We start from the raw sequence: 135,558 nt of genomic DNA on the forward strand, positions 1-135,558 counted from the left end.
GTTATAATCAAGTTAAGATTTTGGTTAGAGCGATGACTTTTGTAAACTTTACAAAATCTTTTGTAAAGTTTTTAGAACAATGGTAATCTTAACTTGATTACCTATATTTATGCCACTATATTTTTCATGAAAAAATAATCAGCATGTATTTCATTGTAAGTTCCTAAAGTGCATATGTAATTTTAATGTAAGTCTTAAAATTACATATGTAAGTAGATATAAATAGAAGAGACGCTAGTGCAAATCCAATTGGAAACTTGTATAACAAGAGCAGCACGGTCATCGTAGTACAGAGAGAATAACTACATACTTAACAAATCAAACGTCCGTTAAATCAAGCATCGATAGTGCAACACGAATCTACATGATATCCAAGGGTCAGATTATCCGACTGTGATCAAGTTAATTTTGTGTCGCCATAAATATAGCATGTTCGAACCACAAATATAATTTTTTAGAGCAATGGTAATTTTAAAAGTGTCATAAATAATCTGCACATAATATATGGCATTATAATCAAAATTGTAATAATTAATCAAAATAAAAAACAAAACATGAACAAAAGATGCCATGTTCCTTAAAGGATGGCATTATAATCAAAACTCCCTATTTCTCATCCATGTTATTCGTGGTTCATTTGTTTGTCTAAAATTATAATTAATTGTCTACTAAATAAAATTAGGTGCTGATATTTTTTTAAAAAATAAAGTGTTCACATTTTTGTTCTTCGAGGAGCCACAATCTTCATCATTTCTTCTTATGGCATAACAATGCTTAGTTGTTTGTGTTCCTTTTGGTAGAACCGAAGTACCTGGTTTTAAATCAGATTTGGTAGGTGTGTTCGGGTTTACGGCTTATTATTTTTCTAGTTGTAGGTAACATATACGTTATACGTTGACAGTATTCTTTGTGATAGAACTTAACTACCCGGGTTTAAGTCCTAAAATTGGTATGTGTGTTCGTATTTACAACTGATTATTTTTTAAGTGGTAAACGAAATATATGTTGATAGTGATATGCATGTGATTATTTAATTAATCTCAAAATATACGGTCTCAATTTTTCGGAGGTGCTTGTGTATGTTTTATAAGGATAAGTGTGGGCAAGTGTACATGAGTTGTATTGTTAATGTTTTAACGATTTTGTTGAAAATGTAGGGTAGAATTACTATGCTCATTCAAACAAAAATTCTACTTGATATGTGGGGTGAGTGTGGTATTGCATATGTAGTAGTGTATGTGCATGTGTATCCGCCGTGTAATCGAAAAAAAAAAATCTAACATAAGTGTAGGTGTCACGACCCAAATATATTTTTTTTCCGTGACAGTCTGTCGTATCCTTATACGCATATATACTAATATTTATATATGTCCATAAGAATACAATGCAAGATGCAATGTCTAACCATCACAACTGGAGCTTGGACACTTACAACAGTGGTTCCGTTTATTATTATTACTTTTTTTTCATCAGCTACACTGCATATTACATCGGTTGGTTCACTGACCAACTTATTGTCACCAGGACAAAACCCTACACTTAGCATGCAAGTATGTCCTCTGGATGTCTCTAAAGACTAAGTAGTCCCCACTCCCCACTAGGTCTGCATGTCATCATTTCCCTCTTACATCTCATCTTAACTAGTTTTTGGTTTCCTGCCGTTCTACCAGTACGTCTCACCTGGAAGGCTTCTACTAGCTCTAAACTCTCAAGTCTCTCACAGACATCTCGCCACAGCTAGAGCAGGGGAAAGTACTACTGATGAACAAGAGTTGTAGGGTCACGTACGACTTAAATAGTGCAGCTTCCTTCAATGTGAAGCAGACATATGTCCAAAGCCATGATGATGGGGATAGGATTCACCCTCTTCCTTACACTAGAAGGGTTCGATCCTATTCATCAACCTCGGTGATATTTATCTATCCTCCTCCCAAAACAATTCAAGAATGTATGAACAGTTCCCTGCTGCTATTGCTATTATTACTACCACCACCACCACCACCACAACCACTATTATTATTATTATTATTATTATTATTATTATTATTATTATTATTATTATTCACTACTACTACAGTACGGCATGTGGGCTCCTTCCAAATTTTTCCTTTTCTCTATACGGGGAGGACATAAGACTGGAGCCAGCTACAACACAGCCCTGTTCTTTCCCTGACAGGCTCACAGCACGCCCAGCTGCTCGTCTCGGAATTAGGATCAGGTACAGATAGTCCATTCTCAACCTAATGACTAGGATGGTGTCTATAGCATTAAATAAGTTGTCACCTAGGATGAAAAATAATGTGACAAGTGAATAAATGAGGAAAGAGAAGGAAACCATGTCTTGCATGAGACATGGCAAGAGACATGGTTTTGTACACAACATCTAAGACATCATGTGAGATAAGTAGCATTAAATTGAAGTATGGAATAGTGATGTGGAGTTTATCGAAACTATGTCTAGTGTCATGGGTTAGGAATGGCCTTATACTTGCAACTGCAAGATAACAACCGCACGCAATTTTGGCTGTCCGATTTTATGATCAACGGTTCAGATCAAACGCTACAGTAATAACAACAACAGTACTATATGCTACCGTGTCTTAGTATTTTTTTTTTCTCTTAGGTGCTTATTTCAAATACACCTTTACATGGCGGGTACATGGCAGGTGAAGGACTGAAGGGAAGATTTGCTCTATTTTATTGTTTACACAATACAATTATTTTTTATATCATGTTGATATGGTCGTTTGTCACTACTAAGCAGGTGGAGGGCTCGGTAGGGTGAGATCTGGCGCTTGCCATACCTTGCGCCGCCCGCTAACACCACCACCCCTCCTCTCCCCAACCTTCCGGCCTCCCCAACCTTCAGGAGGACCACGACTCGACGTGCGATGGGCGAAGCAGCGCTCACTGTTGGGTTGCTCGCCACTGCAGTGAATCAAATGCCTAGCTCGAAAATTCCCCATCCGTCTATCTCTTCGATTTTGATGATTCCCCATCTCCTTCGAGTTCGATTCGTGTGATGATCGACGACGATGCAGGTGCGCGGGAGTGAGCCATCGGCCGACGCACCTGGGTTGGGGGTGGGGGTTGCGCATCCGCGCCAGAGCAGGGCACGCGCAGTGCTGGCGCTGCAAGCAACGGGCCAGCAAGCGAGAGCGGTCACGCAGCGCCGGCTGATCGGTAGGCGGCAAAGGTGCTATGGTAGCCGGCAACAAGGTAGGGCACTAGGCTATCAACTATCAAGCAAGAGTAGCAGGGCAAGCCGGCAACTGTAGCCAGTAGGCCGATTCATTGATGAGCCATCCTCCGTCACACCTCTTCTTTTTTCTGTCCTCCGCCACTAACCACTACTTCGTATTATAGTGGTGACTGGTGACTGATGATCATTCTCGGGCCTGTCACGCAGTCTAGGAGCTGGCAGCTGTGTTTTAGAGCATGTCTAATGTTTAACTCTTGGGAGAAGTTCTATAGATAGAATTGCAATTGATGAAGAAATTTACAATGAATGTGCTGAGTGTGGATCCACTGTTATTAAAAAGTAGTAAATGTGAGAATTGATCTCTTCCTGTGAAATGTGACAGGCGGACCCAAAATACTCTCTCCTTTTAAAATCTAGTACTACTACTATGGTTATGGTTAGTACCTGGCACGACCTCAAACCCATGAAAAAAGTACAGGTTTGTAGAGCCCCTCGAAAACCATCACCACACATGCTCTTAAACTAGTATATACCTCCTCTTTTTTTCCCTTCCAATAATACTCTCAAGTTCCGCAAGCTCCTCCACGCTGATAACCTCTTGCTCCCCGGCTCCCCACCGCCTGCCTTGTTCGCCCGCCGCGGCTTCCTGCTGGGGACGGTTGGCGCTTGCGGCCGGGTCAGCCGCCGCCGCAGACCCCATTGCCAGCCGGCGGTGAGATAGGGAGGAGAGCAAGGGGGAGGGGCGGCGGCGAAGGAGATGGGAGGATAGAGATTGGGGGTGGGAGCTAGGAGAGGGGAGGGGATATATATGATGTTTTTTCGGAAAAACCTTCGTGTTTTTTATGTTTACATTGCTACCCCTAAGAGTAGAACTCTATCTTCTTTGTATTGTATTTCTATAAAATACGAGGGTTGTTTCGTATAAAACAGAACATGGTGTTAGTCGGTGGGAGGACGTGCGCGCTAACCCGTTCAAACACGAGGAGATTTTTTTTTCATAAATACCAGCACCAGCACGCGTCATTTAGTCCGAGGAGGCAAAAACGTGCGCACATGCAGCGGGAGACCGGCGGAACCGGCTGATGAGGAGCTGAAAAAAAATCATAAAAAAGAGAAAAACCACGCCTCCACCGCTCAGACGTTGGCCCCACCAACCCAGGCCACGACGCATCGCACGCAGATTGACATGTAACGAAAATACGAGGAGCCAGGAGACAACTGCTAACACGTATCACAAATACCGAGGAGCCAAAAAAAATTCAAAAAAACCAGAAAATCGGTAGCTTTAGGGCTTTTATTAATCGATAATTATGTTGCCTCGTGTGCCTCTCAAAAATAAAAAAAAATGTTTCTTTTATATATATATATATATATATATATATATATATATATATATATATATATATATAGGAAAATTATATGCTACTATCGGGAGTAACTACTCCCACCTTATCCAGCTCACTAATTCAGAGTTTAGGTGCCGTCCGGTATTTTCGTGGGATACAAACCTTTTTGAATGCATGCTACTTAAACTAGCTAATTAAAAACGAGCAGAAGATGTCACCATCAACTAACTAAAATTAGTATATCGCTTGCATGTTTCTTTTGCTAGCATGTTAATGTCAACTAACTAAGTTCGTTTGCATGCAACTAACGAATAATAAATAATTTCAACAAATAAACAATTTAGTTAATTGTTTAAATAAAATAACCAAGCTAAGGACCGGTTATTGGATCATAACCTGACCCATTAAGAGGAGGGAGTAACTACTCCCGGTAGTAGGAAATAGGTATCTCATATATATATATATATATATATATATATATATATATATATATATATATATATATATATATATATCATTCCGGTTGAACTTTCAATGCTTTTAATACCAATACCATTTAAATAGAAACTTTTTTTCTTAACCTCTCAAAATAGTTTGGAAAGTCTACTTAACTCCCCTAAAATATAAAATACAAATTTTTAATATATAAAACCTATGATAGTTTGGATTTATTTTGGAGTGAAGCGTTAGTAGTCAAACTACTGGGCGGTTGGTTCCAATTAAATCTCATTAATAAATATCATGTCTTGATGTGGTTATTTTGCTAGGATCTTTTATAGTGTCTTACGTGTTTGGTTACTGATCTCAATTTCAATACCGGTTATCTAACATATAATGTCTTGTGCTACGTAACTTGAATTTAGAGTAAGAGTGATCATCTAAATGTAATGGACCAATTCAAAGGATGATCCACTATTCAATCTTTATGATGTTAGACAGCACATACACAGAGCAGGAGTTAGAACAAAATGAAGAGGGGTGCCACATGCTACTCTGTTTTAGATCAAATTTAAGCTAATATAGGTGCTTAAGTTTGCACTGAGAGGGTGCACATATAATAAAAATAGATAAACTATAGCTAATTTTTTTTTACCGGGTTCCTGAACACCCTCCTTTGAACCTGTAGCTCCGCTCCTGCACATACACTATATTAATTTTAGGAGATAGTATATGGCTCATAGTGCCACCTAGCTGGCTCCCCCTGTGATGCCGCTGTGTGAATTCCATAATAAAACATGAGTGTGTCATTTTAAAATGTAAGAAATCCAATAGACGGATATTAAAGATAATAAATCTAGAATAAAATTTTTAAATTCCTGTACATAGCTGCATATGCGTATATATGCATAAATATGTATAAACAGGTATATATAGTCGTGACCCTGCAACTCTAGCCGTACTGAAACGCGTGTTACATTTTAATTTAAGTGATGCCATATGTCATGTGATGCTTATATATATATAATAAAATAACTAGCAAAATACCCGTGCGTTGCACCGGATAATATTGCGGTGATTGAAGTTCAACTGTACTATTTCTCAAGTAGTCTACTATGTCAATAATAATCGAAGGCTGTGTTTAGATCTAGGCGTGTCACGTCGGATATACAGACACATATTTGAAGTATAAAACGTAGTCTAATAGTAAAACAAATTACATAATCCACCTTTAAACTGTGAGACGAATTTATTTAACCTAATTAACCTGTCATTAGCATATGTTTACTGTAGCACCACATTGTCAAATCATGACGCAATTAGGTTTAAAAGATTCATCTCGTAATTTACACGCAATCTGTGTAATTAGTTTTTTAATCTATTGTGGGGACACCCAATTTAGGCTTGGTGCCCCAAAAATCCACTCGCGATCGTCTAGGATTTCGATCACGCACAAATTGATATACAGAACAACTTACACAGGTTTATTCATACAAGCTAATTATACTATTGTTAAAAGGTGAAAAGATCCAAACTAAAATATCCTTATTTGAAATACAAGAAAATCCAAAGTACTAAACTCCTAAACTTCTTCAACTACTAGAACCACAATTAATAAATTCCAAAGAATTTCAAAGAACTCCACAGGCAAAAGCTCGAGTGTAGACTAGCCTAGAAAAACTCGTCGTTGTCGTAGATCTCGCTTCCTTCTGATCTCCTTGTTAGCACGTTTCCTCTATATATCAAATTATGCAAGGGTGAGTACTTATGTACTCAGCAAGACATATTATAAATAATTAAAGGTGAATAGATATGAATAAATAAACAATAATAAAGTAAAGGAATAATAAAAACCATAAATCATCTTTATCCTCAACATTTTAATTTTAAAACTACTTATACTTCAGGAGTAGGAATCACCCTAATGACACAACTCCAGAATCAGGAGTACGGCACATTCGAATGATTTAATTCACCTCTGCAGAGACTGTCCAGCTTTACCCACACGATGCCCACAACTAGCTAGGCTGAGAACAACAGAGCCGTTCGAAGGTCCCACTTACTACTAGTTACTGCACAGTGGGGTCTTGGTTCATCATAGTGGTCAAACTCTTGCCAGGCCTAGGCAAGGTATCTATATCGTCACACTTTCATGAATCCCACTGTTGTGAAACACTGCCGCCCAAACTTCTTACGCAAGTTCATCCCAATACCGCTCATAGAGCCACCCAACAGTCTTTCATATAGTGGGACAATGTACTAGGCTAAGTTCAATTACTTGATTGTGTGGATGGACGCAACTATGTCATTTCCATGGTATAAGGGGGTAATTATAATCCAGTTAAACCACCCAAAACTTTCCAAACTCCCCACACCAAAATCACAAACTTCATCATTCATCAACATTCATAATTTTCAACATTCATAATCTCAATTCATAAATGCCCATTTTAACCGGATTCCTAAGTTTGTAAAGTTGTTTGGAATAGTAAATCACATAAAATCATAACCAATGCTTCTTTGTATAACCTCATGCAATAATACTTGGATGCATTTAACATCTACCCATGAGATGTTAAAAGGGTAAGGTATCATGCATAAAATGAAGATTATATTAAGTTTTCTATATGATCAAAATTTTAGCTATGTCTTGCCTTGCGCCTTAAGATTTCCCGCGGCTTTAGCGTAGCCATCTGGGTCCACGTCAGCTCCTTGGATGCTGATAAAACTTGTTGTACGGTCTAACGTACGAATACGAAAAGATAGCAAATAAAGCCTATAAGCAAATTGCTACAAAGAAACGATAAAAACCAAGGAATAAATAAAATTGGAGCAAGGCGAAGGAAAAAGGAATGGTTCAAAATAAATTTTAGTTTGGAAAACAAAAGAGAGGTTTTGGTTTCTAAAGGTTGGAATTGAGGAAAAGGATAAAATGGATAGGTGGGGTTGATTTGGTGGATTTGATTTTCTAGTCGGTGCTAGAATGGAGTAGCACGACGGTTAGATATTTGGAGTGGTTAGCCGATGCTAAGGTTGGTAGCATAACAGCTAAATATCGGCTCGTCTAGTCGATGCTACAGTTAAGTAGCACAACGGCTAGTGAGTTAGGAGATTTGTGTGGAGCGGAACAATGTTACTCTGCAGTTGTGAGTGACAACAGAGAGGCTAGGGTCGCACATAGCTCAAGGACTAGTGTGCGGCATGCTTGTGGAGGTCGAGGGAGTAGTGAGGCTCCGACCACTGTACGCGTTGAGGCGTGGGGTGCGAAGAGCGACACTTCGACCTTAGGATTAGGTTATGCCGGGTTTTACGACCAACGGTTTGACGTCGGGGTTTGAGACCACGCGAACGTCTCCATAGAAGGTGTAAAGTTTCCACGGCGGTTTTTTGGTGGCTAAGGATTGTAAAAGAATGGTTTAAAGAAATTTGAATTCAAATAGAGTTTTTTAAAAATAGATTAAAGAAATAAAATTTAAAATGGTATTTTAAAAGAAATAAAGAAAAGGTAATTAAATAAATAAAGAAGGGATATTTAAAGATATTTAAAGATAATTTAATTTAAAAATGGTTTTAAATAAAATAAGAAATTTTAAAATTAAAGGGATTTAAGATAAATCAAATAGGTTTAAATTAAAAGGGTATTTAAACAAAATTTTAAATAGGAAATTTGGTATCAAAAGGGAGGGATTGAAATTACATGAATTTAGATCAAAGGTTCACTGGAATTGGATTTGTGGTTGGAGAGATATGGGTGCCTAAAGTTTGGAATTTGAAATAACTCAAATAAAAGAAAAGGGATTACTGTACAGTGGGGCTCGCTTGTCATATGTCTCTTCTACCTCTTCTTCTTCTCTGCTTCTTTGATCCGAGAGAAGGGAGAGAAGAGGGCGAGCGGGGCGTCGGCTCTCCGGTGGTCGGGAGGTGGGAACGCCGGTAGGAGATGGTGTTCCCGAGCAACGCGCACCCGGAGAGGGTGGTGGAAGGCGGAGGGAGAGAGAGGGATGGCCGGAACGGCGGCAACAAGAGCTCAGTTCCGGCGATAAGAGAAGGTGGTGGTGGCGGCTTATCCCAAGGTGGAGGGAGAGGGGAAGGGGAAAAATGGAATCACCTGGGCGAGACGGAGTTGGTGGCACAAGGGTTTGGCTTGCGAAGCTTCGGTGAGGGAGATCGGCCGACGGTAGTGATGGCCGGACATGGGAGTAGAGAGAGAAAAAGGGAAAGCTCCGTTGTGGAGAGGGAGAGGGGCGACCTCGTTGTCTATTTATAGGTCGCGGAGGTCGGTTTGGAGAGAAGGAGAGCGACTAAGGCACGGCGACGGCAGCGAAGAGAAGAGGAGCACGGCGCCGATTTCTTAGCAACGACGGAAAAGAGTTTGCGGCGGCGTGCGCCGTGCGCAACACGCGCACTGGGAGGAGGAGAGAGGCGGCTGGGCTGTGGACCGGCTCGGCTGGGCTTCGGCTCAGTTGGGTCAGCAGCCCAAGAAGGAGGGAGGAAAAGAAAAGGGGAATGGGCCAAAAGAAAGGGAAATTGGCCCAAAATAAATAGGAAGTTTTGATAATTTTGTATAAAGGATTTGGAATGGAATTTAAAGGAGATGGAAACTAAAGGATAGGTGGATGTGGATTTTTTTAAATCTTAGTCAAAGAATTGAATCTAAGGAATTTTGAATGGAGGGTTAAATAAATTTTAAAGGAGATAAAATTTAAAAGAGAAACGCTTGAGGGTCTTTTGAACTTTATAAGAGGAATATAAAGTTTTTTTAAAATCAAAAAGGAGTTTAAAATATTTTTAAAATAAAATCAAATATATTTATTTTGAGATATAAATTTTGAAAAGGATAAAAATAAAGATGCTCCAATTTAAATAGAATTCAAATAAGGACCAAATGTAAAACTTGTCACGAAAGATTTAAAAATCAAACGGAAAGGAAAGGCAATAATTTAACTTCTAACTTTGGATAAATTTGGGATGGTGGCAAAAATAGATGGAGGTTAAAACTAAGATTTTAGCCTCCAAAATATGTGGTATGGATTCTCAGTGAATTATTTGTGGCTAAAGGAAGTTGGACTTTGAATAGAAGGGATTGCAAATAAGTATCTTAGCACAAGAACAATCATTCAAATATTTGTGATAATATTATTCTTGTGCCAAGAATGTGATCAAGTCATAGGAATCAAATTGGTGGATGGATCAAAATAAGAACTTGACCACATAATATTTTGGATGGATTAAAGGGAGACAAAGGTTTTCGGAGATAGGTTTAGATAGGGGTTGGTCCAAAATAAATTCCAATGGAAAGGGAATTATACTGGTTTAACCCTAAAGATAAAAATAGTTAATGGGATATAATAGAGAGTCGGGTCAATCGGGGAAATATTGGCCCAAGCTAAATGGTAGACTTTGTAATCTTGAATGGATAATTTAAATGAACGAGATTTCAAAGGGGTAATATTTGTGGGAGTATAGAACTAGATTTGGAAGTATATGTGGATGGGAATTTTTCTAGGAACGGAATTGGTGGTATATTGATAAACTCTAAAGGATGGGTATGTTGACTCAAAGGGGGATTGAAGAGGATATTTTTAGGGACTTTGGGAATATTTAGGTGGAGATCCAAAGGAAATGTATCAACATTTCATGTATTCTGGAGATAGTTGCGTGGAGATAAAAAAGAAAGTATTGCTTTAGGGGAAAATAAGAATTGGTATTTGTGGATGTTGGAGATGTTCAGGAATGGAATCAAAGGAAATATAATCTAGAGCCAAACTTAGAGATTAAAGAAAATAAATAGAGAGGTTTTGTAAAATTTAAAAGCGAGCGATTAACTTTGCAAATAAAGTTTTAAATCCAAGTTAAAAGAAATTAACAGAAGGTAAGATCACTTCAATAGAAGAATCTAGAAGAGTGCAACTAAAATATCTCGCAAAAAATTTTTCCCTGAAAATTTGAGTCCGTTACATCTATATTTAATACTATATGTATGTGTCAAAACATTCAATGTGACAGGGTGTAAAATTTTAGCAGGGGATCTAAACATGGCCAAAGTGTATTTTGTTTGGACAATTTTTTCATGTTTACGTACTACATGATATGAACAATGTACATGATGCGTTAGTGTGATATGTATATGATGCTTTAGTGTGATGATTGTACCATGGGTGAAACAAACGGTGAATAGCTTGGTAACTTTCATGCAACAATCGATGGACAAAAAATTTGTGTGATTAAAAAAAATTAAAATATGTAATTTCATTGTAATATGTCCTGTTTCGTGAGAAATTTTATTTTTTACAATAAATATCTTTTTATCTCAAATACAATAAATATTAATAAAAGAAATCATTTTTCAGCAGAATTCGATCCATGGATTAGCAATGGGAGTTGATTCTGAGTTCTTTCCCCAACTTTCTCAACTCACCACCCTCGTACTCCGCGCGCACGTCTTTCAAACTGCTAAATGGTGCGTTTTCTGCAAAAGAAAATTCTATACAAAAGCTGCTTAAAAAATTATATTGATCTATTTTTTTAAAAAAATAGTTAATACTTAATTAATCACGTTAATAATCTGTTCCGTTTTTCATGCGCGAAAATAGCCCACAGCAAGTGAACACAGCCCAGTCCAGCCTGGTCGTAGATTTTTCTAAAAAGGAAAAAGAAAAATTGACGCGAGAAAAATTGAGTGGTCGCCTGGAATATCCTGTCACTCTCGTTCTCTCTCTCCCAGTCTCTCACTCTCGTTCTTTCTCCCAGTCTTTCTCCTTCTCTCTCCACCCGCTTCTCTAGTTTCGCCGACCAGATCAACCATGGAGCCATTGTCGAGTGGCCGGGGGCGGTGGATCGGGTACGTCGCCATGTCCACCGACGAGATGACGTGGCGGCTCGGGCGTTGCGAGGTGGTCGTCTTGCTGTAGTCGGTGCGCCTCAACCCGTGCGATCTGCACCCTAACGTCAAGGTGGATTCTTGGTTCCTCAGCCTGTACACCTCCGCCATCGGCGCCTCTCGCGCGGATCCGTCGTCGGCTGCGACGGGAGGGGTGGATCTGGCGACCTCTTCCCCTCCTGTATGGATCCCGTCATCTCTCCGCTCCCCTCTTGTGCGGATCCGCCATCCGCGGCGACGTGAGGGTGAATCCAGCGACCTTTGTCGTCTCTCCACCCTCCGCTCGTGCTGATCCGCCGCCGGTGATGATGGGAGGGACAGAGGTGGGGTGGCAGACTGGCAGATGGGGCGACGACCTCGATGATGGCGACACATATGGGCTAGGCGCCATCGCAATCTTTTCGCCCGGGTACTTTATTTTCTTTGACAATATATCATGTTGTTCATGTGAAATCTTTGGATCATCTTGCATAGGAGTAATCTTGTTGCTTACTGGCAGGTTAGATAACATGTCTGTTTTGCTAGCTGTTCGGCCGGCCGGAGAGGAGGGTTTCAAGCTGTGACGAAGGTGCACCGAGGAGAGCGCAGCCAAGTGGTGGTACCGAGTGGTGGTACTGAAGATTTCAGGTGTGTTCTTGGTTGATTAACATTTTCCGAGTTATTTGGTTACACGTTTAGACATAATTTTGTGTGTGTATGTGCATGTAGGGGCCCGGGAATTTGGATGTGTGTTCTTTGCTTGTTGGGGTTTCTGACCTAGGTGTAAACTTATTAGTTAATCACTACGACGATCTTGGTCGAGTGGCTGACTCATCGCTGGATGATGGTTTTCTTGCAGGCGGAGGCGGCAAGGTGGGGCTGGTGGCGTTGGACGTCGCGCTCACGTTCCCGCAGGCCACGATGGCGTCCTAGTTCCTGTCTGCCGGTGAGACCTCCTATCTCGCTTTCCTGGTGTTCTCGTGTTCTCGGTTTCCCATCTATTTATTATATACTAAAAGTCCATTAAACTTCCTACAAACGCTCTCAAGCCACTATGTGAGGCTCCTACAAACGCTCATAACTTGCCACGTGGCGCTTTAATAAATCTTAAAAATTCTAAGGAAAAAAAACAAAACATCTGGCCATCAATTTTCATTTAATTTGGTGGACCTATTATTTTCTATTTCAAAATATTACCAAATCAATTTATCTCTCATAGAACCCACCCACACATCGCTCCGTGCCACCTCTCTCCACGTACATGTACGTACGTGACGTACGTATCCCCCACCCCTACTTTTTTTTTCTTTTTTTTTCTTTCTCACTTATATTGATGAAAAATCAACTAATAATTTAAGTCCTACTAAAAAATCTATTAAAGTTCCTATAAACACTTCTAAATCGCCGCGTGACATTTCTACAAACGCTCCTTGATCACCAAGTGACGCTTTATTAAATCCTAAAAATTCTAAGAAAAACAAAACAAATAGCCATCGGTTTTTATTTAATCTGGTAGACCCATTATTTTTCAACTATTAAATATTTCTAAAATAATTACCAAATCAATTTATTATCTCTTGAAAACCCCCACATCGCTCGGTCTTGAAAACCCCCACATATGTACGTGTACGTACGTATCCCCACCCTACTACTTTTTCCATTCTTTTTCTTTCTCACTTAGATTAGATGAAAACCAAACTAATTTGTGTCCATATTAACTATTTGCTTTAAGTTTAAAAGTACTGATATGTTAAAATGACATTACCAAATTTATCATGAATGTATTTTCATATATTATGTGTTTCTTTATTCATATATTATTAGAAAATTAATGATCAGATATATTCTTTTCACACCATGTCAATATATTTATCTCCTACTTTGGCTTCATTCAATCTAGCTCATTGGATAAGCTTATCTAGAGCACGCTAAACAGCGCACGTCATCAGTGTAAGATCAATTCAGTATTAGATATTACAATTAGAAAATGGATTTATTTGATTTTTTTAAAGAACTTCTGTGTAGAAAGTATTTGTAGAAAACATATTGTTTAGTCGTTTGAGAAATATGCTCATATATGTATTACTTATATATGTACTACAATGCTTAATATTTAGTATATAATATACATTTTTAATCAGAAATAGTCAAATATATCAATCATACGTCCCTACTAATCCACCTCATGTATATAAATTCTACATACAAACTACTATCCACCAATTATCAAGTCATATGCTTACGAGGCATATACGTGCGTAGTGTATCTAATAATTAGCTAACATCCAATCAGCACATGCGTAATCAAGTACCGAAGATAAAAATAATACTAAGTGGGCAACTATCAACAAATTACAGGTAAGTATAGATACCACCAAGTAACAACAAATAATAGTTGACTAAAAGTAGATTGCGTCTATAAGTACTAGCATTCCTACACACCTACATACACTCCTAAAACACCTAGATATTGATTTACACTTAAATCAGTGATCTATTATTTTCAACTATTAGATTATGTCTATTCAAATAATCCCTCGCTCCTAAAGACCGGCTAATCCTTCTCTATGTATATACATATAGATGCCAAGAAAAAAAAAAGAAGAGTGTATATACAATCAGCATCATCGAGTAGTTTTCTCTTTCTTTTTTTTTCAGCTCTACGGTCTTCCTCAGATTGTTCATATGTATAGCGAGCACTCCTAGCAATGTTGTCGAACAAGTCACGCCGCCACAGTGCTGCTTCAGCCATCTCAGCGAATTACTTGAAAGTATTTCTTTATGAATAATATAAAAGGCAATCTTGAGCGCATATATAAACACGCACACCCACCATATAAATAGTTAAATACACTTACGCACACCTACCCATGAGAGAAAAATATTTATCCCAAAACAACAAAAAAGTATGTACGTACAAGAGACTACTATATTCGCAAGAGAAAAACATACATAGGTACCATTGAAAATATCACAAGGATCCACATTATATTCATTTTAATTAAGTCATTCTTATTTAAACAGTGTTAATAATTAGCACAAATAATTTTGACAATATAGATTATTCCATCGTATATTATCCATGAACATATAACCGAAATGAGGTGTAATTAAAAAAATCAAAACAAAATGTTTGTGAAGGATGGTGATAAGTGAGTTTACATATAATTGAAACAAAATCAAATTTGTTTGAATGTGGTAAATATTATCATTTAGTATGCCAAAGTTTATAGTCTTTTTCACAATATAAATACTTCTTCTTTTACAATTATAAGGTAATAAATTGTTCGTATAAGACTTTTCTTAATATTCTTTTTATAAACAATAAATAAATTGCCGCGCATCTGCGCGGGCTTCCTTTCTAGTTATTAGAAATAATGAGATATTATGATTGGGTGAAACTGTCTTGGCCATTTAATTGGAGTATTTGGGAGAGGTATGTGCACTGTGCAGTCGGCCTGATCGTTGATTCGTAGTTATGTTCAGTCTTGGGCAGCTTAATCTGGCTCCAAGTTGGCAGCAAGCATTCCCTGTTCTAAACTGCTCTCTTACTTAAGTTTGCTGAAGGGATACTCCTTACATTGAAGTTCATTAGCTACACTTCTTTGCTTGTTAGAAGTTGCTCTGTTGCTGTTCAATATGTCAGCAAAATAAATCTGAGAAATCACTCTGGTGCTTCAAGAGAGGAAAAACTTCAGAGCGCTGTGCACCACGTGTGCAGTTTAGGACTTCCCATCATGCCATAGAACAAAACCATATATTGCTTAACTTTATTAGATTTAGTAGAGGTATAAAACCATGCTGTAGCACTTAACTGAACTGAGCATGTTTGACCGGATTGTGTGGCATGCGATGAGCTTGGTTGATCACCTTCAAAATTGATGCAATGTGGGTTCTTCACATTTGGAAGGACATTCAAATCCTTTTTTCGCTTATAGGCTTCACGATGTTTTTTAAGTATTCCTTGTTTCTTTTCGTCAGGCATTTGCACATACCGCTCCCTATCTCTTTGTCTTCTTCGTGCATTAGGATCCAAGAACAGGGATGGTGATCCAGATGGTGCATCTTGCTTGGAAGATGAAGCTGCACATAAACATTATCAACAACAAAAGCAGGATGTATCTTCTCGAAAACAATGGTGAGAAGCAAAAATATTTGAATCATTCAAATTTAGTCACAAGCCAGTAACATACCTGATTGATGTCTTATGTTTTTCAGGTGATTTTGTTCATTTAAATGAGCTGTAGGAGGGTGATTTCATAGTGATCTACTCCGATATCAAGTCCAACAAATATGCAATGTTCATCCTGTTGTTCCCTATTCCCGTTTGTTGTTCTTACATGCTCTGAACTAAACTTAGTTAGCTGTGATTTTGAGTGTCACCACACAATCATAGTTACAATTCCAACACAACTTTATCTTGATCTGGATGCAGCAAGGTAAGTCATCATGATAAGTAAGTTGTATTTCTTGCAAGATTTTATATTTGTTTAGGTGTGTTGCCAGGTTTTCAAGGAGACAAAAGATGAGATTTGTTTACTTTGATGGGTTGGAGTTATGGAATCGAGATGGTTGCCAAAAAATATTCAGGTAATTATTTTTTTGTTCAAAATAAGTTTGGTTGCATCGCTAAATTGGAACCTACTGTATTTGCTATGCCCTCTTTAATGCTTTGGTATTTTTAAGAGTTCTATACTGTTGTCTGCTGATTCTGCATGGACCATAGGCGTTTATTTCACTTGATGTGTTCTATTTCTGCATTAAGTAATACTTTTGCGCACCGAGTTCAGAAAAAGATAGGGGAAATAGAAATAATAAACTCCGAAACCGGTTTCCTTTAAAGTAGCATATTTAGTCAATATTATTATTTTGATTTTTTAAACCATGTTGGCATATGAATGTGATGAATAACCACCTACAGTAGCATATGCAGAACAAGCTACTGTAACTCAAGGCATCAAGGGTATTAAGTATTGCCAATGCTTGATTAAGGCCATTAGATTGAATATATTTATGTCTCTACCGAGGGATATTATGTGTAGTTTATGCATGCTTTCAGTTTTTAAATATTGTCAGTGGTTGATTAAGACTGTTAGATTAGACATATTTGTCTTGTTATGATTTTTTTTAAAAAAAATATTCAGGTAATTACTGTCAATATCATCTTGTTAATATAATGATTTAATTATGCATGATAAGTTGTATTTCTTGCTCCTGGTACATGCATTTAATGTGACAGTTTATACAAATTACAAGCTATTGAATATCCTGATTATAATTGCTCCTAAAGTTAGGAAAAAAAACAAATCTAATTGTTGAAGGGTTAAAGAATTACCTTCCGTCGTCATAAATGCAATAAACGCATATGTATCACGTCCAATAGGAAATTGCTCTTTTTTTTAAAAAAAATTTTGGGTCCATATGAGTAGCATCGAGCAAGAGATTGCTCAATATCCACACCAAATATTGGGTGTATATATGAGTCTTGTTTGTATTTTCAATTTCTTTATATATGTTGAGAAGATGTTTGTATCCTACTTGGCCATGTAATTCTTATTGTTGGATTCTGTATGTAATTCTTGGGTTGTAATTCTTGAGCCATGTAATTGTATGCGACTATTTGTGATTCAATCCTTCCAAAAAAAAAAAACAGTGGTGGGAATAAACCGTGCCCACCAAAAAATTTGCGACCCACAATCAGAAACAGCGTTTGGGAAAAAACTAGGCCCACTGTAAAAACAATCGGACAAAGAAAAAAATGGCAAAAAAAACCGCTCGGACGAAAAAACCGTTCAAACAAACCACCCGTGAAATAAACCAATCGGGCGACGTAGAAAGAAGGAATCGGACAAAAAAACCGCGTGTGAGAAAAAAAAACCGCGTGCGAAAAAAAAATTAACAGACGAAAAAAACTACCGGAAGCCTTATGCCTTATGTATTTTTTAATTAGGTATATAGATATAGATATAGACTTGTCGATCGATTTTGCTATATCTCACTCGAAATATTTTTTCTTATCTCTTACTCAAATTTACAGTGCATTTTCTTGTAAGTTACACTGTAATTTATGAAACTTACACTGTAACTTTAGTTACACTGTAATTTTTAAATCTTCGCATGTAAATTTTAAATTTTGTATTGGATTTGGTCTTTTTCTTGAGGATATGGTAATTTAGTGTTCATTATGGTGTTGCTTTTTATTATATCTATCGAATTTTAATTTAAAGATTAAAAATCTGTATGATACGATCATAAAAATCTTTCGAAAGATGTATAGGTACTCCCCTTGTCGATATCTAATAGGATCCTTTCAAGGAATTAATGAGAATCCATTTCGTGGGCTCTAGATTGATCCGAACCACTTTTTTTTTATGGCATTTCTATCACATCTGTAGGCAACCGGTTGGCTCTAGCTGTCGGTTAGCTTCTCCTTGTGCATATGATTAGCACTGTGGCAAACGAGAGCCCTGGTACAAACACGGATCTACCCATACACCCTATCTTTACAAACATATTCTAGAGATCGAGTTAGTTCAAAATTATCCAAAAAACCATAGTTACCTCACTGAATATGTGTTACCTACACTAAAAATAATAACTAGTCACAAATGCTAGCATCCATACTGATCCTGTTTGTTTCAGGTTTAGGGTTTAGGGTTATTATAATAGAAATTGTTTCAGCTTAGGGTTATTATAATATGAATTATTAGTAATAATCTGAAATAAACAGATAGATTATCATGATAGATTATTATAATCTATAAGACATATTAGTATAATCTGATAATCTCCTGTAAACGTGCTTTTTTCAGATTATTGGGTGGCTAAAGACTCACTACCCTTATTTTACCATAATCTAGAGAAACAAACAACTCATATCCTATTCTATTATAACTTATTATAATCCAACTTATAGTAATCTGACTTAATAATTTGGATTACAGTAGTCTTAAGTTAAAATAAACAGGGGCGCCTAAGTTCAAGTTGGAAGCTCAAACTCAAGTAGGTAGGTTACATCACAAGAAACTTAACCAATCGAATATAAAAAATATTAGGAGTTAACATGAGAAAATTATATTGACAAATTTATAATGAAAACCTAATTGATACAATTAATAATTGTATAAACATATAGTTAGAAAAAATAATTATGAAATATGTGCTTGGGAGATTAAATTAATGATATACAAGAACGAAGGTGGTATATAGCAACATCGATGTATGCATCTCTACAGAGAAGTTCAAGTGCTGCTGCGTGTAAATAGTTATTTGTATTTTTTGGTTGGAAGCTCCCAACTCCTAATTATCTACTGAAATATTCGTTGGAAAGTTTTTTGGTTGCAATAGTAGGAAATAAATTTTTTCGATGATGGAATAAAATCCGGTCTTTACTAAACGAGCTACAATCAATTATTATACAAATTCACTCAAAAGCGACCACACAACAAAGGTTCACATGAACACACCAAAATTTAACAAAATATAAGCACAAACTAATAAGCACCAACACAAGATAAAGAAACCACAATTTATTGAATCCTATTTTTGAATCTCCACCTAAAGTTGGCAAAGAGTTGCATGACCGTAGACTCAAGTCTCCGACATACATTCTCTATTAGCTTGATGTCATCATCTCACCTTTGTAGTTGAATCCAACACCGGAGCCAATATATTACTTTGAAAAGTACTTGTATGTAAGATTTTGATCGTGATCTATCAAAAACCGTACCATTTCTACTAAGCTATAGAGCCAAGCATATAGCAGATGCTCCTACAAGAATAAGCTACTTTGTCTTTGTATCGATATCCACAGGCCAATTCCCAAAAATATGAGATATACTATGTGGAGATATAACCTAAAAGAAAATTGTATTGCTCTCCAAAGAAATCTTGTAAAATGACAATCCACAAACAAATAATGTATCATCTCATTTTTCATTAAAAAAGAACATCTCATACTACCATTTTAATTTCTCCTAGCCAAATTATCTTTTGTTAACACCACCCCTTAAGCAAATACCACATAAAATCTTGATCTTAAGAGGCATCTTAAGTTTCCAAATAATCTTATTCTTCTCAACATAACCATTATTAATTAAGGCTAAGTATATAGATCGATTTAATGAAAAATCTATTTTAAAATGTATTTTTCTTCTGACAAATGTATTTGCAAAATTAAAGCACATAAGTTATGCCAATTGACCAAATTTTGTCCTATTAATACTCTCCTAAAAGAAACATTAAGTGGAACAGAGCTCATAACATTTGTAATTGAAGAATTTCTCCTACAAATTATAGAGTACAAAGATGGGTATCTGTCCTTAATGGAAGTATTTCCTAACCACTTATCTTCCCAGAATCTGACTAGTTTACCATTATTAATTATCAAGGAACCCATATTTAATCCCAGAATCTGACTAGTTTACCATTATTAATTATCGAGGAACCCATATTTAATAAAGTACTTTTAATTTTTACAAGTCATGACAAAAATGGGAATCCCCTTCTTTCCTCTCAACTTGAGTACTTGATTTATTATTAAGGTATTTTCTTTTCAATAAGTCTTGCCAGACACCTTTCTTATTTATTATCTTAAACAACCATTTATTCGATAAATATTGGTTTTGTATTTCTAAATTTTGAACACCGAATCCACCTTGGTCTTGTGGCTAACGTATAATGTCTCATCTAGTTAGTCTATATTTCTTTATATGCTCATCTCCTTGCCAAAAGAAACGTGATCCATAATAATTAAGTTTTTGAAGAACCCCTTTAGGAATTAGAAAAAATATCATAAACATGACTAAACTCGAGAACACATAATTAATCAAAATCAATTTCCCCCTACATATATATGTTTACATTTTCAACTACTAAGTTTTTTTTCCAATTCTTTGTTCAATTGTTTTTCAGTCATTGTTACTAAGCTTTCTAAAATGCAAGGGAATACTAAGATATCTGAAACGAAAATTCCCCAGACTACAACAAAAAATGTAAATGTTAGAATATTGTCCCTAACATTCTTGTGCCTGTTCAAAGCAAAATAATTTACTTTTGTGAAAAAAATTATCTTTAGGCCAGAAAGCTTTTCAAAGGCTGTTAATAACAATTTCATGTTCTCTTTGCTTGCACTAAGTCATACTCTAGAAAAAATAAGAGTATTATCTGCATATTGTAAAATGAATAAACCATCATCCACCAAATGTGGAATGACTCCACTAATTTGACCATCATCCTTTTCTCTCTTATTTAATATAACTAACATCTCAACAACTATATTAAAAAGTAAAGGGGGTAATGGATCTACTTCCCTTAGACCCTTATATTTTTGAAAATTAGAACCCACTTGGTCATTTACTTTTATATCTACATGTCCACCTTAGATAAAAGAAGCTATCAATTGACACCATTTTTGTGAAAAACCTTTCATCCTCAATGTTTGTTGTACAAAAGGCCATTTTTATCATATGCTTTTTCAAAATCAATCTTAAAAATCATCTTACTCTTCTTTTTTCGATGCATCTCATGTATTGTTTCATGTATAATAACCACTCCTTCCATTATATTTCTTTTAGGTATGAGAACCGTTTGAGTTGGGCTAATTACTTTTTTCAACTCCCGTAATCCAATTTGCAGCAACTTTGGTAAAGATTTTGAAACTTACATTAAGTAAATAGATATGCCTATATTATTGAATCTTAATAGCCTCCTTGCACTTAGGCAACAAAATAATTGGAGATAGGAGATCGATCGGTTTAAAATCGTAATATCATCGAACAAGTTGACTCGACCTCCTAGCGTTTAGGAATTTGCAGAGAGGAGATCAACTCCGTTTGCACTCGTTGACACAATAAATTCAGTTCAAAAGTTCAACTAAAATGCACTTGTTTTATAAATATATATTACTCCCTCTATCCCAGTTCATTTAATCACTGCCTAAGATTTTTGAGGTAATATAAAAAGATCATCATCTAACAGAATGTTAAAAGAGTAAATGCGTATCATGGGATGCCCTACATGCATACACCTGTATGCATGTGGCCAACGAAGATTAATTAATTTCAATTGGTTAAACCCATTCAATATTTAAAGCGTGAATTAATCAATGATAAGTAATTTTTTAGAATGATGAATATATTGATGTTCTTGTTCTTAGTGCACTTTGTTTAGAGGAGGATTAAAATGGTACGCATGCAAATTAAAGTACTACTCTGTTCCAGATTAGAGGGCATGAAATTTACTCCCTCCTCCCATAATATAGGGGATTTTGGGTGGACGTGACACATTATAATACAATAAATCTGGACAAACGGTCTGCCCAGATTCAATGTACTAGAATGTGTCATATCTACACAAAATCTGTTATATTATAGGACAAAGGGAGTATTTTTCTAAGACCAAAGACATTGCATGTGGTTTGGTTTCATCCATTTCTACCCCTATTTAATAGGATCCATGCGAACAAGCATTCCAACCTAAAAGGACCTTGATGTCGCCTAGGGTGGGCGGGGGTGAATAGGTGTTGGCGGTATGTCATGAGACCCTTCGACCAGACCTGCTGAAACCATGCAATTAGTGGGGGTTCAAGCCCAAGACGTCGAGTTTGTCGGGGCGAAGCCCCCATGGCGAAGACTATGAAGCAAAGACGGCGAAGGGTGAAGAATCGCGTTGGTATCCCACAATGCTAAAGGCATCTTGGGCGAAGACTATATGGCGAAGAATGTATGGCGAAGGCGGGTGACTTCACCATAACGAGTCCAACTTCAAGAAGGCCCAAGAGGTCATCTCAGCCGCTCAAGCCCGGGGTCTACTGGGCCAGCGTTCGCCAGTCGGCCCATTAGAGACCCATGTACCTCAATTACACTATATACCAATGTAAATGTCCCTTTCATAAGGGCAACCATGTAAATTCCCCTGTAAAACCTAAACCCTAATAGGGGAACCTGTAATAGGGTTATAAATAGACCCCTAGGGTCATGTAAAAGGGGATCCCCGAAGTAAAATTCTAAAGATAATACACTTCACCGTTTCCAACAACTGTTGAGTAACCACGTCCTTCAACGTACGCAGTTGTCACTTCGACAACAGCTGGCACCGACCGTGGGGACCTCTGAGCGAAACCACTGAGAGCGAATGCCACCGAAGAAGGTCGCAAAGGAGAAGGTTGCAAGGCGTAAGGAGAGTGAAGTTGGAGTGGAGATGGCAGCCGAAGAGGGAGTAGAGCCTTCGGCGCCTGGCACCGAAGCTGGTGTGGCACCATCGACTTCGGCCCATGCGCTGCAACCACCACTGCCTTCGGTTCCAGCCGCTTCGATGGGGCAGGCGCCGAACACGGTTGATGCGGCGAAGGCAGCTGCGGCGGCAAGGGCGCTCTAGACTAGGGCAGAGACCCTTTCGACAAGTCAACTGGTGGCGCCTCAGGCTGCTTCGCCGCAGCAGGCTACAGCTTCGACCGCGCTCACCGCCGCACAAGTCAACTCCAACCTCGAAGCGCAAGCCGAAGCCGACATGGGGGCCATGCGTCAGAACATGGCGCGACTCCAGGACATGCTTCGTCAGATGCAAGAGCAGCAGCAGGCATACGAAGCGGCCCGACAAGCCAAGGTCGCCTCGGCCCCCATTCTCCAGTATTCGTCGGGCTACATCCCACCCCAAGTCTACCCGCAAGCACCAATTCAAGCCCTTCCGTCACAAGTCATGCAAGCACCAGCGTACCTCACCGGGCAGCCTTCGACCGTAACAGTACACCCGACCCCTCATGTACAACCACAAGTTCGGCCGGTCGCTGCCCAAGTACTCAACCCGCCACCTGGTCAGATGTCGCAAGCAATGGCGGAAGGAGCTTCGGCCTTGCAAGCACAGCTCCAAGCTTTTCTTCAGCAGCTCAACCAACCCCACAACACTTCAGAAGTAACCCCTTCGGCCCAACCGGAGGGGAACACAAATCAAGGTGCACCCAGTTGGCTACCGTCGAACCTGCCTGGTCCGGGGGCTTCGCCATGGAGTCAAGGACCGCAGTTCGACTTTAGCAACGCCACTCAAGCACCAACCATCTGACCACAGGCACCGACACCAGGCTTCGGAACAAATCAGGCGCCGAACCAGGTTGCCATGGCATGGACCCAGCCTTCGTTCGACCCATCCATGGTGGCACACCAAGCGTCACCATTCGGGGTTGGTCAGCCGAACACTGTGGCCCAACCGCACGCGCAAGCCATGACTTCGCCCTTCGCCATGCCATATCCAAACGGGCCTTCGCAGCAAGGTGTCGTGAGCAAGGTGGGGGGGCGAAAAGGGGCTGCCGCTAAGTGGGGGAATCAAGATTCGTCCAATCCCACCCAGTTCAAATTCCCACCCGTTCCGCGATACTCGGGCGAAACGGACCCAAAAGAGTTCCTGTCCATCTACGAGTCCACGATCGAAGCCGCTCATGGCGACGAAAATACCAAGGCAAAAGTAATCCATCTCGCTCTAGATGGCATCGCCCATTCTTGGTACTTCAATTTACCAGCTAATAGCATTTATTCATGGGAGCAATTGCGTGATGTTTTTGTCCTTAACTTTCGAGGCACCTATAAGGAGCCGAAGACGCAGCAACATCTACTTGGCATTTGCCAAAGGCCAGGGGAGTTGATAAGGGAGTACATGCGTCGCTTCTCGCAAGCCTGATGCTATGTTTAGGACATAATTGAGGCGTCTGTCATCAACGCTGCTTCGACTGGGCTGCTCGAGGGTGAACTCACAAGAAAAATCGCCAACAAGGAGTCGCAGACGCTTGAGCACCTGCTTCGCATCATTGACGGATACGCAAGGGGCGAAGAGGATTCCAAGCGACAGCAAGCAATCCAAGCCGAGTACGATAAAGCCTCTGTCGCCGCTGCTCAAGCCCAGGTACAAGCACAGGTCGCCGAACCGGCTCCTCTCGCCGTTCGCCAGCCTCAGCCGACGAACCAAGGACAACCGCCAAGGCCAGGTCAAGCTCCAATGATTTGGAGGAAATTCAGAACCGACCGTGCAGGCAAGGCCGTGATGGCTGTTAAAGAAGTTCAAGCCCTCCGCAAGGAGTTCGACGCCCAACAAGCAAGCAGCCATTAACAGCCCATTCGCAAGAAGGTCAGAAAAGACCTTTACTGCGCCTTCCATGGATGCTCTTCGTACACCACCGAGCAATGCCGAAACATTCGGCAGCGTGGCAACGCGCAAGATCCAAGGCCGCAACAAGGAGCAACTGTCGAAGCACCTCGCGAAGCTATTCAAGAACAAGCACCCCCGGCCGAACAACGCCAAGATGTGCAGCGCAGAGTAATCCAAGTGATTACAAGGGCCGACCCGCCGAATCAACTGTCAAAACGGCAAAAGAAGATACAGCTGCGAATGGTGCACAACATCACTTCGGCAGGCGAAGGGGCCCCGCGATACTTGAACCAGCAGATCTCTTTCGAGCAGATCTCTTTCGGGCTAGAAGATGTCGAAGGAGTGCTGTTCCCACATCAAGACCCCATGGTGATCTTGGCCAAGGTAGCTGGCTTCGAAGTCCGGCGAATCCTAGTCGACGGAGGAAGTTCGGCCGATGTCATCTTCGCCAAAGCATATGCCAAGATGGGGTTGCCAACCCTAGCCCTCACCCAAGCACCGGCCTCGCTTCGTGGTTTTGGCGGAGAAGCAGTTCAAGTCCTAAGTCAAGTATAATTGGTTGTAGCCTTCGGCACAGGTGAAAACAGGCGCGACGAGCAAATACTGTTCGACGTTTTCGACATCCCATACAACTATAATGCCATCTTCGACCGCGCAACCTTGAACAAGTTTGAAGCCATCTCCCACCACAACTATCTCAAGCTCAAGATGCCTGGTCCTGCAGGAGTGATCGTGGTCAAGGGGCTTCAACCTTCGGCTACATCAAAGGGCAATTTGGCCGCAATCAACAGAACAGTGCACAATGTTGAGGCCGAACCGCATGACCGTGTGAAGCACACGCTGAAGCCCACCCCTCACGGCAAGGTGATCAAGGTGCAGGTCGACGATGCCGATCCCACAAGATTTGTACCGATGGGGGGCGACATGGGCGAAAGGGAAGTTGAGAACATCTTGGAGGTGGTCAAGAAAAACATTGGCATCTTCGCCTGGGGCCCCGACGAGGTGGGAGGTGTTTCGATAGACCTCATCATGCATCATCTGGCGGTCAAAGCCGGATGCCAAGGCAAGGAAACAGAAGCTGCGCAAGATGTCCGCTGATCGCCAAGAGGCAGCGAAAGCCGAAGTGCAAAAGCTGCTCAAGGCCAGGGTGATCCAGGAGATCGACCACCCCGAGTGGTTGGCGAATCCGGTACTGGTGTGGAAGTCGAACGGCAAATGATGCATGTGTGTTGATTTCACAGACCTCAACAAGGCGTGCCCGAAAGACGATTTCCTCCTGCCGCGGATCGAGCAGCTCGTGGATTCAACATCTGGCTGCGAACTCATGAGCTTTTTGGATGCGTAGTCCGGCTACCACCACATCCACATGAATCCGGCTGACATCCCCAAGACAGCCTTCATCACGCCATTTGGCACCTTTTGCCACCTCAGGATGCCTTTCGGCCTAAGGAACGCCGGAGCAACCTTCGCTAGGCTGGTGTACAAGGTCCTTTACAAGCAACTGGGCGAAATGTGGAGGCTTATGTCGACGATATCGTCATAAAAAGCCGCAAGGCTTTCGACCATGCGTCCGACTTACAGGAGACCTTCGACAACTTACGTGCGGCGGATATGAAACTAAATCCTGAGAAGTGTGTTTTTGGTGTTCGCACGAGCAAGTTGTTGGGTTTTCTTGTTTCTGAAAGGGGTATCGAGGCGAACCCCGAGAAAATCGATGCCATTTAGCAAATGAAGCCCCCGTCGAGTGTACGCGAAGTACAAAAGCTCGCGGGCCGAATTGTGGCACTCAGTCGATTCCTCTCAAAAGCAGCCGAAAGAGGCTTTCCCTTCTTCAAGACCCTCCGGGGTGCGGGAAAGTTTACCTGGACACCCGAATGCCAAGCAACGTTTGACGAGCTGAAGCAATATCTGCAAAGCCCACCCACTTTGGTCAGCCTAGCACCGGGAAGCGAACTGCTACTCTACCTAGCAGCTTCGCCGGTGGCGGTCAGTGCAGCCCTTGTCCAAGAAACAGAGTCAGGCCAGAAACCAGTGTATTTCGTCTCCGAAGCTTTGCAAGGGGAGAAGATATGATACATTGAAATGGAAAAGCATGCTTACGCCCTAGTGATGGCTTCGCGCAAGCTTAAACACTACTTTCAGGCCCACAAAGTCACGGTGCCATCACATGGGCGAAGTGTGGCGGAGTTATCTCCCTTCGACCTGCATTTTGTCGCCTGCACTGCCATCAAGTCTCAAGTCCTAGCTGACTTCATGGCCGAATGAACACCGGTATTCGCCCCTGAACCCGAGCCTGTCGAACAACCTTGGGTGATGTACTCCGACGGCTCGTGGTCGCACAAGGGGCGGGCGCTGCGGCAGTGCTCACTTCGCCAGGGGGCGTGCCGATTCGGTACGCTACAAGGCTGCAGTTCGACACGACCAACAACACGACAGAGTACGAAGCTATACTGTTGGGCCTAAAAAAGGCGAAAGCATTGGGGGTTCAGCGCTTGCTCATCCGAACTGACTCCAAACTGGTGGCAAGTCATGTTGACAAATCCTTTGAGGCAAAAGAAGAAGAAATGAAGAGGTATCTGGAGGCTGTTCGATCTATGGAAAAGTGCTTCGCCGGCATAACGGTCGAACAATTACTTAGAGGCCAGAATGAGGAAGCAGACGCCCTGGTGAAATCTGCTGCTTGTGGAGGCCCGCTTTCGCCAGGCATCTTTTTTGAGGTCTTGTACGCACCAAGTGTGCCCATAGAGAGCCTGGACATCATGGCAATTGGCCAGGCAGAGTTGGGCGAAGATCCAGAGGACTGGTGAACCCTGTTCGTAAAGTACCTCAAGAACGGCTGGCTCCCGGAGGATGAAGCAGAAGCGAAGTGCCTGCAGCTCAGAGCCGCAAAATACAAGCTAGTCTCGGGCCAGCTATATCGCTCTGGGGTGCTCCAACCCTACTTTGCTGTATCTCTTTTGCCAAAGGCAAGGAAATGGCGAAGGAAATACACCAGGGGCTGTGCGGGGCGCATCAGGCCGCAAGAACGGTCGCCTCAAAAATGTTTCGCTAGGGCATATATTGGCCTATGGTGCTAAAAGTCTGTGTTGAGCAGGCCAAAAAGTGCGAAGGTTGTCAGCGGCATAGCCGAAGCCAAGCAGCACCAAAGTATGAGCTGCAACCTATTGCACCAGTCTGGCCTTTCGCCAGATGGGGACTAGACATCATCGGCCCTTTCCTGGTAGCGTGAAACGGGTACAAGTTTGCAATAGTGGCGATTGAATACTTCTCCCGCTGGATCGAGGCCGAACCACTTGGTGCGATCACTTCGGCAGCAGTGCAGAAGTTTGTATGGAAGAACATTGTTTGCCGTTTTGGAGTGCCGAGAGAATTCATCACTGACAATGGCAAGCAATTCGACTCTGACAAATTCAGAGAAATGTGCGAGGGGCTAAACCTGGAAATCAGGTTCGCTTCGGTCGCGCACCCACAGTCGAATGGGCTGGCCGAACGTGCAAATGGCAAGATCCTAGAGGCGCTCAAGAAAAGGCTTGAGGTGGCGGCGAAGGGTAAGTGGCCAGACGTAATGCTATCTGTTCTCTGGGCCCTTCGGACGACCCCTATAAGACCAACCAAATTCAGCCCGTTCATGCTTCTCTATGGTGACGAAGCGATGACCCCAACAGAGCTAGGGGCTAATTCACTAAGAGTGATGTTCTCTGGAGGCGAAGATGGGCGGAAGGTGTCACTCGAACTCCTAGAAGGGGTAAGAGTTGAGGCACTAGAACACATGCGCAAGTACGCTACAAGCACCTCGGCAACTTACAACAAGAAAGTTCGGCCGACTGAGCTATTGCCTGGCCATCTCGTCCTAAGGAAGAAGGCGAACCCAGTGGCGGTCGAAAAGCTTGAATCAAAGTGGGAGGGGCTATACCTCATCAAGCACAGGTCCAGGACGGGCTCCTTTCGCTTGGCAACTCTAGAAGGCGAAGAGTTCGACCACTCCTGCAATGCTGCTTCCCTTAAGCGTTTTTATGTCTAGAAGGGGTGGTACCCCATTCGCCAACTTGTAAAAATGTACATACTATTGTATAGGCCATTCGGCATCTCTCATTTTGTAAGCCCTTCGGCACAAAAAATGCAAAAATAAAGAGGAAAATGAAAAAAGAAAAAAAACTGGATGTAGGGCTATTATCCATCCCGGAGGCCCGAACCAGTATAAAATCTCTGTGTCTTTCGTCTTTTTACTTGTGTGAATGATAGTTCGTGGAAAAACCCCAAGGCAAACGCCTGATCAGTGAAAACGCCAAGGGGCGAAGCGAATCGACCGAAGCATCGCTCGCCGAAAGTTGAAACCGTGACAGCTTGTTTCGGGAAATAAATAACCGAACACCGCTATACTCGATTTATGTGAAAACACAAGCGCACTTTCAGCGCGGAATACCACAGATCGGAAGCGGAAGTCGAAAGCTGAAAAGTCAGCAGACCTATTTCGCTAATATATGCAAAGGGGCCGACATGTTCCGACCTAACGAAAGCACGAAATGTGACAATGCGAACAATAGCGAAAAGGAAATAAAACACATCTTTATTAACTTCGAAAAAATAATCGAAGAGTACAAGCCTTACAACATGGTGCAAGCAAAGAAAGCAACAGCTTTACAACCTAACTCACAGATAAATTACATCTTCACCCCCAAAACAATCCCCACTTCCTAAGGAATGATTTGGCGAATTGGGTTCGTCATCACTACTAATGTTATGCACTACCCTAAGGGAGAAAGGGGGCAAAACACAAACTAGACTATAACGACGCTGGGAGATCGCCTCCTGACGATCGGTCCTTTGATGGTTTCGCCAAAAGCGAACCATATCCTCCCGACGTTCTATATGGAAACGGTCGTAGTCTTCCAGGGTTCGCCCAGGGTGCACCCGCATCCAGCCGGCAACCTTCAAAACCTTGCAGCTGTTGCCGTTTATTATCATCTCGTGGTAAACAAGTTGAAACGGACATCGCATCTTCCGCAAACCCTTCATTGCCACGAACTTCTTGTTCTTGCTTCGCCAATTCCCAAAGGGGGGCCAAACACAATTTTCGGCGTACACCCTGCTAAATCAGTACAGAAAGGGCAAATGGCAAAGCGCAAAGTTAAGACTCTGCAAGAAATGTAGAAGTGGGAAAAGAGTAGGCACTCTCTGTTATGCAAAAATAATGCGAAAATGATGCAAGCATATATGCCAAAGGCATCAAGCATGATAGTTGGCTAAACTTGGGTGATTCATTCCATATATCAAAAAGGCCGTTCTCGGCTACAGTAAGAAAGGGGAAGGGCCATCGGCCAAATTTACATCGTTCGCCCTCCACAGCGAACGCCAAAAGAAAACTACAAAATCTAAAGAGCGGGCGGAGGACCTCACACCTCTGGGTGATCTTTGGCATCGCCTCCGGCCTCCCCGGCTGCCGACTCTTCACCCTGATCCGCCGCCTCTGCCTTCGCCAAATGCTTGAGCAGGCGCACCTTAGCAGTGGATCGGCTGTCCTTCTGCCAGAACTGTTTACGGCAAGCACGAAGCGCGGGCGAAACGTCCTGGGCATTGACCTTCCAGTCCCCCTTCGCGAAGTTGGGGAACTCGGCGATGTGCTCGCACCCGAACTGCTGCATTAGGCCCATGGTGAAGGCAGCCGACACACAGGCACAGCAATCACCATACGCGGTGGCACAGTTCGAAACCGCACCGCCGGCCTGTTGAGTCCACTCCGAGAACTCGAAGGCGGAAGCATCTTCGCCAAGAACACCTCGCACCCTCGCCCCATGTCAGTCAAGGTAAGGCGAAGTGTACGACACGCGGTCTTGGCGGACTCGGTGGCTTTCGCCATCTCCTAAGTGAACCGTTGCGTCTCCTTCTTAGCGTGTGCCTCTGCCTCACGAGCTGCCTAGCGAAGAGCCTCCATCTTCGGCTCAATAAGGTTATAATACTCAGTCAGGGCGGCGGCATGGGCTTGCTCTTTTTTGAGCTCAGCCTTGAGGCACTCGATCTCGACCTTCGCCTCGCTCCCCTTCTCCAACTTAGCTTGGAGCCACTTATTCTCAACCGTCGCCTCCTTGAGGGTATTGGCGAGGCCCTCCATCTCCAAGCTCTTGCGGCCCAGTTCATCGTCCTTGGCTCGAAGACGGTTCTTGAAACCGTCAAGACGAGCCCGCATGGTCCGTTCGGTTGAACAATGGGCCGCGAGAATCTAGATCAAAAAAGAAAGAGAGGGCGAAGAGGACAAGCGTTAACTTAAGCCATCGAAGACGAACGATTAAAAGTAAAAGAAAAGAGAACAGCATACCCGGACTGCCAAGCTCTTGACGGCAGAACAGCCTTCATCGAACTAGTTCAGCTCGGTGAACAGGCTCGGGCTGCCAGCCGGAGACACAAGATTACTTACCCCCTCGATGAAGGGGATAAGGTTCGCCCGAGTCTCGAAGTTAGCAGGGGAGAAGTGGGGCGCCGCCAGAGAATACTCTGAAGTAGACGTCTCAACGACCGTCTTCTTCCCCTTCTCAATGACGAGCGGCGAAACCACAGTCTTGCGCACAGGACTGCAGAAGACCCTAGCCGCGACCTTGACAATCCGGTCAGCGGAGGCCGAAGTCCCAGCGGCAACACTCCCGCCAGCTCCACCCGCATCAACCATGGCGCCGGGAGCGGTCGAAAGACCCAAGCTCCGACCGGCGGGCGAAGTAGGGGTCTCGTCCGAAGACTCGTCGTCGCTAAAAACACGAGCGACATCAACGAGCCCTTTCTTTTTTTGGGGCCTTCTTGATCGAACCCCCCTTCGTCACCTTGGCTGCAGCGATCGCATCCAGCGCCTTCGCCCCCTCCATATCCTTTCGGCGGAGGGGGGAGCAGTTCGACTCCACCCCGGTCTCGACGTGCTCGGGGCTCAGAGTCGGTGTATAGCCGGGCGTCTCGGCGCGGTTGTCGGCGGCCTCGTCCGCGGCCTTTTCGGCCGCAACCTCCATTTCCCCCACATCCTCCCCCTCCTCTTCGCCGTCGTGATCTTCGACAGTGTCTTCGTCGTCGGCGTCAGAGTAGGTGGAGGCAGGGGCCCTGCGCTTCCGAGGGGCCAAGTTCACCTGCCCTCGCATCCGCTTCCTAGACGTCCCCTCATCGCCATCGGCCTTGAACGGCTTCGTCCGGGGAGGAAGATCACCGTCATACACCTGGTTCGCCTGGCCAGCCGCCTGTAGCGTAAGCAGCTGGCTGAACTCTGCAATTGACACGTTGCCGATCATCTTCCGGGCTTCAGTGTCGGCCTGAGCAAGGGTCAACACTGCAAAAAGTCGAAGAATCGCCACATCAAGCGTTGAACAAAAATGAGCGAGTCACAAGTACGTATGGGAAAAGCAGAGGCTCACTGTTCGCCCCGTCGGGCATGACGAGCTTCGGCAAGCCGTCAACTTCCTTGTCTTGGTTCACCACGACTTGCCACGATTGGGAGAGGGGGAACATCCTAAGCATGCATAATTCCTCCACCAGATCGTGGCAGCTAAGGCGAAAACAGACCTTGCGAAGTAGGGCGACCGAGCCTCCATGGCGCCATCGCCGCGTCGGATACGGCCTCGAAGGGGATGGAGTGGTAGAACCATTTCGCCATCCAATGGCGATCCCACTTCGACATGGCGGCGTTCACCGGCCATAGATCGGAGCGCTCGGGGCGAACATTAAAGTGCACGCTCCCGAACGCCGTTTTCTTCGTCCCGGCTGGGGTGACCACCGTCTTCGAGTTTACGGTGACTTAGAACACGGCGCCGAAAAGCTCGGCGCTCGGTTCGAACCTAGCAGTCCGGCACGCCCAGTCGAAGATGGCGATTCGGACGAGTGTCGATGGGCTCAGCTGGGGAAGCTCCACTTGGAAAAGGCGAAGGATCTCCGGCAACAACATGTTGCACGGAAACTGAATCCCCGCCTCAAAAAACACGACAAATACCACCGTCCGGTTGTCACCTGGTTATGGCACCATGGCCTTTTCCAGGGCGAAGGCCTGCCCCTCCACCAGCATGCCGGCGCTGACAAACTTCGCCAGCTCGTCGTCGTCGTCCAAAAGCGAAGCCCCTAGAAAGGCGGTGGTGTCATCGTTGATCCTGCCGGGATAAGAGCCCGTCACGGAAGCTGTGTTCGGCTTGCGAGGAGCCATGGTGAAAAGCGTGCGCGGTGGTGAAAAGGGAGAACGAGCGAAAGATCTAGTGACTCAAAGGGCTCCGTGAAAGGAAAGAACAGAGAAAGAGAGAGCGCTCGCGGTGAATATGACGAGAGTGCGGCGGTGAAAAGGGGGAAGGGGGGAATATATAGCCCACCCAGGCGCCGGTTCGCCTCCCCACCCAACCGTATGCCTCCACGTGTCACAAGGGTAGGCGAAACGGTAAATTTCCATCGATCGAGCCGCACAGTGATAAGCCCACAAAGGTAAAGCCCATCACTGTTCATTTTGGCCCAGAGAAAAATAAAAACGGCTTCGCCGTTCGCAAGAGGCGAAAGCTACATAACGTTACTAACCATAAAAATACATGTACACACAGTGCACACTTTCTCTGCAAGACTCCAGAATAGGCTTCGGCAGGAGCGTCGGTTGAAAGGGGGCGCCTCATAACATACCACATGGTTTGCACGGTCTTGGCCGAAGCTCCTATCTCACCCTTGCCCGTGAGGGGCTTGTTGGCGGTATGTCATGAGACCCTTCGACTAGACCTGCCGAAACCATGCAACCATTGGGGGTTCAAGCCCAAGACGTCGAGTTTGTCAGGGCGAAGCCCCCATAGCGAAGACTATGAAGCAAAGACGGCGAAGGGTAAAGAATCGCGTTGGTATCCCACAAGGCTGAAGGCATCTTGGGTGAAGACTATATGCCGAAGAATGTGTGGCGAAGGCGGGTGACTTCGCCATAATGAGTCCAACTTCAAGAAGGCCCAAGAGGCCATCTCAGCCGCTCAAGCCTGGGGGCCATTGGGCCAGCGTTCGCCAGTCGGCCCATTAGAGGCCCATGTACCTCAATTACACTATATACCAATGTAAATGTCCCTTTCATAAGGGCAACCATGTAAATTCCCCTGTAAAACCTAAACCCTAATAGAGGAACCTATAATAGGGTTATAAATAGACCCCTAGGGTCATGTAAAAGGGGATCCCCAAAGAAAAATTCTAAAGATAGTACACTTCACCGTTTCCAACAACTGTTGAGTAACCACGTCCTTCAACGTACGCAGTTGTCACTTCGATAACAATAAACGTTCCTAAAAATTATCACAACTTTATAGCATATTAGAGTGATGAGAATAAACACTAGTTATGAACTTGTAGCTTGAACAAACAAAATGTATATGAATCAAAAGATGACAAACAAGGTATCTTAACAAGATATAGTGTTACCAACAATATTAATTTAGCATGCAAGTAGGTCGGGTAAAAACAAGCTCAAGCACAATATGAGAGATGGCAAGAACGAGCAAACCAAGAGAGGAGACACGTTGATTTGTTTCCCGAAGTTCGGATCCACGGATCCCACGTCTCCGTTGAGGGGCCACAAGGCTTGGTCTATTTCAACCCTTTCCTCATGAGGTTACACAAATGCACTCCACGGTTTACTCTTGATTTATTCCCTTGTGGAGGCGAAATCGAAGCCTTCACAAACTTTCCGTGGCACACCACAACCTTGGATGCTTACCGGCGACGCCAAGCCGTCTACGAGACCTTAGTCCCCAAGAGTAACAAACACAATCGAAGATTTGCTTGCTATGAACTCGAGTGCTCAAAGTAAGGAGTGAAACTCACTAGCTCTCAACTTCTCAATCACTCAATCTAACTCTTTCCCCTTCTCAAATCCCTTTCACAAAGAGGCATCACAAAGGATGGAGTGAAGCTCACTAGCTCTCAACTCCTCACTCTCTCAATCCAACTCTCTTCCCTTCTCAAATCCCCCTCGCAAAGAGGCACCACAAAGGATGGGAAATGGGGATGGCTATTTGGCTTTAGATGTGTCTAATATTGCCTAAGAATAGCAGCCACTCAAAGGAGGGGTGGAGGAGTTTATATACCCGAGCCCCTCAAAAACTAGTCGTTGGAGGCCAAGACTGTAATTTTAGGAAGTTCCGAAAAGCATTTTCGGATATGTCCGAAAATTTACAGAAGCCAATCTCAGATTCGCAGCCATTTTCAGAATTTCCGAAGTTTTTGGAGTTTTCCGGAAAATTTTCGGAGTTTCCGATAATTTTTCGGAATTTCCGGAAAGCACAGAGTAAAATGATTATAACTTTTCGTTTAGGAGTCCGTTTTTTATGAACTTGGACTCTGGAAAGCTCAATCAGAGAACTACCAAACTCAACCGAAAATAAGGTCTAAAACCACTCAAAGGATAGGTTAAAGCTTGGGTTTCTCTCAAGGTAGCACTATGATAGGTCACTTTGAGCACTGAGACATACACAAACGCATCGATGTTGCATCCCTCCTAATAGTACGGCATTCCTACACTCAAATATAAATAGGAAGAAAATTATACCAATAGGAATGCCTTCTTTCCATTTCCTTTCTTTTTTTTAAGGGACGCCAACACCAAAACCGTTTCACCGTATATTCTTCAAATGATTGATGCGGTTACTTGTAGCTTCAAATGGTCTCGCATGGTCCATCGTGACAAAGCCGTCACTCGCCCTTCACCACCGGATTTGGTTCTTCAGCACCAAACCCCTTGCTTGCCCTTCACCACCACATGGTCCATCATGACAGAGCATCGCTTGCCCTTCACCGTCTTGCCATAGTAGCCACTTCGTATCCCACATCTTCAATATCTTCACTTTGTCATTCTTGGTATCGTTAGGGGTAATGATATCACTTTAGCATCAACATCAACACCTTTGTAATCCTTGGGATCTATTTATTTCATTCAACTCAATAAAATTATTAGTCACAATGATCCGGTTGTCAACATCCACATGTTGGCCAACCGATCACATGTATAAAAGGATATAAATAAATGATGAGTATTAATCAACACCACGTGTCATATACTCAAATATATGCTCAAATGTAAAGATCCCAATTAAATGAAAGTGAATAACTTGGATCGATTACATGCATGACTAAAGTATAGGATTTGCTCCCTCTCAATGTATGCATACAAAATGTTTGTGTGACGCAAGAGTATGCATAAAAGAATGAAACATTAGGAGCTTATCCTATACAAGAATAGAAGGAATTTATCAAATATAGGCATTAAAATAAAAACATACATTCATCATCTCCATGTTATCAATGTAAAGAGACTAAACAAGATATGGCTCAAACAAAAACATTAGTCTCACATGTATATTGTTATTCACATGGAAATATTATATATGAACACATCAATATGTACATGGAGAGAAAGAGTGATACATATATAGCTTGATCTCTATGCATTTCATCCTTATAATTTAGGTACACCATCAACGAACGTTTCTCTTTCCACTCATATGAAATCCAGAAATCACCTCTCACATATTCCACTTTCATATCCATATGAGACTAGTAGACAAAGAAATGCTTATAACAATGTTAGTCTCATATAATTGGATTTGTCATTAATCACCAAAACCAAATTAATGGCACTTGATCTTTCAAAACCAACTAACCAAACATGCAAATCTCGTATAGATTGAAGCGCTATGATACAAAGCTGATAAGTCAATCCAAACGGCTGCACGGTGCGGGCCTACGTTTTGGCAGCATGCACCAGCTCGCCCTCTAGTGGCATTTAATCACATGCATGTAAATGAGAGGGCATTAGGGCAATTTTTTGTAATAGAGGTGGGTGCTACATCTAATTTTAACCACATCATCAACTAATAAATGAATGTAGAGGTAACATATACAATATGTTACATCTAAACTAATTCTAATATACTAGCATCAATGTTTATTTGCCCAATTTACTCTTCATCTTTCTTCTTTTGTATTGAATTTTGTGTAGGTGTTGCCTTTTGCATGATGTGTGGCTTCTTATATCTCTCATCTCTCCTCTTCTCCACCTCACTATTTAAGCTTATGTGTTATCTATGAGATTGTGTTTGGATGCTTATAGTATTTGCCTTACTGGATATAAGCTGTAAAAATTGAAAACACGCCTTATGTTTTGAGACAACAACGGAAAAAAAAATACACGCCCTCTAATCTGGGACGGAGGGAGCATCAATCAGTCAAAGCGGGAGATCAAAGATCGTAATTAAAAGCCTTAATTTCAATCGTTATAGGTAAGCTTCGTGTTAATCGTGTTAATTACTCCCTCCATTCCAAATTGATCTACATATTTTATAGGTACACTAAGACCAAGAAAAACTAATAACTCTCTCATACTATATTTACTCTAGCAACAAACTCAGTGCATGCACCATCACCACTATTTTCTAGCCAATAGCAAATCAAGATATTGCATGTGGATTATAAATACTTGAGTGCATGCATGCATCAATGCTCATTTACTCCAATGCACAAATAACGAATAGACTTAATGAATGGACACAAATATGTAGATCATTTAGGAAAAAAATTATATGTAGATCAATTTGAAATGGAGGGAGTATGTAATAATATAATTAATGGATCAGTAGAGGGACACATGTATATATATATCTTTGGAGTATATATACCGCTTCATGTATACGCTTGCATGCAATACAAGCTTGCTAGCTAGTGAGAGCAACCCCTCAAAAGTAGTGTGTCGTTCGTGTACTGATCAATCGGGATCGTTCTGCAGATCGAGTGATGTGATCCATCTTAATTAGTAATCCATCTGATCATAAATATACAACGCAATTAATTTTAGACATGACGTTGAATCTTTTTATCTTATTTAAAAAATTTATAAATTATTGTAAGTATGAAAAAAGTATAAGTAGTTATGCTCAAAATATTTGTAATAATAAAGCATGTCGAACAAATTGATAATAAGTGCACGTTTCTATTAATAAAATGAAATATAAAATAGCGTGTCTAAAGTTAATTGTGTCAAATATTTGTAAACTAAGAGAGTAAAACTTTGAGTTTTTCTTTTCTTATCCATTAGTCATTTCCTTCATTTCTTAAAACAACATAAAACAAACTCACATCACTATCTTTTTCCCGAAGGGGTGGGGCAAGCAAAATCTTCAACCAAATTAGAATTACGAAAGTCCAATACAAGGAAAAAAATGTACCAAGGTTAATCACAAGTAAATTTGTAATTTTTAATTTATGCAAATGAGCAGTATACGAAACATATTACAAAAGTTCGTTCTTAATCCTTGCTAACAAAGATCTCAACTCTTTGATTTAATTAGTTGGATTTTATAGAAAATTAAGATTAGATCACATTGTGACACATTAACATTTGTAATATTTTTTGATTGAATTATATATAGTTTGCATTGGGCCACCTTTTATTACTAGGGTGCGATGTATTTTCACCGTAGAGTTTTACTTTCGATCACCCTTAAACCAATCTTTTACTTTGGATTGGGTAACTTTGCTATTTTTTCGGTTTGGACCATCCTAAATAACCTTTTTTAGCACCCATCAACAACCTTAACTAAATTAGTTTCGGTACACCGGTAAACTTTTACAGATGTAGGCCATAACTTTACCAGAATGGAGGGTAGACATTAATATTAAAGAGAGTTAGGTGATAAAAAAGAAGTTACCTAGTTCAAAGTAAAAATATTAGTTTAAAGGTGGTGTAAAGTAAAACTTTGGTAATAAAAAATGACCAACTGTAATTTAGTTTTTTTTTACAATTACCTTTTTCTATTGTATAAATGATGTGCAAATCTTTTAGTTTCATAGGACCAATAAATAACAAAAAGAACCTCTAAAATTGGCTCAAATTGTTTTACAATATCAGTAAAATCAATATGAGCCGTTTACTTTTTCTAATCCAATGATGATATTTATTTATATTATCGTCTCAACATTAGTAGTAGAATAATTATTTTTACTATTAAATCAACTACAGAGATTAGGGCCCCTTTAAATTACAGGAATAAAAAAAAGAAATACTAGGTAAAATTCAATTTGATATGAATGCAAGTGCAAAACAAATGATTGAAAAACACAGATAAACATAGAAATGGCCATTTGATTGGACCACAGGAAAAATGTAGGAATTGGATGAGAGAGATAAAGGTTGGATTTCTTGCTAAATTTCCTCAAAATTCTCTATATGGTTGCCCATTTCATAGGAATTTCAAAGGATATGATTCTATCTTTTGTTTCAAAGGCCTTCATAACAAATTTTCCTATAGGGTTAAAATCCTACAAAATTTATGTATTTTTCATCTAAATCAAAGAGGCCCTCACTTTTACTTACTACCTGTCTACCTCTATAAGAACAGAATCTCATAGTTCCATTCAATCCTTCGTGGCCCCGTCTAATCCTAGGTTCCTATATTTTAGGGCGGAGGAAGTAATAATACTCCATCTATTTCATATTATAAGATATTTTGATCAAATTTATAGAAAAACGTATCAATATCTACCACAACAAACTAGTTCCATTAAAATATAACAAATATTTTAAAATTTATATTATAACAAATATTTTAAAATACATTAAAATTTATATTATATTTGTTTTATGTTCTATAAACTTTGAGAAAGTTAAAAAAAGTTTAATGTAAAAAAATCAAAACATCTTATAATTATAATAACTAGTTGATGTCCCACCCTTTACTACCAAACATATGGATGAGCATGTTATATATTATATAAATGATAGATATACATGTTTAAACTATGTGAAAATGATACTCCCTTCGTTTCAGGTTATAAGACTTTGGTCAAAGTCAAATTGCTTTAAGTTTGACTAAGTTTATAGACAAATATTATACTATTTACATTACCAAATCAGTTTTATTAAATTAATAATTAAATATATTTTTATAATAAATTTATCTTAAGTCAAAAATATTACTTTTTTTTATAAACTTGGTCAAACTTGAGGAAGTTTGACTTTGACCAAAGTCAATAACCTGCAACAGAGGGAGTAGATCATAATTTGGTACTTTCATATTCAACTTTAAAATATACTCTCTTTGTTTGTTTCATATTATAAGTCGTTTTGATATTTTTTCTAGTAAAACTTATTTAAGTTCAACCAAATTTATAGAAAAATATAGTAATGTTTTTAACACAAAACAAACTCATTATCAAAATACATTTAATGCTAGATTTAATAAGATTACCTAATTTTTTTTACATGTTGCTAATTTTTTCTATAAATTTGGTTAATAATAAAAAAATTGATTTTCAAAACGACTTATAATATAAAATAGAGAAAATAATAAATTATAAATGATGTATCACACTTATATAAGATTTGAGGTACTCTAGTAATAACAATAGCGGGTGGGTGATGGTGTGCGCATATTTACTGGAGTAGTAAGGCTATGTTTAGATCCCCTGGCAAAATTTTTCACACTGTGACATCGAATGTTTGGACACATATATGGAGTATTAAATATAAAAAATAACTAATTAGACAGATTGCGTGTAAATTGCGAGACGAATCTTTTAAGCCTAATTGCTCCATGTCTGACAATGTGGTGCTATAGTAAACATTTGCTAATGATGGATTAATTAGGCTTAATAAATTCATCTCGTAGTTTACAGGCGGATTTTGTAATTTGTTTTGTTATTAGTCTATGTTTAATACTTCAAATATGTGTCCGTATATCCGAGTGACACGCCAAAACTTTACATCCTTGATCTAAACACAGCCTAAGTTTTATAAATTAGTACTCATTCCATTCCAAAATAAGTACAGTTTTGCACTGTTCATATCCAACCATTTGTTTTATTTGAATTTTTTGTATGTTTAGTATTTTTATTGTTATTAGATGATAAAACATAAATAATATTTTATGTGTGATTATTTTTTTTCAAATTTTTTTTAATAAAATGCACAGTTAAACGTTAGAGACATATACCAATGGGCTGCATTTATTTTGAAACCAATAATTTTACGGTAGAATGCTCTGTCTCGTCGTTTGTCAACAAGTCATATCGCTTCTACTACAATCCTTGTCGCTCGCTCGATCGATCGATCGATCTCTCTAGGCTCTGCCACCAGTCCGCCCTTCCACTCCTCGTCCTTGCGCTTCTTCGGTTCTTCCTCTCCGAGGTCCGAGCTGCCCAAAAGTCTCATCGATCCGTTCTCTGCCACAGCCGCTGGATTCTAGCTTTCATTTGCTTGCTCTGATCCGTTGGATTGGATTGCCTCGTTTTGAATAGTTCAGAGAAACCTTGCTCTGACGGAGTATTGTGGCTGGCAGCAGGTTCGCACTGTTATTTCTTTCTTTATTATTATTTTCTTTTTTCCGCCAGATTATCTAGTTTTGTTAGTGGAGCGATGCTGCCAAGTTTGCAACGATGCAATGCAAGCGCGCTCGTTCAAAATCCTGTTAATTTAGTTACTTACGAGATTCAAGCGCACGAACTCGCACTATAATCTCTCTAAGTTTCCGCGGCGCAAAAAAAAAAAAAAAAAGTTAATTACACTTTGGTCCACCTTCTATTACCAAAGAAACTTTGAGCCACCCTCTAACTAATATTTTCACTTTAGACTAGGTAAGATTACCTTTGTTGCGGTTTGGACCACCCCAAGTTACTTTTCTAGTTGTATCTACCCTCTAATCTTGCGAAGAATAGTCTACATATAAGTCGGGAAGATTATTGGTTTATGGGTGCCGATGTGGTTAAAGTCATTTTTGTGCTCGAAAAAGTTTTTGGGTGGTTCAAAGTGAAACAAAGCCAAATTAATCTAGTCCAAAGTGAAAAGATGGTTTTAAAGGTAGTCTAAAGTGAAACTTTGGTGATAAAAGGTGGCCCTAAACGCAATTTACTTAAAAAAAATGCAGTCTTTTATTTTTCTTTTTTAAAAAATGTTTGGGTTTCGCAGGTTCAAGAAATGGGGAGGAAATGGCACCACGTCGCCGCGGCGCTGGCCGTGGCCTGCGCCGCGACGGCGGCCGCCACCGTCGCCGCCGCGGCCGACAGGGGGCTCTGGTCCGCCGCCGCCGCCGCCGTGGCGGAGGAGGGGGAGGAAGCGAGCCACCTGCGCAAGGTGGCCAACTTTTTGTGGCGGAGCGGCGGCGAGAACTCCTACCACCACGTGTGGCCGGTAATTAATGGCTACAAAAAAACTCTACTCGATCTTGAGTTGGTTTTGAGTTCTAGGATTAATTAGTCTGTTCTTTTGCCGCAGTTCAATTAGTTCGTTTTTTTTATTTTCTATTAAAGATTCCCATTTCCTCCCCGTTAGCAGACCTGTGGTGCCGTAGTATCCGACTGTTTGATTTAGATGTCTGGAATTTTTGGAATTTTTTATTTTTCTAATTTTTTCTTCTGACTCCATTGCTACCAATTAATCCTAGCATTTGGTAGATCATTTATAAACATGCTATCACTTAATAGAGTGATCTTACCTTCAGTTGTAGCCATACGGAGAACCTTTTTTTACATTATGATAATGAGGCTTACTGAGAACTGCAGATTTAATTTAATTCTTAGAAGAACATTTTGAACCTTCCTCTTCATCTTTCATATGTGAACCAGACGGTGATCTTTGTATAGATGTGCTGTTAATTTGTTGAATCACACGGACCAATTTGTTTTGCAGCCAATGGAATTTGGATGGCAAATTGTGCTGGGGTCATTTGTCGGATTCATTGGAGCGGCGTTTGGGAGTATAGGCGGTGTAGGCGGCGGTGGGTTCTTCGTGCCGATGCTGACCTTGATCATTGGGTTCGACGCAAAGTCATCCGTGGCGATATCAAAATGTGAGGTTTTGGTCCTTAATTTAAATCAATTACCAGCATTTTTCATCAGTTGCATGGATTATCTGAAAGCAGCACCCCCATATTGTCCTTCGGTTTCACAATCAGCAGTGCTGCGAAAGCAGTAGTATATCTTCTAATAAAAATATAAAATGATGCATTTTGTGCATTAACTAGGTTGCCTTTCCTAAAATTGTTTTTCATTGATTTGGTCATGTGTCTACGGCTTATAAGCCACACCCGAAATAGTAAGCCAAGGAGGGCCAATGCCTGTCCTTTTCTGGTGTTGCTGAACTTGGCCTGTCAAAACAAAATTGAAGTGAAAACATTGAAAAAGAGGAACTTGTGTTCATGTTTACAGAGATGTATCCTGCTACAATAATAATGATGGACCACTGTGATTAATGTGTCTACAGAATGGTTCTATTTAATTTAATTATGTCCTACCTACAGCTTTCAATATGAGTAGGTATCCATTCTGAATCACGCATATGAATGCACATGTATCCATTTCATGTTTCGAATCGTTGATTTAATGTATATTATCTCTGTTTCACATTTATTCAACACGGTGATATTGTAATTTTCCGTGTTTTTTGCATCACTGGTGGCTCATCATATACATTTCTGAATTCTACAATTTGCTTTTACCATTTCTGAATTCAGTTTAAAGAATTGTAAAAGTTGAATGAACTCATACTTTCTTGTTTCCAGAATCTTACAGCCTCATCTTTTCGATTATGCTTATGCTTATCAGCCAAAATTTGAATTTTCAACTTTAAATTTGGAATTGATTTTGAGGTTTTTTCATCGAAGTTTATTTTTCAACCTTTGCTTTTAGATCACTAAGAACACGTATATAAAAGTTTTGTTCACAAATTATTTTTCGTTTGCAAATATGCCGTTTGGCTTATTCCATCGATAAGCCAAACGATGGGGGCCTTATTTATACATAATTGTCTTACTGGCATTATATTGGACCATACATATGACAAGCACGCCGCATATTTAAGTTGAAATATTCACAAAGCTGCTGGCAATCTATTGTCTAGAAGAATGGTCTACATCTGAAAATAGATGTTTAGAAATAAAAGATTTAGAGAACATTCAAATATCAGTGTGAATTCTAAACATTTTTTTAGAAAATGAATTAAAATCTGGCTTCTACATGGCAGATTGATGTGTAATGCTCCTGCACTAAAAGTGTCAGCTGTAAACAAGTGCAGTTTGGTACTTGGCACTCGTGATAAGCATTTTAGAATTTGTTATGCGAGATAAATCTCAAAGTAACACATCTCTAAGGAGCATTTCAGGTGGAATTCTGTCTGCTCGAATAATAATAAAAAAAGGCTTCCAAAATGATCTCATCCTTTATAACATGATGGTATGTTTTCTTTTTTCAGTAATAAATTGAGAGTAGAAAAACCCTGATACTTTTGTTGATGGTTTGTTAGGTTCATGTATCTAATTAATTAAGATATTATGTCTTTCGAGCAGGTATGATAATGGGAGCCGCTGTGTCGACTGTGTACTGCAACCTTAAGCGGAAACACCCAACTTTGGACATGCCAGTGATTGACTATGATCTAGCCCTTCTTATCCAGCCGATGCTCATGCTAGGAATTAGTATCGGTGTCATTTTCAATGTGATATTCCCTGATTGGCTGGTCACAGTTCTCTTGATCATCCTTTTCCTAGGTACTCCCATGCTTCCTGAATCTGCAAACAGTCGATCGATCTGTTTCCTGCTGTTGTTGACTTCAGTTTACATTTCAAAATTAAATTTTAGGCACTTCAACTAAAGCTTTTCTCAAGGGTATCGAGACATGGAAGAAAGAGACAATAATAAAAAGGGTAATATTCTGAATTTCTGATTCTGTTAACATCCACACATTATCAGTTATCATCCAACATGGCAACATTCCAATCATGAAGCTTCACACCCCTAGGGGCTAGGGTGCACGTTTCAAATTCCTTTCATTCTTTTCATATTACAAATATGCAAATATAATCTTATTTTGGTTCCACTCAATTTCAGGAGGCAGAAAAGCGATCAGAGCAGACAAGTGAGTACGAAACAGAACTACTTTTCCCCCATGAAATATGTAGATATTTTGCTCATATCTTCGTAATTTATCAGGTGAAGAACTAGAGTATAGACCAGTTCCTGCATCTGAGTCAAAACCCCCTTCAGATGAAGCGGTAATACAAAATGATGAACTTTATCTTCCATTGACTTGGTAACAATCAGTGGTGAACCCAGAACAAAAATTACCGGGGGTCCAATACATAGTAATTATCTAATTATTGACTGATATACTAATTAAAATAATATAATTTAGTTAGAATTGGATAATCTACCCGGAGTCCTGTGACCCCGGGTAGTTCAACGTGGGAGCGCCACTGGTAACAATCATATGAAGCTCTTATAAGATTAAAGCTTGCCTGATACTGCAGGTATCTATTTTGCATAATGTTTACTGGGAGGAATTTGGACTTCTTGCCTTTGTTTGGATAGCATTCCTCGCACTTCAGGTTACTAAGGTGAGAACCTCAAGTTCAAGTTTGATTGGTGACATGATCAATACTAGGAGCATATATTTAAATTTTCAGTTTGCCCTGATCAGCTTGTTTCTGTAAATATGGATACTTCAATTCTTCCTACCTTGTTAGTTACCAAATCCATCATGTAAAAGTTCTTCCTACCTTGCGGTGATCATCTTGTTGACTTGTGTGCTCCCCATACGAAATTAGCATAAACTTTTTTTTTTCTCGAACAAACCTTATATGAATTTCAACTTTTGTAAATATACTGCACAGAACCCAGAAACAGATATACTGCAACATTGAGTCATGCAGCTTTGTTATTTTCATGTTTGCAGAATTACATGCCAACTTGCTCCACGTGGTACTGGGTTTTGAACTTATTGCAGGTATTTTTTTTTAATGTCTTACCTCAAATTTCAACCATAAACTCATAGCTGATGTAGTTTCATGCAAATATTTGTCAGAATAGAAGATATACAACTTGATATTTAAGAACAATCATCAGGGTCCATTCCTACAACTTGTCATTGTTTTCTCAGTAGTCTTTCATTAGAACATACCTACATTCGCTTTATATACCATCCAGGCTATAATGTACTTCTTACTACTTGTTCTAATGTCATAAATAATCATAGCATATGTAATGTCCAACTAATTGTTCTAATGTCCTTTTCCTTTTATAAATGCAGATCCCAGTGTCAGTTGGGGTGACCATGTATGAAGGACTAGGATTGATGCAGGGGAGGAGGGTCATATCATCAAATGGAAATGAGCAGACCAACCTAAAATTTCACCAGCTACTTATGTACTGCTTTTTTGGAATAACTGCTGGAATTGTTGCCGGTCTGCTTGGTGTTGGGGGCGGCTCAATCCTAGGACCCATGTTCTTGGACCTTGGTGTCCCTCCACAAGTAACCTATCATGCCTGATTTTCCTTGTTAAAGAATTAGTAGAAACCTAATTGCAAAAAGTGGTCTCCGCCTTAATGTTAGCCGTGCCATACATCTCATTTTGATCCCTTCCTTGGTATTGAAAACATTTCTCCAGACCCACAAATTCCAAAATTCCTGGGACCTCTGATACCAACATCCTTTTGAGATTACCTCCAATCTCGTGCCCACAAATCCATACATAATGCGACCCCCTTCAGACACCATTCCTCCATAAATTCCTCTCCAAATTCCCTATAATCACCACAAATTTGTATCTGGAATTTGAGTTGAGTCCCCATTCCAACTTCCCCCTTCAAAATTTCTTTATTCCATTCCCGCCACAAAAATTGAAGATAAATGTTGGAACTTGTTTTAATTCCTTTCCTTCATTATTTTCTGAAGAACTCCATTGAAATCCCCTCTTTGGATATATGATTCAGATCTACTTATACCCAAAAATTCAATTTTGTTCAAATATTTTGTGAAATCCCCAAAGTTCTTTCAAATTTGAATCTCACATTGAAATTCGGAACCTATGAAATTTCATTCAAAAGTTCATCTCCACAAGGTTCCTCTTGAAATTTCAAATTTCAAACTTTAGGTCCAAATAATCGAAAATCTCCTGAGATACCTTCCTAGAATCAATTGTCAAATTTGAATTCAACTTCCGAGTTCCCTTCCTTTCCTCCCAACAAATAATCATATATCTAAACTACAAAATTCAAATCCCATAAAAAATATAAAAATTCCGACTCCAAATTCTGCCCTTCAATTGCTAACAATTTATCAATTTCAAACTTCTGATTTGATTCAAAACTCAATCAACACATTCAAATAATATTCCTATTCAATTCCCTGGAAATTCCTAAGAAATATTGTGCAACTGGGCCTTGCTCTCCCCTTTTCTTCGCCATCTTGGTCTGGCCCACACTCTTCCTCGTCTTCTGTTTCCCTGAAGCAGGCAGGTGTTGCCTAGCTCTGCTGAGCTCCCCTCCATTACTCCTCTCCTTCATAGCAGCCCACACCACGTCCCACTTCTGTTGGATGCACGTCATGGCAATTTTGCATTTTATGGTTGTACATTGAACAAGATTAAGGGGGGTCAATATGCATTTTTCAAAGTTTAAGTATGGTCAATGCATTTTACTGCTTTTAAAAAAATAAGTTTAGTACTTCTTGTTTTATAACTGTTGAATTTTGTTCGCCCATTTATTTTCGCCTCTCTAACTGAAACTATCATAGGTCGCAAGTGCCACTGCCACCTTCTCAATGATGTTCTCGTCTTCCATGTCTGCTGTTGAATACTACTTCTTGGACCGATTCCCTGTGCCATATGGTAAAAACTCTTCCCCCCCCCCCCCCTCTCTCTCTCTCTCTCTCTCTCTCTCTCTCTCGCGTATGATCCCAACTACCTGTCATTTAATCTTTCAAACATTTGCAGCTCTTTACTTGACCATTGTGGCATTCTTTTCTGCGATTGTCGGCCAGCGAATGGTAAGGAAGGTGATCAATTGGTTAGGGCGCGCATCGATCATTATCTTCACATTGTCCATCATGATCTTCCTCAGTACAATCCCTCTAGGTACTTTATTTTCTCCTCCTCGCCCCTCACTGCAGATGATCATATTCGACGATTTCAACACATATATCATCATCATACAACCTTGTGTAATCCGTAGGTGGAATCGGTATCGTGAACTGGATTGGCAAGATTGAGCGACATGAGTACATGGGATTCGAAGACATATGCAAGTTTGATGCATAGGAGGAAGGTAAACATGGGCACTATATATACTGTGCAGTTTCAGCCAATAGAACACATATATCATCATATTTGCCTGGTCAGATTGCAGCATGGAGATTGTTTTTTCGCCCTGTAAATTCAAGACAGTTGTATATTGATAATGTCCCTCAATTGATAGTAGCTCGGAGGAGACAAATTTACTATACTACTCACTCCGTCCTATAATATAAGGGATTTTAAATAGATGTGACATATCTTAGTACAATAAATCTAGACATCCACCCAAAATCCCTATAGGACGGGACTAGTAGTTTTTTTAGGTGTTCAGACATGTGAACTCTCCTACAGCAAGTAGTAGTACGTCCATAAAGCTGTGAACTGTGAAGAGAGAATAACAAGAGCAGGTCCAGTATATTGTTCATTTTTACTGGTTTCAGTGTAGTGAATTTATATTTGTGCCGGCTAATTTGACCTGAAAATATAAGGGATCGAACGTTGCGAATGTGCTTATCTTTGAATTGGAACTTGATTACGATGGTAAAGTGATAGCTGAGCTATGGATTGCTAATAACAAGGTCGTTGTAGTATAGTGGTGAGTATTCCCGCCTGTCACGCGGGTGACCCGGGTTCGATCCCCGGCAACGGCGTTTCTCATGTTTTTTTTTCCACTCCCTGTAATGTCAAAATTTTCATTTATTTTGGACATATATTGGTCCAATTAAGTTTTTTCCCCTTTTTTCCACTCCCTGTGTCAAAATTTTCATTTATTTTGGACATATATTGGTCCAATTAAGTTTTTTCCCCTTTTTTCCACTCCCTGTAATGTCAAAAAATTCATTTATTTTGGACATATATTGGTCCAATTAAGTTGTTTCCCCCTTTTTTCCACTCCCTGTAATGTCAAAATATTCATTTATTTTGGACATATATTGGTCCAGTTAAGTTGTTTCCCCTCCCTGTAACGTATGTTTCCTAAAGAAAATTTTTTTCTCTCAAGATTTATCAGTCTAGTCAGCCATTCACAACTTTAAATACCAGTATCATAAATAATATAGTTATTTTACTTAACCATTCTAAAGAGAAAGAATAAATATATCAATATTATACTCCTCAGGTTATAAAAGCAATTCAAAATAACATCATATTGGCGAAGTGACCATAATTCAATTGGTGTAACTTGCTCACCCATATTTGTGTACTAGGTACGGGTGTTTGTATTTCTAGCTAATTATCCTTTCAATGATATGGGTATCCATCGACAGCACCTTTAGTAACTTTGATAGTGTATTGTAAATAAAAAATGCATTCAGATATACATGTCACATGTGTATATTTATCTCCAAATGCATTTTTTGCACAATACACTTATTTTATCACAACGGTATGTTACAACAAAAATTATTGTCAAATTAATTAATTAATTTACAACGAATAGGCCGTGGTAACATCTAAACAAACAAGTAATTAATAGTAGCCAGCATATTATTAATTACTCAAGCACGCAGAAGCAGCTTGTCGTCACCTTCTGCATCTCTTGTTGCCTTTCCTTGCTGGGAACGAATTTAATCACGGACTACTCGTCGTATACTAAATCAATCGTAATATCCACTGCACATGCATATATATGATCCATGGATGCATGAAAGAATTATATATCATCCTCGTAATGAAATATATTGCTGCTGTCACATCAATTGATTTGCATAATTTGTCACGTAAACCACCTCAGGGCAGCCAAATTCAGAGATACTACTACATATACAACTTGGTTAATTAATCCAAATGCTTTATTTGTCCACCACTATACCATATTACTGTGTACAAACACTACAATTAGTCACAAGTTAATATGTTGTGATCTGTCTCTTGCATCTAATTAACTGATCTCTGAAACTTTCGATCAGCTACAATCATGTGAAATATATATTCCCCGAGATACGCGCCTTATATATAGTGGTATACATATTGACCCACGATCACGTTTCTTGCCTTGTTTGATCACTAAGGGCAAACGAACGGCCATAATTTGTACCAGTAGTTTTGACTTCAGTGGCATGCAGTGCAGTGCACAGTACAGTTCAGCCGACCATTCATGATCCTAACATGATTATTTTGTCTTGTACCCTTACAATTTAATATCTTACTATAATATTCGTTCTAAAATATATAGCAACCTAAAATCAAATTTGAAACATTCTAATAATACGGATCTAGACACAAGACTATATATGACTTTATTAGACATATTATAATATTACGAATCTAAATATGAGGTTGTGTCTAATCTAATACTTCCTCCGTTTCAGATTGTAAGACTTTATAGCATTGCTCACATTCATTTAGAAGTTAATGAATCTAGACACACACACATATATATATATATGCTTAGATTCATTAACATTATATGAATGTGGGCAATGCTAAAAAATCTTACATTGTGAAACGGAGGAAGTACTAAATTACTAAATTACATATCTTTTCTTCCAAATGTACCCGAGGCATGCACTTTCTTTTCTATTAATTGTGTCATTTATGGAGACTAGCAGCAATAATGTGTCTGCTGAGTATTACAACAGATGCTAATTAAATAAATGTGCTATAAAAGTAAGAGTTAATTAAATTAAGAGTAAAGTACATGGGCGGTCCTTAAACTTATAGGGGTGTGTCATTTAGGTCCCTAAACTTTCAAAATGCATACCCAAGTCTCAGAACTTGTCATACTGTGTAATCTAAGTCCCAAATCGCTATAGCCCCTATAGTATCCTACGTGACGCTGATGTGGCATGCCACACGAACAAGACGTGGCATCATTTTGACTAACAAATGAAACCCATTTAAAAATTTTCTTTTTCTTCTTCTTTTCTTCTTTTCTTATCTTTTTCTCCTTCTCTTCTTTTCCTTTCTTCTCCTTTCTCTATGACCCGAATAGAAGAAAGGAAAAAAAGAAGAATGAGAAGAAAACAAAAAAGAAAAAGAAGAAAAAGGAAGGAAAAAGAAAGAAGAAAATGGCACGTCACGTCCATATGGCATGCTACATCAGCGCCACATAGGATCCTGTAGGGGTTGTGTCGATTTGAGATCTAAATGATACACTTTGACAAGTTCTAGGATATAGATATGCATTTTGAGAGTTTGGGGACGTAGATGACACAGCCCTGCAAGTTTAAGGACTGCCTATACAATTTACTCTTAAATTAAAATGCAAACAAAATTATCATAAAATGGTTCTAGAGATTATATAGGCGACTATAGATATATATGGTATCAATTAATAATCTAAATACAAATGTGCTTCTCAACATTGCCAAAACATAGATGTCTACATCCATGTATACATCTAGTTAATTACAAATGAAAGGTATTTATAATGATGTATTCACAAACATATATTTATCCACTTTGCTAAGGGAGCACCGGTGTATGGTGGAGTCGTGAGGTGCATAAGCATGACGGCACCCACCAAAATTCAAATCCTAATACCAACAAGTACTACGATCATGTGGTGCCCTTATAATAGAATTTTAGTGAACTTATTAGGGATTTATGTTGTTCTCTCTTTGAGTGTGTGTTAGCTAGCTAGATGGCGTATTCGTAGGTGTGTGCGAGTATGGTGTGAATATGGGTATTTGTACGTATGAGTTTTTCAGTGTAATGGAAAAATAAATTTCTGCATTTACTCTTCTTGACAACAATTTAGAAAGGGTACATATGCTACCATATGCATCTTAAATTAAATTCTACTATCTTTGAACAAAATGGGGTACTGCAATTAAATCACACGATGTACATCAGATCTCTGCCTTTTGCTGTAATCAAGTCATCTTATACTCAGTTTCAAGTACGATGTGTAGGTTCCCTTTCCTGGTTCACTCATGTATGTCTGAATAAACTCAACCTGAGTTTATAATGCTTCATTACATTTTGTGATCTGCATGTGTCATCTGATTAATTTCTCACCGATCGATGCAGGGTTAGTCACCACATGGACAACAACCCTAAAGAGCAAACCCTTGTGTACTTCACATATACATGCTTTTCGCTGTCCCATGTATGTGAAGAACACTTAATTAATCGAAGAGCAATTTGAGTGAACCACCAATCATGGATTCCGATCGAGTTGTAGAAAATTGCTTATATATCTACCATATAAAAACATGCTGTTGTGCAAATATTAGTGGACTAATTAATGCACCCTGCCATAATTTTAGACTGCAAATTAAATTACCTTTTTTTTATAATGGCAAATTAAATTACCTATTTTTGTATTTTCAATTGCTTGCAAATTCGATGGCCCTCATGTTAAGGTCAACCACATGTCATGGTTGATAAAGACAACTACGATCGAGTATGGTATATAGCTAGTGTTTTGATGTTCTGAACTTAATCTCTGTTGATAAACTTAGTCACAAATATAGTATTTTGATATGTCTATTAAAGGTTATTCAATTGCTTTACCGATAATTATATGCACTTTGAATTTGTGCAGGATGAAATCATATATAGAGTCAAAACTTAATTTCCCAATATTCACTGGTGGAGAAACCGTTTGTAGTCCCGGTTGGTAACCCCCTTTAGTCCCGGTTGTCCAACCGGGACTACGAATCCGGGTGAAATAACCGGGACTAAAGATCGGTCAACCACGTGGCCGGCCGAACCATCTTTAGTCCCGGTTTGTGTTACCAACCGGAACTAAAGATCGGTGCACCATTTTTTTATTTGCATGGCCCTGTTTGATTATCTTTAGCCACGTAACTTTTGCTGCACTAAAGTTACGATCTGTTACCAACCGGGACTAAAGATCCCGGGGGTGACAGCATTTGAACCGGGACAAAAGATGATCTTACCAACCGGGACTAAAGATCAAATATGCACGTTACCCTTTTTAACCGGGACTAAAGATCATTTTTAGTCCCGGTTTTTGTTGCAACCGGGACTATTGTGTAATTAGGCCGACCGACGAAATATGGTTTCTCCACCAGTGATTGTAAATTTCTTTTATTTTTTCGAAGCAACTTAAATTTCCTTCACCTAGCTAGCTAGGTTTCCGGCTTTCCGCACTATCATGCGTGTTACGCATATGGAAGAAGCTCGATCCTTGTTGAAAGTTACGCAGCACGGAAAAATTCTATATGTGTTACCATCGACAAGTGATCAATTCTACAAAATGCTATAACAAAAGGGTGTTTCTTCCTTTTCCTTAATCCCATGCCAAAAGTCTAATTTACCTCTATAATATATGATGTACTCTTTATGCTGATATTATACACTTCTAGGGGTAAAATAGACTTTTTAATGCGTTAACAGAGCTCAATTATAACAGCTGTCACCTGACAGTTATGGCAGAATGGGAAGAAACATGCTTGTGTGGTGGCATTTTGTAGAACTCATGTTTGGTATTACCTCAGTCCTAATATACTTGTCATCCTAGATTATTTAGCAAAAATTAATGTTTAGGAAAAATGACTATAGCACCCTCTATTAAATTAATGTTACATGATTGGTAGGTAGAGAGTAGAATGGAGAAATTTTGAATTGAAGATGATTGATATGATAAAATATACTTTAAATTGACAAGTTCTTCAGAACAAATTTTGAATCGTAAGTGACATCTATTTTGAGACGGATGGAGTACTTCGTACCATTGATCACTTTGTCGATGGCCAAATTATAAAATTTCTTTATCCTAAGATTCTATTTATAATTTTTGCAGTTACCATGAATTACCATTTTACATATAAAATAACACATTCGGTATCAAACTATACACAGAGTAGCATATAAGTTAAAATTTTGTCATCTATCTGTTTTAATAATTTATTTGTTTTTTCTCCAGGCCTTAATAATTTATTTGTTGCTCGGATCGGATAAGACAATACAGTTATTTGTGTTATCACCAATCATGACAAACAACGGCACCACGCAACTAAGAAAAAACCTGCATTTTCATACACCACACACAGGAGATCATGATCTCCTAAAAACTACAAAGCCCACCTATTCTCTCCGGGAACAATGATCTACAAGGCAGACCAGAATGGAAATGCCATGGCAAGCAAGCTTTGCATGCATGAGATCGAGCTAGCTAGCTCAAGCTCAAGATATAGTTTTGATTGCTCTTAATTTGGACCTTAATTAATTACGTGCTAGTGTACGCTATTCACTACTTCATGTGACGCATGCATAGAATGATGGACATCAACCTTCGCTAATGCAATAGTGGGTGACGTCGTCGTGCAAATCTCATTGTTATTTCTTGATACTTGCATGTAGATATGAGCCTAACTGTCGAAATGACCTAACTCAAACTATTAATCGATTGATTGATAGCATATGAAGCTGCATGGGCCTAACTGTTGGATGGTCAGATAATTAATTAACTAAGCTAGCTTAGGGCATAGTAATTGTGTACAAGTCCTACACTCTTTGCTAATTAGCTAGTTTGCCCCAACACACCACACACTACACATGCACATACACAGTTAAGCTTGATATCTCTCTCTCGCTCATCGATCACACTATAAATACGTTGCCCTAGCCATGGCAATTTTGCATCACAAGATCATCAACTAAGCGAAGAACACACACACAAACACAAACAGAAAAACACAACACATTAAGCTAGCTAGAAGAAGAGAGAAATTAAAGAAGCTAGGAGCTGACGATCAGGATGGCTGCTGGCATGGTGGCGACAATGGCGCTACTGACGTGCCTTGCTGCAGGAGGGCTGGTCGTCGGAGCTGAGGAAGACGGTGGCGGCGGCGGTCTTGGCCGGCTGGGGTCGCCGGACTACGGCGACGCGCTGGCGAAGGCCATCCTGTTCTTCGAGGGACAGCGGTCGGGGCGGCTGCCGGCGAACCAGCGAGCGACGTGGCGCGGGGACTCGGCGCTCACCGATGGCCGTGAAGAAAACGTATATATATTTACAGCCTTACAGATATAATTTGCATCGATCATTGCATTATACTACTATATATTTGCATGCGTTTTTCTTAATCCTGTTCTCTTATCGACGTAATGCATATAATATTAACGATGAAACAAATTATCGAGTACTAACTCCATGTATTAAATATACGGCACGGTTTGACCTTTTTATAATTGTTTGACCATATATCTTATTTAATTGTTTTATACAAACATAAAAAGAAAAGTAATGGGAAATATTGCGTGTCCGAGCGGCCAAAAAAAAATCGGACGCCTCGAACCACGTGCTGAGTATTTTAAATAGTTTTAAAACGATTTTTCTCCTAAACTAATTATCCAATCTACGATCCGATCACGCCGTTATATTCGTTGCAATTAAATCTTTATAACAAGACCACACATGATTATATTTCGACAAAAAAATATTTTAGCTTTTTTATTGATATTTTTTTAGAATACTGCATTTGGTTTTTTAGATGTTTCAACCAGTAGTTTTACGATGTTTCAGCTAGTGTACTCGTGATGTTTCACTATATATGGATCAAATGTTGCAGTGGATTTTGATATTATAGAACGCGTCGTTGCAACAAACCACTCACATATTTTGGAAATCCTCTATTAAGGAAATTTATTTCTTTTTTTCCACAAAAAAATGTTTCACCTAGTGTACTCACAATGTTTCACTATATATAAATCTAATGTTGCAGTGAACTAAAATATTCCATTGCAACAAAAAACCAATATATTTTGGAAACCCCCTATTAAGGGAATTCGTTTTATTTTTTGTTCCACCGAAAAATGTTTCCCCTAGTGTAGTTATAATGTTTCACTATGTATGGATCAAATGTTGCAGTGAACTGAAACATTCTTTCGCTATTTGCTGAAACATTGTTTTTATATAAGGTGAAACAACGCCCGATTTAAACGAATAAAACATTTTCGATCTATTTAGTGCAACAATTCTGATATACCTGGTGGAACATCGTGTAACATTTAAAAATAATTCAATAATTAGGTAAAAAAAATTCGTCGGAATATATCCATGTGTGGTCTTGTTTTGACGATTTAATTATAACGAATTTAATGGTGCAATCGGATCATGATTTAGATAAGTAATTTAAGAGAAAAATCAGTTTAAAGTAAGTTTGCACGTAAATCGGGCGCTGACGTCATGGCCCGATCTCACCCCCTCCCGATCGAGCGCTCGACCGGAAGTCGTGTCCGAAAGTAATGGTTCGAGAATGTATAACAATAAATCAAACAAAAAAAATATAACTTTTTTACAAATATTTAAAAAAAATCAATGACGTCGTGTATTAAAAAAACGGAAGAAGCATTGATCAATGGAAAGAGTTCATATTATGTCTCTCCATGGATAAATATGATTTTGGTATGGATTAATTCAATGGTGGTCAGGTGAACCTGACCGGCGGCTACTACGACGCCGGCGACAACGTCAAGTTCGGTTACCCGATGGCGTTCACGGTGACCCTGCTGGGCTGGAGCGCCGTCGAGTACGGCGCCGCCGTCGCGGCGGCGGGGGAGCTCGGCAACCTCCGGGCGGCGATCCGGTGGGGCGCCGACTTCCTCCTCCGCGCCCACGCCTCGCCGACGACGCTCTACACCCAGGTCGGCGACGGCAACGCCGACCACCAGTGCTGGGAGCGACCGGAGGACATGGACACGCCCAGGACGCTCTACAAGATCACCGCCGACTCGCCGGGGTCCGAGGCCGCCGCCGAGGCCTCTGCGGCGCTCGCCGCCGCGTACGTCGCGCTCAAGGACGACGGCGACACCGCCTTCTCGTCGCGGCTGCTGGCCGCGTCAAGATTGGTATGTGTCAATGCATATATGCATCTTTTCATTTCCATCACAAACGACATATCTTCTAATCTTCGTTTGAATGTTTTAAGAAATTTTTACTGAATTCGAATAATTTTTTGCTAAATTAACAATTTTTTTCTTGGAAATTTGAAATCAGTACGTACTCCCACCGTCCAAAAAAAACTAAATCTGAGAGAGGATGTAACATTTTCTAGTACAACGAATCTTGACAAAGGGCTGTCCAGATTCAATGTACTAGGAGATGTTAAGTGTTTTTTTTTGGATGGAGAGAGTATGTGCCATGATAGCATCTGAAATTCTGAATTAGCTAGTCTTGATTTGCATACAGTTTATTCAGTGAGCAAGAACAGTTAATTTCTGCAAGATATGTAATTCCAGATGAGAATTAATTACAAACCATTTGATAATTTGAATGATTAACCAGCTAATTAATTGGATTTGACTTGATGAACACCATCAGCTGTTCGACTTTGCCAACAACTACAGGGGATCCTTCCAGTCCTCCTGCCCCTTCTACTGCTCCTACTCTGGCTTTCAGGTAAAATGATACACATCATGGCAATCAACCATCACACTCTTAACATCAATGAGATCGCAAGAACTTTACTGATTAATTGGGGAAAACTCGAGCAGGATGAGCTCCTCTGGGCATCGGCATGGCTCTTCAAGGCGACGCGAGACGCCAAGTACCTCGACTTCCTGACAAACAATCAGGGCTCCAGCAACCCTGTCAATGAGTTCAGCTGGGATAGCAAGTATGCTGGAGCTCAGATGCTTGCAGCACAGGTCAGTCATCACAGCACCCACTGAATCATTGATCATGCAGTGACGTTCAAATGAATATCGAGTTCCGCGAAAGCAGTAGCCAATAAGCTTCGAGTTCATGCCTCTGTGCCTCTTCAGGAGTATCTGGGAGGAAGAACACAGCTAGCAAGGTACAAGGATAACTTGGATTCCTTTGTATGTGCCCTCATGCCTAACAGTGGTAATGTGCAGATAAGGACCACTCCTGGTACAAACCTGAACATGTTGACATTGCTTCTGAATCCAGTAATGCTTCTGGGAAGGCATTTTTGACATGTTTCTGGATGCAGGTGGGCTTCTGTTTACGCGCGATTCGGTCAATTTACAGTACACAACAACCGCGACCCTCGTTCTGTCCATCTACTCCAGGGTGCTCAAGTCTTCTGGCTCCAGCGGAGTTCGCTGTAGCGCTGCAACATTCTCTCCAAATCAGATCAGCTCATTTGCCACGTCTCAGGTAGGCTATAATAGAACTTCGACAAGTTTCAGGTTTTTGCCAAGATGGTACTGTTCAATATCTGGCACGCTTCATGTTTTCAGGTGGATTACATCCTGGGGAAGAACCCTCTGGGCATGTCATACATGGTAGGGTTCAGCACAAAGTTTCCAAGGCGCATTCACCACCGTGGCTCGTCCATCCCGTCGATCAAAGTTCTCAGCAGGAAGGTCACCTGCAAGGAAGGGTTCTCATCATGGCTCCCGACAAGCGACCCAAACCCTAACATCCATGTCGGAGCGATTGTCGGTGGACCAGATGGAAATGATCAGTTCAGTGACAACAGGGGGGATTCATCACACTCTGAGCCAGCCACATACATCAATGCAGCCTTTGTGGGTGCCTGTGCTGCTGCAATGGGGCAGAAGCAGGTGGTGAAGCTGGAGGAGCCTGTGGACAACTTAGAATCAATGGTATCAACTTACTAGAAAAGAGGGATGCAGAAAATATATGCAAGAATAAGATCATTATTATGTATTCATGTGCAACTTCTATGTGTTGAGATTGCCTTGTAACATCAGTGCTTACTTGTAATATATCCCAGCTCCTTATCAGTGTGTACAACATGATAATAAATAAATACCATAAGTTCATACCAACTATATCTGCCGACCAAAATTCCAGATGCAAAATCCAGCACAAATATTGCATCATGTAGCTTGACAATTTTCATTTAAACTCATTCCAGTTTGATCCAACAAATGGTTATATACAAACGTGTGTTGCAGTATTCCAGAAATAACTGGAATTTAAACAACAAGGACATGATCTATTTTCCACTGCCAATTCTGTTGTTAAGTGTTTTGTTTTGTTTTGTTTTATTTCTTTTCTTTCTTTGTTTGTTTCCTTTTTCTTTTGCTTCTGCCCATTAGATGTCAAAATGGACCATTAAATTGTTCAATCCATGAGCCAGCCAAAGATGCCCAGTTCACGGCAGTACCCACAAGAAGCTCCCAGAACCAAAGATCCACTGCGAGAACTGAAGAAAAGATAAGCAGAGCAAGTGTCTCGTATCTATTCAAAGGCCACCCTGAGACTTCAGCCATGGTCTTCAGGAATGGAAGAGATTCCCTGTCTAGCTCCCGGCTTCTAATTGACCATGCTGTCACCCACTGGACGTCAGCTGGGACCATATTGAGCTCTTCACGAAGACGTCTTCCCAGGTCCGGCATATGCCCACCTCCATAAAGGACAGCTATTCTCTTGTACCCACGGTTTATTGCTTCCTGTATCTTCTCAGTAGCAACTCTATTCCTTTCCCCGATGATAACTGACTTTTCCTCAATGGGTGAGGTCATAGATGTGAAACTACAAAATACAGAGTGCAAATAAGAATTAGTTTGTTAATGCATAGTTTTCCTTACTGGATTCAAAGGGTACTCACTCGGAGGTCAATTGCTTAGCCAGAAAAATCTTCAGTGCAGCTCCAAAATCTAGCCTGGACAATGCTTCAAGCTCAGGATATCCACCTTGATCGTCGATTGGTAAGCAAAGCCCACTGATAAGGAACAGTCCAACCAGAGGCATTGGTAGAACACGTGAGGCCCAAAGCAGCTTAGACCTCCAGAAGTCAAGACCATCAGGCAATGTTGGTTGTACCAAGGCTTTAGTTGATTTCAGTGTCATGTCTACCGCAAACGTGAAAAGACTTTCACCTCTTTCACTCTGACAGAAATGGAAGGTAAATTAGCATTTAGTATATTTGAAATTTGAAAGTGCCATGGCAGAAAGCACGGACTACAGAATAGTGTGTATATGGCTTTAAATGGTTTTTGGCTATATTCAGTTTGCAAATCAAGGTTAAACCTACACCCTATGACAAATAGAAACCCAAGGCAGTAACATCTCCCTCCAACAGTAATAACACAAAGCAATCTAAAGAGCACACTTCTTATTCTCTAGCTATTAAGACAAGGGAAAAGTTGCAGGCAGCAAAAGGGATACTCTAACCACATTGTTACCTGAAGCTGCTTGAATGTCTCGAAATCAAGGTCAGCATGTTGCCATCTTTCACTGCCATAATCAAGGCAATCTAGTTGGTAATCCAATGAAAGGATGTTTGCCATTTGCTTCTGTATGAAGCCAAGAATACTGAATCCCCTACGTGAAGATTTCAGCTTCTTCGCAAAGGTTGGGTCCTTGCCATTGTTTAAGTTCTCCCGACTTGTCACCATTTCATACAGAACACAATCATAATCTTGAAGTGCTTGCTGGAGTCTATCGAAGTATCTGTCAAAGAAAACTGTAGACTTCAGCTAATGCACTTAGTAGTGAACTGTACATATACTACAAAATTGTGCAAATGGAAAATGAGCACAGGGTATGCTGAGATAGGCAAATGATGATTGCCATTATGCCATAGAGAAGGTTTTGTCACACTAATGGTTAAACATAAAAGGGCCTAGATCACATACTCTTTGTCAGCAATGTGGACAGTAGAAACCAAATCAACCTGCAGCAAACAGAATTTCACAATCAACCACAAGCAATAAGCTAATCGGGAAGTCACAGAAGTTTACAAAGTGGTTTATTAGTTGGAATTTGTAATCAATCAAATGCAAAGCTAACTCACAAAAACGAAATCACTCCAAATCATCTATGTCTATAGCTCACTAAGACTATATTAAAAACAAAAATCCAAAATGTGAGGAGGCCGAGTAGTAAATCAGAACCCAGGGGCAGCCCGGCAGGGCAGTATTTTCAACAAGTTGATTGAAACTGTCAGAGTGGATGTGAGCGCGTAGAATTGTTCTAATTGGGAACTAACAAGTGAGCCCTCTCTGCCTCTGGCAAGCACCCCACACAGCACCAATTCCCATCCCCACGGAAGACGAGTTCAGATTCGTACAGAAATTCTCCAGAATTCGGAGTCAAGTAGCTTCGATCAAAAAGGCTTACATGGAGGAAGGGGTGGATGAGAGACCACGGGAGCCGCTTCTCGTACCGCACCACCGCCGTCTGCAGCTCCCCGCCGCACACCCCGGTTCCCCCACCTCCCCCGGCGGACCCCGGGCGGCGGTACCGCAGGTAGTCGGTGATGGAGCTGCTGCTCGCCGCGAACCTCTCCGCCCCCGCCGCCGCGATGACCACGCCGCGTCGCCCCGGGAGCCCCCGTTGACGCGCGCGGGACGGGAACGAGGCCGCGGCGGCCGCGAGGGAGGTCGAGGAGGGCGCCGCCGTGGAGAGCATGGCCCGGGGCCCCGAAAGCGAGCGAGCGAACTAGGGTTAGGGTTCGGAGGCTCGGAGCGCGTGTGGCGATGGAGGAGGAGGCGGCGGCGAGGCGAGCGGCGGTTTGTTTCCCGCGGAGATGGGGGAATGGTCGTCGTGGATGGGTGGGGTGAGTGGGTGGGTTAGCTAGCGTGCGGGGCGTGTCACTGACGGGTGGGGCCCACCACGCGGGCGGAGTGGAGGCAAGACTGGCAAGTGTAGCCGCGCTTGTGGGTGGCGTGGATGGCTGTGACTCCGCCACGAGCCCACGAGACCGAGAGCTACGAGTTTTTTTTTTCTTTTTTTGGGTGGAGTAAATCGGGCAGCGTGGAACAACTTGGGTTGAAGATTTTACAGCCTCTGAGGTTGGTTATTTTCCGGACAGTCAGTGTACGTTACACGCATGCTTCACTTGTAAAACGCGCCAGCACACACGTACACTCTAGTACAGTACGGAGTATCTTCAGCACCTTCAAAACCTAAATCAATATATATTAATAGTGAGATAATCAACGTATATATCTCATTAGAAATTAGTTATAAATAGTGACGTACTTATATTTTTAGGTTTCTTTTAAAGTTTTAAATTCACTATTCTCAATATTTATTTAAATTGGAGCATTTACTAACTTTGGTCTAAATTCCACTAGGTTTTATTTCCAAATTTAAAATTCTCGTGGTTAAATTATTTTTACAATTCGATAAAACCCACCATTTACTTTTGGGCAAAAAACTATATTTCCTTATGCTTTTAATTGCCATAAATCTAAATTCCTTTGAATCCATATTCCAAAAATAATTAAAAGAACCTAGCACTCATAGGGTCCACAAATATACCATCCAAAACTTTTATCCAATATGGCAATATCACAATAGACCATAAACTTGTTCTTTTTAAATCCATCCCCTTCAAATAAATCCTATTCAATTCCTTAAGCCACTATTTAGGCTTTGTTCGGTTCAAAGGATTACTATAGGAATTGAAACAGTATGATTTTTTTCCCTCTATGCACATTCGTTTCATAGGAATAGATCTTACCGAATTCCTAAGGATTGTAGTCTTACAATCTTGCCCATAGGATTTTTAGTATGAAAGACTTCTTGGAAAAATTCATATGGATTGGAGTCCGTGTGATATCCTAAGGCCCGCTTTGATTTAAAGAAAAGTTGTAGGAATTCCAGAGGATTTCCTTTCTATAGGATTTTTTTTCCTAGATACCCCTTTAAATTAAAGGAATGGAAACAAATGAATCCTATGAAATTCATGTTTGATGAAAACAAAACAACAAACACAGATATTCATTAACATGAATTCGTAGGAGTTCGCTTTTTTGCCTTTGCGGGATGCTTAAGGGAGAGGATATCTTAACCAGTGGCGGATTCAGAAAATCGATTCGTTGGTGTCATAACGTGTCTATCGGTGTCATAGTATGCTAATAATACTTAGATCATAATGTTATAACATATAGATAAGCAATTTTGTTATAGGTTTTGCCGAAACTCGTCGGTGTTGCCTGACACCGGCCTGAGTACTGTAGATCCGCCCCTGATCTTGACGGTAGATTGTTGTAGTCCACTAATTCCCGACACCGAGCAACGAGGCTACCGGATGCATCAATAGGACGAGCCTATGTAACACCAGCTATTAGGTTGCGCTTGTGGTCTTCATCTTCAAAATAATCTGCTTGCTAAAGGTGTTAAGAATGGTGTAGATTTAATGCTAAGTATGGTAGAATGGGTGGCTTTGCTTCGCCAAACCTGGTTACGATACGTTGTTATTACGTCAGTGTATGGAACAGGTGGCATGATGAATGGGATGACTTTTGCCTTTGTCTGTGCCCAGTCGTTTATTTCGGCCTTCATCGGATATAGATTTGTGGTTGCTTTTGCGTCGTCGGTGCCCAACAACTGCGCATCAATTTCTATTTGTTTGGACGTATTACCAATGTAGCGTCCTGACCTTGATGGCGCTCGGCCATAATTCTGTCTAACAATAGATGCATGTGGTGGCCATAGCTTTGTCAACTTTAGCCAATGCATCATCCAGCCTTCTTGGCAGTGCGAGCTCTCCGGTCGGGATGTGAATGGGAGGAACTCTTCGATTGGTTGCGCTCTTGGGGAGGAGTTGCTGGCTGCGGCGCGAGTGGGGGTAGGAGCTTGTCGACCGGCTGCGGCATGCGTGGGGGAGGGGCTCGCCAGCCTGCTGCACTCGGGAAGAGGAGTAGCCAGTTGTGGCGCGAGCAAGGGAGGAGCTCACCATCCGTGGTTGCCAAGTTGGTTTGTCTCCCTATCATGTTTGTTGCCACCACTGCTCGAGCTCGAGCTCTGAGCCCTCTACCGAGCCACCGCTACCTAATTTGCTCAGCATTGGTTGTTGTTGGGCGCACCCACCACTTTCGAGGACGATGATCAAGACCGCTGCTTCCCTGGATTGTGTAACTCGAGCTTGGTGGTGGGACGACGCAGATTGAGCTCCGCGACACCGTCACTTGTGCCCCTCGAGAGAGAGAAGATAAAAGCGAAGAAGAGAGGTGGGGTAAATGTGTTAATGACATGTGGGCCTATGTATATTTTTCTGACTCAATGTTGGTTGACTAGTTCAATGTGCCACGTAAGCAAAAACCACTCTCTAAACCACCAAAGGAGTCGATTTGCGCTGTTTTTCGAAGATGGGGGATGTGTTATATCTGATTTTGACTGAGGTTCAGGTATGCAATTCAACCATCAACAGAAATGAGGAGGTAAAATAGACTTATTCCTAATACAAAATATCCTCTTGACTCATATGCAGTGTAGAGAAAGAGGTTCTTAGTTTGATGTATTGTATTTGTACATGCTACTAATATACTCTTTCTATCTGTTTTTGATAGTCATATTTTATCTTGGCACACAAACCAAGGATAAGTAATTCTACTTATCATCCATTTAAACATGCTACTAGTTATTCCTCGTAAACAAACGATTCATTAATATTTACATTTCTCGATGCCCATGTAGCCAATCTTGTGTGCAAGAATTAAGAGTCACGCATTAAATCCGAGAAAGTCATTAAGAGGATAGGTTGTTGCATCGAAATATGCCTATTAAAAATAAATTTTTCAGATTTGGAAATATGTCTATCAAAAATAGATGGAGGGAGTAATTTCTTTTTCTAAAAGGCTGTAGACCTGTGTATATCACATACTTTTTTTTTTAGAAATAATACAAAAGCAGACGCTCACAATACGTGCACACTTATCCCTATAAACACATATGGACACCCTATTACGAGCACTTTTGAAACACTAAAAGACTAGATCGACATATTTTGAGATTGACGAAGTTACCATGGGCACTTCATTCGAAATGGTTAGCTACAAATATTTCTTTGAGAATTTTTTTTAATAGTGAAAAAAGCACGGCCTCTGCTTCATGAGAAGGTAGAGCCAAATTGTTACATTGTTTACATAACATCCGTCTACATCACAAAAGAACTAAAGATCGCCAGCATACTTTAGATGACATGACATTATTAAAAGCAGCTAAATTTTCATATATGATGATTAACAAAGAGTTTAACCATCATCCATAAATAACGATGTGTGTTGCATCTGTTATTTGTCTCTCATCACACTTTCACAGTAGGGCCTAGAATCGAATCCAATGAGTTCCCTGCAAAGTAAAGCAGAGTAAAAGTAGGTTTAAACCAAAATCAATATGAACGTACGTACCTCCAAAGAAACTTAACATAATGACATTCAAATAAGAGAGAATCTTTTATATGCCACTAGAAATTGGCTAGTTTCTTTATATGCCACTCAAAATTGGTTTATCCCTTATATACCACTGGTTCAAGTTTTTCCACCCTTTAATGCCACTCTCAGCACTATAGTGTTAGTTGACTATTAGTCAAATGTTAGTTTTTTTCGTAAATGACCAATATGCCCTCTCAACTAAAAAAATGTGTAAACTTCAAAAAATCATAACTAATTTATTTTAAATCCTTTTTGAGTGAACAAAATTTTGTCAGAACCAGTGAAAATGCTCTTTGTATTAAAAATATTGTTGGAAAACCGCATGTTTCATGCTTATATTGAAAATTTATTTGTGATGGTGATGGCAAAAATTGCATGTGATGGAAAAAAAATTATTTTTCATATGTTGTATCCAGTAGCTATACTAGTACTAAAATACCTATTATTGGTTGTATACTAACTCTCAAGGGCAAATGCGTCTTTTTACTATGAAGTTAACGATCAACTGGCGGTGGAGTGACAACAATGGCATAAAAGGGAGGACAAACTTGAACCGGTGGCATAGAAGGGAGAAGCCAATTTAAAGTGGCATATAAGGGAACCGGTTAATTTGGAGTGGCATAGAAGGGATTCTCTCAAGTAAAGAGAGAATGAATTGTTTCGTTTTGGTAAAAAAAAAAGCAACCCTGTTTACAATACCATCCCAATTTCGTGAAACCACTTCTTTGTACATGTACTACATAAAAACTTGTATCGTAAGTGGCATCTTCATTTTTCACAAAATCTTGTTACTCTGTACATAACCAACGTTCTTTTTTTTCAAAAAAAAAAACTTCTATGTAACCATCGTTTTTTTCTAAAAAAACTTCTACATAACCATCATTTATTGAAGCTGTATACATTGAATCAACCGAGAATTTCCCATTCTGATGAATAGTCCAACTAAAACAATCAACTATTTTTGGAAGAAAGCTAGCTTTAATACTAATAAATAAATACATAGATAGATAGATTCTGAAAAATAAGCATTATTTCTGAACGGATGGAACACATACCTGCAAATACCAAAGCAGTAGCATTCAACTATTTCTGGAAGAAAGTTCATCTGTTCACACCTTCAAAAGATCAAACGACTGCTGATTAATGTATGAACAATGAAAGAGAAAGAAGTGAAACAAGATCAAGGTTTCTTGGGAGCAAGAGGCAATACCAATCCTTTGAATTTGTGGCATTATACGTCTTGGAAGGACTCCACTCCGGATAGTAGCCTCTGCAGACTGGATCTCCCGATTTTCGGCATATTGACAATCAAGTTTGACACCAACATGTTTGAGTGCTTCAAGATTCTTGATGCCAAAGTCGAAACCGCCATACTTGGACATGGTCTTTCGAACCCCAATATCAAGATCAAGCTTCTCGAGATCTGGCATAGCCCCTTGCACAAATTTCAGCCCCATTCCAACACAGCAAAACTCAAATTGCTTCAGACACTCAAATCCCTCGGAGTCAATGATAAGCCTCTCTTCTGGGGTTATTTCCAAGTGGATTTTTAGAAAAAGCAGTGAATCAGACATGTCTCTGATGATATGGAGATCTTCTTCTTCCATCCTATCAAGCTTGATTTCCAAATGGATAACGTCCTTCAGCGATCTCATGCTCCTTGGAACTCTGGAAATGGAATTGGAAATGACAAGTTCTTCGAGTTGGGGAAGAGGACAGTATGGATTCATCAATGAAAACACCAAGGAAGAACCATTTGTAAGGTCGATCTCTAGTGATCGAAGATTCTTCTTTTTGAACAAATTTTGCAGAGATGACAACAAAACATCTTCATACGTGCTGACTGATTGCCTTGGGGCTTGTTTCTTCCCGTTAAGCCATGAATACCGGCAATCTACTCGGAACACTCTCAGTTTGGTCAGCTCCCCTAGTGCCTTCACAAAATTCAAAGAGTTGCATAAGATGGCAACATGTGATAGCTCCTCCAATGCTTGCATCTTCCCAATCTTATCTGGCAATGTGACTCCAAGGCTGACAAAAAGTCGCACCAACTTCTGCAATTGGCATAATGATGGTGGTAAACTTTGTATTTGACAATTTCTAACATCAAGAGTCTCTAAGAAATGAACCTCCCCAATTTCTTTTGGAAGTTCTGTCACATTGGTATATGCCAAATTCAGATACTTCAACTGAATTAAACTTTCCATGTTTTTCATTTTTTTGTGCTCCCCAAACTGACAGCCTTTTACATCAAAAACCCGCATAGCTTGGAATTCAACAAAAGGAGGCAACTGTGCAACAGGCGGGAAGAAACTCACAGACCGAACATGGCGACGATTATTTGTGACCACCTGCATTACTTCATTTTCGTTGGAATGGAGAGATAACCATCGAATTTTGCTCGGCATAGGTAGACACTCCGGTCCATTCAATGTAGTGATAAAATTCTCTTCTTTTGACAGGGACACTATAAGCTCAAGCATCAGATCATGGACTCGACAAGCTCGTGCAGAACCATTATATTGAATATCAATTGGCTGAATCAGACTCCTATTAACTAGCTCATTAAAGTAGTTGTTTCCTTCTTCCTCCATTAATTCCTGTTGTTCTTTCCCCGAAATGAATCCTTCAGCAATCCATCTCAGTACCAATCTCTCTCTATCAATTTCATAATCCTCTGGGAAGGAGCTAAATGATAGGAAACAGTTTCTAAGATCATAAGACAGGTCATAAAAGCTAAGGGATAATGTCTGTCTCATCCCTTCTAGTTCACATGCATTGCCAATAGAACTTTTCACTCTCTTCCACTCTTTCCTTGTTTTTGGTTTTTTAGCAAGCAAACTAGCTAACGTAATTATGGCCAACGGTATGCCACCACACTTTTTCAAAATTTCATCGGCTATTTCGTCCAATGCCTTTGGACATTTACCCTTGTGGTCAAAAATGATTTTAGAAAATAACTCTTTGGAGTCAGCATCATTTAAAGATTCCATTCCATAGATATGACCATTGGACCGGGGAGAACGTGAGCTCGCAACATTGGACATGCGAGTTGTAGTAATTACTCTGCTTTTCTTGTTGTTTCTAGGTAGAACTGACATCAGATTCTCCCACATTTTTGTACTCCAGATATCATCAAAAACAATGAGGTACCTGTATTCAGTTTTACAGTGATAGTCAGGCCCTGTTCGAAGCGGTGGTGGATGAAGATTAAGTACGGACATAAAACGAGAAAGGCATTAGCATATGATTAACTAAGTTTTAATTATTTTTATCTTGAAAATGGAAAATGGATTTATCTAATATTAAACTTTATTTAAAGTTTTCGCACGAAATGCATCGTTTAACAGATTAAAAAGCGTGCCAATGAAACCAAGATAAAATTTGTATCTTAATCAGAAACAAATAGGACCAATACTATCAGGTTTTTATTAAGTATGTATGGCCAGAAGGTGGCTATAAGATTTTTTTAGAGATAATCCAATAAATGCCATTGACAAGCATTCAAATCTAGAAATGGCATAAGCGTGAGTTCCAAGAAATACCATCGTACAAATAACTTTGTCCCAAAAATGCTATCGCCGTTAGGGTTCCGTCTATTCCATGTCGTTAAGTGCTATAGAATGAACAATATATTTAACAGTGTGAAATGGACGGAACCTTAACGATGATGGTATTTTTGGGACAAAATCGTTGTACTATGGCATTTCTTAGACTTCACACTTATCAATGACATTTCTTGGATTTGGACGCTTGTCAATGGCATTTCTTAAATTATCTCTTTTTTACTGTGTATCCATTATTCCATTGCAGTGAATATAAGACATCCATGTATTATATCTAATGGAAGAAATTCAGCCATATTATTTTTTTAGCATAGCTGGTGGGATGAAACAATAATTTTGGAAAAAAAAAATGAATGGTCTTAAAAATCAATGAATAGATTTTAAGCAGGGATCATGCACTCACTCATATTTGGTCATCGAGCGAAAACAACTATACCCGTCTTAAATGAGGTGTTTGGCTGTCATCAAGTTCTTATACTTGAAAAATGCATATTCATATCCTAGAATTTTTAAAATGTGACGTTCAAATTAAAAAATGCCACATATATACTCCTTTGGAAGCCTACGTGACGCCAACATGGTCAAAGAGAAAGGATAGGGAGGGGAGTGACGTTCCATCCATGTCAGCGTCACTTAGGCTCTTAGGGCCTTCACAACGCACTGAGGTGGCGTTCAGCCTCATAGCCAAGAACCGAATATTTGGCACCACATCGGCAATATGCGGAGCCAAAAGAGGTACTAGGAGCCAAACTTGGATACTCAGTTCTTCGAACAAAAAAAGCAGGGAGAAGCAGAGAGAAAGCGTAGGGAGAAGCAGAGAGAAAGCGTTGAGGAGGGCGCAGCCTCGCGCAAGTGGCTTCGCACAGGCGTCGGCAGTGAGCACGTAGTCCTCAAGCGACGAGGATGGGAGCTCGCCGGTTGGCGTCGTTGCCACTCGACCGCGCAGTTGCCCGGCGCCGTCGCAGCTCAAGCCACCCCGCCTGCCGCCCGGCGCCACTGTGGCTTGGGCTGCCCCGCTGTCCAACGCCGTTGCCACTCGACTCGCCCGGCGCCGTCACTGCTCGACCCGCCCGCCACCCGGTGCCGTTGCAGCTTAGGCCGCCCCGCAGCCCGGTGCCATCGTAGCTCGGGCCGCCCTGCCGGCCGCAGCCCCGAAGCATGGGATTCCCCGGTGAGAAGAAATAGAGGAGTGAGAGATTGGGAGATGAAAGGATCCCTGTGAGAAAAGCTTGAAGAGGGGGAAAGAAGAGCGGCAGAGAGAGGGAGGGAGCTGCGCACCGGGAGGAGGAGATGAGCCGGGGAGGGAGGTGGAGCACAGCCGCCGACGTTGGGTACAGGTAGAGAGAAGAGAGAGAGAGAGAGCGCAACCTAGGAACGGCAAGTGTGGTCCTAGCCTAGCTAATCCTTGGCCTCCTCCACTGTGGAGTGTGTGTCCTTCAAGGTAGTTGGGTTAGGTGGCCACTGAGGAACGGCAAGTGTGGTAGCTGCACTGCTAATGCCCTTATGGATGGGGAGCAAGTTCGTACTGACGACATTACTTTTTCCCCCTACTATATTTAGAATCGTGAGTGATACTTTTGCACCCACAGTTTTTTTTCTCTAGAGGGGTTACTAATGTTTTTTTTAATATAATCACTCTGTTTAAAAAAAATTAAATCTCAGTAATGAATCTAAATCTAGACACACATGTATCTAGATTTATCCTAGGATTTAAATCTTTTGGGGATAGAGGGAGTACAGTGGATGTGCAGTGCATGTGAAGTGGCAACGGATTGGAGCGGGTAAGGGGGAGCGGTTCTACGGCTGTGGTGGTTGGGCGATATATGGAGTGGTGGCGTACCTCCCTGCGCTCCTTCTCATGCTTGGTCGCCTGCAACGGGAATGTTGTTTCTAGGTGGATGGAGATTAAAGCCGACGAGGGTTTGCTGGGGTTTGGGCAGCTTTTGAAATTGCCTCGCTACGGTATTAAGTGGCATGGTTCGTTAAGCGGCAACACAATGCTGGCATCAAATTAAGTTGCCCAAATGGCCTTTTATTATGCATATATCTACGTATGCATAACTCTTAACTTACAATGCAAATAGTTATTTTAGTTAATACAAGAGTCCATCTTAAGGTGTGTTTGGATAGTTGGATTTATCTACATAGGCTCTGGTGGCCTAAATTTTAAAGGGTGTTTGGTTGATGGACAGGGTGGGATATGGCGGCATAGAGAGTAATATTCTCCTTAGATGTTGGATGCGGTGCTCCAGGTGATTTGTCCGGATTCAACCGCATTCCCGGATCGACGAGCTGCTTGCTTGCTCGCATCACCCCCCCCCCCCCTCTTCTCTCATCACAGCCAGCGGAGGAACATGTTGGCATCGACCGACTTGGGGTGTGGTGACCGGCGGGGCAACAAACAATGGCGAGGGTGCGACGACGACTGGTGGGGGCAGGACACGACGAGTGGGACGGTGACTGGATCTAGACCACCGCAGCTTCCGGGCTCCTCCTCATCGGGATCTGGAGGCGGCAAATCCGGTGAGGCGTACTGAGGGTCCCGCCACCCCTACGAGGCCATTGTCATCATCGTTGTCATTGTCGAGTGGTGAGATGAGGTGGAGGCCAACTAGACATCAAACAATAGCGAGAGGAGCGAGAAGACTAGGCGGCGGCTGGCGAGCGAGGAGATGAGGAATGAGTTGGCCACTGGTGAGAGGAGCGAGGAGACCAATTTTTTTTCATTTCTTCCGTACCCATGGACACATCTTCCAGATAATCATGGTCGCCTCCACTGTGCATGTTAGCTGCCTGCCTCACACTAGCCTGGATCTACGTATAGTTGCTACCTAGCCTCCACAGCCCCTCACCCACGGTCACTGCTGCCAAGCACTGAGGAGTACATGCTTCGACCACCTGCTGCCCCCATCAGCCGATAGCCCGACCTATGCCAGAACTTGCCTCTAGAAGGGCTAGATCTAGGTGCCACGGGAAGAAGGGAAGACCCCCCCTGCCACCGTTTTTACGGTTGCTCAGCTTGCTGGTGAGCTGCTCAGATGCAACGAGCAGATAGTGTCGTCCGAGTCGCCCCGTGGGATTGAGCAGCACAGATGGGAAGGAATAGGAACGGGAACAGGAACAGATTTCAAACCCTTGGCTTTATTATAGCCTCAACCAGTACGGTTCTATACCTCACCCCTCTAAGGCCTTGTTTGATTGTCCTGGGAACGTCCGGGCTTGGACTGCAATCCCGTGGGTCGGACAGACGCATATTAAAGCCTGGCCCACAGAAAAATGTGCATTCGGTTAAGAAAAAAGTACACCGAAGGTCCCTCAACTTATCATCGAGTTATAAAATCATCCTCCAACCACAAAACCAGATATCCGGCGTCCCTCAACTAAATTAAACCGGTCACAATAAGTCCTCGGGTGGTTTTGACCCCGGTTTTATCCTACGTGGCAGCTGAGTCAGCGTGGAACCCACGTGGGCCCCACATGTCAGGATGCCACGTCATCTCTCCCACTTCCTCCTCTCTTTCTCTTCTCTTCTCCTCTTCTGTTGGCAAGCAGGATGGTGGCTGGGAGGAGGGTGGCGGCGCGACGGCCGCGACAGCCCGGCGGAGAGGAGGACCTCTCCCTCGACGTCGACCTCTCTGGCGCGCGGATCCTCGACGAGCTGCTGGAGATGCCATGGCTGTCGGCGCCGGGAGACCAGCACGCGCCCATCAAGCAGTTGCTTTGCTCCGGCTCCCCGACCCTCGTTGATGTCGAGGGAGAGGTCCTCGCGGAGCTACTGAAGGGAAGCGGGGGCGACGGCGGCCACAAGGATACCTGCGCCGTGTCGTCGTGTCGTCGCCACAAGGATATCCCCACCTCCACATCCACAGGGCTCCGAGTTGGTCGAGTCCACCGCCGCGGCACCTGGCAGCCCCGCCTCCGCCTCCGCGCCCAACGCCGCGGCGCCCGCCCACGCGGGGCTGCTTCGCTGGCGGCGGCGACGTAGCGTCTTCGACGCCATTCGCGACCGGCCGCCGCCCTCGCTTTCTCCCGCGTCTGCTCACCGTAGCTCGTGCACGACAGCGCGCCGCCGCAGTCGCCCGTCAGGCAAGTCCCGTTGGCGTCGCTGGCATCGAAGAAGCAGCCCGTGCGCGGCCACACGCGGCTCGAGGCTTTGCCGGCGGGCACGCCGAGCGCCCACGACGTGCCAGGGTCGAGCCGAGTAGGGGGGCGATGTGGGCCTCGTGGGCGACGACCGACGGGGGAGCCCCCTCGCCACTACTCCTCCCGCAGCCGGCGCGCTGCTCCTCCGCCGCCCGCGCGCCGCCCCGCTACTCCTCTCCCTGCCAACTGAGTCAGAGAAGAGAAGAGAAGAGAAGAGTGAGAGAGAGAGAGGAGGAAGGGAGAGAGATGATGTGGCAGCCTGACATGTGGGTCTACGCGGGTCCCACGTTGACTTAGCCGCTACATAGGATAAAATCGGGGTTAAAACCACTGAAAGACCTGTACGAACGGTTTTGTAAGTTGAAGGATGTTAGATATCTGGTTTTGCGGTTGGGGGATGATTTTGTAACTCGATGTCAAGTTGAGGGACCTTTGGTGTATTTTTCCTTCGGTTAAGCCCGTCACGGATTGGATCCAGGCCGACTACCGACTACGGCCTTTCTCCCTCGTCCTGGGCCGGGAAAAAAAATAGTTGCCCATGTGGAGTGGAAAAAATCCTCGCGCACGGGGGGAGACGAGTAGAGCGCAGGGGGAAAGTGGTGCGGCGGCGCGGGCACGGCTGGGAGTCGGCGGCTCGACGGAGACACAACACTCTCCCCGGCAGCGGCACTCTCCCCTCCGTTGACCACCTTCTTATTGGTGAGTCTCTCTTGCTTTCCCTAGCCGGAGAGGAGAGGGAGGATGAAGGCTGATTGCAGAAGGAGCACTACAGGATTGGAGCCGGTGATTCAAGGGGGTTTGAGGGATGAACTGGTTTCATTCTTTCGGATGGCTAGCTCGATGTACGGATGAAAATTTGTAATTCTGTGAAGAAAGAACATGATATAAATGAGCAACAACCATATTATCTTGCACATGCAGCATTATATCTGTCAGACAACTGTGTGTGCCTGGAATAGCACTAGATGGAACATTTCTGAACATTTTCCAGGTGTAGGTCTTTTTCAGTGTGTAAGTTTTGCTCAGATCAATGATAAATTCTATTATGCATCTTGTGCTTCTGCTAACTAACCTGTCTCTGTTCTATGTGCTAGGTGCAGATTTTGTGCTAATCCAAAAAAAAAAAATCGAATTGAAGATGTGTGCGTACCTCTTGTCTTGAAGAAAATCTTTGACGATTTCGATGAGTTGGCATGTATCTAAACTGCTGCTGCTGTCAGTTGGGATGACTGAAGGAGCAATCTTGGTCAAAATGTCCCTGATTGGCCTTTGAGACACAGACACCAGAGCAGCATAGTCAAATTGGCCTTTGATTTTGCGGTGCACCTGATTGGCAAGAGTAGTCTTGCCTAGACCTCCAGGGCCAAAGATGGACACGATCCGGAGCTGCCTTGCCGACGACTCGTCTTCTTCCATGGTCAGCAGCTCGACGATGCTCGCCACCGGACCATCCATCCCCACAAGCTGATGGTCCGGATCCACATACAGCGCCTTCACGCGGCAGTCGATTTGGTCAGCTACGGCGGCGTCAATGGATGATGAGCCACCACCACCAAGCTGGGTGTACCTCATCTGCCGTGCGCACTCGACTTCGATTTGGTCCCTGAGTTCTTGGATCTGCCTGGCGACCTGGTGGCGCACCATCAGATTCAGCTGCTTCATGAAACCCCGCACGAACCCTGCCCTGTCACGGGCAGAGCCAAGGCGGTGTGTGAAGGAATCGATGCCGTCCTCGACTTCGTAGGCGAGCTCGCGCAGCTTCACCCTCCACTTCTTGGTGCCGTGTCCATTCTTCTCCATCTCCACAAGCCGTACCAGCAAGTCGTCCATGCCGCTCAGCTCGGCCTGGAGGAACTCCACGTCGCCGCGCACCTCGCGGAGCAGGGTGTACTCGTCACCGAGCAGGCTGGCGAGCTTGCCCAGGAGTGATGTGATCAACCCGGTAGCACCACTCGCCAGCACCTCGGCCATCTTGATGAGATCTGTTTGCCTACTGAGCAGAGCAGAGCTACAAAGCTTGTGGGGGTGCTCGTGCTCGTACTCAGAGTAGTGGACTTGTGGTTCCGCTTTGTTTTCACTATTTGTAGGCATTTTGAGTGGGGAGTTTGCATGTCACTGAAATAGTCATAAAAAATTTGAGAAGACGTATTAATATGTGATATATATCGCTCCATCAATATGCAGTTTAAATTCAATTTCTACGTCTCGTAACTGAAAAAACAAATTTGATTATGAATATACGTTAACGAGTTGTAGTTTAATTTGTTTTTTCATTGCGAGATGTAGAAGTTGAATTTGAATTTTTTAATTCCCCTTTCTCTATCTTTTGAAACTTTGGCCCTGTCTGGTCCATGGGTGAAAAGTTTTGGCGTATCACATCGGATATACGGATACCTATTTGAAATATTAAACGTAGTCTAATAACAAAACAAATTACAGATTTCGCTCATAAACTGCGAGGCGAATTTATTAAGCCTAATTAATCCTTCATTACCAAATGTTCAATGTAGCACCACATTATCAAATCATGGCACAATTAGGCTTAAAAGATTCGTCTCACAATTTACACGCAATCTGTGTAATTAGTTTTTTTTTTCTATATTTAATACTCCATGTGAACTAAACATTCTAATAACAAAACAAATTACAGATTTTTTCTATATGTCCAAACATTCGATCGATGTGACAGGGCGAAAGGTTTTTGCATGTGAACTAAACATGGCTATACTTTCTTTGTACTAGTTTTCTGACTTTAATTTTTTAGTTCTCCAAACATGTAGATGTAGTACTGTCTTTGTTGTTTTTAACATATAGGACTGTCACTAGTTGTCCCAAGTCCGTGTTTAGTTGTTTGGCAAAAAAAATTTTTAAGTATACGGATATATATTTAAAGTATTAAACGTAAACTAATAATAAAGCAAATTACAGTTTCGTCTGTAAACTACGAGATGAATTTATTAAACCTAATTAATCTGTCATTAGTAAATATTTACTGTAGCACCATATTGTTAAATCATGGAGTAATTAGGCTCAAAAGATTCGTCTCGCAATTTATATGTAAACTGTGTAATTGATTTTTTTTTCCATATTTAATACTCTATGTATATGTCCAAATATTTAATATGACGGAAGTTTTAGAAGTTTGAAGGGAACCGCACACGGCCTAAAACTAGCTACTAACCCAAAGCGCCTAAGGGTGTGTTTGGTTGGGCTTTTCAACCTGCTTTTGCTTTTGCAAAAGCCAAAAACCAACCAAAAAGCCCAAAAGCCACAGCTACTTTTGCCCAAAGCTAGCTTTTAGTGTAGTACAAATCAAAAGCACCTCTACCTCCTGCTTTCACCTGTTTTTGGGGGAAAAAATTACCCACCTATGCCATTACACAAAAAAAAAAAAACGGTTCGCTTTTTTCTTTCTCCCATCCTTCTCCCTCCTCCTCATCCTCCTCCCCCTTCTCATCGCCCGAGGTCGATGCCGCCACCGCGGATGACTCCGTCGCCGCCGCAGCTGACTCCGCCGACGCCCGAGGCCGCTGCCGCCTAGGACTCCGACTCCGCCGCCGCTCGCGTCTACCTCCCCTCCACCGCCGCCGCCGAGCTCTGCCGTCGCCGCGCGCTTTGCCTCCCCGCTGCCGCCCGAGGCCTCCGCCGCCGCCTCCGAGGACTCTGACGACACCGCGGCCGACTCCGCCACCGCCCGCGTCTACATCCCCTCCGCCGCCGCCGCCGCCGCCGAGGACTCCGCCGTCGCCGTCGAGGCCGACTCCATCGCTGGCTCGCCGCCGAGGCTGACTCTGACACCGGCTCGCCGCCGAGGCCGACTCCGACACCGTCGAGGTCGACTCCCGCGCGTTCGACTCCGCCGCCGCCCGCGTTTGCCTTCCCGCCGCCGCCGGGCCGCCGAGGTCAACTTCGCCGCCACGCGCGTCTGCCTCCTCCTCCGCCGCCGCGCGCGTCTTCCGCCGCCACCGAGGCCGACGCCGCCGCCCGCGTCTGCCTCCCCGCCGCCGCCGGGCCGCCGAGGTCAACTCCGCCGCCACGCGCGTCTGTCTCCCGTGCGTCTGCCTCCTCCTCCGCCGCCGCGGAGGCCTCCTCCTCGGCCGCCACCGCGCGTGTCTTCTGCCGCCACCGAGGCCGCCACCGCCGCCGCTGAGGCCAACGCCGCGCCGCCGACGCTGTGCTGAGGCCGACACGTGCACGTCTGTTTTTTTCCTCTTTTTTCCCCTCTTTTACTGTGGGTGTATGACATATGGGGCCCGCTTGTAAGTGGGACTATTTATTTTAAAAGATACAGCTGTTGAACCAAACGAGCTTTTCCAAAAGCCACATCCCATATTCCACAACTGCTTTTCAAAAAGCCACAGCCCACAGCTACTTTTTCAAAAACCACAGCTCAACCAAACACACCCTAAAACTAGCTACTAACCCAAAGCAGTTCTGTTGTCGAGAAAAATAAAAAATAGAAGGTGCACGTGAGCTCCCTTTTTTCTTGCAATAAATCAAACCTCGAGATCCGTTTAAAGTCAAATTAAGACTCGCGTCTCGACAGCCGCACGCTGCTCGCCTGCACTCTTCACCAAACCCTACTTCCTCTGTTCACACCCAGTGACTGCTCGGTTTTCGTAGACCACCCCAATAATTTTGGGGCCAGCATCAAATATAAAACTAACCTTATCATTAGATAATACTAAGAGCAAGGTTAATAGTATAGTCAACAACTAACTTCAATTCATCTATAACCAATCTAATAACCAATTCATACAATAGTTGCTTACTATACTATTAGTATATGGTTCTACCTGTCATACACACATTGTGTCTTAGAGTCCGTACTACAGCTGGCTACATATCTATAATCCGCTGCTCTTCTCTCTCATCTTTTATCTCATTAAAATATGTCTGTAGCTGGCTAATAGTTTGCTATTGTACCTGCTCTAATTACATAGAATGTAGTCCGCGCATTCACGCTAGCATGCATTGTCCCACCCGGAGTTTTCCTTTCTCTTAGGTTCCAATCCACTAATAAATGGTCTATAGAAATTACTTTGGTTAATTATAAGAAAAACATAATTACCAATATATTTAATAATCGGAATTTTTTCAGGGAATTTTTTTTCGAATTCTCTTTGCTTCAAAATCATTAGCAGGACTTAAAGCGGAATTCTCAGAGCACCGGAGGCAATGTTGCTAAGTTTAAAAATGTCAAGATCACATTAATATTAATTATTCCTTTTGTCTTTGGTCGTGAATTGTGCCGAATTCACTCCCCTCTCTGTCCACAGTTTCGTTTTGCATGACGAACCGTGTCTGTTTTCGTTCGCGGGACCGTTTCCGTTCTTTTCCTAAACGGCACCGCATTTGTCTTCCTTTTTAGCAAAGTCCTAATCCTAACCTCCTATTCCTATTTTCCTCCTCTGTCTCCCTATCCTATTCGGCACTCCCTTCCTCCCTGCTGCCGTGCACGCCACCTCCCCTGCCCAAGCCCGATTCGGCGCCCCCTCCCTCCTTACAATCCGACTCCCAACCAGCCCCACCTTCTCTTAATTACCCTCTTATTTTCCTCTCCTATATAAGTCTTAGCACCCCATCTTTTCCCTATTAAATTTTGTTTTGCTCTAGCCCTAGCCGCAAGCCACCGACGCGTGTCCCGTCACCGTTCGCCGTCGCCGTCTGTTGGTATTTCTTACGATCACAGATGAAATCTGCAAGCGCACGGATATACCGATGTAGCACTTCCCCTATGGAGTATTCCAAAGGGTATCGAATCCAAGGGAACGTGTGTGATTAGTTCTTCCTCCGGTTCATCCAAGGACACCAAGAAGATGATAGGCCAGGATAGAGAGGATTTACTAGTGAGAAACAGTGTCTAGGGAAAGCTTAACTTTAATCCTAACGCAATACTTCAGGCACTGTAACCCACTGTTCCTAGATGTCGCTCTACTACATACCCGGATAGGGAGTACTTGAGTGCTCTTGAGGGCTGTCACCACATCTACACCTACCTCTAACGAACTGTGGGATACGTAGCAACCACTGGAGATTAATTACCCAAACACCGCGTCTACGCAACTACTCTAGCGCCGATCAAACACTAAAGCAATCACTATAAATTAATGGACTATAGTGAACAATGATCTCGTATGCTATCAAGGAACTAACCAAGGTATAATTCTCACAAGATAAATCTAAATTACTCGGGAAGAATATTATATTGAATTCAGAGTAATGAACAGAATAAAAGAAATGAAAGAAGATTACCGACAGCTCCGGAATTCTTCCAACTTCTTCTACTCTACTCTTTTCCTATTCTAATGCACAATATAGTATAATAGAGTCTCTTATAATTCAGCTCAAGCTTGGAAGTGTGTGTGTGTGAAGTGAGGGAGTGATGTCTTTATATAGAGGTAGGTATGATGGTTAGCGAAGGGGAAATGTCCAAAGTGCCCCGCAACCGCCATCAGGGAATGATCTGGAGCGTCCACGCCAAACCCTAGTATCAACGGTGATCAGGGGGGTTCGACCGAACCTGGGCTGGGCCCATCTGGCATGGCCTTTGGCCCATGTCCTCCCCTAGTCCTCCTCTATCCGTTCTTCGGTATTTTGGGCTGATTCTCTGGTGTTTTGATGAAGTTCACAACCCATCCTTGTATGGATACTTAATTCTCCTCGCTTTAGTCTAGATTTCCTCCCAACCTCGGGGTTTATTACCTGCATACAAATAGAGATGAGCTCATCCCACTATACAATTAAAATATGCCTTATTAAAATAGTTTTAAAATGATATTTAAGTTATAAAAAATCATTTATAATTAACTTATACCCGATTTAAAATTGCTATTACATTTGATTTATCACATATAATTAACAAATACCTCATTTACATAGTTTAAAATTCCTATTAGTTTTTAAAAATCATATAATTAACAAATGCCTTATTTACATAGTTTAAAATTGCTATTAATTTTTAAAAATCATATAATTAAAAAATGTCTTTTTTTAAATAGTGTAAAATTGCTACTAAATTTCAAAAATCATATGTAATTAAAATATGCCTTATTAAAATAGTTTAAAATTGTTATTAAATTATAATAATCACGTGTGATTAACAAATGCCCTATTAAACATGGTTGAAGTTATTGGAATGGCATGAAGCATATGCAAATCATTCATTAAGGCTCCGATACAAATTACTTCATTACTTATATCAATTTGCAAATTACATTACTACAGAAACTTCACTTACAAGGATATGCCTTCCGAATGGTCTGAACGAGCGTATGCCACATCATCTTTGGGATCATCGTCAAGGTCGATCTGAGGTCTCACATGAAGATTCTAGTTGTATTCTTCTTCATCGACGACATTGTCAACCCCAACAATGATGCTCCCTTGGTTGTGTAACCTTCAATGATGTTCCCCTCTGGTTTTGCTCTCTTCCAAACGTAGGACTTCAGAACTCCCATGTACCTCTCGAATGGGCCACATTTCTCTTAGAAAAGTTGGGCCACATATTTTTGTTTGCTTCACTAGATGAACAGGGAGATGAACCATGATATCGAAGAAAGACAGTGGAAAATACATCTCTAAGTGACACATGATATTGACAATATTGGTCTGCAACCCATCTAGGTCTTTGGGATCTATAATCTTTGACCGATTGCATTGAAGAAGGCACAAAGCCATTGGATCATGTGACAGATTTTTGGTGGTAGAATGCCTCTAATGGCAACTGGTAAGATCTGTGTGATTAGCACGTGGCAATCATGAGACTTCATTCCAACCAGTTCTAGATCCTCCAATTTAACGTACTTACTGATCCTCGTTGAATAGCCCGAAGGAATTTTAATATCTGCCAGGTATGATAGCATTGCGATCTTCTCATCCTTCGACATTGTGTGGCAAGCTGGTGGGAGGTACACTCTTCCTGTCTCTTCATCCGTAACAGGCTGAAGTTCACTGCGAATGTTCATCTCCTGTAGTTCTAGGCAAGCATTCAACCCGTCCTTTGTCTTTCCAGGCATATTCAACAGTAGCTCAAGCAAACTATCGCACCCATTCTTCTCTACGTGCATTAGATCAATGCAATATGGATTTAGATAGCCGCCAAAATATGGATTTTTTTCCACATACCCTTAGCAAACTCCTTGCTACGTTTTCTTTTCTTCCCAAACTCATTAGTAATGTCCTTCACCATGTAGTGGACCTGATCTCCAGACAAATCCTTGGGAGCAGACCCAAGTTCTCTTACCGTTGAAAATTTTCCTCTTTCTTCTAAAGGCATGACGTAGCGGGTGCCATCTCCTATGACTCATGTAAACCATCTTTCTTGATTTCTTCAGCCTCCTACCACGTGTATGTTCCATATAGTCAGCCTCCTACCCAGTGCGGGATAATCATTAATGGTGCAGAACAATAGAACTCGTAGCTTGAAGTTCTCCTGACCATATGAATCCAAATTTTCCATACCTTCTTTCCAGAGAATCTCAAGATTATCAATAACAGGCTCCAAGAACACATCGATATCATTGTCAGGTTATCTCGGACCTTGGATTAACAAGCACAACATAATATATTTCCTTTTGAAGCATAACCATGGCGAGAGGTTATAGTTCACAATAAGAACTGGCCAAGTGCTGTGAGAACTGCTCATGTCTCCGAAAGGATTCATGCCATCCGTACACAAATCTATCCTCATGTTTCTAGGGTCAGCTGCAAAGTCTTTGTGCTTTCGATCGATATTCCTCCATTGAATCGAATCCGCAGGGTGTCTTAGCAAACCGCCGTTCCTTATCTCTTTGGCCTGCCAACGTACTAACTTTGCTTCCTTGGGGTTGGTAAATATTCTCTTGAAATGATCAATGATGGGTAGATACCACACAACCTTCGCCGGATCACCCTGTTTTGACTTATTTCCCTCCCCGCACTTTTCTTTTGCTTGCATCGAGAAGCCTTGCAGACAGGACAGGCATATAAGTCCGCGTATTGCTTGTGGTACAATATGCAGTTGTTTGGACAAGTGTGAATTCTACGGACCTCTAACCCCCAGGGACACAGAACCTGCTTTGCTTCATATGTCGTCTCTTCTGTAAAGCTCTTGCATGTCCATCCACTACTTGCCTTCAGCTTCATTAGGTCCAAGGTAGCTAACAATTTGGTGTGTTTTGGCTTGCATCGACGTATAGAGGTGTCACCGAGTCACTGACCAACCTGCTGAACTTCATGGAATCTCTCTTGTTGTAAGTTGGATCATCAATATCACGTAACATGTTTTGCAGCAGATCAGGGACCAAACATGTCATGCTCATCTTCATCTCCTTCTTCATGATTGTCTGCACTACTTCTGTCTGCAACTGCACCATTTCCCGGTTCTTGCTCTTCATGTTTCACCCAACATGTGTATCCCTTCATGAATCCCTGTTGTATCAAGTCAGAGTGTACGTCTACTCTGCTTTCAAACATATTCTCATTATTGTAATCTCTACATGGACAACACGTTTATTTGTTGTTTCTTCTTTTCCTATCCTCCTCCGCGGTGTTCATAAAACTTAATACGCCATCTGTATACTCCTTGCAATTTGTTGTTTCTTCTTTTCCTATCCTCCTCCGCGGCGTTCATAAAACTTAATACGCCATCTGAATACTCCTTGCAATGACGCTTCAAAGTAGTCGCATACATCCAACTTCGATCCATCGCTGCAAAAATGAACATAATATTAGTTAACATCTTATAAAGATAAGTACTACTACTAAATTAATAAGAAATAATTAGTAACTTTCTTTTATGATTTTCCTATTTTTCTTTGGAAAAAAATGACAAAAATTCTCCCCCTTCAATCTCCCACCAAAATAGAGAACAGTGGGATAACTTCAGACAACAGATGGGTGGAGTATTTATAGTGTGCAAAATATATCTCAATCGGGCCAAAGAAATGGGATCTCTAATGGCCATAAATAAAAGCCCGTCACCATTATGAATCATCGGTGACGGGTGTTAACCTTATCTCAATCAGGCCTTATTTGGAGCCCATCACCGATGTTCTTCATCGCTGACGGGCTTAGTACTTGGGCCCGATTGAGATATAGGAGGTAATCTCAATCGGGCCTAACGGTGTGCTAGTCACAGATAAGTGTCATCGGTGATGGGCTATAGATATATGCACCGATTATGTCTGTACGAGTACATCTACAACGGTGTTAATTTAGGCCTAATTGAGATAACTTCGTTCTGACGGCCCACGAAATCCAGGCATGTCAGGGGCCGTCACAGATAAGAGGTATAGTTTCTACTATTATGTTACTCACATGTGGAACTATCTATTTTATAGAAATATCCCTAACGTTTTTTCTCAAAGTTAACTGGTATATATTGCACAATAAACCCACTAATCAGGATATATTATTAATCGTTTGAGCTAATACTGGTAAGCCATAGAAAAATGGACTAAGCAAACAAAAATAATTTACAATAATATATCTATGTTGGTAACAGATTAAAAAAAAGTGTTGGAAAATAATCTACGATGAAAAGAAAACTAAAATCACTCTAAAATTAAGTTCAAACATTTATTTATTTTTTCTCTCTAACCGATAAGCTAACCAGCAGATGAGCAGATGATGCGAGGATAAATAATAACAAATATGGATAACAAATTGTTCGGCGCGTCATCAGATGCGCTTATTTTCTAGTATTTTTTTAGGCGTTGCATATGCGGGTGTCATTGAAATTGTACACGTAGTTTTAGTTTTAGTTTTACGATAAATTGAATTATTATATATGAAGCCCTTCCACATTTCACTGACATCTGCAACATTAATTGGTAAGCAAACAAAGAGGTATCAACTGACATCTGCAACATTGGTAAACAAACAAAGCGGTGGATACCTGGAATACGTTAAAATAAGCACATAGCGTTATTGCCTGACGACTACTACTGTACAATAAGCAAATGAGCAACATAGATGGATGTGCACGAGTTAATTAAGACAAAGTTGTGATTTAGATCTTGGACATCAAGCTCTCCCTGAAAACAACGAGTTGTCCACGAATATAAAAGTTACTCAAAAATATCTAATTAAGACAAACTTGTGATCTAGGTATTGGACATGGAGATCTTATCTTGAAACAACACTTGTCCACAAATATAAAAGTTAGGCTGTGTAATAAAAGCGGAAGAGATCAAGGAAGGGCACTACCTCAATGTAGGCCTCGCAAATATAAGAAAAGATGCTCAGAAAGGCGATGGAGTTGGGGTTCAAGTAAAGCAAAGAAAGGCCATAAAAATTCAAGACAACAAAAAGAAACTCGGAACGCGGAGGAAGAAAACCGCAAGAAACATAATCTTCGACTACAACTCAAAGGTGTAAAATCAAAGGTGTAAAATCAAAGGTGTTTTTGATTATTATTCTGTGATAAACAATTAGGCATTGGAGATTATTGGTTTTGTTATTTGGAATTTATTTTCGAAGTGGTTTTGGAGATGATTGGATTTCACAGGTGATCTATAGGTACTGCTGGGATTGTGGACCGGTCAGACCGGGCATGTGCTGCCGGTCAGACCGGCATGTATCGCGCGGTCAGACCGGCGCAGCCCGCAGTCTGACCGACCAACTCTGAGTCGGTTTCAGTTTCGGGTTGTTTGTTTGGATATCCGTGATTATTTCATGATTATGGCTTCTAGATGAATACTATACGTATGTAATACTGTTGTTTGCTACTAATGAGTCAAGTTGGAGATAGCTTGGTCTCGGAATATGGTTTCTTTGTCTATTTCATGTATAGGTGACTCGATGTCTCGGGAAAGTATTTGCGGTGATGGACAGTGAGTCGGCTTGGGATAAGACGATGTCCGTGGTGGTCAGAGATCATGCGGGACACTTAGGCTAGAGTTGATGCACGTGGTTGATGGAGATTCTATATGGCATACGATGGAGTTATTGTGTGCGTATGGGATGCGGAGTCGAATTTGGAAAAAGTCCAAATTTGGTATGAGTGGTTATGTAAAGTTTGTTTCTTGTACTAGAGGGTTTCCTAAGGTGTTTAGGACTCCTAGTATGAGTTTGGTTCGTGGCTTTAGGCTGCCTACCTCGGGTATAAATAGAGGAGGAGCGTGAGGCTTCCGGGTATCGCTTTTGAGGGCAATTGAGTTGAGTTTTGAGTTAGGGTTTCGAGTTTAGTCGAAATTTTTGTAAGGAGTGGTGTTGGTGCACTTTGTAAACACAGAGAGAATCAGTAAAGTCGTCATCTACTTTAAGAGTTCTTCGATTTGTGTTTCACCGGGTTTCGGCGGTCTAACCGGCGATATACCGGTGGTCAGAGCGGCGGTAAGCGGCGGTCAGACCGGCAGGAGCACGACGGTCAGACCGGCGGCAGCGACAGGCGCGGCAGGCAACTTCGGCGGTCAGACCGGAGATTCAACACAGGTCAGACCGGTGGCATTCACTCGGTCAGACCGACAGATCAATCTCGGTCAGACCGACCTCCGTCGATTTTGAGGGTAACTTTTATTTGCGCTAAAAGTTTTCGGTTTTGAGGGTATATCAACCATTCACCCCCCTCTGGTTGGCTTAGTTATTGTGATTCGATCCTACAAGTGGTATCAGAGCCTTGTTTTCTTCTTTGGATTTTTATCAATCTAGAGTTTTTGCCATGGCTACTCCTGTTAGGTTTTCAACTAAGCCTCATGTTTTCGATGGAACAGATTTTTCTCATTGGTGTAGTAGGATGCAATCTTACATTATGGCTGAAGATTATGATATTTGGAGAAAAGTTTCTCATCCTTATGTGATTCCTGAAGTTATTAATACTGCTGCTGAAAAAACTATTTTTGAACAAAATTTCAAAGCTCGCAACATTCTTTTGAGTGGTATTTCTCATTCGGATTATGATCGTGTTGAACATTTTCGAACTGCTCATGAAATTTGGAATGCTTTGAGTAACTTTCATCAAGGAACAAATAACATTAAAGAACTTCATCGTGATATTTTCAAAAAGGAGTACATTAAATTTGAGATGAAACCTGGAGAAGCTTTGGATGACTATCTTTCTAGGTTTAATAAAATTTTGAGTGATCTTAGATCTGTTGATTCTTCTTATGATGCTAATTATCCACAATCTGAGATTTCTCGTCACTTTTTTAATGGTCTTGATATGTCTATTTGGGAGATGAAAGTTACATCTATTCATGAATCTGTTGACATGTCTACCTTGACTTTGGATTCGCTTTACACAAAATTGAAAACACGTGAGATGAATGTTCTTTCTCGGAAAGTTGATTCTAAGTCGAGTGCTTTGGTTTCTTCTTCTTCTTCTTTGGATGTTGATACTTCTTCATCTAAGCCTTCTTTTCTTGCTGTTTTTAATGCCACATCCGATGATCAACTCGAACTGATCGAGGAGGAGGATTTGGCTTTGGTTGCTAACAGAATTGCTCAAGCTATGAATAATGCTAGGAACAGGAAAAGAGATGGTCCAAATCGTTGCTTTGAATGTGGTTCAATTGATCATCTTCGTTCCCATTGTCCTAAGCTTGGGAGAGGCAAAAGAGAAGACAAAGATGGTGAGAATACCAACAACAACAAGCCGAAGGGTTCATCCCAAGGGAGGAAGCTGGAGAATCTCAGCAAGGCTTTTCAACAAGTTTGCGCCGCCTTCGAGCCACTAAGTGATGTAGATGGTGAAAGTGGAGATGATGACAAGGGAAAGAACATCTCCGGTGTTTGCTTCATGGCGCGTGGTGAATCGGATACAGAGTATGAAGATAATAAGGTAAGTGCTTTTGAGGAAGCTATTAATATTTTGAGTGCAAAAAATAAGAAGTGTGAGAAGATGTATAGAAAACAGGAATTTATCATTGAATCTCTTAAATCTGAAATTGATAGGTTAAAATCTCTTATTCCTAATGATGATGATTGCTCAAATTGTGAGGTTTTAATGAATGAGATTTCAAAAATTAGAGATGTTAATGCTGCACATGATTTGAAAAATAGATCTTCTCTTGCTTGTAGTTTTGCCTTGCACACATGCACTTTGAATGAGTTGTTTTTAACTAAAAAGTTGTTGCAAAAATATCAAATTGCTTTTCATGCTAGTTTGATGTTTAACATGATTTCTGCTAAGAAGTTAAAACAACCTCATGATGTTTTGGATTGCTCAACATGTAATTTGAATAAGTTGAAATTGAAAGATACTTTAGGTCGTGTTGACTTCATGGAAGATTTGTGAAAAACAATGAAGTGCTTTCTTGCCCTAAATGTCGTAAAAGCAAAGGTGTTATGGTAGATTGTAAAAATTATGCTAATTTGGAAAAAAGAGGTTTCTTATTTGAAAAATTCTTTGGTAAGATTTTCTGATGGTAAAAAGAACCTCAACATAATTTTGGATCAATCAAAGGTTAGCACACATAACCGTGGTTTAGGTTTTAATCCTTATGCTCATAATTCTAGACATCCTCCTGTTGTGTTAGGTGTTGGTGCTATAAGTGGTGAGATTTTGGTTAAACCTGATGCTAATAAAACTGTGTTTAAATTTGCTGGTATCATGTCTACCTTGAATGCATCTTCTTCAAAATCCAATGCTGTGCATGCAAAATCTCTTGTTGTTGCTTGTGTTGCTAAATCTTCTAATGCTACCAATGTGTCTAATCGTCGTGAAAAATATACTTGTTCTTTTTGTGGAAAAGATGGACATATTGTTGGTTTTTGTCTCAGATTAGCTCATAAACAGAAAAAGGAGAGAGAGATTGCTTTTGCAAAATCAAAGTGGCAAAAATCGGGTTTTCCCTCGAGGAAACCGGTCAGACCGCAGTGGTTCCCGCGGTCAGACCGGCCACTGTTCATCGGTCAGACCGGCCTTAGAGGAATTTTTCTGAAAATTCTAAAATTGATTTTGCACGTGGATATATGCCTATTGGATCTTCTGGTCGTGTGTCTCAGTACTGGATTCCTAAATTTTTATTATCTTCTAACCCCAGTACTGAGGCTTCGACTTCTGCTTGTGTGTAGGCTTTGGTGACAAGGAAGGAGAACGTGTGGATCGTGGATTCTGGTTGTTCGCGGCACATGACCGGTGATAAAAATTGGTTCTCCTCACTCAAAAAGTCATCCAAGACTGAATCAATTATATTTGGTGATGCTTCTACAAGTGCCGTTCTCGCTACAGGTTTGGTTAAGGTAAATGAAAAATTTGAATTGAAGAATGTAGCTTTGGTTGAGGACTTAAAGTACAATTTGCTTTTAGTTTCACAAATTGTTGATGAAAATTTTGAGGTTCACTTTAAGAAAACTGGAAGTAAAGTTTTTGATTCTTGTGGTGATTCTGTCTTGAATATTTCTCGCTATGGAAGAGTGTTTAAAGCTGATTTTGAAAATTCTGTTTCACTTGTGATAACATGTTTGGTTGCTAAGTTTGATAAGGATATGATGTTTTGGCATCGTAGACTTGAACATGTTGGTTTTGATCATCTCACTAGGTTAAGTGGTTTGGATCTTGTTCGTGGTTTGCCTAAACTTAAGAAAGATCTTGATTTGGTTTGTACACCATGTCGTGATGCTAAGATGGTTTCTACTTCACATGCCCCTATTGTTTCTGTGATGACGGATGCACCGGGACAGCTATTACATATGGACACTGTTGGTCCAGCTAGAGTGCAATCTGTTGGAGGAAAGTGGTATGTGTTGGTTATTGTTGACGATTTTTCTCGATATTCTTGGGTTTTCTTTATGGCAACTAAGGACGAAGCTTTTCAACACTTTCGTGGTTTGTTTCGTCGATTGGATCTTGAATTTCCTGGTTCTTTGAAAATAATTCGAAGTGATAATGGTGGTGAGTTTAAAAATGCTTCTTTTGAACAATTTTGCAATGAAAGAGGTCTTGAACATGAATTTTTGTCTCCTCGTGTTTCTCAACAAAACGGTGTGGTTGAAAGGAAAAATCGTGTTTTGGTTGAGATGGCTAGAACGATGTTGGATGAATATAAAACTCGTAGAAAATTTTGGGGTGAGGCTATTAACACTGCTTGTTATATTTCAAATTGGGTTTTCTTGAGATCTAAACTTGGAAAAACTTCTTATGAACTACGATTTGGACATCAACTCAAAGTTTCACATTTGCGTGTTTTTGGTTGCAAGTGCTTTGTCTTGAAATCTGGAAATTTGGATAAATTTGAGGCACGTTCTACCGATGGATTGTTTCTTGGTTACCCCGCACACACTCGTGGCTATCATGTACTTATTTTGGAGACTAACAAAATCGTTGAGACTTGCGAAGTTTCTTTTGATGAGGCTAGTCCAGGTACTGGACCCGATATTGCAGGCACACTGTCACAGGTTCAGGGGGAGGATGGTCATATTTTTGAAGACGAGAGCGAAGACGACAACGACGACGATAAGGTCGGCTCGGTCGGTCAGACCGGGCGCCAGGCCGGTCAGACCGCCGGCGCACCTCCGGTCAGACCGCCTCAGGAGGAGCGGTCAGACCGGCCAGGGACGTCGGGATCGGGTACTGTTGATGCTGATCGAGGGTCCTCCAGAGATTACTACTTCGACTAGTACTGATACAGAACGTGGATCAACTTCAGAAGTCGCTGCTCCTTTGCACATTCAACGACGACATCCGCCGGAACAAATAATTGGTAATATAGGTGAGAGGACTACAATGTCTAAGGTAACGACTCATGATGTTTGTGCAAATTCTGCATTTGTTGCTTCTTTTGAACCCAAAGATGTGTCACATGCATTAACTGATGAATCGTGGATTAATGCCATGCATGAAGAACTTGAAAATTTTGAGAGAAACAAAGTTTGGACTTTAGTTGAACCACCTTCTAGACATAATATTATTGGAACCAAGTGGGTTTTCAAAAATAAACAAAATGAGGATGGTTTGATTGTGAGAAATAAAGCTAGACTTGTTGCTCAAGGTTTTACCGAGGTGGAGGGTTTGGATTTTGATGAAACTTTTGCTCCTGTTGCTAGAATTGAGGCAATTAGACTTTTGTTGGCTTTTGCTGCTTCAAAAGGTTTTAAATTGTATCAAATGGATGTAAAAAGTGCTTTTCTAAATGGTTTTATACAGAAGGAAGTTTATGTCAAACAACCATCAGGTTTTGAAAATCCTAATTTTCCCAACCATGTTTTCAAATTGTCTAAAGCTTTGTATGGCTTGAAACAAGCTCCTAGAGGTTGGTATGATAGGCTTAAGAACTTTTTGCTTGCGAAAGGTTTTACAATGGGAAAGGTTGACAAAACGCTTTTTGTTCTTAAGCATGGTGATAATCAACTTTTTGTTCAGATTTATGTTGATGATATCATCTTTGGTTGTTCATCTCACGCTTTGGTTGTGGAGTTTGCTAAGACTATGCGCAGGGAATTTGAGATGAGCATGATGGGTGAGTTATCGTACTTTTTGGGATTGCAAATTAAGCAAACACCTCAAGGTACTTTTGTGCATCAAACGAAGTATATGAAGGATCTTTTGAGACGGTTCAAGATGGAGAATTGCAAGCCAATTTCAACACCAATTGGTTCTACAGCTGTGTTGGATCCTGATGAAGATGGTGAAGCTGTTGATCAAAAGGAATATAGAAGTATGATTGAATCTTTGTTGTATCTAACTGCTTCTAGGCCAGACATACCATTTGCTGAGTGTTTGTGTGCACGCTTTCAAGCTTCTCCTCGAGCTTCACATCGTCAAGCGGTCAAGCGAATTATGAGGTATTTGAATCATACACTTGAGTTTGGAATTTGGTATTCTACTTCATCATCTATATGCTTAAGTGGATATTCTGATACTGATTTTGGCGGTTGTAGAATTGATAGGAAAAGTACTAGTGGAACATGTTATTTTCTTGGTACATCATTGATTGCATGGTCTTCTAGGAAACAATCTAGTGTTTCTCAATCAACTGCTGAATCTGAATATGTTGCTGCTGCTAGTTGTTATTCACAGATACTTTGGCTTTTATCTACTTTGAAAGATTATGGTCTTACTTTTGAGAAAGTACATCTCTTTTGTGATAATACAAGTGCTATTAACATTGCTAAGAATCCTGTTCAACACTCACGCACAAAGCACATTGATATTCATTTTCAGTTTTTGAGGGATCATGTTAAGAAGGGAGATGTTGAATTGCAGTTTTTGGACACTAAGTTGCAACTTGCTGATATTTTCAGCAAACCTTTGGATTCTAATCGATTTGCTTTTCTTCGTGGTGAATTGGGAATAATTCATCCTTTTGGCATGGTTTGAGGGGGAGTTTGTACCTCATGGTTTTATCAAGCAATAATATGACAATAAGAAAAATTGAGAAAAGAGAGCTTTGTTTATGCATATGGTATTTTCTTGTGCATGCTAGCAATACTTTGAAGGTTTATTTGTCTCTAGCATAGCTTATATGTATTCTAGTCTTTTCATGAGATTTAGATTTTGCTTTTAAGGGAGATGATACATGACACTTAAATTCTACTTGAATTAAGAAAATATGCAATATTGATGCTAACATATGGTTTGATTTCTAAATGCTTTATATATATATTGACTTGTTATTTCTCAAATAGCTTTAATTGCTCATTGTGAAAAAGAGAATAAAAATATGAAAAAAATGAATACCGAATCCTTGGAAACAGTCTTGACGACAAGGACGTATTCGATGTGAGCAAAATAATGGGTGCCGAATTCCTGGAAACAGTCTTGACGACAGGGACGTACCCGGAATAAAAGAGAAAAAGATGAGCAAAAAGGCTCAAGAAAAGAAAAAGCTAAAAAATTCTCTTGGTTATTTTGTGCTAAAGGTTATTTGAGAAAGAGTGATAAATGCAATAGGTATATGTGTTTAGTGTTTATTCTTCAACCTATGTGCTTGTTAAGATGTTGCATTATAAATCGTATGAAATCATGAATTTTGATTGTTGATTCAAGCTTAATTGTAAAATCTTTGGTTCATGCTTATACTTTAATATATGCTTGTTATATTATAGATGGGTTCATCTTCTTTTTATTGCACTACATGACATGATATGCTATATGTATGCTAAAGCTCTTAAACATTAATGAACATAATTCCTATGTTTGATGAAATCATTGTCAAAAGGGGGAGAAGAGATGAGTTTTGGGAGAAGCAAGGTGAAATTTTTGGAAATTGGGAATTTCTTTCTTTTAAAAAGGGGGAGAAGTTTTCTTTTGGATTTTTGAGCATGATGTGTACGTTTGTACTAAGTGTGCTTTTTACCACTTTTGTTTTTATTTTTCCAAATATCAAAACATTTTTGATGGGTTTGCCAATGTGTTCATCAAGGGGGAGATTGTAAAATCAAAGGTGTTTTTGATTATTATTCTGTGATGAACAATTGGGCATTAGAGATTATTGGTTTTGTTATTTGGAATTTATTTTCGAAGTGGTTTTGGAGATGATTGGATTTCACAGGTGATCTATAGGTACTACTGGGATTGTGGACCGGTCAGACCGGGCATGTGCTGCCGATCAGACCGGCGTGTATCACGCGGTCAGACCGGCGCAGCTCGCGGTCTGACCGGCTGACTCTGAGTCGGTTTCGGTTTCGGGTTGATTATGGCTTCTAGATGGATACTATACGTATGTAATACTGTTGTTTGCTACTAATGAGTCAAGTTGGAGATAGCTTGGTCTCGGAATATGGTTTCTTTATTTATTTCATGTGTAGGTGACTCAATGTCTCGGAAGAGTATTTGCGGTGATGGACTAGGAGTCGGCTTGGGGATAAGACGATGTCCGTGGTGGTCAGAGATCATTTGGGATACTTAGGCTAGAGTTGATGCACGTGGTTGATGGAGATGCTATATGGCATACGATGAAGTTATTGTGTGCGTATGGGATACGGAGTCGAATTTGGAAGGAGTCTAAATTTGGTATGAGTGGTTATGTAAAGTTTGTTTCTTATACTAGAGGGTTTCCTAAGGTGTTTAGAACTCTTAGTATGAGTTTGGTTCGTGGCTTTAGGCTGCCTACCTCGGGTGTAAATAGAGGGGGAGCGTGAGGCTTCCCGGTATCGCTTTTGAGAGCAATTGAGTTGAGTTTTGAGTTAGGGTTTCGAGTTTAGTCGAAATTTTTGTAAGGAGTTATGTTGGTGCACTTTGTAAACACAGAGAGAATCAATAAAGTCGTCATCTACTTTAAGAGATCTTCGATTTGTGTTTCACCGGGTTTTGGCGGTCTAACCGGCGATATACCGGCGGTCAGACTAGCGGCAAGCGGCGGTTAGACCGGCGGCGGCGACAGGCGCGGCAGGCGACTTCGGCGGTCAGACCGGAGATTCAACACAGGTCAGACCGGCGGCATTCACCCGGTCAGACCGACAGATCAATCTTGGTCAGACCGACCTCCGTCGATTTCGAGGGTAACTTTTATTTCCGCTAAAAGTTTTCGGTTTTTGGGTATATCAACAATTCACCCCTCTCTGGTTGGCTTAGTTATTGTGATTCGATCCTACGAGGGGAAATTTTTGGGTGTCATATCGAACGTTTGACCGGATGTCGGAATGGTTTTTCGGACACGAATGAAAAAACTAATTTTAGAACTCGCCTGGAAACCACGAGACGAATCTTTTGAGCCTACTTAAGCCGTCGTTAGCACGTGTGGGTTACTATAGCACTTATGGCTAATCATAGCCTAATTAGGCTCAAAAGATTCGTCTCGCTATTTATAGCTAAACTGTGCAATTGGTTTTTCTTTTTGTCCACATTTAATACTCCATGCATGTGTCCAAAGATTCGGTCTGATGTTTTTGGGAAAAAAATTTTGTGAACTAAACTGGGCCTTACTCAAAAATAACTAATTAGAGCAAGTACAATAGTAGACTGTTAGTCATCTACAAACATATTTTAATGAGATAAAAGATAAGAGAGAAGAGCAGCGGGCTAAAAATCTGTAGCCAGCTGCAGCACAGACTCTAAGACGCAATGTGTGTATGACATGTGAGACCACATACTAATAGTATAGTAAGCAATTATTGTATGAATTGGCTTTTAGATTGGTTATAGATGAATTGGAGCCAGCAGTGGGCTATACTATTAAACTTGCTCTTAAGACAAACTTGTGATCCAGATATTGGACATCGAGATCTTACCTTGGAAACAACGACTTGTCCACAAATGCAAAAGTTACTCAAAAATAAAAGTACGCAAATGTATAAAGTTTGTCCTATAAATACAAGGATTCTAAAGTGAGGCATCTTATTCTAACTTCTTATCTTACCCAACCACTCTCCCTACCCTCCAGTCCTCCACCCTCAACCATCCTTATATAAATAGAGAGATAAAAATCTTTTATTTTTAAGTAGGTAAATTACCCTACACTGTAACAGGATTACAATAAAACCCAAATAGCAAAATAAAATTATTCTCACTCAACAACCATCCTATCATATTTATACAATTATCTCATATAAATTATCCGTATCATATTTAATTTATACTGTGGCCAATTACATCATGGTTTTTTGTGATAGTGGTGGTGATGATGGCAAAACACCAGTATCAATCATTTGGCAATAAGATGTACTGACTCAATATCAAAATATAAAAACTTTTTTTATAAAATTTATGTTAAATAGATATATTTAGATTCATAATATTAGAACTACCATGTCTCGTACGTTTATCTCGTCTTTTAGTGATGGAGGGAGAATATCCTTATGTATCTAATTTAACGTTTCAACTGGTCATAACCGTATCTCATTAAATTTCTTCAAGACTATGCATATTAACTAATCACAACTATCTTGCATTAAATTTCATCTCCTTATTTTTATCATTAAAAAACTGCAGAGGTGTTTTTTTACATTTTAGTACAACGTGAGTGTTTTGCTATGAACGAGGCATTTTGGTCTTTAAACTAATCATTTCCGTCAGTAGGTGTTCCATTCGTCTTCCCTCTCTGGCACGCGGCGATGTTTCCCATTATTTCCAGCCTCCGCCGACACAACGCTACCGCAGACCCATCCCCAATTCCCCATTTCCCATCCAGGAGAGAAAACCGAGCGATCTCGCTCTGACCTCCGAGAGGCACCATTGAGGAGATGGCGGAAGTGAGCGCGGCAATGGGGTCAATTCGTTCCGTCCGCAAGAAGCTTGCGGCGTTGCTGTCCGACGAGCGCAAGGATTTCATACGGGTGCGTAGCAAGGTAAAGCCTCTGATTGATGCTCTTGAGTCTGTCCATGCCTGCTTTGAGAAATTGTCGCTCGAAGATGAGAAGAATCTTGATGCGTTACAAGAAGCCTGGATGATGGATTTACGGGAGCTGTCCTATGACATGGAGGATAGTCTTGACAGGTTTCTTGTCAAATCTGCTGCTGAACCGGGTAGCTGTAAGAAACTCTTCAAGATCTTGTTAACGAAGATCAAGGGTAGCACCAATGGGATTGTTAAGGTGATCCAAGATATCAAGATGCCAGTCGAGGAGCTGAACGAAAGGATGAACAGATTCAAGCTCAGTGATGACCGTCATGTAACATACGACCCGATCAAGATCGACTCAAGGGTAACAGCTTTATATGTGGACGCTTCACATCTTGTAGGTCTGGATGGGCCAAAACTGGAACTAATTAAGATGTTGCGCATTGAAGATGAACCTGAACCATCAAAGAAGCTGGTGGTGGTCTCTATTGTTGGTCCTGGAGGATTGGGCAAGACAACTCTAGCAAACCAAGTCTATCATCATCTCAAGCCGGAGTTCGACTGCTCTGCTTTCGTATCAGTGGGACAAAATCCTGATGTTCTAAGGATCTTGGGTAATATCCTTAGTGGACTCACCCATCAACCTTATGCCACCACCGGGTCAACAGTGCAAGTACTCGTTGAGAAAACCAGAAGATTCATCGCGGACAAAAGGTACGCACTAGTGCAGATCCACCTGCACTCTTTGTTCACAGATAGGTAGCACCTTGTGATATATTTGTCTTTGCCCATTCATTTCATCAAAAAATATGTTCATAAACATTGCATAACTCTATGTATAGATTCTTTTTTTCTGTGTGCGTGTCGGTAGAGGCCGGAAATAAAAACCGATTTCATTATCTTGAAAAAATGTATAGAAATTAAAAAAACATGTGTAAAATACACAAGCGGTCCATAAACTTGTAACGAAGTTTCACTTAGGTCCACGAACTTGTAAAACGTGCATCGAGATCCTTAAACTTGATTTAATGTATCATTCCGGTCCAAAGCATGGTTTGACCGTGATCTTGCCTATGTGGCATGTCACGTGGACGATGACATGGCTAAATTTTCTTTTTCCTTTTTTTCTCCTCACCTTTTCCTCTCCTTCCTCACCTCGCGTGGTGTAAGAGATTTCCGGCGACGGTCAGCGTGCGTGCGTGGCCAGCGGCCGGCGGGAAGAGAGGAGCAGCGGGCGTGCGCGGGCGCCGGCTGGCGGGAGGAGAGGAGCCGCAGGCGGAGGCCTAGAGGGGAGGAGAGGGAGAGGCGGCCGCCGCCCGCGGCTCCTCTCCTCCCGCTGCGGCCACATCCGACTGCTCTCTCTACTTCCTCTCCCGCCGCCGCCCAAGACGATGACGACGGTGAGGAGCGGGTGGGGCTGTCTTGCAACCGACGCTGGAGGGGGGACGGCGCACTTCGATGGGCGGCGGTGCGTCATTCATGCGGAAACGGCCGAGGTGCGCGTGGGGGGAGATGTTGCCGGCTGCGTCCGGAGGGAGGGGTCACCGGCCGCGCGTGCGGGGAGGGGTCAGTGAGCTCGGCGCGAGCGGGGCGGGCGCAAGCTCGATGGCGGTAGCTTGGTGGTAGGACCCGACGATGAGCTCCGCGAAAGAGGAGGCGAGCTCGTCGAACATCAGCAGCTGCCGCAGCCGCTTGCCACACGCGCCCGCGGTCGGCCGGAGCAGGCCCCTTCCCTTCCCCTCCTCCTTCTCCTTCCCGTCGACAACGCCGTTGCCGCCGCCGGCCACCCCGCCCCCTCACCCACCTGTCAGTGGCAGAAGGGAGAGGAAGGAGGCAACGTGGAGAAAAAAAAAGGGATAAGAAGGGAGTAAAAAAGAAGGAAAAAGGGAGAAAAAAATAAAAAAATACATGTCATCGTCCACGTAGTATGCCACGTAGGCAAGACCATGGTCAAACAAGGCTTTGGATAGGGATGATACATTAAAGCAAGTTCAGGAATCTCAATGCGTGTTTTGCAAGTTTGTTTTTTTTGAGCGGAGTTCTTTTCAAATTATTCACCGGATTATTGAAAATGATTGTTTTCTCTACATTTCAAAAAATATGAAACTTTATTCTCCTACATTAAGATCACTTGTTTCAAACTATCTGTTAAGTTTATTTCTTAAAATATTTAGTTTATTTCTATAATCAAACAGATAATCATTAGCAATAATCTAAATCGAAGGGAAAGCCTTAAGACCGACTAGATCCTTGGTATATTCCACATCCTTGAATTCCTATCAACCTAAGGTGCATTTGGTTCATGAGCATGCATATATGGGATATGGTCATCCATATTTTGTTGGATATGGTGATCCAATTTTTGTTTGATTTGTATGGATAGGATGATCAAATTTCTTGTTTGGTTGGAGGGATAGAACATGGATGGGATAAGCCAAAATTTAGTAGGACCCATTTGTCATATATATTTTTTTACCAAAATATAATCATCCGATATCTTTTTAATATTTAATTGTAATAAATATAATGGTGTAATCGGATCATAAATTAGATAAACGGTTTAGGAGAAAAAAAATCATTTGGAGCTTGCTAAGCCAACCACGGCCAATCAAAATAGGACACATCACCTAGGCCTAGACCAAAAACATGGATGGTTTTATCTAGCCAAATAGGCCTGATGCACCCATCCAACATATTGAGGGAATATTCATTTATTTTGACCTCCCCATCCACCTTACCCTCCAACCAAACACCACAAAAAATCGGGTGACCATCTCCCATCTAGCCTCATCTACCCAACCAAATAGAACCCTAGAGAATCACTGGGAAGTCGGAAGCCGAGTCCAACTCGTATCGTCACTTTCTCAAATTGGACACCTTGCAAGTTGACTTTCCATGTCTGCATTTGAATCCCATCCCCCTCCCACTTTGGAACCTCTTTTCATTCTCGCACAACCTTTTGGAACACATAGAGATGCCTTCCTGTTCTCCATCTCTTATGTTTGGCCAAATAACCTCGAGATAATCCACATATGGAAATCAATAGAACTAAATCCAAGTCCATAAACTTGGTTCACATCTCTACTGTTATTAAAAAAAGGTTAATTTGATCCATGCCATGACAAATGTGCAAAACTACAGAAATACCATTACTATACACGATATAGACTGATGCTACTAAAATTTTATAAAATTCGATCTGTGCCACTACCATCTACTTTTGTTAATTTATTTCCTAAGTTCACAAAGAGAACATGACAAGGATGAAAGAAAAGTTGACAGCAGTGACACGAATCGTATTTTATAAAATTTCAGTGATATCTAGCCGATATTGCGAGTAGTAATGGTATTTTTCTTAATTTGACAACTCACACCCTCCTCCCAACAACACACCTTTTTTTTCCTGCCGGTGTTTTTCTGTTTTTTTTGGGAAAAGTGCATGCATTTCTTTTAGTTTTTTTAGCATATTTTTTCTCCACTTGGGTTAATTAAAAAGTAAATTTGTAAAATCAAGACTTGAACTCGTGAACTCATAATTTAAAGCAGGTCTTTCTAAACAATTCACCCCTATGACACTTGTGATTAAGGGTTATTGTTTGTTTCTTTTGTAGCTCTGTCTAGACTTTGTGAGGAAGGAATAAGGTGATCAATTCTTATTAAACAATAAACAAAGTTATCGGCACCACCTATCATTTTGTTTAGTATGTAGTTCAAATTAAAACATATTTTAGAATAATTCTAGCACGTGGAAGATATAAATCAATTATGTTACAATTTTTTAGTAACATCACCACGAAATTGTATTACATGCTGATTACTGCAAAACACATAAGTTGTTACTGCTCTCTAGCACTATATTACTACAAAATTTTAACTGAATAAATAGTGTCCGCTTATGGGTTTGATTGAGATTGGACATGATGGATTCACTTGGATTAGTTTTAAGCAAGGTGGGTGGTCGTTCTTGCACATTTGGTCTTACTTCCCTCCTATATCACCTATGTACATGAGCCTCCCATCGCACTCTTAATATTCCCGATCCAAGAACATACACACTAGGAGGGACCCAGTTTTCCTGGGAAGAGGAGGGAGGAAGCCGGTTATTGCAAAACTCATAGGTTATTACTGTGCTCAAGCACTACTATTACTGCATAATTTTCATTTGATGAATGTTGTATTCTTACTCTTCTCCCATTCTGTACGCGAGTTTCCCATTGTGCTCACAATGTTCCAAATTTGAAATCACGCGCGTGCACACCCATCCCGGTTCCCCGTCGCATGGCACTCCACGACCGCACGTCCTCCTCCTATAGAAAGCCATTTGCTGGTTTTTCCCCTGAAAAATTGTCGGTTACTTTTTGGTTCTTTTATGTGTTCTTGCAGTAACACGCCATGTTACGATAAAACTTGTAGTCTTTACTGTACTCTTGTAGTAAAACGAAACATACGATAGTAACAATAAGGCTATAGTGTTACTGTACGTGTAGGATTAAACTACAAAATGTCAACCTCTGAAGAGAAATATCTCCCACGATATGTATTATTCTATAGTGGCCAAACTCACCTCCTCCACACTTCCTAAGGCCCAAAACCCACATCCCACCTCGGTCAAAGGGCAGTCAAAGCATCCTCCCGCTGGTCAGACCCTGATCAAACCCGCCTGCTCACTTGCCTCATGCCCACATTTTTTTTGTCTTCATCTCACAAGAATCGCACAGTAACAAAACGATTATCGTGTGGTAACAGGATTATTGTTTCGCAGTAACGCCGTTATAAGGTCTTAGAAGATAGTAATGACGGATCTAGTTTTGTAGGGCATTTTTTTAAAAGCATTATGGTGTAAAAAGTTCAAAAATATAATATGTTGTGTGAGAGATATCATTGTTTAATGATTAGAATTCTAAAAATATCACTTGTAGTTATCTCGCTACTATGTATCTTTGTGTGTGTAAAGAGAAGTACTTTTAACACTTGTGTCAACTTTTGGTCATGCACATGTACTTTTTAGCACTTGTACTTTACACAAGACTGAGATTTAAAAACTGAGCTATGCACAAGCAGTAGTACTGTAGCAGTACATTACTGTTACATGTTCCTACATTTTCATGAGAATGTTACTACCAAAAGTGTAGTAATAACCCATAAGTTTTGTAGTAACGTGGAGGAACGTCAGTGCTGGAGGAAAAAAAAGTAAAAGAGAAGAGAGAGAGGAGGGAGGAATGCTGGTGCTGGAGGTAAAAAAACTCAAAGAAAAAATTAAAAAACAAAGAGGAGGAGAGAGGGCGCAGGGAGGGGAGAGATCGGGAAGAGGGAGGAGGGGTGCCGGGAGTGCGATCGGGAAGGAGGAGGGACGTGCGCGGGAGGGGTGGGGGAGTGGGCTGTGTTGGCTAAGGAAGGGAATGGGTGGGCTGGGCTAGGCGTAAGGGGGAGGGGATATATATGTGCACTCCTTGTTTCCACAATTATTAATTAGTAATGCAGTATGATCACTATAACCCTAATTTGATTATCACGTTGCAAGTTGCAATGCACGGGCAGCTTTGCTAGTCAATAACAATATTCCATATACCACATTTACAAATAAGAACTAAAACCCCGGTTTATAGTCCGAATGTACTGGTCAGACCACACGGGGCGGGTCTGACTGTAGGCACTGGTCAGTTTGTAGGCACGGTAGAGCAAAATCTTAGTCACATTTGTTTGAATTTAACAAAAATTCCTTGAACTTGATATTTTAATTGAAATTTGTTGAAAGTTTCAAACTGAAACATATGAAAATTCTAATTTCCATAAATTTTAGAGATTTTGCCCAATCGCAATTTACACCCCCAGGCCTCCGCATCATGTGTCTAGCCCACTAGATTAGCATCACATATGATAAAACCACTTCGGTTTTCGTTTAGAGTCATGAAGTAAACATTTTGGAATATGCAAGTTGAGTACTACCCTATTTGGAAGTTTAAGCATGATTTCAAACTTCCATTGAAGTCTAGGGCTGTAAAAACGAAAATTTTCCTTTAATTTCTTAGTGAAAATATGATTAGAACATGTATGTCCAATTAACCAATACAAACAAAGTAGCTAGTAACTTGTTTGAATTTTGGCATATTAAACTAAATACAATGGGAAAATAAAAATAAAAATTTCCTCCTACCTAGGAAAAAGATTAATAAAAACCCAACTAACATAGATAATCTTTTGAACATTATCAATTAATTAAATATATTTATAATTCTAAATTAGAATTCCAAATAGGAATTCTACTAGATAAGTGGAAACTAATATTGGCATGGTAACTATTTAAAAAATACAAGATTTATTATAATGCTAGCTTAGATAGATGATGCAAAAGGTATGTTATACATGACAATTTTGTTAGGCGTAATTCCACTATTTCATAAATTGCGTGTAGGTACCTTGTTCTTCTTGATGACATCTGGAATGCAACAGATTGGGAGATGTTGAGGTATTCTCTGCCTGACGATCACTCAGGCAGCAGAATAATAACAACAACACGCATTGTCGATGTTGCTAGATATTGCAGCGACACAGAGGGTCACATCTACAAAATGGATCCTCTGAGTGATTTAGATTCGCAGAGGCTATTTTTTACAAGAATATTCGGCTCAGATGATGGTTGTCCGACTCATCTTAAAAGGATTTCTATGGACATATTGAAAAGGTGTGGTGGTTTGCCATTGGCTATACTTACTTTAGCTAGTACTCTAGCCAACGTACCCATGTTAGCAGAAAAATGGAAGCAAGTGCATAATTCTATTGGTTTGGAAACTCCAGGGGAGAATATGAATCGTATATTATCTTTGAGTTTCCATGACCTCCCTATTCATTTAAAGACATGTTTATTGTATTTAAGCATATTTCCAGAAGATTATGTAATTGAGAGAGAACAGTTAGTATGGAGATGGATAGCTGAAGGTTTCATTCCTGAAACACGTGGCATTCCTTTAGAGCGAGTCGGAAGTGCATACTTTAATGAGCTTATCAATCGAAGTATGATTCAGCCCGCTGATGTTCAATATGATGGAACAGTGCAAAGTTGCAGAGTTCATGACATGATACTTGAGCTTATTGTGTCAATATCAACCAAGATTAACTTTGTTGCCGTACTACATAAAGATCAAGATGAAACGAGATTTACAGATTACAAGACCAAGGTTCGCCGGTTAGCCCACCAGTCCAACTGTATTGAGAAATTATTGGAACGGATGAGCAGGGATGACTTGTCTCATATTCGCTCTATCATCCCCTTCGATTATGTCAAAGGAATACCTCATCTTGGTGATTTCCAAGCACTGCGGGTGTTGGATTTAGGATCTTGTAGATCAATTGAAAACCACCATATTGAGAATCTAGAGATATTGTACCAACTCAAGTATTTGGATCTAAGCCGTACAAGCATCAGTGAGCTTCCAATGCAGATAGATAATCTCAGGTATTTGGAAACACTAGATCTTCGAGGGTGTGCCATAGAAAAATTGCCAGCCAGTATTGTTAGATTACAAAACATGCAACGCCTGCTTGTTAACAGAAGTGTAAAATTTCCTGATGAAATTGGACACATGCAAGCCTTACAGATGTTGTTGTTTGTCTCAATGTCCTGTAACTCCATCAAATTTGTGGAAGAGCTCAGAAAGCTGATCAAAATGAGGGTACTCAACATAACTTTCTCTAAACCTGTTGACATGGTTGATGAAGTAAGGAAGTACACAGATTCTTTGGTCTCATCACTCAACAAGTTGGTCAACCTTGAATCTCTAAAGATTGATCCTGAAGAAGGTTGTTCCCTGGACTCACTAATGGGAGTGTACCTAACTTTTGGCTGTCTCAAAAAACTTGTCATTGGCTACATTTCTAGGATCCCAAAATGGATCAACCCATCTATGTACAATCTAGTCCACCTGGAACTGAAAGTTGATATTGTGCGAGAGGAAGATCTCCATTCTCTTGAACTCTTGCGCTGCCTGCTATATCTTCAGCTGGAAATGACAGATGGCTCCAGTAAAATGCTCACTGTTGGCAGCAAGGGATTCCGATGCTTAAGAGAGTCGCAATTCATATGGAAGAATGATGGGATGGGATTAGTGTTTCTAGAAGGTGCCATGCCAGAGCTCCGAACATTGCATCTTTACTTCAGAACTCATGAAACAACAGCCAATTATTCTGGTGTTGATGGCAGTGGCATCGATAATCTTTCGCGCCTCAACAAACTCTGCGTTGATGTTGATTGTAGTGGTTCAACTAGGGAGGAGGTTGAGGCTGTGGAGGATTCCATCAGGAAAGCAGCAGATAGGCATAGAACCAAACTCACTCTTGAAATCCAAAGATGGTGTGAAGCATGCATGATAGAGGAAGAAGCGCATGAAGGTAATGCGGAATTTCCAAGCAGATCCGTGAATAGGAGAGCAAATCCAGTCAGAGTTGCCTTCAGGTGTTATTTTGTTAACCCAAGAAAACATGTTTCCATGAATTTATTTCAGTTCTTTAATTATATATATATTCTTCTCATTGGCATGTGTCTGAAACAGGGTGAGGGCAGATCGGAGAAACAGGAATAGGACTAGGAGAAATAGAATCACTGCACCATGCGCATCAACTTAGGGTAATCCTCTACTTTGAGCTGTATGTTTCTAAATATTATCCGTGACTAAGAGCTGAATGTTTCTAAATATTTTTCACGCATAGTATACTTCGCAAATTCTTCAACAAATTTATTCAAACTACCTTCATACCAATGGATTTATCATGAAACTATAGATGTAAGACATAGTATCAAAAAAATATAGATTTGGTGCCAATGATATCACAAAACCATAGTTTTAAAGGTTTCATCCCTAGCACTTTTATTTGATGAAACTTTTAAAATATGTAGTTTAGTTTGTAAATTCAACTAAACCTGCAGTTTTGTGATAGCATATATATGAAGGTTTTTTAATAAATTTGTTGCTGAATCTATAGTTTTGTAATAAACTTATTGCTAAATCTATAAAGCTTATGATGTCGCGGTTTAAGTCGATAGTTTTGTGATAATGCCAAAGTATATGTTGTCTTCTGAAATTCACTGGATGTTTTCTTCTATGTTGTCTTCCAATAAGGTGATAACTAGGGATGCAAGCGGGGCGGGCAAGCGGGCTTTTTTGTCCCGCTTATCCCACTTCTAGTTTATTTTCTCTTCTAAATTTTGTACTACCATACGAAAAATAGACTAGCAAGTGGGTTTTTATGTGGGTAGCGAGACTACCCACTTGCATCTGTACTAAAGGAGATGATGATTAATAAGGTACTTTTGTCGGCCAATAACTTAGGTTCTGTTACCTATTTTTCCTATTATTGTCCAAGTCCTTATATGAGTATAACTATTGCTTCAAGACAATTTGGTCGCTAGAACGAAATGTCATAAATAAAATAATGTTTGGTGCCATGGTAGGACAAAATGATTAATTGGCACTATGTTATCATCCTTCTTGTGGCAAAAAAAAGAGTTGACACAGCAAGTTGTTAGTGGAAAATTATTTTAAAAAAAATCTTTTTACCATGCTAGTGCCATCATTTTATAGTACTGAGCAGCCGCCGTTGTTAGTGAAAAATTGTATATATGTTATAGATATGTGTGCCGCAAATGACGTGCTAATTGCTATTGTGGCAGGTTCATTCTTATGTGTGTTCTGAGTCTGAAAATACCATCAAATACAGTGGAAAAAGATGATGTAATCTTGTATCGATGGGCTCCGTCTGTATATCGATTTGTCAATGATGCATTTTTTGACCTGTACACTCAAGATCAAGGAGGAAGTTACGAAGCATTAGAATTCAGAACTCAGAACTGAACTAAATGAAGATAAGCCTTCAGTGCGTAGGTGTCCATGCAAATGGATGCAGACTGAGCATTTTCATCAGACCGATTATAATCAGAAGGATATTATATGTTCGTGTTATAATAAGGCACGGTCTGTGCCAGAAATACCTGTGAAATCATTGTCATGATTAATATTTTGTGATGAACAAATTAGCTATACAAATGATTTAATCAAAGAATTGGTTTGAATAGATGTGTAGATATTGGTGTGAGTGCGTGTGACTAATGTGGGTTAGGTTGTGATATAGTACACATATATTCTTTTGGTGTGATTTGCTTTTCTATTGGAGAATGCACTTATTTGAATTTCTGATAAGAAATATATGATATTGCAGTTCAAATACAACTATTTATTTCTGTTAGAATAGATGTCAAATATACTAGTCCTATTATCCTATTAGGAGTTAGACATTAAGTTGGAATAGGAGTAAGATATAGTTAGAATTGAGGCTCTCTCTTAAATACAAAGGAGGCACCACAATCATAGCGACTACAATATAGCTTAAGCACGCAGAGAGATGATGGCTGCAACTCCATGAACTCGTAGCTGCTAGATGCTATGTTAGTTGAGAATGTAGGATTCGACTGAACTACGTTAACAAATATCGTGTGTTCCTGGTTGATCATCTGGCGTGTCTTGGGTAAGCAATAACTGAAGCGATTGAGAAGTTTATATTAGTCGTCGTTTCGCTATATCGACTAACTTTTATAAAAAATGGTATCGGAATAGAAGGTTTCAGCATTGTATCAATAAGACATGTGGAGGAGGAAATACGAGGTGGATCGCGCATAGATAGGAGATTATCAATTGTGGCGATGAGATCGATGGTGACAACGGGGACATTGCAGAGGGGGCGACCTCGCTCACGATTAGACCGACGATGGTGGAAAATGACCAAGTCATACGAGCAATGCACACGCACGGGCAAATGTACAGCTTGATTAATTGCTTGTTTGTGTGCATAATTAATTAACTGCGTGATGATGCATGGTGTGCGTGACGTGCATGCATATGTGACGGGAAAGAGTCATGCAGAAGACTTGTTGGCTGGTTCGAGCAGGACGTGAGGCGTATTGAGGCAGACCGGACGCCTTGCCCTCGTGCTCGGGTCTCGTCGGCGCCCTAGCCTCCGTAACCACGAGCGAAAGGGAGAGTGCCCCTGCCGCCATCCTTGCTGCTGCCTTGCTTTGCCAATGGCTACTCAGGCGGCGGCGAGGCGGAGAAAAGGTGGGGAAGGGAGAGAGTGGCGTGCCCGTGTCGCCCCGCCTGTGGCGGAACGACGCGGGAGCTCTGCCTTCTTTTTACCTTTTTAGTTTGCAACTATTTTGATTTAGATGGTTCCTCTCTTTTTTTCCTACTTTGTCTTTCAAGCAAAATAGCTTTCGAGTTCCTGCAAACAGTGAAGCTAAAAGCAACAAACATTTGCCAAAATCTCACCGTGATTTTATAATAATAGCTTACAGCGATATTATCACCACCCTTTTTTAATACAAACAGGTAGTAAGAACATTACTGTTATAAATTCTACGTAAACCGACAGTAATAGATAGATTTAATGGCCTATTCACTAGTAAGAAAAAGGTTTTCGTTGGTGATCAAAAATATTTTCGCTGGCAGCGGGGGCCAGGGGCCACTGGTGGAGAAACCGTTTGTAGTCTCGATTCGTAACCCACCTTTAGTCCCGGTTGTCCAACCGGGACTACGAATCCGGGACTAAAGATAGCGATCTTTAGTCCCGGGTAAAATAACCAGGACTAAAGATCGATCTTTAGTCCCGGTTGGTAACACGAACCGGAACTAAAGATCTGTGTACCATTTTTTTTATTTGCATGGCCCTATTTGCTGCATGGTTGATTATATATATATATATATATATATATATATATATATATATATATATATATATATATATATATATATATATATATATATATATACACACATGTATGTATAGTACAATTCATTTGCTCGCTAGCTATAGCTATGATTTTGACGTCGGCGTTACGTCGGAAGAGGAAGGACCGACGTTATGAATTGTCGATTCGTCGTAGTAGAATTCACCATCGGGATTAAGGACTTCTTTGTTGATGAACCCCATCAGTTGTTCTTGAACAGCCGTGATAAAATCCTTGTGTGGGAGATTTTACCTCATGTGAATACGCTATCATTCAAAAAATAATGACATATCAATATATGAAATTAATAAAAAACTTAACAAATTGATACGCAATGAAATTTTGAATGGTTTATGTATACGTACATCGAGCTCTCGTGTGGTGTATATTTGGTTTGATAGGCAGTGGGCATACTCGCATACGTAGTAGCCGCATAAGCTAGTTCCCTGATCCTGCTTTGCACACTACATGAGAAACGATGAGAGATTTAATATACTTTTTATATTAACTATAATTAGAGATTCAATTCAATATAATTTTGGATCATACATGTACTCACTGGAAAATGAAACCTCCGTCCAAGTTTTTCTTTCCAAGTCCCGCGGACCAATTGACGGAACCGATCCCAAGCCCTACATGTGCAGTTGCAAGCTATGATTAATTAATTATTACCCGAGATCAACATAATAGCAACAAAGTCCCGCGACTTTGGAATAGATGGCATTATATTACCTGTCTATCAGTTGGAAGACCTTGTCAAAAACCTTCTCCTTCTCCTCTTTATTCATTGAGTCGTACACAGTGACTCTGCATGCGTCCAAGTCGAAAAAAAATAGGACCCAGTGGAATCTGGAATATGCGTGAGATGAGATAAATATCAGAATGAAATTTGTTCGAACGACAATAAAAACTCACTCTGTGTTATACGGCAGTAGTATGAATGTCTTGAAACGCTGTTGCGTTAGGAGATGGACGAGATTGTCCTCTGTGTCTTTCTCGTACTTGTCGATCATTTCGGTGTTGATTTTCCGAGGGTCGATGAACCCAGTATCATAAACCCCCCGCCGTCGGGTCCTTTGAATCTCCATTCTAAAACGATGAAGGGAAATTATTATTGCTTACATATATGCCAGGAGCTAATTATTGAACGAAACAAATCAAACTCAAAGATACTTACAAAATCCATGCGCTCAGAAGAGAGACGTCGAGGGCGTCCAGATGGTACAGATCGAATACATCCTTGAATTGGATCCATAGAACATCTTCTCCTTGCAAGAAGTTGGGGTTTCTGATCCTCGCTCCGAACATCTCTCTACCCTTGGCGCTCATTTCCATGTACCGTTCATGGAATTTGTACATTTGTGTCAGTAGGGACTGCAGCTGCTTAGGCCTGACAAGCGGTTTACCGAGTTCAAACTTGTATGCCACTTCCGCCTTCGGGATTGGTGCGTCTCCAACAAACTGAGCCACAGTTAGACCGGTGTCCGAAATGAAATCCGTTATGCCAAAGTCTTCGCCGGTCACCAATGGCTCGACCTCTTGGTTTGGTTGTTCTCCAAGCTGAGGAACTGGTTTGGTCTTCTTGTAATAGGCTTTCCTAAGTGTTCGGTCATAGTCCGATAGCTTTAAGGCCTCCTTGTTTGTGGTGGACATTCCCTTGAAGAACTTCTTCACTCTTGGGTCAATAGCTATCTTCTTTTCAGGACTCCGAGGCTTGAGTTGCCTCTTCACTTCTCCTGCCACATAAGCGTCAAGCTCCTCTTGACTGCAATCGTACGGCGGCTCCTTGTTTTTGGTGGCGTCAACTTTGGCCTTCTTCATTGCCCTTGTGCTGGCAGGAGGTGGAGCTTGGCGAGACCTTGTCTTGGGAGGTGCAGGCGGACATGGTGGAGGTGGAGGTGGAGGAGGCGGAGGAGCCGGAGGAGATGGTGCAGGAGGACGTGGCGGAGTAATCGGAGGAGATTGTGCAGGAGGAGACGGTGGAGCCGGAGGAGATGGTGCACGAGACGCCGCTTGTCGCCCAGGGAGGATGATGTACCGCTTGCGCCATAGTATAATGGTGTGGCTTGTCTCGTAGATGCGTCTCACCGTCTCCTCCTAGGTAGTTTAACTCGAGGTCCTCGTACGCGGCTTCCACCAGCTCAACTTCGACCCTCGAGTATCCTGCTAGAATCGGCCTGCAATGGTAAGTCCCTAAAATATCCGTTGGGATGGCCATTCCTGACGCCACTTTCACGTGATGAGAGGTTATCTATTAGTAATCAACCTAAGCAGCAACCTAACCAGCAACTTGCGGAATGTACAAGTCAAAAATCATAAAACTACGAGTATACCTTGATTGATAAGTTCTTGAAGGGAATATGCAGCTCACATGGTGTCCGCTGCGTGATCTCATCAACGGGACAGGTGGTTTCGTCCTGGGTTTGCATGGCGTCCATACTCTGTGATCCTACCTGCCCCGTTGAGGCGCAGCTGCTACGATTGCCTGATGGGCTGATCATTGGAGGAGGTATGTACGGCTGGGGATCCTGGGACCGATGTGCTGCCATCCGTTCATCCACCTTCCTTGCCACCTCCTCTTGCATGCTGAGCTCGTAGCTCGATACCCTGTACTCAAGATCTGCAATCTTCGCCTCGGTATCTCTCTTGCTCCTCATCCGACTCCTGTACATGTGGATGTCCTCCTTGAATCCAATCTTCCAGGGAATCATGCCTTTCCCTCGTGTTCGTCCTGGATGCTCGGGAGTCTGTAGGGCGAGTGACAGCTTGTCCTTCTCTCTGTCGGGTTTGAACGTGCCCTGAGAAGAGGCTTCCACTGTGTCCGTTAGTCGACTGGCAGCCTCGCGTATCTGATCGCCGAAGACCAGGGAGCCATCAACTGGGTTAAGCGTTCCATCGTGAGCATAGTACCAGAACTTCGATCGATCCGGCCATTTAGCGGTGGCTGGTTCGATACCCCTCTCAATCATTCTTGCCTCCATCTCCTCCCACTTCAGCATTGCGACGCTATAGCCGCCTGACCCCAAGTGGTGATGGTACTTCTTCTTGGCGGCGTTTTCCTTGTTTTTGACCATCATCGCTTGCCCTTGTTGCCCTGTCTTGTAAGCAACGAACTCGTCCCAATGATCCCTTAGGTTTGGGAATACGTCGAAGTTCGGTGTTAGTCCCTTCAGGATGTATTTCTTGTACAGATCTCCCTTGAAGCTCTGGAACTGTTCTGCCATTTTCTTAAGAGTCCACTGTTTCACTATGTTCTCCGTACCCGCAGTGAGCGTGAACGTCTCGAGCATTGTGGTCCACAACATCTCTTTCACTGATTCCGGTACAAAGCTGTCATTATCCCCGCGTGCCCTTGTTCTGCGCCAGTACACCTTACTGACAGGCACGTTATCCCTCACAACCCAACCGCTGTGGCGTACAAAATTCTTGGCTGCTTCTGCCGGGGCACTAGGTTGGCCGTCTTCATCCACTTCAGTTATGATGTGCCGACCCTCTATCTTCTTCGCGGCACCTCGTTGTCCACGTGCCCTCTTCTGTCCAGCGGAGGGATGACTTCAACTAGCCTCCTCCTCCTCGTTCCCCTCCGCATCCCTCTCCATGTTCCCCTCCTCGTTCAAGTACTAGTTTGGATCCTCGTTCCCCTCTTCTTTGTTCCAGTACTGGCTGCTTCCCTCTGCGATTGTATCGTACAATATCTGTTCCTCATCACGATCAGCCATCTGTGCATACAAAAAATATTTGTTAGGTCTATATATATGCTAAGTCTAACAATCTTATATTAAATCGCTACTAATCTTATATTAAAATTGTAATAATCATATATGCTAAGTCTAACAATCTTATATTCAAACTCTAGTAATCTTATATTCAAACTCTAATAATCTTATATTAAAATTGTAATAATCATATATGCAAAGTCTAACATTCTTATATTAAATCTCTAATAATCTTATATTAAAATTGTAATAATCATATATGCTAAGTCTAACAATCTTATATTAAATCTCTAATAATCTTATATTAAAATTGTAATAATCATATATGCTAAGTCTAACAATCTTATATTCAAACTCTAATAATCTTATATTAAAATTGTAATAATCATATATGCTAAGTCTAACATTCTTATATTAAATATCTAATAATATAATAATCTTATATTAAAACTCTAATAATCTAATCATCTTATATTAAAACTCTAATAATCTTACATTAAATCTCTAACAATCACTTCTTTACATCACTTGCCTGCGCGAATTCCTTCGATGGCTAGCTACCACTTCGGCTTGAGGGACGACGACGACGTCTTCTCTGCAACATTACCAGGAAAATGTATTAGTCTAAATGGGCCAAGTTACATATATTGTATTTCATGTTTTAACCTATATATATAATCATATATGTATGCTAAGTTTAATAATCGTTTAATTATCTCGTCCATACACGTTTCGCTCGCTTTCGTTCTCACACTTTTAGTACAAGTGCATTCACGTTTGTAAGCGTTTCGTTCACGTTCGTTCGCGTTCGTTAACGTTTCGTTCGCGTTCGTTAATGTTTCGTTCACGTTCGTTCACGTTCGTTCGCGTTCGTTAACGTTTCGTTCACGTTCGTTCGCATTCGTTAACGTTTCGTTAACGTTTCGTTCACGTTCGTTCGCGTTCGTTCACGTTCGTTAAGCATTCGTTCGCGTTCGTTCATGTTTGTTAAGCGTTCGTACACGTTCGTTCGCGTTCGGTCACGTTCGTTCGCGTTCGTTCATGTTCGTCAAGCATTCGTTCGCGTTCGGTCACTGTCGGGGCGCGCGGCAGTGGTGTCGGCGGGGCGGTGGTGGGGCGGCGCGGCGCGGCGCGACGGCGTCGAGGCGCGGTTCGGTGCCGTGGGCCAACCCGGCGGCGTGGGGGCGCGGCGGCGGCATGGCGTGGCGGCCCGGCAGCGTGGCAGTGGCGTCGGCGTCGTCGGCGGTGGCGGCCGCGTCGAAGTCGGTCGTCGGCGGTGGAGGTTGACGGCGGCGTGGTAGTGGCGTCGGCAACGTAGGCAGCGGCGGTTTGGAGAGAGAGAGAGAGAGATCGACAGAGAGAGAGGCAGCGTCGGCTCTCACCCAAGAGATGCGGCGGCGGCGTCTGCGGCGAGGACAGCCAAGCGACGGTGAGAGACGATGGCGGCATCGGCGCAAGGTTGCCCTAGGCAGTGGCGGCGAAGGAGAAGCCGAGAGAGATCGATCGGGGAAAAAACTTCTAAGTGTTGGTGGAGAAGACAAGGGCGCATCGGGAATATATATACCCCCACATCTTTTGTCCCGGTTCGTAAGAACAACCGGGAGTAAAGATAAGATCTTTAGTACCGATTGTTCTTACGAACCGGGACTAAAGATATCTTTACTCCTGGTTGTTCTCACCAACCGGGACTAAAGATATTTTCCCGCTATTTCCAAATTTTTTTTAAACCCGGTTAGGGTTAAGAACCGGGACTAAAGATAATAGCACTGAATATTGAATTTCATTGCATATGTGTTGCTAAAATAGTAAATAATGCATTAAAATTATTTAAAGTCGAAAAATTAATGACAAAAACCTTCGAAAAATTATTGTTGTCTATAGTAAATTAAGTGGATAATATATAATAAGCACGTGAATGATTTAAAATTGTTAAAAATTCTAATAATCATATATAATTAGCATATGCATGATATTAATTTGTTAAAAATTCTAATTAACATATGTAAATCCCACATGCATGATTTAAAATTAATAAAAATTCTAATAATCATAAATAATTAGCATATGCATATATATTAAATTGTTAAAAATTCTAATTAACATATGTAAATCCCACATGCATGATTTAAAACTTTTAAAAATTCTAATAATCATATATAATTAGCATATGCATGATATTAAATTGTTAAAAATTCTAATTAACATATGTAAATCCCACATGCATGATTTAAAATTAATAAAAATTATAATAATCATAAATAATTAGCATATGCATATATATTAAATTGTTAAAAATTCTAATTAACATATGTAAATCCCACATGCATGATTTAAAACTTTTAAAAATTCTAATAATCATATATAATTAGCATATGCATGATATTAAATTGTTAAAAATTATAATTAACATATGTAAATACCACATGCATGATTTAAAACTTTTAAAAATTCTAATAATCTTATATAATTAGCATATGCATGATATTAAATTGTTAAAAATTCTAATTAACATATGTAAATACCACATGCATGATTTAAAACTTTTAAAAATTCTAATAATCTTATATACCTAGCATATGCATGATTTAAATTTGTTAATAATCATATATAACTAGCATATTCAATACATCCAAAATAGTTTACATCGTGTACACAACAATTACGGCAATACATCGGCGGTGACGGTTGTCCGCACGTACTTTCTCCTCACTATTGTTCCTTCCTTGTGATCGCTACGTGAGTAAGGGGTGTCTTCATTTAATAGGAGGATGCTAGGGTCAATCGTCACCGTGAAAGGGGGTTGCCCATCAAACTGATGGTAATCCTCGTCAGTCTTGTCCTCTACTCCGACGATTTTTCTTTTGCCTGGGAGAACCACGTGGCGCTTCGGCTCGTCAGGCCCTTTGCCCTTCTTTCCTTTGCTAGACATGTCCTTCACGTAAAAAACTTACGTTACATCATTGGCAAGAACAAAAGGTTCGTCCGAGTATCCAACCTTGTTAAGGTCAACCGTTGTCATCCCACCATCATCAATCGTTACGCCTCCATCAGTCAACCTAACCCATTGGCACCGGAATAGAGGGACCTTGAGAGGTCCATAGTCAAGTTCCCATATCTCCTCGATGGTACCTGTCACGACCGGAAATAACCCAACGGGCGTTCCTTACGTGCGTGTATTATTCCTTGTCCCAGGAGGCAAGGTACACCAAAAGTTGATACATTTCAGAGTTTATCAAGCGGAAGCGTAAATAGTTAATTTATTACATGGGCGGCGAAGGCCCAGCACACACAAAGACAAACGGGAAACAGCGGAAGATTAGGGCGACGACCACAGGCGCTTGACGGCAGGCACGAGCTAAACACCAAAGCCTTCATCATCCAGGGGCTCCTCTTCTGGGTTTGGGAAAAATTGAGCAAGACTGAGTACAACCACCGTACTCAACAAGACACACCCATAAGTGCAGAATAAATGCAAAGGAGTACAATGGAGTTATAATTTAAGGGGTTAGGGTTTTGCAGTAAACAGCATTTAAAGACACTTAGTTGCTCAAACCTAAATTCAAAACACGATCCCAGAACTATTTAATATTGTTAAACAAGGTCGTGAACCCACACGAACCTGCCTTAACCCAAGGCCTACGATGATTCAGACCGAACTGGCAACCCGACCCTGGGTCCCAGCTCGTCCCAAGCCAACCCAGGCCAACCATTCCACATTTTAGTTGTTAAGCAGGTTTTAAGAATTAAAACACTAACTTGGGTACATTGCTCGGCTTGCCCATAACCGAGGGCGCGCTATTCGAATAGATTATACTCTGATCAGAGGTGTACATCTTTACCCACAAGACACATCTTCCTCACGTGTGACCACGTGCCACATACCACCACGGCATACGGACGGAAGACGTGACATAGTTTCCAACCCATCCTAGCCATAGACAAGAGTACCGACCCAACCCCACCTACGGCCGGAACCCCCGGGACAGGTAGGCAGGACTGAGCCCCTAGCAGCAGGACACCGGCCCTGTGCCATGACATCTCGACTACCGGGCCGCAGCTCGTGTAGCCTTCATTTGCCCTAGAGATGTCCATCAACCCCCGACTTCGTCCATCTCCATCCGTGTACTTTTGTTTATAACCAGACTGAGCCACAAACTAAGCCTTACCCATTAGACATGTGGAAGTACGGTAGTGCTTTGCAACAGAGGCCTGAAGACCGGTCCTTATATGGCCGAGGTGCTACCATCAAAACCATGCACACCGAGCCCAGCCTAAAACCATTTTGAGGGTTTTGAATAGAGGGGGAGGTGTGAATCCAATTCCACAATAATCCAACCATTCCATGGTGTCCAAGTGATATGAAAATTCCCAAAGTCTAGAGTTATAAAACCACCTAATGTTGTCCTATTAATCAGCGAAGCATCTACCTAAATTCATACTAGTGGAACCATGAATAAAATGTCCACTAGTTGGGGTTTTGTTTATCCTAGGGTGAACAAGGTAATAATAACAATAACAATAATAAGGTCATAACAAAGGTGAATAGGCATGGCTAGATAAAACAGTGATTACGCGGGAATTTAAATAAAGCGATAATGCAATAATCGGTGTCGGCAAGATCCACTTAAGGCCCGGCTAATTAGTGCACTAGCGTCAGCATCAGCAAGGGAGGGTGGAGGCCGTCCACAACGAGATCCACTTGAGGTCTGACAAATCAACTCACCCAAGGGGTGGCCACCACTTCCACCGCCAATGCACGAGGGAGACAGGAAGATGGCCGCGATGACGACGACGATGACAAGGCCCCGCGGTAGCGGATCCGGGCTCTCTCGGCCTAGCAGCGGCGGATCCACTCTCCGCACCATTTTTGTCACCTTCCCACGCCACGGCCGCTGTCGCAAAGTCCCCTCCCCCATGCTGCTACAGCCGAGCCAGATCCACAGCCTGCGGCCCTCCCGTGGCCGGATCTACCGCCCACGCCCCTCATGTCTCCGTCGCAGTCACAGTCGTGGCCACCAAGAGAAGGAGGAGAGGCTGGGAGCGCTGGGGTGGGGTAGTGGGGTCCTGGGAGGAGATGGAGTTTGAGAGTGGGGGAAAATAAGATGGAATCAGTGTGAAATTTTAATATAGCGATTTTTTTCTTTTGCAGTTGGTGCTCCTTAGCAGCTGCCATGCTGGCTATCACTTAAGAGGATTGCTTGCAGCCCACCACCGGCCGGAGCCGCGCCCCCCGCCGCTCGCCGCCGCCTGCTGCCGTGCCCTCCCTACTTCACCGCCGTCCTAGCCGCCGACAGGCCACAACGTAGAGAGATGAGAGAGAGAGAGAGAGAGAGAGAGAGCATGATGAAAAATGGAAGAGAGAGAGGGGGGTGAGGGGGGAGAGAAGCTGATAGGTGGGTCCCACATAATTTTTTTTTATAAAATTGCTGATTGGACTGCCACGTGTACATCACGTAAGACGAAAACCACTTTAGATTGAGTGAGGGGGTAATTCGTCCGGTTTTAAAAGTTTTGGGTGCGAAATATTTGGTATTCGAATTTTTCATTTATGCGAATGAATTGCAGAACCAAACTAAAATGGGTTGATCGGAGCTATTCTCTAGAATTTAAAACTTGAGATGACTTGCTTGAAGGAAATGCTAATTCGATCGACCGTAATAGATTAGGGGGTAATTCGTACTTTTTCTTTTTCCGGACAGTCACTACACGTTCCAAGCATGGTTCACTTGTAAAACGTGCGAGCACACACGAACACTCTAGTACAGTATCTTCTATGAGCACCTTCAAAACCTAAATCAATATATATTAATAGTGAGATAATCGATGTTTATATCTCATTAAAAATTAGGTATAAATAGTGACGTACTTATATTTTTAGGTTTCTTTTAAGGTTTTAATTTCACTATTCTTAATATTTATTTAAATTGGGGCATTTACTAACTTTGGTCAAAATTCCATTAGGTTTTATTTCCAAATTCAAAATTCTCGTGGTTAAATTATTTTTACAATTCGATAAAACCCACCATTTACTTTTGGGTATGTTGGTATTTCTTAGGGACACTACTGGAAATATAATTCTCAGCAATATCACTAGAAATGATCCTGGTATATTATGGTTACAGATATGATCCGCAAGCGCACGGATATACCATTTTAGCATTTCATCCGAGAGTATTCCAAGGTATCATATTTATTTTACCTCAAGAGAAGATATAATAAGAGAGTACTATGCTAACAATTCATATATTACTTATATACATAAAAATCTATGTGGGGTGAATTCAGTTCAAATGGTAGGGTGACACTCAGATACTCTTACTAAAATATAGTCTATGCTAAGTGGAGAAAGAATAAAAAAAGTATCATTCCTGTACTTCTAGTATATCATACAACCAATATTGTCGAGGAGTGGCCCTCTCTAGCGGGAGGACGTGAGACCCCCCTTTGTGAGTTCGGCTGGCGGATTGGGCGCGATGATCAAGAGCGTAGCCACACTAAGATTAGGCTCGCGAGGTGGATGGCGATCGAGATGGAGATGAAAGATCATCCAGGTTCGGGCTGCTGGGCAGCGTAATACCCTACTCCCGTGTGCAAATTTATCTTTGAATTATTACAAAGGATCCAAGACCTGAGATAAACGATTAGGGCTTGCCTAGCCTTCTCCTAGAGTTCGAACTCCCAAGAGTTGTCCGCCTGCTCGACGGGCAAGGTCCTCCTTTTATAGCTCAAGGGGATACCACATGCACCGCCTCTACCCTCCCCTCCTTGGAGAGGGGCCCACATCAGCCTGAGTTGAGCTGTAGCTCATGCCTTGGCCCGTAAGGAAAACACACGCTCGTCCTCAGGTGGTCCCCAGCGAAGTCCTTCCCCTGACACAAGGGACATCCCCTATCATTCCCTCATAAATTCTTGGAGACTTCGTGGGTTCACGCGTGTGGGATGCACCGACCGAATGTCGATCCCCCGTTGCTGATGGGACGGGGCATACTTGCCTCCACGCTGCCTGACAGAGGGTAGGGTGTGGGTGCGCTGCCGCCTGTCCCATCCGTCTGTCACCGGTCGCAGCCCGGTCAAGACTGCCTGGCGCACGTCAATCACCGGGCGGCGCACGACCAGCCACGCCGCATTAAATGCGATGGGGGCGGTTAGGGTTCTGCCCATAAATGCGCCTGGCAGTGCCACCGTCTCCGCCCACTCGATCCCTCACGTGGCTGCCATGTGGCGGCCGAGCGAGGGCCTTGGGGTGACGCAGCCCCTCGGGCCCGAGGGGCACGGGAGGACACACCGAGCCCCTAGGGAGACACAGGCGCCCCTTGGTTATTCGTTGTCTGCGCGTTCGATCCCCCGATGGGGGGTCTGGGCCGTGCGGCCACGTCGCTCGAGGGAAAGGACCCTTTCCCCTCAGCGTAGGCACCCCCAGGCCCATATCACCGACAGTAGCCCCTGGCACTATGTCTGACCGTGGCCTTCCTGGAGCGGTCTGGCACGGTGCCATGCAACTCCAGTCTTGTGATAGTGGGCCCCACAGGGACTTGGAGCGACCGTCATCGGGGCGCGCGGTCCAAGTGTCCACCACGATGTTGACCTACTCGTTGGTAACCACGCCACGCACGGGGGCACGCGAAACGGGAATGCCGGTGGGCCTGCTTGGCCACACCCGGAATCATTACCCGCCGTCGTATCGACTATGCGGCTGTCAGGCGCGTGAAATGGGATCATCGGTGGGCCCTCTTGGCCGCATCCAAAATCATTGTGCGCCCTGCATCAGTTACACCGCTGTCAGACGCACCAAGTGCGGGACGTGGATTTAGTGGGGCGAGTGGGATGAGTGGGCGCGAGAATCGAGGGGGCGACAGCAGTGGGCGAGGGAACCGAGGAGGCAGGCGTAGGCGAGGCGGTCATAAAAGGGAGAGGGAAGCGGATCCCTTCTTCTTCCTTTCGCAACTCTTGTCATCACATCCCTGTGCCTCAGCCCCCTGCATCCGATCTTTTCGACTGCTGCTCCTCTCTCACTCAAGCGCTTGCTCATCTCGCCGGTCGCCATGGCGCAAGAAGCCGACAACGCCGTCCTGCCCGCTTCACGCTTCACGGCGGAGAAGCACGTGAGCTTCATCCGCAAGTTCATGCCGGAGGACGCCATCGTGAGGGCGGGGGAACCACGGCCGCGCCCGCGGTACCCGGAGCGGTCCGTGCACCTCCTTTCTTTCGCCATGGTAGGGCTGATCCCGCCCTTCTCCGGTTTCTTCCATGAGGTCCTGGATTTCAACGAGATCCACGCCCTTCACCTCGCCCCTAACGCCGTGATGATCCTAGCCATCTTCGTGCACCTGTGCGAGATGTTCATCGGGGTGAGGCCGTCCATGCGGCTGTTCCAATACTTCTTCGTCCCACAGCTGCAGCAACCCGCGGTGGTGGGGGGCTGCTACTTTCAGCCCCGGGCAGGGGTGATGGGGCAGTACATCGAGAGCCACCTCCACAAGAAGTGTGATGATTGGAAGAGGGATTGGTTCTACACCACGCTTCCCGATCACCTTCGTCTCCGGCTCCTCACCGGCCCACCTGAGCGGTCCGTAGGCTGGTAGGCGATCGCAGAGCTGGGTGAAGAGTACGATGCAGTCTTGGACCGCCTCAGGGGCCTGCGGAGCCGTGGCTTGACGGCAGCGATGGTGTTCGGCGACTACTTCCACCGCCGCATCACGCCCCTTCAAGAGCGGTCCCGCGGCGCATGGTCGTACGCCGGGTACAACAACCCAATGCGCACCCACGTGGGCCAACGCTGGCACTGGGGCGAGGAGGACGTGAGGGCGTGTAGGATCAAGGAGGCCGACTAGAGGGGGGTGAATAGGCGGTTTCAAAACTTTTGGCTAAAACCAAGTTTTGTATGCGGAAGCGTAAATCAAAACGGTTTTGCACAATTCAAAACCTAAATCAACTAGTCTCAAGTAAGTACACAAAGAAGCTAGCCTATGTTAAGGTTTGCAAGCCTAGAGTGATAATAGCACAAATAAGCTATAGTATGTAAACTTGCTCAAATGTAAATGCAACAAATAAATGAGACAAGAGACAAGGAATTTTTCACCGAGGTTCGGAAACTCGCCGGTTTCCTAATCCCCATTGAGGCGAGCCCAACTCCACCGCTCAACCACGAAGCCACCGCACGCCCCCTTCGTCAAGGGGTGGGCAAGGTGGGAGCCGGCCCACGGAGATGACTACCCAACTTCGTGCGTGGCGTGAGTTGGAATCCTAGAAAAGATCGATTGAGACTCCCTCCCCGGTTCCACGAAGATCTCTACGTACTTGTCTAGTCCAAGACAACTGGGATCTTCCGGTCTGCGTGCGTGGGAGCAGCTGAAACAAAGAAGAGTCTTGTCCGCTCTTCATTCAGGCCTGGCCTGCCCATCTGCCTCGATCACTAGGGTAGTTCTTACTTCACTCCAAAGGTGGTGAACTCCAAACCACTCACAACCGGCGCCGGGCCTCCTCCACAATCTCCTCGGAGAGGTCACCGGGCAACACCTCCACAAGCCGTCTAGGAGGCGGCAACCTCCAAGAGTAACAAGTCTAGGATGCTTGTCAAGGATGATCAAGTGCCACACTAGCTCTAACAATGAAACAATGCAATTGGATTGGCTTAACTCACTCTCCAACACCTCACTAGATAAACTAAGTGCACAAGGGTGTGAGAGCTCTTGCAAGGGTTCAAGATAATGCAATGGAGTGCCAAAACCTTACCCCTGTTGCTGGGGAGTTGGTATATATACCACCAAAACTAGCCATAGAGTGGCCGGTCAGACCGAACTACTTTGTAACGGCTAGAAAACTAGCCGTTACAGGGCAATCATTGAGCCCACTTAACCTGGCCGGTCTGACCGCAGTGTAGTGGCCGGTCAGACCATCCATGGCTCGGTCAGACCGCCGTCGGCTCGGTCTGACCGGTTGCGGCTCTGGCGGCTCTGTATCGCCACCAAAAACCAAACCAGTGCAATAGACCAGTGGGGCCGGTCAGACCGGCCTTACCACACCGGTCAGACCGGCTAACAACCCCGGTCAGACCACAGGTCTCTTTTCAGCACAACCAACCGTTAGTAAAACGGTGATATCTCTTGACTCGGATATCGGAATTTGACGTTCTTGGACTCTATGGAAAGCTTATTCAAAGGGCTATTCAACCCATGCACAATCCATCCAAGAAAAAAAACTTTTCTCAGGGAGAAAGGGCTCACACTCCCAAGGATACTCCACCGGACATAACCACATAAGGCTACCCAAACCTATAGGATGTGCCCACTTCTCTCTTTGTTTGGGACTTGAGAAAACTCACCACACTTGGCTAGACAAGCCCACCAAATGCACCCACATGCATATGAACTAATATAGCACAAGATCATCCACATGCTCGCTTCATAGACCCCTTTTGATAGTACGGTGCCTATCTAGCAAATCCGGTCTACACCAAACACCAAGACTAGGAAAAGACTAAGAAAACATTCTTAGCTACATTCTACCTTTGCCTTGTTCCATACAACTTGGGGTGAAGCTTGAGCCGAGATCAACACTTGTGACCATTCGATTCAACCATGTTTGTGCCGAGGTCTTGACCATCCTTTGTCAAGACTTTCTCATCACAAGCTTGACTTCATTCTTATCAACATGGCGATGTTCCTGGCTTGGTGACCATCAACACATGGTGTCATCCATTGGCCTCATTACGGTGGGACCTATTCCTTTGCATAGCTCAAAGGAGAACATTAGTCCCAACAACTCGGTTGCCATCCTCCACTTGATGACCAACCGGTTGCATATGAAAGATATGAATATGTTTGTTGAGTATTCATTAACATCACAAGTGTCATATATTCGTATGCAAGCTCAAGTGCAAAGATCCGATATAAATATTAGGTGAAAAACATGGATCTAAAACATGCACAATAAATGTATAGGATTTGCTCCCCCTAAATATATGCATGCAAATAAATATACAAGAGATGCAAGTGTATGCATAATTAGAGAATGACCAATGGGGGTTTATCCTATACACATAGAGAAGGCATATGTAGTAATGATGTAGACCAACATAAAACACATACATTCATGATCTCCATGTTCTTAATGTAAATGAGACTAAATAAGATACGACTCGAGTAAACATTAGTCTCACACTTATATAACAATAATATGGAAATCATATATATGAACCTATCAAAAAGTAGGAGATAAGAAGTGGTACATATCGTTTTATCTCCATGCATTTCATCCTTATCATGATTAAGGTCCATCACCAAAGAATGCATATCTACCACATCTCATCATCGGGAAATAACCTTGTTGACAACTTATGAAAAAGAGAGGTTAATCCCATAAACATCGGTTTATCATCTATCATCAAAGCAACAATTACACAAATTGTTTAATCCAAGATCTTTCAATCTTTTCTCTTTTTGGTGATAGATAATAACCCGATATAAACAATACAGAAAGATGAGATGAAAGATGATTTCAAATCAAGGTAGAGATCTTATAATAAACAAAATATAGAATAAGCTCCCCCTCAAGATGTGCATACATATGGATATAAAGGAACATATATGCACATAATCAATCAAGATCAATGACGGAGCTCACACTATATTTTGGATCCACAAGAGAGACCAAGTTAGAATATGTGAAGTTTAATACATACCTCTCATCATTTTTATTTTCATATCCAAACGAGACTAGTCAAAGAAAAGCTCATAAAAATGTTAGTCTCATATTATTAGATTTGTCATTAATCACCAAAACCAAATTTATCACCAAAACCAAATTAAGGCACTTGAACTTACAGGGCGGTGGTTCATCGGGTGTTGAGCCTAGACACCGTCGACCTGACGTTGATCCCCGACGGGATCCTCCCCCTCTGCAGCGACCGTGACCGGGACAGCATTCTGGCCGTGATGATGGTGGTCGGCACGGCCAGAGGTCGAGGCCGTAGGGCTGCCGCCGGGGGCGGCCACAACGACGGTGCTGGGAGCAACAGCGTGGGCGCGGGCGGTGATCAGACCGGTGGTTCTGGCGGCGGCGGCGGCAGCTTCAGGGCACCTGGTCCGAGCTAGGGGCCGGCAGAGGCCCTGCCACCGATCCGAAGGGAAAGCGGAAGGTCTCCGGGTCCGAGCCGCCTTCCCCTCCGCGCGGCGGTAGCGCGGAGCGCATGGCCGACTGACCGCCGACTGGCCACAAGCGCCCCGCCGCACCGGAGCCGGAGCGGAAGAAGAAAAGGCTCCGGAATATAGGGGAGACGCAGCCGTGCCGGGGGAGCTTCATCGAGCCCCCGGAGTGGACCTTCAAGCGTCATTCCCGCAGGTATGGCCTCCTCTTCCTGATTTCGTCAGCCATTCTCGCTCAACCTTCTTTCTTTCCTCTTTTTTTTTCCTTTTTTTTTGATGGTTGGATCGCCGTTGGGGTCTAATGCAGCGAGATCCCTTGCCGAGGGAGCCCGAGGGTCGAGCCACCCTAGGGCTCCAAACCCGAGAAGCCGGGGCGGTCAGCGGTTATTGGTGTTTCTTACGATCACATATGAAATCCGCAAGCACACAGATATACCGATGTAGCACTTCCCCTGTGGAGTATTCCAAAGGGTATCGAATCCAAAGGAACGTGTGTGGTCAGATCTTCCTCCGGTTCATCCAAGGACACCAAGCAGATGATAGGCCAGGATATAGAGGATTTACAGGTGGATGTTGGTGGTATAGGATTGGCATTTAACAGCCGCCAACAAAACCCCCCACACTTAGCTCTTTGCTCGTCCCTGAGTAAAGGTTAGTGTAGAATGAATTCCTGCAAGATATAAATTAGGCATATAAATCATTCACACCCATAACTGCACCTGTGAACTTTATCAGTGGCTATCTTACCATCTTGAGTAATTGATAAATGGAACAATCTCGATTCCAGTTCTTCTTGCTTCTCTGTCAAACTCATGGGATTTTTATGAATTTTCGCAAACCAGCTCTTTTCCTCATATTGACTTTCTCTCTTACATCTCATGGATGTATATTTTCTTTTTGGATCCTCACCAAGGCAAAGTGTGCCAGAACTTACCCCTATTCTAAGGCTTGATATGTGGAGCTCGGTAGGGACAAATTGTGACATACATGCATCATATATATTGCAAAGCCAAAAATATGGACTCAAGAAGATCATCTGTCATACTCCTAGATCAAGGGTCTTTATTTGTGGTAGAAAATGGAAAAGTATTTTGTGGAATGATGGAATAAAGAAATGATTCTCCCTTTTTCCTATACTTTCTCCTCCATTTTGTTTTCTTGACATGAATATGGAAGGGGCATAGCTATATCTATTTTTTTTCTTCTTTCATCATTGCTCAATGTTTTGAGAGCAAGCTTCATTTCTTTCTCTCTTTTTTTTTATAGCCATGCCTTTCCCTCATTTTCTTATTTTCTTTTGCCAAGGATTTTCTAGGAGAATAAAGCATAGTCTAAGTAGGAATTTAATTGAATGGAATTTTTGTGGGAAGCCAACTTCCAGTGTAGAAGCTTAGTTTAATTATATATATGGAAATGAAAGTGGAAATGACCCCTTGATCATGAGAGTATGAAAGATATCTAACACGAGTCACACAAATTTGACAAAGCTCAATATAATGTCAAGCAGTCATATGCACAATAAGGTTTATCAATGATATACTTGCATATGGCCTTGGTAGGTGCAAAATGAAGTCAATTGGAGGAATGAGCATTTTAAAACAATTTTTCTTTTGAAAACAAATTCCCATAAGTCATAACAATAGTTGCAAGAATTCCTTTCATCTTTAATTATCTCATATATAGCAATCACTTAGATGCATAAGGTTCCTAAACATGGATGGTTGTTCACAAGCACAAGTTCAGTTGAGAATAATGAATATACAAGATCAATCATATGAAGAATTTCATTACTTGGAACTTTTATTTTTCAATTATGCTTGAACCAATTGTTTTCTGAATTTTCAGCTCTAGTACTATATCATGGTGAAGATATACAGATAATGGACGTGCTCACCTACTTACCTATGGAAATTGAGAGGGATTGGGGCTAGCTCTGGTTCGGCCAAACCACTCTGATGCCCATTCCTTCTGCAATTTTCTAAAGAGTTCAGTGCCTTCCAGGTGTTCAGAAATTCAACAATTTTCATAGTATGTGCACGTCAGAAGCTGGGATACCTCCCCCACACTTATTCAAAACCTAAACTTTATTAGACATGAAACAAAAAAAAACTTTGGCAAACATTGGGGTTAACACCAATGAGCCACATTATTTATAGCAAGTGCTTACATGATTGAAAAAAAATAGAAACCAAGCACTTATTACTATTTTATTCATGGGAGAGGAGACATTTAATTAGCATAATACTTACTCTCCTTTCCTATCTCTATGAATGCATGCTTGATTTTAGCACACAAACCGCGACTAAGGGTGTCAAAATTATTCCTAAGCTCAGCAAGCTCTACCCCTAGTTCTACGTTGCGGTCCCTAAGCTCTATGTTCTTCTTTCTGAGTTTCTTCACTTGCGCAGCGAGCTTATGGACTGAGGGCTCCGCGATTTTACTTCATCTTCTTGGAATTGGCCGGCCACCCTTACAATTGGAGGGGGCGTCAAGTGACGCTTCACCTTCATAGGTGGAGGGCTACGGGATTCCGCTGCCCCCTCCTTCTCCGATGCCATCAAAGGCCGGAGCAAACCCTTACCATACCTATCGCCGGGAGTTCGTACTCCCCGAATGCGGAACCGATCCTCCTTTGGAGTGGAAGATGTAGCGGTGGGTGTGGTGCACTTGTGGAGCACCTCATCTCCTGCCTTGGTAAACAGGGTGCCCACATATCGCTCGGCGGGAGGCGGAGCGGCCTTCTCGTCATCTTGAAAAAGGCGTTGCACCTTGAAAAGATCGAGTTCTCCTGTTGTTGGTTGTCGCGCAGGCGAATCCCCCCGGATTTTGGTCTTCATAATATATCGTGGGGAGAGGGATCGTGCTGCCGAACGAGGGGCCGAACGGGGTTAGGCCGAACCCCTAGTTCGGCTAAACCAGGGAGCTCGCCGACCGGCTCCATATTCGCTGGGGAGCCGGGCACCGTCGCAATGGGCTGTGCCCACAGTGCATTCACCCCTTCCATCGTGTAGTTTTCCACCGGGATCAATTGGTTCGCCAGTGTTGGCTCTCCGTCGAGATTGTAGGTGAAATTGGAGGAGGAGCCAATGTATGGGATCAAAGATTTGCCAACCATCGGTGAATTGGAGGTGATAGAGCAAGGGAATTGAGATGAGATGGAGAGGAGGATCGCAAAAGTGGGAGAGAGGAGGAAGAACAGGTGTTCTAGGTTTGATACGACTGATCTAACTCCGAATGCGCATCACAATAGACTAAAGACGAGCGGGGGAGACTGCCATTCAAAAATGGGACCGAATAGGCGCCGCCCTGGTTCGGCCGAACCAAGAGGTTCGACCGAACCCTGGTGGGTCCGTCTGGTCTCCAATTTTTTCCTAGGCCTTCACATTTTGCCCCAACTACTTGTAAAGGACCTTGTACACCAGCCTAGCGAACGTTGCTCCCGCGTTCCTCGGGCCGAAAGGCATCCTGAGGTGGCAGAAAGTGCCGAACGGCGTGATGAAGGCTGTCTTGGGGATGTCGGTCGGATTCATGTGGATCTGGTGATAGCCGGAATATGCATCCAGAAAGCTCATGAGCTCGCAGCCGGTTATCGAATCGACAAGCTGGTCGATCCGCGGCAGGGGGAAGTCATCTTTCGGGCACACCTTCTTGAGGTTTGTAAAATCGACGCACATGCGCCACTTGCCGTTCGACTTCCTTACCAAAACCAGGTTCGCCAACCACTCTGAGTGGTCGATCTCTTGGATCACCACCGCCTTGAGCAGCTTCTGCATTTCGGCCTTTGCTGCCTCTTAGCGATTGGCGGCCGCCAGATGGTGCATGATGAGGTCCGTCGAAACACCTCCCACTTCGTTGGGGCTCCAAGCGAAGATGTCAATGTTCTTCTTGAGCACCTCAAGGATGTTTTCGGCTTCCTCTTCGCCCAGATCGCCCCCCAGCAAGACAAGCTTTGTGGGATCGGCGTCGTCGACTTGCATCTTGATCACTTTGCCATAAGGTGCAGGCTTCGGCACGCATTTAGCGTGGTCATGTGGTTCGGCCTCAACATTGTGCACTGCCCTGTTGATTGCGGCCAAATCGCCCTTTGATGCGGTTGAATGTTGAAGCCCCTTGATGACGATCACATCTGTTGGGCCCGGCATCTTGAGCTTGAGGTAGTTGTGGTGGGAGATGGCTTCAAACTTGTTCAAGGTTGCGCGGCCGAAGATGGCATTGTAGTTGTATGGGATGTCGATGACATCGAACAGTATTTGCTCTTCGCGCCTGTTTTCACTTGTGCCGAAAGCTACCACCAGTTGTACCTGGCCCAAGACTTGAACTGCTTCGCCGCCAAAACCACGAAGCGAGGCTGGTACCTGGGTGAGGGCTAGGGTTGGCAATCCCATCTTGGCATATGCTTCAGCGACGATGACATCGGCCGAACTTCCCCCGTCAACCAGGATTCGCCGGACCTCGAAGCTAGCTACCTCAGCTGAGATCACCAAGGGGTCTTGATGTGGGAATAGCACCCCTTCGGCGTCTTCTGGCCCGAAGGAGATTTGCTGGTTCAAGTATCTCGGAGCCCCTTCGCCTACCATGGTGATGTTGTGCACCGTTCGCAGCTGCATCTTCTTCTGCCGCTTCGACTATGGTACTGGTGGATCGGCCCTTGTAATTACTTGTAATGGCTTGGACCTCTTCGACAGCCATCACCGCTTTGCCCGTGCGATCATTTCTGAATTTCCTCCTAGTCATGGGAACTTGACTTGGCCTTGGCAGCTGTCCCTGGTTAGCCGGCTGTGGTTGGCGAACGGTGAGAGGAGCTGGTTCGGCGACCTGAGCTTGGACTTGGGCTTGGGCAACGGCGATGGAGGCTTTGTCGTACTCGGCTTGGATTGCTTGCCGCCGCTTGGAATCCTCTTCGCCTCTTGCATACCCATCAATGATGCGAAGCAGGTGCTCGAGTGTCTGCGGCTCCTTGTTGGCGATTTTTCTTGTAAGTTCGCCTTCAAGCAGCACGGCTGAAGTAGCGTTGATGACAGATGCTTCGGTTATATCTTGAACCTGGCATCAGGTTTGCGAGAAACGACGCATGTATTCTCGTATCAATTCCCCAGGCCTCTGGCGAATGCCGAGCAGATGCTGTTGCGTCTTCGGCTCCTCATAGGTACTTCGAAAGTTAAGGACAAAGACATCGCGCAATTGCTCCCATGAGTAAATACTATTGGCTGGTAAGTTGAAGTATCAAGAACGGGCGATGTCATCTAAAGCGAGATGGATTACCTTTGCCTTGGTGTTTTCGTCGCCATGAGCGGCTTCGATCGCGGACTCGTAGATGGACAGAAACTCTTTTGGATCCGTTTCTCCCAAGTACCGTGGAACGGGTGGGAACTTGAACTGGGGTGGAATTGGATGATTCTTGATTCCTGAGCTCAACGGCAGCCCCTTTTTGCCCCCCGCTTTGCCTATGATACCTTATTGTGGGTATGGCGTGACGAAGGGTGAAGTCATGGCTTGTGCGTGAGGTTGGGCCACAGTGTTCGGCTGCCCGGCTCCGAACGGTGACGCTTGGTGCACCGCCATGGACGGGTCGAACGAAGGCTGAGTCCATGCCATGGCGACCTGGTTCGGCGCCTGATGTGTTCCGAAGCCTGGTGTCGGTGCCTGTGGTTGAATGGTTGGTGCTTGAGCAGCGTTGCTGAAGTCGAACTGCGGTCCTTAACTCCAAGGCGAAGCCCCCGGACTAGGCTGGTTCGACGGCAGCCAACTGGGTGCACCCTGACTTGTGTTCCCCTCCGGTCAGACCGAAGGGGCTGTACTTGGAACATTGTGGGGTTGGTTGAGTTGCCGAAGGAAAGCTTGAAGCTGCGCCTGCAAAGCCGAAGCCCCCTCCGCATCGCTTGCGACATCTGAGGAGGTTGTGGGGGGTGCACTTGGGCAGCGATCGGCCGAACTGGTGCCTGTGCATGAGGAGTTGGGTGTACAGTTGCGGCCGAGGGCTGCCCGACGAAGCACGTCGGCGCTTGTGAGACTTGAGGTGGACGGACTTGGCTTGGCGCTTATGGGTAGACATGGGGCTGAAGGTAGCCTATCGAATACTGAAGAATGGGTGCCGAAGCGGCCTTGGCTCGTCGCGCCGCTTCGTACGCCTGCTGTTGCTCTTGCATTTGGCGAAGCATGTCTTGAAGTCGTGCCATGTTCTAACGCATGCCCCCCATGTCGGCTTCGACTTGCGCTTCGAGGTTGGCGTTGGCTTGCGTGGTGGTGAGCGTGGTCGAAGTTGGAGCTGGCTGCGTTAGGATCATTTGAGTCAGCACCAGATGGCTTGTCGAAAAGATCTCCGTCCTGGTCTAGAGTGCCCTTGCTCCCACAGCCGTCATCGCCGCCTCGCCCGTGTTCACCACCGGCTCCGCCGAAGAGACGGGCGCCGAAGGTGGCAGTTGCGGTGCGGGCGCCGAAGTCGATGGCGCTGCTTCCGCTCCGGCGCCGTGCACTGAAGGCTCCCCGCCTTCGGCAGCCATCTCGCCTTCTGCTTCACTTTCCTTTTGCTTTACAATCTTCTCCCTCGCGACCCTCTTCGGTGGCATTCGCTCTTAGTGGTTTCGCTCGGAGGTCCCCACGGTCGGCGCCAGCTGTTGTCGAAACGACAACTGCATATGTCGAAGGACGTGGTTACTCAACAATGTTGGAAAGCAGTAAACTGTATTAACTTTTAGAATTTTTCTTGGGATCCCCCTTTACATGGCCCTAGGGGTCTATTTATAACCCTATTAGGGTTTAGGTTTTACAGGGGAATTTACATGGTGCCCTTATGAAAGGGACATTTACATGGGTACACAGTGTCATTTGCATACATGGGCTTCTAATGGGCCAATAGATTGGGCCTGGCCTATGGCGAATGGGCCCGTCAGGCCGAAACAGCCCGTGAGGCCGCTTGCATGCAGAACCCGTCCTGATGGAGGCCTCGTGGCCTTGCCATATGCCCTTCGCTATATGCCGTTCGCCCAAGATGCCTTTGCTTTGCATTGACCCAACGAGGCTTGTCAGCCTTCGCCATTTTCGCCCATGGCCTTCGCCATAGGGCTTCGCCCAATTGGCTCTGATGTCTTTGGCTTGAATCCTCGCTGGTTCTTAGGTTTAGGCAGGCCTGGCCGAAGGGCCTCATGGCATACCACCAACAGTATAGTTCAAAGACATCCTTGAATTCGATCCAGAGAACATCTTCTCCTTGCAAGAAGTCGGAGTTTCTGATCCTCGCTCTGAACATCTCTCTACCCTTGGCGCTCATTTCGATGTACCGTTCATGGAATTTGTACATCTGTGTCGGTAGGGACTGCAGCTGCTCAGGCGTGACAAGCGGTTTACCAAGTTCAAACTGGTATGCCACTTCTGCCTTCGGGATTAGTGCGCCTCGAATCAACTGATTCACAGTTAGACCGGTGCCATGCGTTCATCCACCTTCCTTGCCACATCCTCTTACATGCTGTGCTCGTAGCTCGATACCCTGTACTCAAGATCTGCAATCTTCGCCTCGGTATCTCTCTTGCTCCTCATCCAACTCCTGTACGTGTGGATGTCCTCCTTGAATCCAATCTTCCAAGGAATCACGCCTTTCCCTCGTGTTCGTCCTAGATGCTTGGGAGTCTGTAGGGCGAGTGATAGCTCGTCCTTCTCTCTGTCGGATCGGAACGCGCCCTAAGAAGAGGCTTCAACTGCGTCCGTTAGTCGACTGGCAGCCTCGCATATCTGATCGCTGAACACCAGGGAGCCATCAACTGGGCTAAGCGTTCCACCATGAGCATAGTACCAGAACTTCGATCAATCTGGCCATTAAGCGGTGGCCGGTTCGATACCCCTCTCAATCAAGCTTGCTTTCATCTCCTCCCACTTCGGCATTGCAACGCTATAGCCGCCTGACCCCAGGTGGTGATGGTACTTCTTCTTGGCGGCATTTTCTTTGTTTTTGTCCATCATCGCTTGCCCTTTTTGCCCTGTCTTATAAGCAACGAACTTGTCTCAATGATCCCTTAGCTTTGGGAATACGTCGAAGTTCGGTGTCAGCCCCTTCAGGATGTATTTCTTGTACAGATCTCCCTTGAAGCTCTGGAACTGTTCTGCCATTTTCTTAAGAGTCCACTGTTTCACTATGTTCTCCATACCCGCAGGGAGCTCGAACGTCTCGAGCATTGTGGTCCACGGCATCTCTTTCTCTGATTCCGGTACAAAGCTGTCATAATCCCCGCGTGCCCTTGTTCTGCGCCAGTACACCTTGCTGACAGGCACGTTATCCCTCACAACCCAACCGCTGTGTCGTACAAAATCCTTGGCTGCTTCTGCCGGGTCACTAGGTCGGCCATCTTCGTCCGCCGCAGTTATGATGTGCCGACCCTCTATCTTCTTCGCGACACCTTGTTGTCCGCGTGCCCTCTACTGTCCAGCGGAGGGTTGACTTCCACTAGCCTCCTCCTCGTTCCCCTCCTCATTCCCCTCCGCATCCCTCTCCACGTTCCCTTCCTCGTTCCCCTCCTCATTCAAGTACTGGTTTCGATCCTCGTTCCCCTCTTCTTCATTCCAGTACTGGCTGCTTCCCTCTGCGATTGTATCGTATAGTATCTATTCGTCATCGCGATCAGCCATCTGTTCATACAAGAAATATTTGCTAAGTCTAATTAATCATATATGCTAAGTCCAATTAAGTTTCGTATATTAAAACTCTAATAATCTTATATTAAAACTCTAATAATCATAAATGCTAAGTCTAATAATCATATATGCTATGTCTAATAATCACATATGCTAAGTCTAATAATCTAATAATCTTATATTAAAACTCTAATAATCTTATATTAAAACTCTAACAATCATATATGCTAAGTCTAAGTGTCGTATATTAGAACTCAAATAATCATATTTGCTAAGTCTAAGTTTCGTATATGAAAACTCTAATAATCTTATATTAAAACTTTAATAGTCGTATATTAAAAATGTAATAATCATATATGCTAAGTCTAATAATCACATATGCTAAGTCTAATAATCTAATAATCTTATATGAAAACTCTAATAATCTTATATTAAAACTGTAATAATCATATATGCTAAGTCTAATAATCACATATGCTAAGTCTAATAATCTAATAATCTTATATTAAAACTCTAACAATCATTTATGCTAAGTCTAAGTATCATATATTAGAACTCAAATAATCATATTTGCTAAGTCTAAGTTTTGTATATGAAAACTCTAATAATCTTATATTAAAACTGTAATAATCATATATGCTAAGTCTAATAATCACATATGCTAAGTCTAATAATCTAATAACCTTATATTAAAACTCTAATAATCTTATATTAAAACTCTAACAATCATATATGCTAAGTCTAAGTGTCGTATATTAGGATTCAAATAATCATATATACTAAGTCTAAGTTTCGTACAATAAAACTCTAATAATCTTATATTAAAACTCTAACAATCATATATGCTAAGTCTATGTTTCGTATATTAGAACTCTAGATAATCATATCTTTACATCACTTGCCTATGCAATTTCCTCCGAGGGCTAGCTACCACTTCGGCTTTAGGGACGACGACGACGTCTTTTCTATAACATGCAAAAAAATGTATTAGTCTAAACGCAAAGGAACATATATTTTACGTTCACGTTTTCAAGTATATAATTATATACATATGCTAAGTCTAATAATCATTTAATTATCTCGTTCGTTCACGTGCCTTCACGTTCATTCACGTTTCGTTCATGTTCGTTCGTGTTCGTTCACGTTAAGTTCGCGTTCGTTCATGTTCGTTCGCGTTTCGTTCGCGTTTCATTCTCGTTCGTTTGAGTTCGTTCACATCTGTTCACGTTCGTTCCAGTTCGGCATTGACGGGGCGGCAGCGAAAAGGAGCCGCGGCCGCGGCAGCGGAGCGGCGGTGGCGTGGCGCGACGCGGCGGCGTGGGGCGGCGGCGTTGTCAGGGATATGGATACCACATACCTAATAGTAGTTAACTAAATCTCAGCAGGACCTACCACATACCATGTCTTATACGGAATCATACCTCGTATATAGAAGGTGTTCTAGATAAAGAAGGACATGAAGAGTTCTACATGGAAACAACAAGGACTACTCGGATTGTATCCATATTGGACTCTCTAGTTCTACTTGGATAAGGGGACACCTATGGGTATAAATACAAGACCCCCTAAGAGGAGAGGGGGGACACGCAATAGAAACCACAACATACAAGCCAACATACGCCAAGACAAGACGCCAGATATCGACTTCAGAGATAGCATGGCTAGTCCCCTACGGTGTCTACAGATACTGTTAGGAGAGACATAGCGCTGTCTTTTGATCTCACCGGGCACGGATTCGAGAAGGAAGACTACCCTGTTGTCGACTAAGAGTCAACACTTCAGACCGCCAAGTCGACAACGGTTAGATAGGCTACCCCACATGTTATACTGGTGTGATTGTGGTGAATAAAGAGCAACGACTGGCTTTGGCCAACAGGAGTAGGGTTATTACCTGACAAGTTAGGGGCCCGAACCGGTATAAAAATCCTCGTCCCCATCACTTTTATTACAATCTCGCGTATATCCTAGTACCAACGATCCCCACACCATCTAAATACCGGAATCGCGACATCAAACATCGACAGTGGCGCGCTAGGTAGGGGACTTTGGTGCTTCAGGATTTCAACGAGATGGGTTCAAGAGATGGACTCTTCAACGACTTCGTATGTTGGATGATATGACCCGAACGAAGTGCGTTCTCCGGTGGATCAGGATCTTCGTCAAGCTTCGCCAAGTCATCGTCACTATGGATTTTTTGATGAGGAATACTTCAACTACTTTGGATCTGGGAAGTCTAAACTGACTAGAGTACGTGCCTCGACAAGATCGGAACCATCGTCGTCAACAACTTGGTCTATCGAGATCATTCAAGCCTCAAGCTCCACGGCGTACCAAAAGATGTCAGATCACATGATATCGAACGAGTACGCAGCAAGGTAATTGGTAGATTGGTTTTTTAAATTGATCTACTAATTTCGTAGATACGTCCGGCATGTATCTACAAAGGTATGCAATATTTTATATGCAATTTATCGTACCTATTCAGATCATATAATATTGTCAGATCGATACTTTATGTTTACCTAGAGCATGATTTTTATACAATATCCGTTGTGCGAGTGTTCCCGATGTTAGGCCAACTACGGTCTAACGCTGGGGGCTCGCTCTGTTCTCTTCTGTATGAATCATGCTTGTTTACGGTTTACATAATCTCTGATATTTAATCTGCTCATACATAATCTCTGGTATTTAGTCTACTCGTTATATCCTGATAATACTAGAAGATCCATGCAGTTTTTTGAGTACATACTCGATATTATCAGCTATATGTCTTGCCTTCTAGAAAATATTTTTCAGGAACAATTGAGCACTCGAGTAGGTTGTGGTCAAATACTCACATTATCAAGAACGTTCTCGATAAATGTGGAGTTGTCGCACCTAACCTACCAACGAAGACCGACGACCTATCTCATAGCACCGGCCATGCCTGGGCTATTCGAGAAATGGTTGTTAACGGATAATTTCTCGCGAACATTGTCGGCTTGATCACCCGACATGATTGCGAACGGATATCCGGATATGCTATAAGTTGGGTATCTGAATCATGCTGGCCACATGAGATACACATGTAACAAACCAACTTTAGCGTCCCTATAGGTGATTGAGAGACTCCTACTCCTGGTTCTCGAACCAGTAGGACGTAGTGATCCCTCTCGTCTTACTTCTAGTGGTCGAGTTATGACTACTACCTGGTCCTCGACCAGCGGTGTAGCGATACTCCCACTACATGTACTTTAAGTGGTCCAGTTAACGCTACACTTGGTTCTCAACCAGCGGTGTAGCGATTCTTCCACTACATCCACTTCAAGTGGTCGAGTTATGACTACCCCTGGTCCTCGACCAGCGCTGTAGAGATTCTCCCACTACCTCTACTTCAACAAAGTTGATATCAGGTACACAATATCGCCAAGTGTTTTACCCAGAGATCTCTTACCACAACGACACCTAGAGTTGAAACCAATCCTACTGTGCCTTTACGCCGCCCTGGCAAGGCCTCCGAGGAACTTAAGGGAACTTCGGCTGGGGATGCCCAGAGCGGATAAGGCCTTGTCAGGTAATGCAGAGACGAACGACCATGTAAGATCTGGTCATGTAAGAGTTCTCACTGTGCGTATTAACCAAGCCGTGTAATCGGAAATTGGATTTTCCAACTTCACGGCTGGGGGTTAGGGTTAGCGCTTTTTCAACCAAGGCAAGTCAAGGGTCCTAAAGCCTTCTCCTCCGAGAACAAAACTCCGAGGACAAGGCTGGGGACTAGGGAGAGTGTATGACTCAACAAACTGACTGATCGAAGTCGGTAAAAGAGAAGACGCTCGTACACAAAACATTGGTCTGTAAATTTAATTCCTTTTCAGTCTTCCATACATATTATAACATGTCACCCTTTGAGCATTCGCTCGGGGGCTATTTCTATCTAACATTACTTTCTGAGTATTGATTTCAGGAAAATTTTACGCATCATTGTCGAAAACTCCTGGTCTCTACGGTTAAATCCGGGATTGACCAAAGCGAGTACGACAAATGTTCTGAGTGATGATTTCAAGAAAATCAGATATCGGAACGATCAATTCAGACTTCAAGGCTTCGTCGCAAACTCTGCGCCTTCTCGATCACTCGAGAACGGTTGGTGAATATTGACAAGGAATACAGAATGAAGAAATGGTGTACCCGCCGAGATAAAATTTCTTGACTTCAATCCAAATTCTCGATTACAGCAAGACGGGAGACTTAGTCGTATGCTCTGTACTTTCTTGGTTGACGTCGGAGATTGACTCAGACAAACCCTATACGGTGCCCGCACGAGGCTGATAAGGGAAGTCTAACGTTATCTCTGAACTCACCGAGAATGGTCACGTGAGCTCGACAACAGTTATTCCGAGGTCTTCGAATTGAGAATATGAACTTATTCATTTGCATTGAAGTCGGGGGCTACTGTTAGGG

The 135,558-nt window shown here is 42.4% G+C and overlaps 5 protein-coding genes, 1 non-coding gene and 1 pseudogene across 6 annotated transcripts; 5 read left to right on the top strand and 2 right to left on the bottom strand.

Moving 5' to 3' along the window:
* The first annotated feature begins 12,045 nt into the window (after nt 1-12,045).
* On the top strand, nt 12,046-13,548 carry LOC127781541 (uncharacterized; annotated as a pseudogene).
* Nucleotides 13,549-41,059: 27,511 nt separating this feature from the next.
* On the top strand, nt 41,060-48,423 carry LOC127781292 (sulfite exporter TauE/SafE family protein 3-like). Its single transcript, XM_052308232.1, has 13 exons — nt 41,060-41,283; nt 41,907-42,128; nt 42,627-42,786; nt 44,281-44,481; nt 44,573-44,637; nt 44,822-44,849; nt 44,924-44,985; nt 45,241-45,327; nt 45,666-45,716; nt 46,020-46,241; nt 47,505-47,598; nt 47,704-47,844; nt 47,942-48,423. Exons 2-13 carry the CDS (start codon nt 41,916-41,918, stop codon nt 48,025-48,027), a joined length of 1,410 nt encoding a protein of 469 aa, XP_052164192.1. The 5' UTR covers nt 41,060-41,283; nt 41,907-41,915; the 3' UTR covers nt 48,028-48,423.
* A 158-nt stretch (nt 48,424-48,581) lies between these two features.
* TRNAD-GUC (transfer RNA aspartic acid (anticodon GUC)) lies at nt 48,582-48,653 on the top strand. Its single transcript has one exon. It is a non-coding gene; the product is annotated as a tRNA-Asp (tRNA).
* A 5,909-nt stretch (nt 48,654-54,562) lies between these two features.
* On the top strand, nt 54,563-58,677 carry LOC127782518 (endoglucanase 20). Its single transcript, XM_052309760.1, has 7 exons — nt 54,563-54,916; nt 56,347-56,763; nt 57,236-57,313; nt 57,409-57,561; nt 57,679-57,787; nt 57,870-58,036; nt 58,120-58,677. The coding sequence occupies exons 1-7, from the start codon at nt 54,674-54,676 to the stop codon at nt 58,501-58,503; spliced, it is 1,551 nt and encodes a 516-aa protein (XP_052165720.1). The 5' UTR covers nt 54,563-54,673; the 3' UTR covers nt 58,504-58,677.
* Nucleotides 58,678-58,763: 86 nt separating this feature from the next.
* On the bottom strand, nt 58,764-61,387 carry LOC127782519 (uncharacterized). The gene is made up of 5 exons (XM_052309761.1): nt 60,974-61,387; nt 60,490-60,527; nt 60,037-60,304; nt 59,460-59,740; nt 58,764-59,383 (listed from the first exon to the last, which is right to left on the bottom strand). Exons 1-5 carry the CDS (start codon nt 61,262-61,264, stop codon nt 58,951-58,953), a joined length of 1,311 nt encoding a protein of 436 aa, XP_052165721.1. The 5' UTR covers nt 61,265-61,387; the 3' UTR covers nt 58,764-58,950.
* Nucleotides 61,388-64,394: 3,007 nt separating this feature from the next.
* Nucleotides 64,395-74,842, bottom strand: LOC127782296 (disease resistance protein PIK6-NP-like). Its single transcript, XM_052309442.1, has 4 exons — nt 73,876-74,842; nt 66,227-68,169; nt 66,072-66,131; nt 64,395-64,933 (listed from the first exon to the last, which is right to left on the bottom strand). The coding sequence occupies exons 1-3, from the start codon at nt 74,814-74,816 to the stop codon at nt 66,118-66,120; spliced, it is 2,898 nt and encodes a 965-aa protein (XP_052165402.1). The 5' UTR covers nt 74,817-74,842; the 3' UTR covers nt 64,395-64,933; nt 66,072-66,117.
* A 19,789-nt stretch (nt 74,843-94,631) lies between these two features.
* LOC127782704 (disease resistance protein RGA5-like) lies at nt 94,632-105,063 on the top strand. Its single transcript, XM_052309972.1, has 4 exons — nt 94,632-95,581; nt 101,280-103,316; nt 103,414-103,487; nt 104,532-105,063. Exons 1-3 carry the CDS (start codon nt 94,770-94,772, stop codon nt 103,484-103,486), a joined length of 2,922 nt encoding a protein of 973 aa, XP_052165932.1. The 5' UTR covers nt 94,632-94,769; the 3' UTR covers nt 103,487; nt 104,532-105,063.
* Nucleotides 105,064-135,558: the final 30,495 nt, after the last annotated feature.

This window comes from Oryza glaberrima, chromosome 8, assembly GCF_000147395.1.
Source record: "Oryza glaberrima chromosome 8, OglaRS2, whole genome shotgun sequence".
NCBI classification, from domain to species: domain Eukaryota; kingdom Viridiplantae; phylum Streptophyta; class Magnoliopsida; order Poales; family Poaceae; genus Oryza; species Oryza glaberrima.

Excerpts from the sequence above, each read along its gene's own strand:
- LOC127781292 (XM_052308232.1), top strand. The coding sequence starts at position 41,916 with ATGGGGAGGAAATGGCACCACGTCGCCGCGGCGCTGGCCGTGGCCTGC. Across the intron at positions 44,482-44,572 it reads CTTGATCATCCTTTTCCTAG|GCACTTCAACTAAAGCTTTT; the intron begins GTACTCCCATGC and ends ATTAAATTTTAG. Across the intron at positions 44,986-45,240 it reads AACCCCCTTCAGATGAAGCG|GTATCTATTTTGCATAATGT; the intron begins GTAATACAAAAT and ends CTGATACTGCAG.
- LOC127782518 (XM_052309760.1), top strand. The coding sequence starts at position 54,674 with ATGGCTGCTGGCATGGTGGCGACAATGGCGCTACTGACGTGCCTTGCT. Across the intron at positions 57,562-57,678 it reads CTCAGATGCTTGCAGCACAG|GAGTATCTGGGAGGAAGAAC; the intron begins GTCAGTCATCAC and ends GTGCCTCTTCAG. Across the intron at positions 57,788-57,869 it reads GCAGATAAGGACCACTCCTG|GTGGGCTTCTGTTTACGCGC; the intron begins GTACAAACCTGA and ends TTCTGGATGCAG.
- LOC127782519 (XM_052309761.1), bottom strand. The coding sequence starts at position 61,264 with ATGCTCTCCACGGCGGCGCCCTCCTCGACCTCCCTCGCGGCCGCCGCG. Across the intron at positions 59,741-60,036 it reads AGACATTCAAGCAGCTTCAG|AGTGAAAGAGGTGAAAGTCT; the intron begins GTAACAATGTGG and ends CATTTCTGTCAG. Across the intron at positions 59,384-59,459 it reads GCTAAGCAATTGACCTCCGA|TTTCACATCTATGACCTCAC; the intron begins GTGAGTACCCTT and ends TGTATTTTGTAG.
- LOC127782296 (XM_052309442.1), bottom strand. The coding sequence starts at position 74,816 with ATGCCTACAAATAGTGAAAACAAAGCGGAACCACAAGTCCACTACTCT. Across the intron at positions 68,170-73,875 it reads GATTTTCTTCAAGACAAGAG|GTACCTCATTGTTTTTGATG; the intron begins GTACGCACACAT and ends AACTGAATACAG.
- LOC127782704 (XM_052309972.1), top strand. The coding sequence starts at position 94,770 with ATGGCGGAAGTGAGCGCGGCAATGGGGTCAATTCGTTCCGTCCGCAAG. Across the intron at positions 95,582-101,279 it reads AGATTCATCGCGGACAAAAG|GTACCTTGTTCTTCTTGATG; the intron begins GTACGCACTAGT and ends AATTGCGTGTAG. Across the intron at positions 103,317-103,413 it reads CCAGTCAGAGTTGCCTTCAG|GGTGAGGGCAGATCGGAGAA; the intron begins GTGTTATTTTGT and ends TGTCTGAAACAG.